General features: G+C 33.0%; 9 protein-coding genes across 14 annotated transcripts in view; 4 read left to right on the plus strand and 5 right to left on the minus strand.

Moving 5' to 3' along the window:
- Positions 1–278: 278 nt before the first annotated feature.
- On the minus strand, positions 279–19,153 carry LOC108907522 (putative DNA helicase Ino80). Its single transcript, XM_018711256.1, has 20 exons — positions 19,006–19,153; positions 18,740–18,940; positions 18,516–18,688; positions 18,296–18,460; positions 17,837–18,196; positions 17,411–17,742; positions 17,042–17,340; positions 16,483–16,977; positions 16,162–16,424; positions 13,466–13,737; positions 13,087–13,408; positions 12,891–13,004; positions 12,477–12,827; positions 12,252–12,419; positions 4,413–4,571; positions 4,253–4,355; positions 4,135–4,202; positions 3,534–3,732; positions 3,252–3,419; positions 279–1,428 (listed from the first exon to the last, which is right to left on the minus strand). The coding sequence occupies exons 1-20, from the start codon at positions 19,055–19,057 to the stop codon at positions 1,109–1,111; spliced, it is 4,584 nt and encodes a 1,527-aa protein (XP_018566772.1). The 5' UTR covers positions 19,058–19,153; the 3' UTR covers positions 279–1,108.
- Positions 19,154–20,343: 1,190 nt separating this feature from the next.
- LOC108907417 lies at positions 20,344–22,708 on the plus strand. The gene is made up of 5 exons (XM_018711085.1): positions 20,344–20,416; positions 21,717–21,825; positions 22,187–22,247; positions 22,307–22,358; positions 22,411–22,708. The coding sequence occupies exons 1-5, from the start codon at positions 20,414–20,416 to the stop codon at positions 22,489–22,491; spliced, it is 306 nt and encodes a 101-aa protein (XP_018566601.1). The 5' UTR covers positions 20,344–20,413; the 3' UTR covers positions 22,492–22,708.
- Positions 22,709–23,101: 393 nt separating this feature from the next.
- LOC108907501 (serine-arginine protein 55) lies at positions 23,102–26,721 on the plus strand. 2 transcript variants are annotated; one of them, XM_018711228.1, is made up of 7 exons: positions 23,623–23,763; positions 23,827–23,897; positions 24,094–24,207; positions 24,295–24,364; positions 25,855–25,928; positions 26,107–26,286; positions 26,338–26,721. In XM_018711228.1, exons 1-7 carry the CDS (start codon positions 23,623–23,625, stop codon positions 26,543–26,545), a joined length of 858 nt encoding a protein of 285 aa, XP_018566744.1. In that variant the 3' UTR covers positions 26,546–26,721. The 2 variants fall into 2 exon arrangements, with proteins under 2 accessions (XP_018566745.1, XP_018566744.1); XM_018711229.1 differs by lacking the exons at positions 25,855–25,928; positions 26,107–26,286; positions 26,338–26,721 and adding exons at positions 23,102–23,460; positions 24,502–25,217 and having other exon boundaries at positions 23,641–23,763.
- A 240-nt stretch (positions 26,722–26,961) lies between these two features.
- On the minus strand, positions 26,962–28,539 carry LOC108907397. Its single transcript, XM_018711062.1, has 6 exons — positions 28,446–28,539; positions 28,182–28,343; positions 27,727–27,966; positions 27,456–27,658; positions 27,256–27,400; positions 26,962–27,202 (listed from the first exon to the last, which is right to left on the minus strand). The coding sequence occupies exons 3-6, from the start codon at positions 27,797–27,799 to the stop codon at positions 27,045–27,047; spliced, it is 579 nt and encodes a 192-aa protein (XP_018566578.1). The 5' UTR covers positions 27,800–27,966; positions 28,182–28,343; positions 28,446–28,539; the 3' UTR covers positions 26,962–27,044.
- Positions 28,540–29,102: 563 nt separating this feature from the next.
- Positions 29,103–31,431, minus strand: LOC108907347 (sorting nexin-17). The gene is made up of 6 exons (XM_018710990.1): positions 31,363–31,431; positions 31,117–31,309; positions 30,631–30,982; positions 30,184–30,553; positions 29,846–30,130; positions 29,103–29,787 (listed from the first exon to the last, which is right to left on the minus strand). Exons 1-6 carry the CDS (start codon positions 31,420–31,422, stop codon positions 29,647–29,649), a joined length of 1,401 nt encoding a protein of 466 aa, XP_018566506.1. The 5' UTR covers positions 31,423–31,431; the 3' UTR covers positions 29,103–29,646.
- Positions 31,432–32,249: 818 nt separating this feature from the next.
- LOC108907371 lies at positions 32,250–71,763 on the minus strand. Of its 2 annotated transcripts, XM_018711026.1 has the most exons (6): positions 71,605–71,763; positions 55,090–55,382; positions 46,007–46,247; positions 43,030–43,151; positions 35,395–35,638; positions 32,250–35,251 (listed from the first exon to the last, which is right to left on the minus strand). In XM_018711026.1, exons 2-6 carry the CDS (start codon positions 55,380–55,382, stop codon positions 35,225–35,227), a joined length of 927 nt encoding a protein of 308 aa, XP_018566542.1. In that variant the 5' UTR covers positions 71,605–71,763; the 3' UTR covers positions 32,250–35,224. The 2 variants fall into 2 exon arrangements, with proteins under 2 accessions (XP_018566542.1, XP_018566541.1); XM_018711025.1 differs by lacking the exon at positions 32,250–35,251 and having other exon boundaries at positions 35,332–35,638.
- Positions 71,764–99,692: 27,929 nt separating this feature from the next.
- On the plus strand, positions 99,693–104,359 carry LOC108907498 (probable E3 ubiquitin-protein ligase makorin-1). 2 transcript variants are annotated; one of them, XM_018711224.2, is made up of 7 exons: positions 99,693–99,962; positions 100,310–100,600; positions 100,660–100,785; positions 100,837–101,182; positions 101,240–101,451; positions 101,504–101,777; positions 101,948–104,359. In XM_018711224.2, the coding sequence occupies exons 1-7, from the start codon at positions 99,916–99,918 to the stop codon at positions 102,083–102,085; spliced, it is 1,434 nt and encodes a 477-aa protein (XP_018566740.1). In that variant the 5' UTR covers positions 99,693–99,915; the 3' UTR covers positions 102,086–104,359. The 2 variants fall into 2 exon arrangements, with proteins under 2 accessions (XP_018566740.1, XP_018566741.1); XM_018711225.2 differs by having other exon boundaries at positions 101,951–104,359.
- Positions 104,360–104,462: 103 nt separating this feature from the next.
- On the minus strand, positions 104,463–105,790 carry LOC108907499 (nucleoside diphosphate-linked moiety X motif 19-like). Its single transcript, XM_018711226.2, has 3 exons — positions 105,017–105,790; positions 104,760–104,967; positions 104,463–104,707 (listed from the first exon to the last, which is right to left on the minus strand). Exons 1-3 carry the CDS (start codon positions 105,665–105,667, stop codon positions 104,529–104,531), a joined length of 1,038 nt encoding a protein of 345 aa, XP_018566742.1. The 5' UTR covers positions 105,668–105,790; the 3' UTR covers positions 104,463–104,528.
- A 404-nt stretch (positions 105,791–106,194) lies between these two features.
- Positions 106,195–115,857, plus strand: part of LOC108907497 (plexin-B) — a 24,615-nt gene continuing 14,952 nt past the window's right edge. The window contains exon 1 of one of the 3 annotated variants that reach the window (XM_018711220.1): positions 106,195–106,678. The gene's annotated coding sequence lies outside the window, so the exon portion shown is untranslated. Of the gene's footprint in view, positions 106,679–112,177; positions 112,244–113,766; positions 113,827–115,857 lie in introns of those variants that run through there. The other 2 variants (XM_018711221.2, XM_018711222.2) reach the window with 2 other exon arrangements.

A 115,857-nucleotide genomic window follows, 5' to 3' on the forward strand; every position in this document is an offset into this window, starting at 1 on the left:
TCAGTGTTTCAAGTGAAATTTGTCTGCTGTAAGTCCATGAACTTTGAAGTGGCTTCTCATTTAAAAATTAGCCGTAATAATCAATAACTTATTATCGTGCTCCATTGCTCCAATCAAATTCGGTGCTATTAATAGACAAAAGCATTGTATTAAGTTCTTAACGCTTCGCTATCAAAGCGGCCTTTCCTTACCAGGATCTACAGGGTGTTCGGAAGAACTATTTGGAATAAAAATGCAAAATATCGCAAAAATATTTATTCAACAAACTTTTAAAAATATATAGGTACATATAGGAAATTAAATAAATATGTTAAATGTATAAAACAATTGTAAACACCTAGTCAGATAATAATTTGTCAGAGATTAAAAAATATATATTCAAAGAATAAATACTGAATCAAAGAATACTATCTGGCCAAGTTAAATAAATAAAAAACCTATAGTTATTTTTTTCTAAAAGAAAATCGAGGAAAGAGACAGGTCTTAACATGCCATCACCAGCTTTGACGAAAACCACAACCCCATGGAATTACAGTACTGTGTGGTGTTGTGATTTTTTTACTTTGATCAAAGACTATAATATTATTGGTTGGTGTTGGATGTTACGACTCCCTACATCTTACCTATGCTAATTAAAAAATCTTTGTAAAAAAAAAGATGTTTTGTCAAACAAAAGACGACTATCAGACAATATGTTTCTCCTTCAGTTTCATTAACAGAATTAAATTTACTGAAATTGAACAACAATATTCAATAGGTGGATAGTAATACATGTTTTATACATTTAAAACAGATCAAATGGAACATATTATTTTACGGTATTTTTGAAAATTACATCATGCGTACAAAAAAAAACAGAAAATTTGACGCTCTTTTAATAGTATTTTTTTAAATATACCAGGCTTATGCCTGAACTCGGCCTAAAGCAACCCTAACAGCGTTGCATTTATATATACAAATGTACAACAATGTTAAAATAGAAACAATTTTAAGGAACATGGTGCTGTAAGTATGCCGTTAGGTATCACTCGGGTATAAACCAGGTTTTACTCTCAAAAACCAGAACTTGGATTTACCCAATTCAAGATAAAAAAATGATTTTCTTATTTTAATCATCCGGAAAGTCATAAAAAGAGTAACTTGAATACTGTGTACTGCTAGTACTGGCATTTGAGCTGTTTAAGTTGGTACCATCTGACGGCAGTGGTACTGGCAATGGCCTGGCGGGTTTTCGAGGTCTGTAAGTACCCCTTGATCCCGCATTCGAAGGACCACCCGGCTTTAGACGCGGTCTACCTGGACCTCGCCGTACTGTGGGTACTTGTGGGGCAGTACCGCTGCTTGTACTTATCGGTACATCCATGAAGGTACCAGAAGGCGACGACTGAGACGAAGATATCGATGAGGCCGAATCTGTAGGAACAGGATCTGAAAAGTTTGTAATATCCTCAATGAGTGCACAGACTTCAAATCTGTTAATAGTTATGATGATAATTTTAAATTGAAGTCAGAAATATAAAAAATGTTCCCCATTTAATTACGCAAAGAAAAAAAAAGTCGTCCCTCATATACAGGGTGAGTCAACGCTGTGGCAAAGTTGATTTATCGCTAGAATATAATTGAGGCAAAATATTTCAAAATAGGTTCGTGTGGGGGGAGGGCAAGAAATGCACATTTTAAAAATAATTTTATTTATACAGGGTGATTCGTTTTGGGGGTCTGACCAAAGTTTTTTTAAATGGGACACCCTGTATTTGAGTGGATATTTACATTTTGCATGGAATTATGCAACTTTTTCGTAATAGGTAATGTGTCAAAAAAAAAAAATAAAACTGGTCAGTCCTCCGAAAACGAATCACCCTGTATAAGTAAAGTTATTTTTAAAATGTGCATTTCTTGCTACCCCACACGAACCTTTTTGAAATATTTTGCCCCAATTATATTCTAGCGATAAATCAACTTTGCCACAGCGTTGACTCACCCTGTACATTCGCAATCGATTCAACTGCATAGAAAACAAAAAAGGGAATAAAAAATCCAGTGTTTTTTTTAAAACACTTTTTATACAGAATTTAATGAGTAGTTAAAAAATTATATTATCTTCGTCACTGAATACATTATTAGATATTTTAATTGTGAATCAAACCGATTATGACATTCATTATTTGTGGAAACTGACATCTGGTTTTAATTTCTGAACAAATTTAAAAATAGTTCAACAATTTTGTCCAGGAGTACCTTTATTTATTTTTATTTTAATTCCACAGAAATAGAATATATACAGGGTGTACATTAAAAAAATAAGATTTTTATGATCAAATTTTGGCCGTATTTTATGACAACTTTTATGAGATTAGGTTTTTTGCTGTGTTTATATAAAAATGGTATTCTTTTTTAAACAAGTGAAAAATTTGTAATAAGATAAATAGATTTAAATTGTTTTATTATTATTTAATTTTGAATCATGGCCCAATCATTTCCGGACACCCTGTATGTCACGGAGTAGAAGTTGGTTGATTTTAGGAGTCAGCTTTTCTCGGATATGGATCGATTCCAATAAGAGCGTCTTATTTTATGTAAAAATACGACATATATCGTAAAAAACCTAACCTCAAAAGAGCCATGTCGAGAAATGTCACTGAGTAACGTCGTAGCTAGCGACCTCTAGCAGAAGGTAAAAAACTAGTAAAACTGGCGTATTTAGCAAGCTCAAAAACTTACCTGTACCAAATATCAATGTATTAAATACATTGTTATTTTGGAAAAGATAACGCTAAAATTTGATATAAAAAAAATCGTAGATATTTGACGCCCTGTATGCTAAAATCATAGGTTGACGATGAATCGGAAATTATTCGATGTTTAAAGTATCTTTTTGCAAAACACCCTGTATATCTAATCACTTAAAGGGAGTTGATAAAATCATTATTTATTATAATACATTTAGCCCGCCTTGCCTAGTTATTTGAACCATCTTGCATCTATTATGATGTCCTACATACGGGAAGGTGTATTTTAAGTCCGGTTATGCCCCCATCTGGCGGATATCCTTTAGGAAATCTATTGAAATCAGGTCTAAGAGGCGTGTTCAAGTTTTTTTGCAGGTACTGCGGTTTAAAGGACTGTATTCATATGAAATAACCGCGCACCGTTAAAAAATAGAACCCTGCGAAGGTAGTCCAACACAAAAAAAATTTTGATAAAATTACTAACGCACGTATCGGTTGGTTTTTATAAATTTTCGTACTCACCAGCTGAATACACCCCGCTGGACGCTGATGAGGCTACTCCCGACGAATAATTTCTGTACAGGCCTGCAGTTCGACTTCTAGATCCCCTAGGCCGCCCCCTACGCGACGTTCCACGTCCAGGAACGCGCGGCTTCACCGTCGAACCGTACACATTGTACACAGTGTATTCTGCAACAGGAAAAAGTCCTATCTTATTACGGAAAGTCAAGTACAATTGTGTATAAAGTGGCAAATTTTCAAAGAACGCTTTGAAACGTTGGACCTGGAAAAAGTATTACTCACTGTTAGTAATTGGCGAGTCGGCATCGTCGTTATAGGTGTCTGTCAAATCATCCGTCAAAATATCAGCTGAGTGGACGCTACCTGGACTGTTGGGACCGCTGTCCACAGCGTTCCCATTGCTACTAGTGGGTTGCTCCTCAAAGCAGCTATCTAACGACTCTTGCTTGAGACGCTTGGCTTCAGGTACGGCAGGTATTGTCTGGAAAGCAAAAACAACAAGGCTTGACGCACCGTAATTGTGGACGGCGGGTAATTTCGGTCTCTCAACGGTGACACCGGGATTCGTCAAAGTCCGCCGCCATTGTTTTGGTTCAATGCTAAATAAGCTGTTACTTCGCGCTTTTATTTTTTGCAGATCTTACGATTTACACAATTTTGTGAACAAGCAAACGTACGGAAAAAAGACAAAAACATTGGATCAAAACATCGGAAAAAATTTGTGGCTATAAAGTTTATTACAATTTTGTTTGTTGTACTTTAAATATCGTAACAATTGATTAAAATACACGGTGCTAATTGAGTATGTAGACAAATTTTAAGAGACGATTCACTTAAACTGTAGACTGTACAAAAATATTAATATACAAAACTTTAAATTTACCTTGAAAGGCAATTTTCTTTTCTTGTCCTCTCCTTTATCTTCTTGGGGATTTTCGATCTTCAAGTGATCTAAAACAAAGAAACGTTACCCTAAAACCAAGTTTAACCAAGCGACTTACATTTTTGTACTAATTCGTCATCGTCGAGCAAAAGCGATACCACTTCCTTAGGCTTGAGGGTGTCTGGTTTGAAGTTACCTCCACTGATAACCAGTTTTTGAATCTAAAAAAACACAAGTGAAAATGTTGCTATTTATTAGAGATACGACGCAAAGTTTACCTCGCTTTTTTCTCTGGCTCTTTGTAAAATCCTTTCCTCTATAGTACCTTTACAAATCAGTCTGTAGACCGTGACTTGCTTCGTCTGACCAAGACGATGGGCCCTATCCATAGCCTGTTGATCTACAGTGGGATTCCAATCGCTGTCATAAAAAATCACCTAAAACAACGGAATAGAAAATTTAGCAGCTCGCATAAGCGCTGCCAACATTGAGGAGAATTTTTTTGCGATACCGCTACGCTCTTATCTTAATTTCGCCGCAATAGGCGAAATGCGTTTACAAAGCAGCATCCCGGCTTCTGATAGAAATGATATGCATTACAGCTTCACAGAAATATGCCTACGCGGCCTCTCGCAATAATTTAATAATTAATGTTGGCTGAAAAATTTCACACGGGTTACATCACGTACCAACGTACTGTATTAAAATTCAATATAATTCTCAGAATCGCCATATAAACGTATTCAGGCATTGAATTATTTAATCGTAAGTGACGAATACGCCAACAACCACGCTCAAAAACGCAAACCTAAATTTACTAAATACCACACATATCTGCCCGGTTTTTGTACACAGAGTGTTAGTTTTTTAATCAAAAATCGGCTTTAAATCCTATTATTGCTCGTATTATAATTATTTTTTTGAAAGTGCAGTAAAATTCATACTTATTCGAACGTGAAAGGTTACAGTATTATTTTTTTATATATTTCCAGTAATTTCAGTGCAATTAAGAATCTTCAAGCAACAGATTTATTACTGGTGTGTTTAATAAAATCATTTCGCAGTTGCAGAGCTCCCGAGTGAGAGGTGCATTCTTTTTATAAAGTAAACGTTAGAAATTTGTGATGTAACCCGATTGATGCGTTCATTATATGTAAATGTTATATAATGCCTTCAATTTTATTGATGCAACAAAATGAGAAACGTTTTCGCAAATATTTACCGATTAACTAATATCCACATAAATGAGAATGCAAAAATTCTTGTACGTCAAACAAAAGGAATTGCACAGAGATCTAAAAAACAAAAAAAAATTACTAACGTTTCGAATGCGTAATTGTGAAAGTGCGACTGTGATTAAATTAATTTCAAAAAGGAGGTTTTAGTGGCTGAAATAAGGGGTGGGCGAAGGGCCAAAGGGAGTGTTATCCCTCGTGGCAGTGACGATTCCCAAGAAGTGGTTGCTGTGCCACTCCAGATCTCCGATACGTGATCCCACACGTGCGGAAGGCAGGAAGTGGTATTACACTACTCGTTTCTTCCGGTATATTATTCAAGAACAATTTAGCTACTCCTATAGAGATGCTGTCGAGTTGTTTTCAATGCCTTGCCTATCTGTCATTTGATATGCCACTTCAAGGAGTACATTCACGTGTTGAAGTAATGACCGCTTTACTGTTCCGGGAATTTACGAATGTTAGGCCATTTCTCACTCTTTCCTTCTGCCTATATTATCTAGAAATTACACGTGTTAGAGCGCAACAAACTATTTTCAATTATCTAAATTGTCGCGGCGGCAAAATCAAAGGAAAATGAACTAATTAATTCCAAAAAGTTATTCTAGTAGGCACCATTTGACAAAAATATAGAAATAATTTCAAGAGCTAGAAAAAATTTAAATTACGCTCGCCTGAAGGAAAAACATTTTTTGCTTTCGAATGTACAAAAATAGTAAACATTTTCTTTTGTACCACCTACCTACTCGAGATGTTGCAGTTAGGAATTTACAATATTTATCGTTAACGCATAATTCAAATGATAAAAAAAATAACTCCAAGGTGACTCATGGAAGACGATTTTTTATTTTAATTAAATTTTATTTGAATTAATCATTTTTATTCCCATTAATATAACCTACAACTTACATTAGATGGCTCCTCTTCTGTGAGAGCCATTAGAGTTTTGGCATACTCTCGGATGTGAAACATGCGAAAAAATTTCAGCTGTGTCAAAATGCAAAGGTAACTGGCGGCAGTGGCGGCCTGTTACTTCGGCTCAAGTGGAGAATTCGGAATATAAAGAAATTATTTGCATACCACCGATTCTGCGGGCGAATAAAGTAAAGTCGTCTCAAAGCATTTTTTGTTCGGCTTTTGTAACCGTGCGCAGGTCCGGACGTGCCCATTTGTCCACCAAAAGCCCCAGTCAAGAGATTTGTTCTACATCAGAGATGACCTCACAAAATTAAATTCCATTAAATTGAATTTATCGGTGCGACTATAATTTTTGGATTTTTTTTTATGAGATTTCTCAAATTGTTATCTGTATTTTATTGTTTTTCTAATATTTAAATACTTAAATTTTCGTCGAAATCTTGAGGGATTTTTCGGGAGGGTGAATTGGTTGGAGTCCGTCACTGTGCCGCCTACCTCTACCTGTTAGTGGCCTGTGAATAAGGAGGTGGACGGCGGAATCGGAATAGTCTGACGTATGCTACGGATTTGCTGAGAACTTTTCACGACGGTTCTCCCAGCATGTTTGTCGAAGTACGTGGACATCCGTTACACAGCGGCGCACTTGGGAACCCGATCGCAAATAACATATTTATTGTTTGATAATTTGTTAAAGTCAATGCCGTGTCCAATTCATTCATTATTCATCGACGGTTTTGCTTGCCGGAAAAAATGCGGTTAACTCGCATACGGACCTAGGGAACCCTAACACACTGAGCCGTGACGTCTTTTCACACAAGACGGAAAGCAATTTTTTTAGTTCAGAAGAAAACGCCCCCAAAAATAACTAATATTATAAGGATATTTGTCAAAATAATTTTATTAATTTATAAATCACTAATTACTAATATCTGAAATTTCTAATAATTGTATGCGTGAGTGTATGGTTCGAAATGCAAATTACATATTAACCGCTGACACTTAAGTATGTATCACCCTGTATGCCGTCTGTAAACAAATATTTCCGAGGTATCACCTGCAAACACACTGCGTCCATTATTTCGCGTATTATCATAGTAATTACCTATATAGTTATTACCAAAGCCTTAATTGAAGGCCTCAACCACAAAAATCGATGGTAATAATTCAGCATTACAATTGAAACGAAATTGGATATTAATAATTAATTTATAGCTACAATTAATTTCTGCTTGGGCATTGACAACACATTACGTTTGAATTTATCGTTGTATATCACATTTCCCGGACATTTATCGCTTTTTTAGCCGAAGGAAATGGTGTTCAGCCACGTAGTAAAATCATAAATCGGTAGCGAACCGTCTATTCACAAACATCGTAGTTAAAAATACCCCCGAAGGGACAGCGAGCAGACAAAGAAAAAATTGAGACCGTCGCGTAACAAACAGAAATAAACCGAAAAAAAAAGGAGTTTCACTCCTATTTTCTTGCGCTCTTTCATTGCGAACAATTCTTTTCCAGCTTACTGAACCGGAAGGAACAATTCGACTGTGTTAGATAAGTCTCTTAAAAGAAAATACATTGCTCGTGCGTTACTACGATATTTCGTTTTCTCCCAAGGAAGCACAAAAAATCGTGGGAGGGGAATACGCCTCCAATTTTATCGTAACACGATTTTTTACACTGAAAGTAAAGAAAAACGGCGAAGCGCTTTATAAAAAAAAATGAATTTTTTAAGCAGTAATGTTTTATTTGCAGGGAAAACAAAGATTTTAAACCAAGGATTAGATGCATTGTTCGTAAAAAGGTTACATGCAGTTAACAGTATGGAAGTCAAGGTAATAAACATATTTTCCCACGCCTTCTATCCTATATAGGTATTACCCGATACAGTCGATTATAATTAAGTAGAATTTGTCGCGCATTTACATTACGTGTGTGTGCATGCTTTGTACGGGACAAATAACTATCTTTCCAACCATGGGCGTGCAGCGGAATTTATTCAAAAACAAGTATTTCTTCACAAGAAACAAAATGTGTATTTCAAGATGCATGTTGGCGTTTCCAGTTCTTATTCTTATAGAAACATATTTAAACAGTAGAGTTCTTACTTTGCCAATGATTTACAATTTTGAAATATACACTTTTTAGAGCAAAAAATAAATAATGAATATCGCAATGTCAGTACCTACCAAACAAAAACATAATTTTCATATTACTTATTTAACTTTAACTTTATTTAGTAAATGAATTCCATATTAGAAAAATTCTAACAATAATAGGATAAAAATCCTACGCGATTTATGTTTGTAAGCTTAACAATTTTTTATTATACTCTAAATTTTTTTTTACCAAAGTTAGAATCTCGGAGCAATTAAAATATTTTAAAAAAATTATCCATGAAACTTGATTATTTTGCCTTGTTCATCTAAATATATAACAATATTTCTTGGTAATACATAATTTAATTATGTTTTTATAATTGAAAAAATGCCCTATAGTTGTTATCATTACAAGTCATTGCGATAGAAATTTTTGTCGTGCCAACGCATTAGTAGTTTGTGAAAAATTTACAGTTGACAAGGTCACAAGGTGCTTATTTTCTTCTCCAGAACGGGTACTACTTTCGCATTCCAAGACCGTTCCATTATAAACTTTCTGTTAACGTATTTTATATTCAGAATGCATTTTTACTTTAATAAAGTACCGAGTACTATTACGTATTTCTCAGATTGTAACATTTTATATAAACAATGAGAAAATGTCACCGCTGTTACATTCACACGGCATTTTCTCCGGAAGGGAGGAATTTGTTATCTTGAAACAATTTTTGCAAATTGCAGGTATGCATTGCGACAAATTGGATTATTAATATGCCACTTTGAGACTGACAAGAAAAATGCATGCGAAGAATTCATAAATACGTGACCAATTAGGGACGATTCAACTGCATAAAAACAACTATCAGCGCTGGCCATGATAAAGACAGTTCTCCCATAATTAACGACATTAAATTATTTTCAACTAATACCACTAAACAAACTATAAATATTACACAGTATTAATATTTATTGTAATGCTGCACCTCCGTCAGCAAAAGTAACTGTGAAAAAATATTTGTTGATCAACATAATGACACAAGCCTTACTATGATTTTTAATAATTTTAAAGAATAATCCCCAACAATTTTAGGATTATTTATCAAGAATGAGATACATTTATCTTCATCGTCATGTATAGAATGAATGCAGATTCTAAATATGTATTTTATATTATGAGAACTTTTTATTTTAATACCTCTGTTGCAAATTAAATATTTCAAACAAAATAATTAAATACGAATACATCCTCTGAAAATAAAACCGAAAATACTTCAAATAAAATGGTCTGATAAAATGCTTTATTACTTTTAAAAATAAATCTGTGAAATCCTAAAAATCCGTTCTATTCCAGTATTATTCACTGGTCCCTAGCGCCATCTAGTGCATGGAAGCTAAACGTATTTACGTTATGTAAAATACAGAAATCTGTAATTTAATACAGGCACCTTTCCACTTACAATTTTCAGAATACGAATGACTGCAGGAATCTCGCAAAACATACATCGATTTAAAAAAAAATTAAAAATTAAAAGATAATTTACAATGGGCAATTATAATAGCCTACAATAAAAATTGGACCAATTTTGATGAAACGCACAACCTGGGACGATTTTTTGGTCAGCTGCTGTAATTTTTAATGCAGTTGCAAAGAAATAGGTCCAGAGCTATGTTTATTGCATTGCAGCAGCAATTTTCGTGAAGGGCACTAACTTCAGCTATCGAATAAGTAATTTCAAGTACGTTTTTACATTTTTCAAATTTGGCTGTTGAAAAATCCAAAAATTATTCCAAAAATTCTGAAAAATTTTAGCGTATTCTCTGATGAATTTCAAGAACTTTTTCTATAAAATTTTTTCTGAAACGCCCTCATTGTCGAGGAAAATTTTTTTTTACAAATATTTGATTCAAATTTCATCGGATTTGGAAAAAACATGGATAATGGAATGAAGTCCCAATCTATTAGCTTGAATGTGTAGTTAGGTTTAAAATGTACTGGCTAATTCAATATTGTAACCCGAAAACTAACAAAAATTTTTTTCGTTGAATGGGCTATCTTTTGATTTTGCCTGTTTGCCGTTTCTGATTGATGTGTTGCCCAACTCTTACCAACGTGGAGGTCGACGAATTAGTTTTATTTTTGTTTTTATGTTTTTTTTTTTGGAATTTTATTGTAGTTTATTTTTATTACGATAAACCTATTTCTTCCTATGTTTGATTTCATCAATTTTTTCAAAATTTTTGGGATGATTTTCTGATATTTCAAAAAACGGCAAAAGTTGAAAATTGTAAAAATGTCTCAAAAAATTGTGAAAAACATATTTGCTTAATTTTAACAATTTTCGTTCTATAATATTTTTTCGAAAACCCCACCATTTTCAAGAAAAAATTCCTAAACAATTAAAAAAATATATTTGCCAAATCAGTCCAGCCGCTCTCAAGTGATGCGTTTACCAAAGAACAGCATTTAATTATTATTTAAATAAATATAATATACGAATACAGAGCCGTCATAAATTTTTAGAAGCCACATGACAGGTAGTTTTGTCTGGAACAGTAATTTTACTTCCTTTGTCGCAGGAACGGAGCTCCGGTTTTGTTTGACAAACCACGCCCCCCATTTTCCACCAGATTCTACTCAACCAATCAGTGGATAGTGTTATCTCGAGCATAGATGTAACGGTTTGTCATTGTTCATTGTAAACGTATCGTTAATATGAGTGACCCAATCTTTATACGACAGTACGAACAATGTGCAATGTTGGTTGCATAAGCTCAGGGGTCACATGAATTGTAAAAATTTATGAAGGGTGTACATATAAAAATTATCTATTTCTATTTACTTGGAAAATATTATTTTTTCGTTTTCTAAATTTGTACTTTTCATGGCCCTCTGCACATATTAAATATTTTTGTAGTTCAACTTCTAAATAATGAATATGCGATATTATCACACGACTTTGTCGTTATAAAATGCACGAGTAAATTCTACAAATTATTCGTCCATGAGTATATTTCGTAAATCCAGATAACTTTATTTGAAATCCGAAGCCCGCAGAATGATCTCGAAACCCAAATGTGCAATGTTGGTTGTATAAGCTCGGGGGTCATATGAATTGTAAAAATTTATGAAGGGTCTATATATACATAAAAATTATCTATTTCTATTTACTTGGAAAGTATTATTTTTTCGTTTTATAAATTTGTACTTTTCATGGCTCTGCGCACACATTAAATATTTCTGTAGTTGCATCTTGCAGTTTCGGGTCGTATTCCACAATATTTTCACTCCTCATCTGATTTCAACGTGGAAATCCAGTTTGAAAAAAAATTTTAAGTGAAATATTCGGACTTTTTTGGAAAAACCCCATATAGTGACTTCCAGTTACATTTTTCGAGGAATCTGATCACCGATTCTGAAAGTTCAGATGATTTTACGTCGGACATGGTAATTTCTAATTTTTTTTTACGATCTTTTTTGAGTCACTGCAGCCGTTGAAAAATGAAAAAAAAAATACGTCCCTTCAGGCGTTAACGGGTTAATACCCAATAACTTTGAAACGATGAAAAATTGTGCGCACTTGCTGCTGACGTTGTTTGCGTCAACTTAACTTTGTGAATCCTCGTATTTTAAAACGAAATATGCAAAAAATCGAGAATCAACTGCACAGTGTCGGCGCCAGCACGATCTCAATCCATTCTGATAAGCGATTGTAAGCTGTTGGATTCACATATCTACAGTCTTAGTGCGCCAATAAATTATATTTCAAATATGACTTAGAAAATAAAAAATCGGTGTGTTGCACCGAATATTTAAAAATAACAAGATAATAAGAACCGATTGTTTGAAAAAGCATGCTCTACTAACCGTGTCAGCAGCCGTCAAATTGATGCCCAATCCTCCAGCTCTAGTTGATAACAAAAACACAAAAATATCGGTCCTGGCCTGGAAATCGGCAACCATATCTCTTCGCTCAGAAATTTTCGATGAACCATCCAGTCTCATGTACTTATGATGCCTGTGCCACATATATTCCTAAAAAATATTCAACCAAAAATTATTGACGTTTTATTTCATCCAACTCCCACTCACCTCCAACAAGTCTATCATTTTCGTCATCTGTGAATAAATAAGGACCCTGTGCCCCTCCTCCTTCAGCCTCTTGAGAAGGCCATCCAGTACCGAGAGTTTGCCGGAGTCTGTAACCAAGCTCTCCTTATCCGGTATTGCGATATTTGACCACCCGTGCGCAGGACGAATATTATCGACGCCATTAAACGGTCGCGGGTGTAAGCTCTCCGCCGACTTGAAGTTGTACTTATTGTCTGTCGCTCGTGACCAATAGTGATTTAACGAGTTAAAACTGTAGTCGTCTATGTGCCGTTTCAGGTCCCAAGCCGCCTTACGGGAATAACAATACATTCCTACGGGGGCCGTCGCAACCTACAACAAAAAAATATATATTAGTGGATTTATAAAATAGTATTATTTTTGAGGGGTACTTACTTTTGGCATATTATAAAACAAAAAAGCAGGCAGTTCAGTCTTAACATCCTTGAACACTTGGGGTCGTCTCTTCAAATAAGGAAACTCGTTCACGGAAATGGTTTGGTGTGTTTTCTAAAATAAAAAATTAAACCTTATTTACGAACCGCTTAAAAAACTACTGTTACATTCCATTCGTCTTATAATTATCGCTTACCAATCCATCTTCATTAACAACGTCTATTATAGATTCATCCTCGGTGCTAGCCTCCTTATTTTTCAACCTAATATTTTTATGCTCTACGGTTTCTGGCATGGAATGATAAACGTGATCAGTATGGGTATAAATAACTCTGTTTCCCCTAATACGTCTTGTAAAAACTAAATCTAGCAAGACGTTGCTGGTTTCTATTTGCGAATTGTTCATTTTAAAATCACACTTCAACCTAATTGACGGTTTATTATACAAATCAGGATTCCAAAAACGCTCGTGGTGCTGGACATAGTCCTGTTTTTCAGTCTCGAAATAGTGACGCCACCTAAAAATTAAAGACACTTTCGATATCTATTTTTTTTATACAACAGTAAAAACTTGCCTGTGCAATACATCTCCTTGGAAAATTTTATAGAGATCGTCAAACGATAGGTTCAAGGCAAAGCAAAAGTTAAAGATTGTCTGCGAGAAGCCGCTATCGATAGCATTAGCGATATACTCGGGAGTAAATACAAAATATTTCTGAATATACAACATCAGTATTTGTCTCACGTTATCGTTGTATACTAAACGCGGTATGATGTACTGCAGCGGTGGAGTACTTATAGGAGATTTAGCATCTCTTCTCTCGAATAACTCCGGATGGTTGCAGACCTGAAAGATATACGGCCATTAAAAACAAGAAATGGTTATTAAAATGCAATATGTCCGTATCAGTTTATAATTTTATACACAATGAAGGCTTAACATCGAGAAGACGAAAGGTCAAAAGGATGAAATGAAGGTATGTAAGAAAAATAAAATTTATACGTACAAAACAAAAAATTCATTTGATAAACTACAATGTTCAGAAAAAAAACAACTTTCAGTTTTTCCCGAATTTTCCTTATTCGGACTATTACGAACAATTAAAAAAAAAAAAATTTGCCAAATCGATACAGCCGTTCTCAAGTGATGCGCTTACCAACGAATAACATTTAATTCAATTTATAAATACAGAGCGGTCATAAATTTTTAGAAGCCACGGGACAGGTAGTTTTGTCTGGAACAGTAATTTTATTTCCTTTGTCGTAGGAACGGAGCTCCGGTTTTGTTTGACAAGCCACGCCCCCCATTTTTCACGAGATTCTATTCAACCAATCAGCGGATAGCGTTATCTCGAGCATAGATGTAACGGTTTGTCATTGTTCATTGAAAACATATCGTTAATACGGGTGACGTAATTTCTATACGACGGTACGAACAATGTGCAATGTTGGTTGCATAAGCTCGGGGGTCGCAAGAATTGTAAAAATTTATGAAGGCTCTATACATAAAAATTATCTATTTCTATTTCCTTGGAGTATTATTTGTTCGTTTTTTAAATTTGTACTTTTTATGGCTCTGTGCGCATATTAAATATTTTTGTAGTTCAACTTCTAAATAATGAATATGCGATATTATCACTCGACTTTGTCGTTATAAAATGCACAAGTAAATTCTACAAATTATTTGTCCGTGAGTATATTTCGTAAATCCAGATAACTTTATTTGAAATCCGAAGCCCGCAGAATGATCGCGAAACCCGAAGTTTTCATGTAAAAACGACNCGACTTTGTCGTTATAAAATGCACAAGTAAATTCTACAAATTATTTGTCCGTGAGTATATTTCGTAAATCCAGATAACTTTATTTGAAATCCGAAGCCCGCAGAATGATCGCGAAACCCGAAGTTTTCATGTAAAAACGACATTGTTGGCAACTCTACGTAAAAATATTTTTGTAGATTTTCGTTCTCTACTAAGCAGAAGAAATAACAATAATTTTTTTTCTGAAACCCTCATTGTCGTGGAAAAATTTATTTTACGAATATTTCATTCAAATTTCATCGGATTTGGAAAAAAAACATGGTTCATGTAATGAAGTTCCAATTTATTAGCTTGAATGTGTGGTTAGGTTCAAAATGTACTGGCTAATTCAATATTGTATCCCGAAAACTATAAAAAAAAATTTTTTTTCGTTGAATGGGCTATCTTTTGATTTCGCCTGTTTGCCGTTTCTGATTGATGTGTTGCCCAACTCTTACCAACGTGAAGGTCGACAAACTAAAATCATTTTTCGTTTTTATGTTTTTTTTTGTAATTTTATTATTTTATTTTTATTACGATAAATCTATTTCTTCATATGTTTGATTTCATCAATCATTAGAGGATACGCTCAAATTTTTTTGGATGATTTCCTGATTTCAAAAAACGGCGAAAGTTGAAAAATGTAAAAATTTCTCAAAAAATTGTGAAAAACATATTCTTTGCATAATTTCAACAATTTTTGGTTCTATAAAATTTTTTCGAAAACCACACCATTTTCAAGAAAAAAAATCCTAAACAATTTAAAAAAAAAAAATTTGCCAAATCGATACAGCCGTTCTCAAGTGATGCGCTTACCAACGAATAACATCTAATTTAATTTACAAATACAGAACCGTCACAAATTTTTAGAAGCCACGGGACAGGTAGTTTTGTCTGGAGCAGTAATTTTATTTCCTTTGTCGTAGGAACGGAGCTCCGGTTTTATTTGACAAGCCACGCCCCCCATTTTTCACGAGATTCTATTCAACCAATCAGCGGATAGCGTTATCTCGAGCATATATGTAACGGTTTGTCATTGTTCATTGTAAACGTATCGTTAATATGCGTGACGTAATTTTTATACGAAGGTACGAACAACGTGCAATGTTGGTTGCATAAGCTCGGGGGGTCACATAAATTGTAAAAATGTATGAAGGGTGGTATATACATAAAAATTATCTATTTCTATTTACTTGGAAAGTATTAATGTTTCGTTTTCTAAATTTGTACTTTTCATGGCTATCTACACATATTTAATATTTTTGTAGTTCAACTTCTAAATAATGAATTTGCGATATTATCACTCGACTTTGTCGTTATAAAATGCACAAGTAAATTCTACAAATTATTTGTCCGTGAGTATATTTCGTAAATCCAGATAACTTTATTTGAAATCCGAAGCCCACAGAATTAATATTTTTGTAGACTTTTGTTCTCTACTAAGAAGAAACAATAATTTTGTATACATTACCTTTCGAAATTGCATCACCAAGTTCATCAAATTAGAAGTAAAATTTTTGTCCACGACATGTGAGTCGCCGCCCCCTACAGTGTAATGAAGTAAATCTTCAATTTTAATTTTCTGTTTCAATGCCAAATATAACAAATTCTGCCTAGTAGTCAGCGGGCAATACACCATAACTTCAATCTTATCGGATAATTCGTTTTCAACATCTTTCTTAATCCTCCTCAACATAAATGGCTTTAAAATCATATGAAGCCTCGATAAATGTTCTGAAATTTATACCATTACGATTTCTATTCTATCTAGAATGAAAAAAGTTGCACTTACTTTCGTCAATTCCCGTTTTATTTTCGGCATGACTCTCGATATCCTTTGAAAACCACTCGTTGAATTCCTCGTGGGAATCAAAGAGTGTTGGCATGATAAAATGTAATAAAGCCCACAATTCGGCCATACTATTCTGAATCGGGGTACCGCTCAGCAACAATCTGTTCCGACAACTAAAACCTAGCAACGTCTTCCAACGCATCGAACTAGTACTTTTTATCGCCTGAGCCTCATCTAAAATCATATACTGCCACTTGATTCTATTGAAGTATTTAATATCCGTTATTACGATTTGGTACGAGGTTATAACAATGTGGAAGCTAGCATCTTTAGTGTACATGTCCTTTTGGTCCCAGAACTGACGCAGGATTTTTCGTTCGTTTGGGTTGCCCCAGTAAGGCACGACTTTAAACCCTGGTACGAATTTCGCAATTTCTTGTTGCCAATTGTGGAGCGTTGAAGCTGGGGAAATGATCAGAAACGGGCCCCAAACAGCTGAAAATATAGAAATGAAACGTTATTTATTAATTATTTAGTTTACGAAAAGATTTCAACTTACAATATCGTTCAGCTATGTGACACAGAAATGCTATACTTTGTACAGTTTTACCCAGTCCCATCTCGTCTGCCAAAATTCCACTAATGCCTTGGGAATATAAATTAGCCAACCAATTCATCCCGCGCAACTGGTAACCTTTCAGTTTACCTCTGAACATATCCGGTTGCGGCTGCTCTCCACCTATAGAATCGAACTCGCCTAAACATGAGTTTGCTTGCTTGTCGAAGTGTTTTGTTCTAGCTTTCTCGCTTTGGAATGCGTCAAGTGCATTTTTCTTTGCTTTTTCCTTCATCGTTTCACTAAAAAAATAGTTAGTTATCACGAGACAAAAAAGAAATAAACTTCAATATAGGAAGAAATGGAGCTCACCTATCGTATGTGTCACAACTAAGTTTGGTTATGCCTTCCTCGTCCAACTGGCTTAATATCCTTAGTTGTTCCTCAGGTGAAACTTGACCCAATTTCTTCGACATAAAGTGGGCATAAAGTTCAGTCTGCGTTATTAAAAAGTTTAATTTCCTTTGTTGTCGTTTGGCTTCTACCAATTCGTGGTCGATTTTCCGTTGCTCTTCTGCTTCCTTTTCTAACCTCTTTTTGATTTCTCGGTCGAAACGTCGCGACCTTTTCCAGTATGCTATGTTTTCCCTAGCCAATCGTTTCATTCGCCACTGCTGCTCTTTCACTGTCCTAGCTGACTGCAACTACAAAAAAAAAAAAATTATGGACCAATAAATATAAACACAACAATAAAACATTTTTAAATCAGTCTGTAGGATAATGTTTATTTATACTTACAGCTTTCTGTCGTGCTGCCTTAACACAGTGTGTCGCGACTCTCTTGCACTGCAAAAGCATTTCCTTATGCCTATTCATCTTAGCGCGATGTTGCTTCCCCGTTTCTTTTTTCACGATGCTGGTGTATAGTTTGCGTCTTTTTATCGTCATCATATCTTCCCATTTCTTGCGTGATTCTTCATCTCTGAATCGCTTAGCTTTCTTCTTTGGTATATTCATGTTTAATTGTGGAGTTGAGGAAACAGAATGCATGGAAACTGGAATTGTAGTAAAGTCAGTGTTCATGTTCGTGTCTTCCATTTCTTCTATAGTTTGGAACTCTATTCCATTTTGAAGGTTTAAGTCCAAACAAGGTTCATCCTAAAAATTTTGTATATAATAACTGAAAAGTGTTTGGCTGATTAACTATTTATAATTTATTTATAACAAACAATGAATTAAAAACCAAGTGTAATTTACCGGTATATCATCCAAAATCTCTGGATGATACAAAGGTGATTTGGAAGTATCTTCTGTTTTAATAACCTTTTTCTTTATGTGTACGGGTAAATTTTTTTCTATTTCTGGGTAGTGATCTACAGCACTTATCAATCCGGCACCATAGAACATATAGTTATTGAAATTCTACAAAATCAACATGTAAAAAAAATTATAACAGTAATAAGAGTATTTTTATCACCTCCTTGGTCTTCCGCAGGTTTTTCTGGTAAGAATGCATCCTTATGATGTGCTTATATTGTACATCCTCCGGCGTACTATCTGTATTCTCTTGTAAAACATCGGATAACCATTTTCTCTTGGAAGAGACATTTTTGAAGTTGTAATATTCTTTTGGTGAATGTGGTTCAGACTCTATAGATAAAATAAATATTAGAAACTAACAAAGTACTTGTGACATCTTACCTCGAAGTATATTTTCAATGTTTGCATCATTTATATCTGGGATATCATCGTCTGAATCATCAGAGTCGCTGCTCAGCATTAGTTGGTTGTTTATATTTTTCAAAAACATGTTCAGGTTGAGCGCTCTCTCGACCCTGCGTAAATGTATTGGTTTTGAGGTGCTTGGTCTTACATCCGAGTGGTCCACGAGTAATTTGTTGTCTAAAATGAATCAAGATAATAGATAAAACGATAATCACGAGATTTAATAGGCTATTATAACTTACCTGGCAGAATTTTGTAGGTTTTATCGAAACTATTCCGCATGTTCTTTGACATTGTAATTCAATTTTAGTTTTGAACAATAACCAGCTTTATACGTAAATAGAACTGTTGACCGTTTATATAATTTTTACAATATTCATTTTTTTTAGCCTAACCTCACTCAAAATTTTTATATTTTGACAATTGACATAAAAACAACTTCAAGGTTGATCTTGCAGGAGTACGTTCCTAAAACAGAAATGTTAGTTATATTAGGGTTAAGTTCGCTATTCTCAGAGTTGTTGTGTGGTGTAGCCACAGTGTAGCGATAACATGTTAATTTTAAATGTTTTTATTAAAACTGATATGAAATTTAAAAAATGTGAAATCCCGTCAAAAGACACATATACGGGGTGTCCCTGTTTTATTTTGATATCTCAACCATTTCCAATATACAGGGTGTCAAAATTGAAAAAAATATACCACATTAATTTATTGCTATATCTCTGAGATTGATGAAACTTGAGCTAATGATATAAATAATTAAAGATAAAAATTCACTGAACTGGTATAGGGTGTCGAAATTTCATACCAATGTATTTTGTACCAAATAATATAATTAAAAAGGTAATAATTCCATTGTCAACCATTGAACAAAGGGTTTTAATCAACATGTGGCGGAGCTACTGGAAGATACTCTTTCCTAGAACCTCAGAATTTCTGTATATCAGTAGATATTTTGAAAATTTAATATTTACATAATCTTATTGCTTCTAGGAAAAAAAGTTTATTTTATTTTGTTTGAAAATTGAGCCATTTTCAAGTTTTTTTCAAGTAAAATTTTGCATTTCTACTACGAAGTTGTAAACTTAAGATAATAAATTATACAAACATAAAAATAATCTATAAAATAAAGTAGGTGGTACATACCTAATTCTATGTAAAATAAAACTGATTCAGGCTTAAGACACATTTTAATAAATTCCTTCTGTGTCTTTAATTTATCATATTATTAACTTTTTTTAAAAAATGTATTGAATTGAACTTCTATATTTTTTCCCAAATAAAAATTATATTTAACAAGTTACATACGAACCTATCTACCAATTATTAAAATTAAACCTATTTCCTTGTTTAATTATAGCAATTATGTACAACATAAACCTTTTATGAAAAATCTATGGAAAATTAAAATATATTCTCAATTTTTAGATATATGAACTCAACCAACAAATTACTACCCTGCCAAATTGAGTTTCTCTTTAGATTTTCCCTTCCTATGGACATTGGAATAACCAACTCTAGTCCTTCTACTCATCACACTTCTGCCCAGTGCCCACTCCCCAGTGCCGGAGTGCCCAGTTACTTTTTCCCGACACTACCTTCCTCCTAACATATAGTCTAGAGAAGTATAAGAGAGTGCCAGGCGAAATGGTAAGAACAATTTTATCTGATTTATTTTACATTTTTCTAAGTTAACTTTTGGAACTTGTACTAAATGCAGGACGTCATTTGTTTCCTATGCGAATAAAATTTCATGAATGCATTTCTGAAACGAATGAAAAAGTTTTGCATATTTTTTGAAATGTGTTTTTTATCTTACAATTTTCTAGACATGATTTGCCTTTAAACAGTTAAAACATTGTGTTATATATTCTTTTCATAATCAAAATTAAAACGTTATTATCAACAGAGAGGTTCTTTCACTGTAAAAAAAAATAAATAAACACGTAATTTTAAATTATTTCACGAAACTTGAATTAAATACTGGACATTATTTGTTTTTATACCAACAATATTTCAAGGTCGCATTGGTGAAACGAATAGAAAAGTTTTTTTATTGTTTTTCATATATCTTATCTTTTGTGCGAATACCTAAATCGATATGAAATTCGATTTTTGCACTAGGTACATTAATTATTTTGATTTTTTTTTCATATTCTTTGAATTCGACCAGTATTGTTAATAAAATAGAGAATTGTTACGGTTTTGCAACACAAAAAAATAGATTTAAGAAAGTACTACCTAAAATGGAACATTTTTATTTATCCCTGTAAATTACTTCTATGAGATATTGGACAACAATATAATCATTACAATTTTTTTCTTATAAAGCCTTTTAAATTTATTATTATTTTTTTAAAACCTTATTACCATTTCAAATAACTTTTAGCAATATATGCAAAGTGATTTAAGCAAGTTTAAAAATATTCAGCCATTAATTTTAGATTTACAGGGAGTTGAAATTAAAAAAATGTACCATTTTTGGCAATGGCCTGAGGCTGTATAAATTACACTCTTTTTATAAAAGTTTACGGTTAAAAAATTATTCAGTGGCGTAGATCACCTTGTAGCTTTTGTGCCAATAAAATAATTTAAATTTTATGTCGTATTCATGTTTTTTTAATATTTTAAAAAAGAAATTACCATTTGAGTTGTTATGCCGTGTTCTATTTTTCTTTTCGTGTTAGGGGTAGTCAAAAAAGCGCAACCTCTGTAAAACTAATTACCTATACCCTTACCTACTCTGAGAAACACTGTATAATTAATTATAAACTTTGAATAAAATATTTTTATTTTTGCAAATTGGTGGTGTTTCTTAAATTTAATATAACTTTGAGTGAAATGAAAGAAATTATTTAACAATTTATTTAAATAATAAATTGATAAATATACTTGATCCCAGAGTTCATGTAGAGTAGATTGTAATTAACCTATTGATGATTATTTGTAGAATGACGAAAAAGAATTACAATGTGAATCTGTATCGAAATTAGAAAAACTAATGGCAAATCAATGGGCAGATATTCATAGACCAGGCCCTATTAATACCGATAAACAAGGTAAAACCTAGACCAGATTGCTATTATAGTAGAAAACGTTTAGGATTTTCCAAAGAAATATCATTTTTAAAGTAGAAATGGGTGTTACGGCTTCGCCACAAATAAAGCCACTACCTTATTTGTTTAAAGTGTAAGTCGCAAGACAAATCGTGCAATGACAAGGTTATTTTATACCGAATTTATTAACACCGAACAATTTTCAAATAATATAATTTTTTTATATTTTAATTTGAGTTTTCACATTTTGGTGCAGTCTTAACCCCTAGAACACATGTTATTAGTAATGTAATTAATAATATAATAAAACTGTAGTTTTATATATTTAACATTGAAGATGTATTGATATAATAATGCCATTTAGATATGGGAATGAATAAACCGAGTCGTTCCGTATTAAGGATGTTTGATCCATTGCACGTAAGGTATGAAATATTAACCTTTATTATTTTTTAATCGTGTTAATAATATTTGATGTTTTTAGCCCTGAAAAAGAGGAACTAAAAGAAATTTCCAAGTCAATTGAAGAATTACCAGTATGTATAGTTCTTTAATAACGAATCAATCTAATTTATTGACATTTTACAGAAAAATTATGGAACAATAAAAACTGAGGAATGTGCCACCTCGTTAGCTTTCTTTGATGAGGTTACGGAAAAGATAGAGTAATACAGCTTTTAATTTTTAATTTTAAAAATGGATTTTGTTCGTTAATTTGTTCTCTTATAATAATAATAATTTTTTTCGATAGTATTAGTATTACATTTTTATATGTTACTACTTACTTTAAAACTATATATATGTCCATCCATACGTAGTTATAAAGTACAATGTTATTTATATTTTTATTTTATCTGAGTGACATGTTAAAAATTTATGTAATGATTGTAATGGTATAAAATGTGATCAATAGCTTACTTAATATTTATTATTTTAATTTACCTTGATACCTCTTAAAGTACAGCAAAAATTTAGTTCAATACGGCGGACCTGATAAAAACGATTGTTGCCGGATTGTATTTTTTTAAGATACATGATACTTTGCTTATTATTTAAATGGAACCTCCTGTGCAATTATAGTGATATAAGGTTTGACGGGTGCATTTTTATCAAAATTAAACATCCCGTTCATTTGAAATTAGCGCCGTTTTAACGTAATTTCTTGCTCCACCAACAGATGGCGGTGTGCATAGAAAATGAAAATTTACAGAGACCGCAACGTCCATATTAGAATTTGTTCGTAGCGTATACGTATAGATTAGTAGGTGGTTACATAATTGTTCTACACAGGCGCACAAAGTTTTAATCTCGATTCTTATCCATTTCTACAATTTTAGAAAGGGCAATAAATTAGGGCGTTTTAGTATTTTGTTGAGTGCTTGTATTGCGTAAAAGAAACGTGCAAATATTTCACTAATAATTAGAACTTACAACTTTTTTTGGAAATTCGATAGAGCATTCTTGATATATTCGGTAAACATAAGTGTTTTACGTATTTAATTCTGTGTTAATCGCCATATGTTTAAAATTTAATGGTACATTGATATTGTTTTAACACTGCCCGAATGATAGTAGATTTATAAATATACCTATCTTAAACGCTGTTTAATTAACACCAAATTTATTATATCCATGAAGGTGAGTACGTTTGGAAGGAATTGTTTGCAATTTTTTTATAATTAAACTTTTTCACAAGGTCCTTATTCTTATGCTCTACTATTGCCATTTTAAAATAAATTTATGTAGATCAATAATCAGTGTCTGAGTATGGCTAACTAGGTCACTAAAAATAAAGTAGATATGTACTTATTTTTACAGATGGGAACCAGAGTATTTGTTGGTGGACTCACTTATCGTGTTAGAGAACGCGATATTGAAAAATTCTTCCGCAAGTATGGCAGAATTAAAGAAGTCGCAATGAAAAATGGATTTGCATTTGTTGTAAGTTTAAAACATAATTTCACATACTTGAATTAATTTCATTACTACTTGAATGATTTATAGGAATTCGATGATCACAGAGACGCAGATGATGCCATCTATGAGCTAAACGGAAGAGATTTACTTGGGGAAAAGTAAGTATCGTTAACATAATATCTGATTTGGGGTAGATAAATATTTTTTTGACTTGTTACTATGATGATCAACATCTTTCGGGTCTGATTTAAAACATGACAGACTCTTTCCCAGCGTTCTGATTAATCTAATCTTCAGCTAATATATATATATATTTATTTTTTTTGTATATTTTATTTATATATTGGTTTTCAGGGTATCCGTAGAACGTGCTAGGGGTACGCCAAGAGGAAGCGACCAATGGAGGGGCAGCATGGGTGGTTCGAGAGGTTACGGAGGACCTCCACGTAACAGAGATACTCGCGAAAAGTAGGTCTTCTATTCTTAATCTGCTTTGAAGCGCTCTCATCTTTTTTCTATGATGATTCTTAAACTAATATTTGTTTAACCTATCAGATATGGTCCACCGCAAAGAACGAGGTATCGCGTCTACGTTGATAATCTGTCTAGCAGAGTCAGCTGGCAGGTAAGTTGAAAAAAAATCGACAAAACCCTGGCATGTACATGTATTTGGGTAAGAGTCCCATACCTACTATAGTTTGTTAACAAAAAACTGCCACATGGATCTAAAAAATGAATCTCCATTTCTTTTTTTTTTTTTAGGAAGGCTAAGATGTCAGTTTTGTAATCCATGTGTCACTTTTTGATTTAACATTACTATTAATCCCTGTTACTTTCAAAAACCAAAAGAGAGTTAGAGCGAGCAAGGCCAGTGATTGAATATGGGGCATTTCGTCCGATGTGTGACTTGCAGTCCATAGTTGAGGCAATCGGGGGGTACCATGAGAGAGCAACGATGTGTAACCACATTTTGAGCAATCAATGAGGCGTGGACGTACCAAGCCAGGGCTAAGACGTTTGGAAGATCCAACCAATCCCAGGCTCTGTCCGAAGATGGGTTTTTCCCGGTCATCTCCTTATCGTTCCCTAAAGTTGAGCGTTAACACTGACGAAAGCGTATGGCACTTTGCGAAATACTAAATTTAAATAGTGGAACGCCCTGTTTTGGCCTACGGGGGCCTCATCAGCGGCATCTAGAGCAGGTAACCATATGCTCAGAGAGTGCCATTAAACTAGCACGTAACCATTAACTGTCACGAATTTGGTATCGTTTTATATTGTAATTTAAGTGAATATATGAAATTAAATACTTTTTTGTAAAGAGCACCCATTTCCCACGGAGCGTGTGGTTTCTCTAGGCCTATTCTATGCTCAATCAATGTGGTACACCCTTGCAAATGAGTGGCAGTCAGTCGATTCAGTTATTACGCCAGTCCATTGATTCCATTGGTTCTATGTGGTTTCTCATTCACAATGCCTCAGGTAAATGCCCTAGCATGACGCGCAATTTTGTCAGTCTCTCGTTAATTACACTTTGTCTGATCTCTTCATTTGCTTTCACCATTAGCATGGATAAATAACATACGTTATTGATTGGAACTTTGGCAATAGCAACAGTTTTGTTTTTCCAATAGAATGCAACTAATAAATTGTACTTCATTTTTCATTTGTTATTTAAGTACAATTTTTGGTGTGCTATTTCTAAGGTCCTGATTATACAGTTCATTCTAAAGAAATAATGCAATGTCGTTAATTTCATGTCGGTCTTATACATTAACTATGTTAACATCCACTTTCTTTGGCGGACTGTAAAAAATCAATTATATTTTCTAATTTGCCGACATTTAAATTTAGGTATTATATTTTATAATTGCAGAACTGCCCTTTTAAAATTTTTTTTGTACCCAATCGTATTAAAATACCTCTCGTCGCGGACAAAGTGTAATTAAAATAAAGGAATAAGTATGTTTCAATTTAGATTTATTTACAAAACTATTTATTTTTATTTTTTAAGTTTGGAATTTGTACCTTTTGTCGCAAGTCAGGTAACTTGTTTTACAAATGTTTTTTCGTGTATAGAATATGAACTTTATTCTTTTTTTTTCCCCAATATAGGACTTGAAAGATTATATGCGCCAAGCCGGAGAAGTTACCTATGCCGATGCCCATAAACAGAGACGTAACGAAGGGTATGTTCCTTTTAAAAATATTTACATTCACAGAATTAATATACTCACATGATGATTTTACCATCTTTCGGGTCTGAAGTCGAATGACTGACACCCTTTTCATTCACTGACTACTCCGTAAAATATTATAAAATGTATCGTTTGAATAGTCGACCTTCAATTCTAAAACTGTTTGCAGAATTGTGGAGTTTGCTTCATACAAGGATATGAAGAATGTTATGGACAAGCTAGATGGCACCGAACTAAACGGCAGGAAGATAAAACTTATTGAAGATCGTCCATCACGCAAAAGTAGATCAAGATCAAGTAGCGGTAGCAGATCAAGGTCACCTCGTTCTAGGTCCGCTTCACGTTCTAGGTAAAACTACTTTTTATAAATTTTGAGAAGCGCTATATATTTATTTGACAGGTCAAGAAGCAGAGGTAGTTCCAAGTCTCGTTCAAGAAGTCCTACTTCTGGTTCTAAAACTAGGAAAGAGTCAAAATCACGGTCTAGATCACCACTTGAAAAATTGAAGGAAAAGAATGGTTCTAGAACTAAATCAAGATCTAGAACTCACTCTTCTAGAAGTCGATCTCATAGTCGGTCTCCAAATACTACTAGAGAAGACATGTAAAAATACTTACTTGGTACACATATAATTTTTTTTTTTTTTTTCTATAAATATGTACACATGATGTATTGATCATGAATGATTTATAATTTGTATGTAGTCTTCCTATTCTTAATTTCATAATATTCAATTGGTTATGTGAAGAATTTATTTTCTTTTTATTTTTTTATATATAAATATCAGACTGAAGTATGAGTTTAACTAATTCGCATCATTATAATATATACTACTTTAAAATTAATGTAGTAAAAAAAAATTAAATGGTTTGTATAAACCTTGAAAATATGATTTTCTTTTTATTACATTCTATTTCTTTTTTTTGTAAATGTTTCCTTATTTAATAAATATATTTTAATAATACTAATAACAATTTTTTGCCCGTACGAGAAACTCCAGGTGCAAAAGAACCTAGTAAAAAATACATAAGAAATATAAACATTTATTTAACAGTAACAGTTTTACAAAAAAAAATTCAATGGATTAACATTTTGAAATTGAGGAATTATTCATCTTGATTTTGGGGATATTCAGTCTTGCATATTGGAGAAGATGTAGCAGCATTGGTGCTGCTACCATCGAAAAGACTGAATTCAGAAATCGAAGGATCACTAGCGATTGAAATAGACGAAGCACAAGACTCATTGCCATTGCCGTTGACAGCTAAAAATCGAATTTTAAAATATTTTTATAATTCTAAAGTTCAAGCACTTAACTATTTGGTTTCTGATTCTTCTCTTGCTCGATCAGTTTTACAGTAGAATCGTTTAAAGACTCCAGTAAATTTATGATTTCTCGTGTCTCGCTGTTCATATTTTTCAGTTCATAAATATTTCTCCAAATTGGTGTCACATCGATCTCCTATAAATTTGTACACATTAGACGTAAAATTTAAAATATCGGTAATAAAATTAACCTGATTAAAGCATTTGATTTCATTGTTTCTAACGCCGGAGAATATATCAGATGCCAGATTTTTAAGTTCGATCAAGGACTGAACTGACTTCTTCCCAACTTTTAAGGTATTTCCAGTTTCCATGTTGCATTGAACATCCTCAGCATCAGAACGGATTCTTTGAAATGCTTCTTTGAAATATTTTGAAATATCAGTTACATCTTCTGAAAATGATACAATTTGATGTGAAGCAAAAAAAATTGAATTATTGTAAAAAATTTCTTGCACATACCTTTTAGATCAATCAGTTCTTTTGACATAGCTTCAATCTTTGCGTTTTCTGAAGCAGAAGTATTATTCTCCATTATTACGCCAACAAATTTAATTTATAACTTGATCTTTCAGTTATCAAATTCAATTCAAATACAACTGTCAATTGTCAGTTGACAACAGACTACAATATCGTGACCACTAGAGTAAGATTCGAGGGCATTTTCTGCTGCTAATTTCCACGAGGTTTTTCTTTCTTTCTCTAATTGAGAAAAGAGTGACGGGATAAAAAAAGATAGTAAAATATTTCCAAGTTATCGAATTTCCAAATAAAACAAGGTTCTAAGTCGCGAAATGTGGTAGCCACAGACTTCTAATATACTTAGAAGTCTGTGGTGGTAGCTAACAGCTAATTTGTGTTAATTTATGTAAAACATTTTCAAAACGTTTTAGTAAAATGAAAGATTACAGACATACCAATGAATATCCAGGCTTGCAAACTGTATGAATACATGTACTTGCCTTTCTTCTACGCCTGTAGTGATACCTGATACCAAACCTGTTGAATAATATGTACTTTTCGAAGAATTTCTTCACTCGCAAAAGGCTGTCGAACTAAAACGTCCGACATTTTCACGTCTGAAAAATAAGAATAAAAATATATTTTATTATTACCGAATAGCAGTTCTGGCTAGTAAAAATAGCAGCGGTTATATTTTGATAATAAAGTATGGGACTCACCGTTTTTTTTTGGAACGATTTTCATAACTCTTCTCATGAAAAAATTTCGAATGAGATTGCAAAATAAAAAGTTAAACAAATATTGAATAGGGATTGCTGCCCATGACATTTTGAAAATAGGTGCATGAATAAAATTTTGTTTTTTCCCCATAATTAACTGATAGCTAGTTTTTTTCCATTTTTTACAAAATTAAATTATCTTCGTTATACCTATTTCCTATTTAAATTTTAATTGATACTAATCTATTTTTAAGATAAATAGTAATGCTGTAAATTTATGAAAAATTAAAATCTTGAGAAAAAACGGTTATATCTATATGGGAAAAAATATTGTGCAAATACAAATTTTTTCATCATAAAAGTTTCCTGTGGACCTAGAAATCATTCCCAAAAAAATAGTATGGTTTCCACACACCATTATCAAAGAATGACCACTTTAATTTTCAAAAGCCGTCACTGCGGAATAGAAACTAATAATTTAATTAGTGTTTACACTGCTTCATGTAATCTTATCACAGATTAGATATATCCTATGGCGATCTATTTTTAAAAAATGGGGACGTTTTTGCATTTTCATGTATGATTAATACTCAAGGAAATAATAAGCAGTTTTTTTATTAAAATGTTTTAATATTGTTAAATACATACACAACATCAATGATAAAATACATATTTAGATATAAAAAAATATGAAATAAGATATGTATTTTGGATATGAAAAAAGTATGGGGTGTTTTTAGAGGATAAGGACTATACAATACCGATTACAAATATTTAAAAAAATATATAAAAAATTACGTACAAGCTACATAAAATAACTCGGTAATTGTGATAACATGCATATTTTTAATATACAGTAAATGTCAGGTACCATAAACTAACAAAATACAAAATTTGAGCGTTCATAGTGGAATTCCTTATAACGATTAATCAATTACTTTGTATAATTGGTAATATATAAAATACAATTATATTCAATATACCACTGTTTAGTAAAATATCTTAGTTATTCCTAAGTTTTGGCACATACAATGGACTGAGTGGGATAACCCCACAAATTTTTACAAATTGCCAATTATTATTTTACACGTCAAATGGCAAGTAATTGATTTGGACAAGTTTTATTAGCACCTTAAAATTAAAACCCACGTTTAGAATTTCCAAGTAGAAAAAGCACGTCAGACTAACTAAAACCATTTATTCATAAATCGTCATCGCCAATACCCTCAAATGCATGATTTTCGATGAATTCTCTTCCACTTTTGAAAGAAACGCTGGAAAATTTTTCTTGCAACTTCTTTATTGAAAACGATTCCTGATATTTAGGATCTGATGAATCCTCCTACACACATATCACACAGAATTAGTGGAAATTATCTAATGCAATATACAAATCTAACCTTATTCTCTCCATCTGCATCGTCTACCGAGATCAGGTGACTTGACCCATCTCTTTTCATGTACGACCAACTACCTTTTGTAACAGAACACGGTTTTTTCCTGATCCCATTCTTCTTCATCAGAAGCTCGTCAACTAGAGATTGTAAGGACACCGACATTAATATAGCTTGGTCGCTTGATATAGTGATCCACTGCAATTTGTCTTTCGACATCAGGTACTCGAATGACAGCTCTAAACCTGAACTGAAACTCGATCCACTGTTGGCTGCCACTTCCTCTTTGTTCTACATGAAAAAGATGTATTAGAGAGTAAATAATTAAAGTTTCGACGGCTTACGTGTGTGGCAGTGATGCGCCAACACCTCATTCTTGTTACTTTGAAACAACCTTCTCTGGATAACTGTCCCGGTCCAAGAATCCTCATGCTAAGTTCTTGGTCGCCTATTGCTATGACAACTTTAGTTTGAGCCTTGGGGTAATCACAATAACAGGGCAAAAATTGTATGAAACCGTAATATTTTAGTTTTTGAGCCGTTTCTATGTATTCACGTTTCGCTAGATTAGTTTGCAGACTTGCCAATTGTGATTTCATCTCTCTAGTGGCTATTATCCAGCCTTTTTCGATTTCTGTTACTGCCTGAATGTACAAGAGGTTTAGGGATACCGGGTCCGTCATTAATTCAAAGTCATAGTTTGTATCCCAGTAACTAAAAATGTTTAAGTGCCAGAGTATTGACGTACTATTTAATAAATGGCATTAAATAGAAACTACAAAATAACTCACCTTTTCCGGATGACTATTTTGTTAGCATCTCTCATCGTTTTATTGGATAAATAAGGACATTCAAAATCAAGTAGTTTACGTAATATAATAATATCTCCGCTATTGTCTTTTTTGATCAGGTATAAGGAAAAATACTGCATATATTCTAATGGCAAGCTCATGTACTTGAATACTTTTGTCAACACTTGTTCTGTGCCGTCAAACGTTGATACACGTACGGGGATGTGATAGTTGTTCATAGTGTATAAATCTAGGTTCACGTCTTGCTTTTTCTCGCACGTTGTTTCTTGCTGCGCCGATAGTAAAAAACCTATTATTAGTTCGGAAGACACTAGTTTGGAATCTTGGCCAACTACAAAAGAAATACTGTTTTCAATATCACTGACTCACCTGACCACTTTTATTACACTGAAAACTGGAAAAACTTACTTTGAACGAAAATTTAAATAAAAAAAACGACTAATTAAGCAATAAAAAATTTCTCACTAGTTTGGATATATTTTTCTAGTAAAACTCTTCGTTCTTCTAGTTGTGAAACAGTCAAAGGAAGCAATTTTTTGGGAGGAAAATAAGGTATTGCTTCATTACCAAATTCTCTCTTCAACTGCTCATTTAAGTTATGTAGTTGCTTATACCTAACAGTACAGTGAAAAAGACCGTTTATATGAATGTTATAACCCTAAAAAAATATTTTTTTTGCATATTTTATATGGAAATGTGATGTAAACTTACAATGAATGTTGACCCATTTCCTTCGTTTAATTCCTGAGTATCGGGAATTGAAAAATGCATTTTCGTAAAATTCAAAGTAAATTAAATAAACACATTAAAATTACGGGCTGAACATAACAAACGAATAATAAAAAAAATTGTTAAAAACCATCACAACCAGAACAATCGTTTACTGCCATTCTCCCATTACTGATTGTTAATTCGGGCAACTGACAAATGTCAATCGAGAGCAGGTAGTACAGTTAACTGTAAAAATGGAAACTAAAAAAACGCAAATCCCAACCCAAGGTCCATCTGGGAAAGGTCGACTCATTAGTACATGGTTGGCTCATATGATTATCACGCGTGATGTCAGCAAGATATTTCGTTATTTCAATGCAACCTATGCGAAAATCTGACCAGAACTAAATACCTTGACACGTAAAGCTGAGTAATCCCCAATTCTCCAATAGTCGCAAGTATTTGGGGTTGTGATATTGAAGAAAGGCGATCTATATGTATTTATAATTTCTGAACAGTTATACACTATAATTAATTTTGAATAAACAATAATATGTTGAGATAATTAAATATTTTATTTAAAATTAATGATAGTAAGGTGTATGGCATATGAGATCGTTGAATGCATTGTGGTCATGCTCTGATTATAAAATAAAATAATTATATTACGTTACTATTTAATTTTTGATACATTTTAATCGTATATAAAAGGGAGATACCTACTTTGTTTAACCCATTTCAGAGCGAATATCTGCCCGTACATTTTCGATTATCATCTTCTAGATTTTCTTTAATTCAACAATATTCTCCTGACTTACCTGCTTGTGTACAGCGTATTCTTTTGTGCGTTTACGTTATTAAGGGAATAAATAAATAAAACACCACAATTTGTGATGCTCGCCAATTTAATATAATTTATTTAGTTAACAATAAGTATAGGTACATAGAAATATATTACATATAAAATAATTTTGACTACGGGTTGATAATTGAACATTCCATACAGTGATATATTGTCAGTAAATTTCATATACATCACAGAGACATGTATGTGTGCTTAAGGGTAAAGTACAGAAAGATATGTGATAGGTATGATTAGATTTACCTATATAAGATTTAGCATGCGAATAGTGGAAATATTTATGAAAATACATGAATATTAGATAATGCCTCTATCATTACTTTTATCTAGATTACTTACACCAGCCAATATTGGGCCCTATCAATTTGGCTTATGTAAATACATTTTAGTTATTAAATGAAATTGACGAAGTTTTATTGTCATTGACAAACACTGCATTCCAGACCAGCATTGGGGATTTTGGAATAACACATGAAGAAGGTGAACATTTATTTCACACAGTACATTACAGCGTGTTACATCAATACATTTATGTGTGTACAACATTTGTGTAAACATGTGTGGACAAAAAAATGACACTTACATTACCTCCAGATACATTTGCATTTTTCTCTAGCCTTTCGATTGTCTCGATGGCCAATAGCCATTATAATGCATTGTAGCGCGCGAAATTTGAAATTTTAAAAACACACTAGATGTTGTTTACCAAGATAATTGGTTTAGATTTTTTTTTGTTTTCGTGTATTTGAGCAATGTTAAAATTTAGTTAAAATTTTGATCGAGACTGATTGGAGTTTTCGATAATAATAAAATTAGGGTTCTTTGACCAAATCCTTTGGAAAATAAACGGTTTTACCCTTCATTCGATTCAGACCGTACGCCTTTTGGACAAATGAGGAATTGTGCAAGAAATAGTTTCGGAACTTGTACATTGTGAAGGGAATTGTGTGGGCGTTAAACCAGGGTGGATAAGAGAGATAGAGACTGCGAGACAGAAATGTATGCCGTCGTCGATTCATGTGGTGTATGTATGTGTAAAAAAAATATATTTTCTCAGTGGATTACTAGCTGTAGCTGTACTTAACGCTGTAATTCTGCATGTTTAGCCGCTTCTACCCATGGCTGGATCCTTCGTAAAGTGGTTTTGTGTTTGGAACAGAACGCGTGTCAGAATAAAATTTAGAAGGTATAAGAGCAAATCGTTGACATTATTGTCGGATCATCACATCAATTAATTTATACCATTCCAAGATTAGGATAATATTTTGTCTAAAAAATATAATTAATTAGGTATATATATTAATTTGTATTATTTACACTTCTTGTACTATATATTTGTAACTCTCGACTAGGTTAAGTGTTAAGTTCCAATTGTGATAAATAAATATAAAACATTCGACGAAGTGCGGATTGTTGACTTTCTAAACCTTTAGGCATACTTTACTATGTAGGAAGACTCGGTTTTTACATTAATATTATAGTTCTAAATATTTCGATTGCGCCATACCTACTTTATATTTATAATTAAGTACGTTTACATGATTTATATATACTTTATTTCAAACAATTCATCCGGGAAGACCTTTCATTGTAGAGAAAACCATTGTTCATCCCATTTCCATATTTATTCCTGTCTGCACCACCTTATACGAGTATGTACAAGCCAATGACACCTGAACTGGTACACTTTTGTAAAACTACAGCAATGGCATTTTTTTAACTGTTATATCCTTTGAGGTCATATAAAATTGATTGGTAGTGAAAATGGACTATGCAAAGTGTACCAGATCAAACGAGTGATAGTGTTTCATGTCACATCATTCTTGCCCATCGGTACGTGTAGGGAACCAGCAAAATCCAGCCCATTCTGATGGCAGAAAACATTGGTTTACTCTACACGGCAACGTCTTTTTCTTTATCCTACATCACCATCCACATATGTATACGTACAAAATTTTGGTCCGTTACAGATCCTAAGATATGTATACATAAGTGATATTCTTTTTGTGCACGATATGTGTCTAGGTGCGTACAATCATAGATGCAGAACTTAAATTTATATTATACATACGAATTAAGCTACACTTAAGAAAGAAGCTTGCTGCTTTAGATTTTCCATCTTCGTCGTGGTTCCAAAACCGGACTTGTGCATTTCGAATGTCGTTTCGATCACTGTAGGTTATCAGTACTCAGTCAATGAAAACAGACGTTGGAGTTTAAAAAAACACGGTTTGTTCCTTGATCTTGTTGAGTGTATCGAACTGATTCATCACTTTTGACACGGAATTAGAAATTTTTAGTTTGAGTTAGAAAGAAGGTGGAAATACAAGTGGGGCCTTGTAAGAGCAAAGCATTACCTACACTCAACCTATTGATTTTTCACGAGTAAAACCGCTATGTCTTGGAAATCCAAGTATATAAATGTTTCACGTCTTTGTAATTCTAAGTTTTATACTAAAATAGATTTTCTCGCTAGAGTTGTTGAATATTCTGACGAACTCATCTGATATTATCTAAACTAAATCGAAATAAAATTATCGTCGTAAAAATACTGTCGAGATGAAAAATCTAAGGCGATATTATTTTACTCAATGCTTATTAAAATCTAAAAATAGGACACAAATTGACAAATAACATATACCTTTGATGCATCACGTCACTATAACAATCCAATTGATCTTTTTTCCTAACACCCTTTCCAGTTCTACAAATAACGTCACTAATGCATACACAAAGTATATTGTTACCCTTCTAAAAGTGCATCCAACTATAGACCAGACTTTAGAATTGCATTTTTCAGTCACCAGTTATAACTAGATATAGATACAGTTATAGTACAATTAACAGAGTGTTCTTTGGGATATATATATATATATAGTATAGTATAGTAGAGTTCTAAAAAGCACAGAGGGAGTGTTTGTTTGTAGGAAACATCTAATAAGTGCGGAAGGTGGACATAACAACACCTAACTATTCTCTACTATATTTCGGCGTCATCTTCTATAGTATGTAACCATTGTAACCATTCTGTAAAAAAGTTCTTTCCTTAATTAAGCTGTAGGTTGAAAAATGAGAAAACTCGTGGAGGAGGGGACATTTTTATTACTTCATGTTTCTAAGGGGAAGGGCACGCCTAAAAAATCGTTTCTAGAGTGCTCCAGATCACTTACATTAAACGAAGAGGCATCAAAAAGTGTAGGAGCGTGTGTCCTGGTTCGTATCCCGCTTCTCGTATAAGAATAGTCCGGAACAAACCTGGCTATTCCGGGGTTTTGTCCCTGAGGACGCGCAGCTGGGGCCAATAAGTCTGGAAATGATATGACTCCCCCACCTCCGTTGCTGCTACCTCCGTTACCCATATAACTGCTTCCCATGTCGTCTTCTTCGGAATCAAAGTCGTAATGCTCGTAGATGCTAGAAGAGCAGTAATTTAATACTATTACCTGCCGTTATGTCGGGTAGGATCCACTCATAAGCAGTTTTATAATACTCGTAATGTTCGCTTCTGCCCCAACGAGATAAAGACTTATTGCCCTTGCGGTTAATTTCTCTCTACTCCAAATTAAATTATAACGAAACCGCTAATATAAGTCCCTAAACTTCATTACACGTAAAACAATTCAAAAAGAAAGACAGAACGAAAGAAATGGAATGGAATTACAAAGAAATAGAATATACAGGGTGTTTCACGACGAACCCTATATACTATATGGTATATGGCAGAAAGGGACTACTTGAAAAAAAAGTCCTGAATCAAAATTTCTGGATGTATAGGGTGGTAGATGAATTTGCTAAAATAGTATTGAAAAGCTGGTTAAAAATATTACTAGAATTCAAAAAGTTTGGGAAAGTATGACCAAAAAATTAAATGCACGGTTTTCGTTAGTTGTTTATGTACTTTCAACTTACTAGACGAAATAGCAGAAAATGAACTTTCTGAAGGTATGTCAAATAATGGGAATTTTCCAATACCGTCCTGGAATTTGTAATACTGATTTCTAGGGTCTATTGGCCTTCAGTGGCACCAAAAATAAATGATCCATAAATGGTTCCAAAAGCTATAAAGCGAATACTGAAATAAAAATCAGTGAACTTTCATGGATCACCCCGTATATCTCAAATTTTTACTGTTCTAAGTAGTCGCTCCGTATATACCAGTGTAGGTTGCTTCAATCTTCCTTTCGAGTAGGTACTTACAGTTCGTCATAAAACGCGTTCTATTTGCAAATAATGAAGAACATAAAGAAAAAAGAACCATTGAAAGCGAAAACCAAGAATGAAACCATGCAGAGATAATTATCTAGGAAAGTCTATCTAAGACGGAGATTATATCATTGCCGAGCATCAATAAAATTTTCGCCAACCTTCTCAAAAGTTTATTATAAAGCGCCTGTTATGTAATACTGTTACGTTAGCAGATGTCAATACCTTAATTGGTTTGATTAGATAATGAAATTACAAGAAGTTGCGCTAAGAAAATGATCCAGATTTTCCAGACGTTGAAAGTTTGGTTCCAATAAATATCCGTATGTTTGAATTAAATATAATGTTATGAATATTTGTTATAGAAAAATTATATTTGTGTTTACAAGCGGAGGAAAGGATATCCTAATCCTAATGTATTTTTAAGTGTACGGCGGGGCAAAATACCGCTGATGAAGTATGAACGCCATAGTTTATAATAAAACCGCCGTCTCTGGAATTAATGCCGGCCGCATCACTGGCGGCATCTCTCCGAAATTACAATAAATTTCCTTCTTTCTGTTTATTAATTCCCGCAGATTAGCCTTATTCGCGGCGGTGCTATAAACGTTGTGTTAAAATATTTTGGAGAGATAAGAAAGGAAAGTTTCAAATTAAAGCGACTGCCGAAAACAGTTTCAGGATTTAGACAGACTGCTTGGCAATAAGACACGCCTGAAAAAATTGAGGCATTACGTTTGTTTCAGTTAGCCAGAAAGCTGGCGCTAATTCCATTTCTAATTAGAGTCATTAATTATTTGAACAAATTCTGGACAGTTCGCGTCGGCAGATAAATTTACGTTTTGCTTAGCTCGTTGCATACGTAAGTTTTTTATTTCTCAATCTCAAGATGGTTTACCTTGCAAAAATGTACTTTAATATTATGGTTCTTCATTTTACCAAAAAAACTGTCACTGTATAAAATTTAGTAGATTTACAATAGAAAGTATACTTAGTGAAAATATTTACTGAAAATGTGTTTTTATTTAAAATTCTTTATTTTGACATAGTTTTTGTTTGTAATTTTTACATTTTTAAATATTTACAAAAGTAAAAAAAATTAACAACAATGCGACGTGAAAACATTTTAAATACAATTTGTTGGTGAAGTGTGACACAAATTGTATTATAGTCGTATTTTCTATATACAGTCAAAAGCGCTACTATTGTGTAATTTTTTAATATAATTTTTTTCGCGTAGTCGTTTTTCCTCTACAAACATTTTTTTTTTACTTAGTCCCTCTCCAAAAGTTTTATATAATATTTCCCTGCTCATTTCATACACACTTATTTGTTTTGGTGCTGTGCAAACACTTTCTGAATTTAATAATAATATTAAAAAAAACACTTTTGTAGGGGACCGTATAGATTTCTTTTTTAATAGCGTTTCATTTCAAATGAGGATGTTTTTTTTCGCTTTTCTTCCAGAACGCTCTGATAAAGCACTGAAATTATTCCTCCCGGCTTTATTAAAATTTTGATTGATATTTTGATACTTTTCCAATTCAATTCATCGAAACATAAAATATTTTACGTCGTCGGAGATGCGAAAATCCTCTAATTATTTTCAGTGCTTAAATTCACTGAATATGTCACGGTTAGAAGAAAGTGTCGATACACATATATACCGATATCAATAGCCCTTGAACAAATTTGGAATGCTTTTATGTTATTTAGTGAATCTGAAATATTTTCATTTATGTGCAAAACTGCCGCGTATCCAGTTTACATATTTATATTTCCTGTAAAAATCCATTTATTTTAAGTAAAAAATCAATTAACTTGTGAAATGCCGATTTTGTTAAATCTGCTTAATTAGAAATTCTGAACGCTAACAACGCTTGACACTAATAATGATTTTGCCGCAAGTTTTGACTGAATAAATACTTATAAAAACAAGCGCGGATTTGTTTAGAAGCTCTTCAAATACCGACGGCTTTGAATATTAATTTTATTTTTACCCTTTCGAACCGCAAATATTTTAAAGTAGTCTAAGGTTGAATTTTTATACACAAAAGTTTTAATTATCCGCATTCGACGCGAAAATAACTAAATTACTCCATATACAGGGCGATTTAAGCACACTGCTCGCTACTACATTATTTTTTTTTATTTGTTTAAACAAAAATTATTTCAATAATTGTAATAATTATAACTAAATACATTTATATTGAGAGTGTCGAAATATATACGTAAACCAATTTTTTCATTGAAAAAATGCTGTAGCATAGGATAAAAGTATATTTAATACATAAGTGATAAACTTTGTTCATAACAAAGTGTATGCAAATTAGAAAGTTGGCATTACGATATTCGAATTCCTTGACTCGCGAAACGGATTAAAAAAAAAGTCGCGATAATGCAATTTTTTTCGTACATTCGCATTTTGAACCTCCGAATTCAATCTCGGAGCGAAAACCCCCTCCCCCACGTTTCGTGTTTTGAGTCACTTTTCGCGCGTGTGAGCGACAGCTTTTCCGTCTATGTTGCCGATAACTTATGGATATGAAAATTTTTTCCAGGTTAGAACTCGAAAAAACGAAGCCATTGGATCAAAGATCATTGCTAAATTGTTTATAAATTAACGGTAAATGCCGACAAACTTTGAGAACCAATAAACGGAAATTAACTTTTTTTTTTTAAAGAAGTTCCGAGTACTTTAAAATTATAATTTTTGAAAAAAACTAAATTGCAAATTCATAAATGTTATTTAACTGTTTAAAAATAAAAAAGAGTGTTTACTGTGGCCGTCCTAACAACCAATTTTTCAAAAACCAGAGGTCCTTTCTATGTGAAAAAATTTTCAAGTATCTAGATGCTTTATTTGAGGCTGTGCAACATTTTGAAAATTCTAACATTTTTTTCAAAAAATTATTTTGCGAAAACTTTCGAACCGATTTAATGAAATTTGGTGTGTTTTATTATACTCTAAAGTTTTTCTAACCAAAGTAGGATGCCCTCGGAGCAATTAAAATATTTTTAAAAAATTATCCAAAAAACTTAATTGTTTTGCCTTTATTTCATCAATTATTGCTATTTTGCAACATCGGTAATAAATTTAAACATTTTTGACTATATTGAGCAAAATTCTTCAATATTCTTCCAAAATGCATAGGTTCCAAGATATAAGTAAAAAACTCGGATAAAATAGGTAATTTTTAAAAATTTTTAAACATTTTAGAAATTTTACACACTTTTATTATGTGAGTTGTACTGAAGGTAATCCCGCAAAAATTAGCTTGCACCCTCTTACAGCCAAGATGTGGGATATTTCGACAGATCCGCCCTGGTCTAATTTGAAATCAACGCATATTTGAATTTTTTAGGTTCAAATGGGGTCAAACCGAAAAAGGAAAAGTCCGGCTACCAAATTTTTAAACCTATTTCAATTTCATGTAGTTAAACTGTTGGAAAATCCATCATTGTTAGTCGCGAGCCGCGGCATACTATGTTAAAGTTTATTCGAAAAATCCGATAGAATTAAGCGACCGACATAAATCTAGTGCAGTGTATAGGTATTCCTAGGCAAGCGTTGTGAAATTTTTGGTGTACACAGCACTCGAACCTTGTGGAAGGAATTTAAAATTTACGATAGAGAACGGAGTGTCACTTGTTGCCTGAATGAGAGGAAGTGTTCAATATTAAAGTCTGTAACTTGCTAGAGATGGGTGCGGGCTATCTAGATTCCCAGTGACGTAGCCGCCAACTTTTATATAACGCGAACTTTCATTAACATACCGTAAAAACACATATTTTATGTGTCTGCTGCCTAGCCGTCAAGATACCGCCCTCAATAGCCCGAATAACGTGAATGTAGACTTACTGATAGAACGTTACCATTTCGTCTAATTAATGCCTTTTTCTAAAGCTCAAACTTCCAATATGATGAATGGGGTTCGTAAAACCGGAATAAATTTACCGTAACCGTTATATTATAAAAACACGACCGGAATATGAACTCGCCCTTTAAAATTTCAGGTTGTAGGATATGAATAAAAATTAATATTTTCATCTACTTTGTATATATACAGTCCTCAGTCGCGGCGAAGCTTTGGCAACTATAAGAACCGAAATCAACAGAGGGGCGGGCCGTGAGTTCTGTTAGTGGGCCCGCCACCACAGAACCTAGCCCGAGAACAACAGGGGCAGGTACAGATTCCTAGCTAAGGCTAAGGTACTTTAAATATAGATCCAACATCATAAATCTGGAAAGTGTGTTCAATTATTTACTTAATAAATTAATGATAAAACAATGACATATATTTCGCTGGATTCGTAATTAAAAATTATGATGCAGCCGAAGTATACGAGGGTACTCAAAAATAGGTACTGATGATGTTTATTTCCGGTCAAATCGGAAATTCGAACAAATGAATGACTGTCACCGAAATGATTCTGCAAAAAGTACAGGATGTTTTTATCTCAAAAAACTTGTTTTTCGGCTATACCTTTTTTAAATTGATGTCCAATTTTCTTTCACGTATGATTATGGGTCACCATGTATATATAAAACATTTTCACGTATGATTATGGGTCACCATGTAGATATAAAACATTTGTAATAAAAAATTATCCAATTTTAACACCAAAAAAACTTCGTTAAAAATCTGTCAATAAATAAAAAAGTCACGCGGATCACCACCAAACAGAACGCCCCGTACGTATGTACAGGGCGTGTATGTTCCCTAATGTTATGTTTTTGTTTGCTCCGTGTTGGTATATTTTCGTGAAACACGATGGAGCAATACCTCCGGTGTATTATAGAACCTGCGGTCTCTGTGGAATTTGTATCGATTTTCCACGGCTTTATTAAATTCTATAAAGCTTTAATGCGAATAATTTAAATGCAATATTTATGACTTAAAATCCAATAGCTAAAAGCCCGCTAAACTCGTTTCAAACTAATCCACGTATTTTTTATAATTAACATTTTCAGGGTGATTTATGTCACTTTTGGGAACGAAAATTGTTTGCAAATAATTTTAAGTCTTTAATAAAACCTGTGCATTTTCAAATAGTGTAAAAAGTTTAGTGTCGTACAATTTATTAAAATAATTCCAAACTAGTGTATCGCTAAAACGATAAATATGTCGCGTATAAAGCAACGGAATATTGAACTGAACCCTGAAATCGATGGGACGCGTTCTATGTGGGCTATGTGTCGGGTTAAATGATGATTACGCGTTCATTCATTTTTGGCAGATCTACATTTCGGGCATAAAAATAGATCTAAAATAAGAAACAAGGTCAGGGGGATACTTTTCAGTTTATATGGCGGAGTAAGCACAGAGGAGGAAGAAAGCAAAAATATCACGTTAAAAAGGCGGTGGAAATACTTATTTTGGTATACTGAACGCTGCAAAAAACACTTGAATGGAGAACGAACGAGGCAAAGGCCAAGGAAAAGTTAAATTTTAAGATATGTATTCCTTCGATAAGGAATTGCCGATTTTCCTGAACGACGTTATCTAAAGTTTCTCTTCCTTCAGTGCCTCGTTGTTCTGAAGCGGAAACGGTGAGAGAACAGATTAGTTGCAGTTTTTCTTTTATGAATTGCAAGCAGAGGCTTCACCGTTCGGAAAAACACGGGAAAAAAAAATTACCGCGCTGTTAACTCGTTTCGCCTAACGTTTTTTTTAAAAGAATTCCCACATTCTCGACGGGTATTTTGTCCCCATTAAATAATACTAACGAGCTGCCTATGAATGAAAGAAACATCAAAGTAACACATGCAAATGTTTTACGGAATGATTCAGTCTTAAAAATTTTTCCTTGCGTAAACAACTGCCATTTTTTGTGCTTCTTTCTGTTTATTTTTACGTTTCGACTTGTGCTCCAGTGGCGGGTAACAACAACAATTTACGGATTTAAAAGATTATATTATATCAAAAGCTAAGAGGTTTCCGAAAAAAATTATTAAACAAACGATGACGAAATTTTGTATTTTAAACCCATTTAGACATTTTTAAAATAAAAAGAGTATATTTTAATGGGATAGATATATTCTGACAAACGAAGTCGATAGAAATGGCAGAAAAAACATTTTTTAATAATTACTGTTCGAATAATTGCAGTAGCCATGAGTTGGTGAACATATTATTGATCTACGGCGAATGCAGACGCAGCGCCGGGGCCGCAAAACGAATTTACGCGATTCGTTTTTAACTTACAATTAGTTAAACCTTTTGTTAAGTACCCATTTATTCTCCTCTTTTTCCTTTTTTTTATTAATAACACTCCTGTTTAAAAAAAAACGGAATCATCGCTGCGCGCAACCACGGTCCGCTGTGAAAGAAGCGTAAAAGGCGTTTTAATTCGAGCGGGTATAATAATGCTAATGGCGCGAGATTTTAATTGGAGCCGGAACCTAGCTTGGGCGTTAGGATAAAGCCCTTAAAGTCGGCGGAATTTGGTAATTCTTTTTCTACCTGTTCCTTCGCCCCCGCGGCTTACGGCGACGGCGTTTCGCCGATGCTCCGCATAAAAAGACGACATAATTAAATAGCGTTCTTATGGAAAACGTCGACATAATTTCGGAAAGTAATCCTATTAAAAGAACTTACCCGGCCTGGTTCCTGTGATTCTCGTTTCTTGACAAATCTTTGAGGGCCGCCGCCCTAGCTGCTGCCTCCTCTGCCACTCTTTGTTGTTGAAGTTCGCGCGCCCGCTCGGTCTTAATTAGCTCCTGAAATTCGCTGTTTTAGACCAACTTTACTGGAATGCCACACCATGAGCGCCGGCCCACGATGCTGCCTCTACCATCATCCGACCGCACAGATCGTTACACTCTGTCTAGAGAAAATATCGCCCTTTTCGAAAAAAACAAGCGGCGTATCGCATTACCACCGCTAGGGGTCAATATCTCAACCAGGGTAGTTCAACGCGATACATCATACCAGAAAGCTAATCGAAACTATGGTAAATTTAAACATAATTTTTAATTTAGCTAAATTTGCGTTATATCGACCCACGAAAACAGAAAAACATGTTATTGTTTGCAAAGCCGCGTGATCGAGAAGTGGAAAAAATGAAAATATTTGCCAACGTCGGGAGCAAACAGCTAGTGAATATATTGCAATCGTCTCAGAAGTGTGACAATCGCTGGGAAAAAACTGAACTGCCGTCATCTTACTTTAACTAATAACGAACCCTCGCGAAATGCCAGTAAGAATTCCGTTTAAAAAATCGCTTAATGTAGCGGAAGAAATTGTTTAAAGCAGTGACGGGGGGATGCTACTTAACTATAAATATTTTATGATAAATCGATGCCGGCTAAGCTATTTTTTATCAAAATATTCTGGATCAATAAAACGTGCTTTCGCCTAAATGTCCGTAGCCTCCACCGTATCCCATTTTACGTCGATTTTAAGGGTATTTACAGTCCTTACTGTTGGGAGCGAAGTGCCATTAGCCAAATACCGTTAATGCCGACTAAATTTTCAAAACTTACGTAAATTATAACGAAACGCTGTTGAAATTTACGCATAAACTCGAGGAAAGGAAATATGTAGTGACCATCACTTTTTAAGAGGTCAACTAGAATGCTTATTTTTAACAACGGAAGTGCCATTCATCAAATACGAACCATTAATGCAAATAAACGTTTCGAAACTGAAATAAAATCTGAGGAACACCGTGGAAATTTACTCTGAGACAAAACTGAAATTAAATATGTCCGCTGAAGAGGTACAATATGAAGAAACGTTGCCGAAATTAACTCAAGGTAAAGTAGAGCAAAATATTTCTGTAAATCAACGGCAACAAGTCGCTTGGCAGTGCAGTGCAGCAATGCGGAATTCAAGTAATTTTAATTTATTGTAGACACCTTATATTAATCATTCATATTACAATTGCGAAAGGGAGAAATAAGAGGGATATTTGGTTTACTAATATTATCACAACATGGCATTTTGGAGACCTTTTGAAACGGGACAAAACGAAATTTACCACCAATATAATAAAATTGTTTGAGGACATAAATAATTAAAATATGTTGTTGGCCAAATGGACATATAATAGAAATTATTATAATTTTTTACCTTTAGCAGAAAACTTTTTTAGCCTATGAAACTCGTTAAATTTTATTGCCATGCGTTTTTTTTACATTTTCAACCGACTTCGGAAAGACTATACATACAATTTCTGAAAGTGAAGTATAATATAAAGAAACGTTGAAATTAAGTACATTTTACATCGATTGTAGGTTATTTTTAAAAGCAAAATGCCATTAAGTTAATACCAACCATTCACGCAATTAAAACTTTCGCAGCTGAAGTAAAATGAGAGAAAACATTGCGGAAATCTGCTCGTAAGGCAGGAAGAAGAGCACTTAGTCCGAATTTTTACAAGCAGTGTTATTAACAGAATACAATGTTCGAAACTGGGGTAAAATATAAAGGAACTTCGTTGAAATTAACTTATAATCAACCAGGACAAATTATGTCTATACTGAAAACGAAGAAGAAATCTTTGTCGAAATCAACGTCAATAAGACACTACAAATGAACATTTCTTAAATCCGGAATACTAGGAAAGCAATAATAATCCACTATTGAATAAAATTGCAATCGAACTGGTGCGCTGAAGCGATAGAGGATAGTGACAAACTAGTTGCTTCGAGAAGGGCCAGAGTAACGAATATTTTTAAAGTCGTTAACGTTCGAGCTAGTGTTGCAAAACAATGCGAATTCCTGGCTTGTCCAGTGCATTCCGATATTGAATAAAACACATTTGTCTAATTGATCATTGAGGGTAGATAGAGAGAGGCGGCATCGTGCTTGTGGGTTATTATTCGCTCAAAACTTCTGAAACTATTTCTATAAGTGGTTGCCGACGCCTACACACATCGAAATAACTTAGGGGAATAACGCCAACGTCTATTATAGGAAGTAAACGATTTGTTAGAACCTCTATTAAACGATTCTCTCAAACGCTGAAAGACAGAATTAAATATAACCCTCGTCAATTAGGCGGGTAGATTTTCAAAGCAAAGTAGAAGCAATCTTTATAACAATTTCCCTTAATTATTATTATTTTTTTAGTGACACAGTTTTGGATTAGTAAAACTAGTGATTTTTTATAAATGGATACAATATAATTCTTTTGAAGAGATTGTTTACTTCGAGAAAAACGGCTGTAGCTTATGTAAGTCCCCTATATTTCATCGATGTGTGCAGCTGCTTATTTTATTCAAAGTATTTGTGCACCATCGATCATTATATAAGCTTCGAATAAGCTGTATTAGACACCACAAGCATCCTTCACTTCGATTGGATAGCAAAACATTTAAACTCCCACTAGATTTGCTGACGTAAATAGAATATTATGGCAATTACCACCGAAGAATTTTTTAATTTACGTCTTTACTCAATTCCCTCCAACACTTTTTCGCGACGAATGTGCGTAGGATCACGTTATCTTAGAATTATATGGTCCTGATGCTTTGTTAAAATACTTTCCGGAATTTGTATTCGAAACATTATTAAAATTCTATTGGCTTGCCTTTGATGACCTAATGAGGGTTTTAGAAGGGATACCAACCTTAAGATGTTGGAAACTTCCCTGTTGGGGCGGGATACCGAGTGTCGGAAGATGTCCACCCCCGGGCAATCGGAATGTAGTCAGTCTTCTTCTAGGCTCGTTTTGTCTGGGCATGCCGTACAGTCTGGCGACTTCCTCGAATGCCTTGTGCCTTTCTGCGGGGTCCTGTATACGCAGATAAGGAGGGTTGTGTACTACCCGTCCGTATATCGGCTTGCTCCGATATCTGCCCATCCGCATCCTGGAACAAAGTGGAATTACGTGGGTAAAATAATAATAAAGCGCCCCCTCCACGCTTAAACGTTTAATTACAGGATTTTATTCTGGAACGATACAAAATCTAGTCGATCGGAATTGTATCGCGTTATTCGCGAAACGTTCCAAAATTTATGTCGCGCCGAAAATGTCAATAACAAAAATTGCATTTGTTTGATCAGTGATGCCACTTGTTGGACGTAGTTATCATTGAAAAGTGATGGCCCGTTTATTTCCTGTGTAGCCATTTTATTTTTAGATAGAAAATCTGTGTTTCAGAGAGAAATCGTTCCAAAGTTGACTGACACGTAGTGACATTAATCAAATAACACTTCAACAATATTCCTCGAAAGGACGAAAAAAATATTAATTTAGTACACGAATTAATTTGCGCTATCATAAAAATGTTGCTTGACTTCCGAATTTTAGCATTTTGTTAACAGCAAAACAATGCCTAATATAGTACAGTGCGGGATACATAAATGTCTCGACTGATTGAATTAAGTTTAGTACAGTAGTGGAAAATTAACTGACTTTCGAGTAATTGTCTTTAAATACATTTATTCCATTCTCAATTGATTGATATGACTACAAGCTCATCGAAAATTTTCAAGAGGTCATTTGACCCAGCATGAATTACTTATAAATCAAATAAGACCCACTTCTTATTTGTGGAAGGGCGAAATGGGCGGTGACTATTAGACGCCTTCATTATAGCCATCTTTCTCTATCGCACGCATTTCTATGACTTACTTTATCGCTCTCACGTAACGGCAGATGGACCATCGGTACTTTCCGACCCTGTATGTTTAAAACTAGTAAAAATAATTTAAAAGTGCATTTGTTACAAAAACAACTTTAAGATTGTCGGTTATAAACATGAATAAAACCACATAAAAATTTACACGCCGACAAGAAAAAAGAGACAGAGAAAGAAGATGTTTCGATGGCCAGCTAGAATCTCGAAGCGGTAATTTTAATTTTAAAATAAAAATAATTCCAAATTTTTTAAAAAATATTAGAATGCAGATTTTTTTATTGATTTTTTAATAATAATTTTTTGGATTTTGAAAAAATTTTACTTATGTACTTGTGAAAAAAAAATTAATATATGCTTTTCAAATTTATAAAATTAATAATTTTTATATCGTCCTATGGTTTTTTAAAAGCATGTTACTTAAAAATTATTTTACATCTTAAATAATGTTTTAGCAACAATGCCGACCATTTTTCAATGAACGGAAGCCATAAGGGTCAGAATAGGGGTTTGCATGGGCTTGTAGTCTATGTGTAGCTTGACTTTCAAATATTTCTAAATAGACTTCAGAATTAAGCGTTTAAATAAATGTATTCTATTCTCAATTTATTGAATTAAAATTATTAAAGCTCAAATTAATTCGGATGATGGTGGAAAAGATGGAAAATTACTGACTTTCGAATACTTTCATTTGGTTAAAGCAAAATAATGCATAATACAGATGAGGATTCATAGAATGTGTTCCATTCGAATCGATCGAATTAGTAAACGCCCAAAACGACTTGAAAGACAATTTACTCATTTACGGTGACGCCAGGTTATCTCTATTTAAAATCGCAGACATTATACGCCAGCTACCATTCTCAGTATTGTATTTTCCAAGCGATTAAATAACAATGGCTCCTTTGGCGCTTAAAACAATCTGCGCAACAAACTGTTTATGTACAACACAATGGGTAATTGATTCTGTAGGTAAAAAATTCCCGTCTTAAAATTGGGCCCTTTTAAAAACATATTTTCCATCACAATGGGTCGCCCTCGACAAAGAAACGTCACTTTGCGCTGGAATCCGCGCCGTCACAATGGAAATAATTATTGCATTAAAAAGCGAAGATTTAACAGATTATACCACCTTCAAAGGATACCATTCACTGATAATACAAAAGTAAAAGTTACCGTTCCACTTTTTATCGGTTTAAGCAAAGCTTTTTCGTTCACGAGGCGACATAACTGAGTGCCTATAACATCTTCAATGGCTCGTATAATAATTATAAACAACCTACATGCGTTGACAACGACACCTGTTTTGTGTTGATGACAGATTATTTACATTTTAATTCGTATACAGTCACTGTGAACAAACAACAATAGCTTTATTGGCGTTTAATACAATCTACAACAAACTGTTTTTGTTCGACTTCCCGTTTCCAGAGAATGTAATTATTAAAAGCGTAATATATGGCATATAGCAGAATAGTCGACGGCGAATTTATCCCAAATGAAAACAGAGAGAAAGGTGTTTAATTCGTACAAATATACCGTATATTCAAGGATAACAAACTTATTAGTTAGTTACTATCGAGGTAGTTCGAGCGAGCGAAAGAACTGTGAGATTGATCGCGGCAAAAAGTCAAAAATCCCTAAATTGATCTCCCGAAGCGGCGGCACCTCTACGTGGCGCGTTAGTTTTCGCTGTTTTCAGTAACTTGTCAGGCGGTAAAATAATTAAGCCTCTAAGAGATAGGACTCTCTATTACCGAGGCTGCCGGGAATTTAATATTAGGCATTCGAGCCGTCCGCCCATCCTTTCGGCTTTAACGGCCGTGATAAATAATTTGTACGACAGAGCAGGAAATATTTCTTGCAATAAATGTAAGCAATCTTGTAGCCAAGTAGACCCAAATTATTTTCCAACGGCGGTTAATGAGCGTGTACGCGGCCTAATTGGTTAGAATATAATTCTGAAATGAGATGACTCACACAAATTAACACGTATCAACGCACGGCCAGTAGATCCATTACTCGCTTACTTATTCTCCAAAGTCGGGCCACTTACCTAGTTCTCCCAATGTAAATTAACAAAAAGTAACGAACAACGTATCTTACCAATTTTTTTTGAAATAAATATATAATTTATTTACGACAACCAAACGTACTGTTACCACTACTATGCAGTATATTAGCTGTTAATATATCTATCTGCTGCCATTACTATAAGAAAAATACAACTGTAGTCATTAATATATTAAATAATATGTAATAATATTTTAATCAGTGGCACAATTTATTAACCTTAAAAAACAGGTCAAAAATAGCAAAAATTCACGAAAAAGTGCTAGGAAAAACACAAACAAATTTTTTTGTATTCAAATGTTCATTTATATGGTTAAGACCCCGCCCAACGTGAATCAGCGGTCAGAATTGATGATTGTTTTTTTAACCTCAAAAAACAGGTCAATTAAGGTCAGATATCACGAATTTTCAAAAAAATAAGATTCGCGCCAAATTTGGTATAAGTAGGTTTACCCGAAAACGCCCATATATCGAATTTGGCGCGAATCTGGTATTTTTTGAAAATTTGGTCGGCCATCTTGGATCCGCCATCTTGAATTTTGCAAAATTGACATCGGATCCGTGATCAGCGACCCCGAAAACCCCCTATGCCTTTGGAGCGAATCTGTTATTTTTTGAAAATTCGTGATATCTTAATTGACCCGTTTTTTTTGAGGTTAGAAAAAGAACCATCAATTATGACCACGTATTCACGTTCGACGGGGTCTTAACCATATTAGTGAACATTTGAAAATAGAAAAAAAATATTCTTGTATTTTTCCTAGCACTTTTTCGTGAATTTTTGCTATTTTTGACCTGTTTTTGAGGTTAGGAAATTGCTGTGATGTGACAGCTCAATTCTGACACCGGATTCGTGATTAGGAAGCAAAAATACTACGGATAACATATGTCGCATGAAAAGTACAGACAACTTTTTTTTTGTGGCTTACGGTGGCCCAAAAAAAACGAATATTCTTTTTTGTGAAAATATGTTAATTTATCATGTTTTAAGAGCCCCCTCAAAAAATCAGGTCAAACAAAATTTTTTTAGAGGTCGCTCAAGATTTTTAAAAATTTCCAAAATCGTCAAAAATTTATTTTTTTTTAAACTTTTTTTTCGTCATTTTCTAGGTTGAAAAAAATCTCAATTCTGAAAATTTCAAATCGATACTTTAATTTCTAAAGGTCACTCATAATTATTTTTACTTTCAAAGTAGTGTACCTGTTTTCGAGCGACCTCTAAAAAATAAATATCAACGAACTAATAATTTTTTTTTATTGAATTTGAAGAACAAAGGAATAGAAATAAATCACTTAAATTTTAAAAAATTAAAAAATTATAAATATTTGATACTCTGTGCGGCAGTAAATTTTGTCTCGTGATTTATTTATATTCTTTTGTTCATTCAATTCAATAAAAAAATTATTAGTTCGTTGATATTGATTTTTAGAGGTCGCTCGAAAACATTTTAGGTACACTACTTTTAAAGTTAAAATAATTATGAGTGACCTGTAGAAATTAAAATATCGATTTGAAATTTTCAGAATCGAGATTTTTTCAACCTAGAAAATGATAAAATAACGAGAAAAAATATAAAAAAATCTATTTTTAACGATTTTGGAAATTTTAAAAAATCTTGAACGACGTTTAAAAAAAAATTTTTTTTAGAGTTCTTAAAACATGATAAACTAACATATTTTCACAAGACACGAAAAAAAATATTCGGTTTTTTGGGCCACCCTAGCTGTGGTGTAATTATCGGCTTCCTTCGAAAAAATTTGGAATAAAAAATCGAATTTAAAATAAATATGCGTGATTTTTTTAAATAAAAAACGTCCAAAACCGCTGACTACGCTGGCACCTTATGACTAGGTACAAAGTGTTATAAAACTTTCAACCACTAACTTTGTATATGAAATAGAAAGATTTAAATAAATAAGCATCGTTTTTCGACGATACGCCAGAAACTTAGAAATAAAAAAACTGCAAAGGCACTTAATAAATCACCGTCCCTGAAAATAACAAATCGACGTATGCCAACCCGACAACCCAACGTTAAATGTTACAACATAATATTACAAACGATTAAGACAATATATTGTTTCGTTGGTTGGACATGATACTACACGAATGCTTGGAATAATTGTTGGAAAGTGGAAGTACGTCGGTTTCATTGACGAGGCCATTCATTTTACGTTAAAAGAGAGATCAGAGAGTCCGTGTGTGTAGGAGTGAAGGGACTGGTGCACGCGGGTAGGGCTTTAAAAAATGGCGCAGTCCTTCTGTGTACACGTTTTACGCACATTCATCGTTCTTCTAATATATTATTCTCGGCATGTGACCACGCCGGGAAGTTTTAATATCGGGAGCCAAATTTTATGTAACATATCTGTTGTACCAGGGCACAGGTCCTTATGATATCGGTATATTCCTCGGATAACACCGCCACTTTAATATATTTTTTATTTGACATTTTTATTTGCCGCAGGCATACTAATGGTGCCGGGTTATACGTGACAAGGCTAAACAATATGTTACTTTCGCCCATACAGAACACCTCCTTATTCTTTTCTACCTCCGGAATTAATCGATTCCTATTTCCTTCTCGCACTTTTTCAGACCTTACCTAAATTCTGCTCAAGGATGTTAATTCATTCGTTGTTTTTAAACAACCTTTGTAAAAAGACGAATAATATGAAATTGCGAGCTGAGGATATTAAAATGTGTAGGTATGTATTATATTTATGAGAAATATCTGAAGCCCCTTATTGTCATATTTGTTCGAAACAGTATGACGTTTTTTTTTTGTGAAATTTCATATATTATCTTTACCCACCCTTTATGAATCTCAGCGAAATGAATACAGCTCTCGTAGAAAAAGAAACACCCTTTTCAAATATAAATATTTGCGTATATGCGCGGGCATATAGCTTTTGCAAGGTAAAACTTGATATAATAAAATTCCTACTGACAATATATCCCAACCAGAAGAGAACTAGTGGAAGTTCAATATTTTTTTTACTACAATCTTCTATTACATACGAAGTTTTTGTCATTCAAATTAAAAAAACGTCCCTTTAATTAAATGCCCCTTCTTTCTCTGGCGTTATAGTTCTATTCCTCATGTCTGAAAGTTGTTAGTAACTGTAATTGCTTTTGGGACCGGCTGTTAAAAATATGTTAAATGAGTTGGCCCTAATATTCTTCGAATTGGTGGAGTTCCCAAGCGACTCATTTTGACGTGTCGATTTAATTAAAATTCCCTACAAATGAAACTTCGATACGGAAAACAGTTACGACGGATTTTATTAAAAATGAATTAGTTTGCCCAAAACGGAACCGGTTTCGCTCGAACCACGCAAATTCACTTTCAAGTAATTGGTGTGATCGTTAATAAATTTACTTAAAAAAAAACAAAACCAAGTGGATTTTTCTTCATCGGACAGGAATACTAAATTTGATATACGAGAGAATACACATTCGCTGGAAAATACGAGGAAGGCGAAGTTATTTAATAAAACCATTATTTTCCCTCTAAGTCTACGTATCATAATCCAACTTTATCCCTTATTTGACGGATGTATGTAAATCAGAAATTTTTATTCAAATCCTCGAAGCTTTTTGTCAGGATATGTCGCAGCAATTTTTTGGTTGGAAAAATGAATATCTGTATTTAAATACTACTGTTTAGCTTAATACAACCCTTATATTATTATTATTTACGTTAGTCGTTGTTAATTAATTATTTAACAGAATTGTTTGGCCCAACAACCTTTAGAATTAAATTTTTCTGGAACTTAAAGATAAATTAGAAGCTTAAAGGTCGGTCGGGACGGATATAAAATCGCCCAATAGCGATTCCTACCAACATAATAAATTAAATTATCTCGGGCACAACCAGAACTCAGGAGACTAAGTTTCTGAGTTCCCAAGCTGTCAAGATTTATTAGCGGAAAAATTAGTTTTATCAATCAAGGTATGGCGAGCAACAGAAAATATTTTTACAAGAAATATATTTAGTGCTATCTGCCTCCCAGCCGTATTTTGTCGACTCCGGGAACTGATGAACCGGAAATTAACAAAGTGTCTGAGGTCGTTTAGGTCAAATGTCCTATTTTTCGGATCCGTCTTTATTGGGCATTACTCAAGCAATTTCAAGAGTAAGATTACGGACATGCGGACCGCCCTGATTGGATTTTTTTCTAACACCTCCCGGGCGCCATGTATGTATATACAGGGTGAATCTTAAATTTGCACATATAATTTAAACACCGGTACCACATGTGGACAAAATGTACACGCGAATGGATGAATTTTAATAAAATGGTAATACACTATAAAGTAGGATCATATTCGATGCGAAGTAATAAATCATTGCCTGTTAAGGGATCCAGTGCAATACGCTTTTGAGGGTTTTAGAAATTGAATAATTTCTTTATACATTATTAAGGGACGATGGGATCAGTTCACGTCTGGCACCCTTGTTCCTACAAAAATTCCTATATTCTCATAAACATTAATTATAAATCCATTTTTTTTTTTTAAATTCCACATATGTACTACATTTTACCTCTGTACGCGCCACTGTTGTTTACGTGTTTTTTGGGGGCGCTCTCTGATTTACGACCAAGCTCACCAGGTTAGTAGGTATTTATATAAAAAAAAAAGGAAATTGAAGTTTCAAGTGTCTAGTTTTCAGATCTGCAGTTTAAAATTTTTTAGCGTCAGCAGTATTTGAGTAATCATAAGAAAATCAAGGAGAAAAAAATTGTGAAATTTTGTTTTGACTGGCAATCGATTACTCGGGAAATAACAGTCGTACAGAAACCCAAGCAGGGTTTTGAAAATTGCAAAGTATTTTCTACAAGTCGTAATTATGGGTTTTTTTATAAAAAAAAATTTTTCCAAGTGAAAATGTTGGTTAGAAAAAAGGTATAAAATTGCATATTTGAATAATTGTAATCTGCAACGTTAAATCAACCAAATTTTTTTTGACGTTTGTGAAGCTTGTGGATATATTAAAAAAAAATTAAGAAAAATAATTTTTGAAAAAAAAAATATTTTTAATTTTTTTTAGAATCATGAACGTTTTTTGATGAAGAAAATATGTATTAATGCTAAAAAAAAACCATTTTTAATTTAAAAAAATAATTAAAAAATTAAAAATTATTTATTGTCACAAATTTAAACATTCCGGGCTCTTAAGAAAAAAAAAAAAATCGCAGCGTTTTTAAATTATCAGGTTTTTTTTATGACACTGAGGTCGAAAAGTTACAGTCCATATCCTAACCTAACCTAATCAACATTTTCACTTTGAAAAATTTTTTTCTTATCAAAAACCCATATTTACGATTTGTAGAGAATACTTTGCAGTTTTCAAAACCCTACTTGGATTTTCTGTACGTCCATTATTTCCCGAGTAATTGATTGCCAAAGTCAAAAATATTTTTTTTGCTTTGATCGACGATAACTCACCGACAAATAATCGTACAAGGCTCCGGAACCGCTCAAATTGAAGAGAATTAAATTATCTATGATGAAATTACCAAAAAAATTTTTGAAGTCCATAGGCCTTTTTAAAAAAGCAAAAATTTACAATTTTTTTTTCCGTTAATTTTCTTGATTACTCAAAAACTGCTGACCCTAAAAAATTTTAAACTGCAGATCTGAAAACTAGACACTTGAAGCTTCAATTTCCTTTTATTTTTATTCTCTCTACGACCATTTCCCTCCAAGTTACAGCTCTTTGAAAATCACCCAAAACTTTGGGATTTTTTTTTTAATATCCCTTAATTTCTGTGCCTAGAGTATATCCGTAAATATTTGTAATTAAAAAAAATGACTTACAATAGTAACCGGTAACGAGGAATTAAATTCCGCGACGCAACTAATGAAGAGTTTTGAATGAGATCGGAGTCAATGAGGCAACTTTAAAGCGTGGGTCTCGCGAGACTGGCAGTTGGGATGGGAGCGGCGAGTTTGAAGTAATAAAAAACAATGAAGAAATGTCCGACTTACCCTCCGATGCTTCTAGAAGTGGCGTAGTACGGCTCCCACACATTATCGGCGAAAGGGTCCCTGTACATGGGGATTTCGTTGGTAATTTCAGCGGCCCTTGATTGACGTTTGGAGAATCTCCACATCGCTTTGAGCTCCTCGCACGTCGGTTCTGTTGCCACTCCATTTTTACTAGACACTACTTCCCCCGTCCCCCGGTAGTCCTTGGTTCTAGGGAGAGCCAGAGCCAGAGCAGATATCTCGTTGAATACCAGCCATGCGGTTAGCCTCAGTATTGTTGAACTACAAATCATCTAAAAAAAGGAAACACCGTATATTCGTCGCACCCAGAACTTTCCCAGACACGAGATCAATTTCTACACGGAAAAAAATGTCTCGTAGAACTGTGGCTCTCCATCTTGCGCAAAATGTCAATAATTGTGATCAACAAAGTTTTTTGGTACAATATGGTAAAAAAATGTATTGTACTCTTTTTTGCCATAAAATAGAATTGAAATCTACATTTTATATGTCCCCCTATATTTCTAGTAGAAAGTGAGGTTATTTATATTCATGGTTCACTGTTATTTACTTGTTGTTTATTTATTAATTTCTATTTTCAATGTTGCTATAAATTGTAAAACAAAACAAAAGCATGTATTTATATATCATCAAATAATTCACTTTAAAACTGATCAAAATTTAAATTTAAAATTTAAAAATTTAAAAAAGATCAAATTTTAATTTAATTCATGAAATATCCCGCTAAAAATTATAAGTGTAGTCTTCTAGATAATGTCGTAATGTTGAGAACAAATAATATACTATTAAAGACCATACATTCACGATTTGTATATAGTGTCATTTAAATATACTTTAATGAAACAATTACAAAAAATAATTTTCGCAACAAGGAAAAAAATCCAAAAAACCAACAATGACAAAGCCAATAATAGTCGATTATAAGATACGTTTAAATTGCAAAGTACATAGATTTTATATGTAAGCTTTAATAGTAAATTTATCAAAAAAAAATTATTTGGAAATTAATTTTTTTGTTAAATACAGATAAAACTTTAAAAATTTACTGTGGCCGACCTAATCAACCGATTTCAATTTTTCAAAAACCATTTGAAAGTTCGAGCGGTTTTCAAGTATCTAGATGCTTTATTTGAGGTTGTGCAACATTTTGAAAATTCGAATTTTTTTTTTCAATTTTTTTTTCAAAAAAGTTGCGAAAACTATAGAACTGATTTTAATGAAATTTGGTGTGTCGTTTTATTATACTCTAAAGTAAAAAGATAAAATAAAGGGGTTTTTCAAGATAACTCAAGGGGTAAGAAAGAACTAGAAAAAAAGTTTCTTATAAAAATTGTAAATTCTACATAAAAATGGTTTATTGACTTTTTTATACCATTAAAATTAACAGGGTTAGGGTGGCTAGAAGTTAAGGGATGATTTCAGAAATTTAAAAAATCATAACAAGTAGATAAATGAATGAATTTTATAAATTTTTTTCCAATTTACTCTTAAAAGTATAACCTATCTTTTTAGAGAAATAGATATATTTTTTAATTTTTAATAAAAAGGTTATAACAATTTCACAAAACGAACGTTTTTTATCTTTGTCAAAACAAAATTTCGAAAGCAACTTTTTTTTATTTTAAATAATCAATTGAATGGCATAGAAATAAATTGTTTTAGTGTTTAATCATAAAAATTAACGATTAAAAAATTTTAATTGTTTTAACTTTTTTATTAAAAATTAAAAAAATTAAAAAAAAATGTATTTCTCTGAACAGAAAGATTACATTTTTTAGAGTAGATTGAGAAAAAAAATATGAAATTCATTCATTTTTTTGCTTGTTATGATTTTTTTAAATTTCTGAATTCATCCCTTAACTTCTAGCCACCCTAACTCTGTTAATTTTAATGGTATAAAAAAAAGTCAATATACCATTTTTATGTAGAATTTTATGCTTTACAACTTTTATAAGAAGCTAGCTCTTACCCCTTTTGAGTTATCTTGAAAAACCCCTTTTGTTTCACCCCTGGCCGGGGGTTGAAACAAATATTACTGTCATTTATTGTTATTATATACCCTAAACTAACTTATATAAAAAATTCAGGCAAGTTGACCAAATTGCGATTTAAAGGCTAATTTAATTGGACTACAAGTTTTTGTTAAACCTAAGCACAGTTAGGTAGGGGTAGTAAGCGTAAATTTAAAACCCACTCAAGGGAGCCGCAATGAAATTCTGGTCGGGCCCGGGATATTTTAATTTGGAACGCGTCATCGGAAAATGAATTACGAAGTTATTCTATGTATAAATTTTCTGGACATTTCACATGGTGCGGGTGGAGCAGAATCGGTAGCAGCGTCTATCCCGGTGAAATTGTCAAATCTATTTGAATGAACTTTCGAGGTTACCGAGCATAAAACTTTACTTGACGCCTTTCGTGTGGCCAGGAATACGTGATAAAGAGATTTTCATTTCGCTTGCGCTGTACAGAGGATAATAATAAAGTAAGATCAAACAAGTTGGATTTTGTCCGGATGTCTTAACTTTACGCGGGGCATTTTATAACGCGCCTTACTGTTCCGGCTTTATATGAGGATTTGAAAGTTACGAACATTGCGCGAAACAGGTGAACCGATTTTTATACGCGAAAATTTAATGAGGGGTAATAACTGACCGCCTCTACCTTTTTATTAAGGCTCGTATTTTCAAGAATACCTTTCCACCGCACAAGTATGATTTCCTTTAATCCTTTGGTGGATATGAACTAAATATAATAATTTTGCATCTTGGCCTTTTATTCTGAACAAAAACTCAAAAATGCATACAATTTTACCCTCCCTTATTTTTGTGCGGTCGAACGCTGTTTTCGAGAAAAAAAATGTTCAAACTTCGATGATTAAAAAGACAAGTGAAAAAGTAGAAATGTTCATAAACCTTGAGTTTCTTCCTCAGATCTAGATGGCAATTCGATTCAACTATATACAAACGGTAAGAGATACGAAGTAGCTTAAATGGTTGCAAAGTTGCATAATCAGGGGACCAACATTATGCCTCTAAAAAATCAAAACTAGCATGATTAGTTTTCGAGATATTTGAAAAAAACCGAAATTTTGGAAATCCGTTTTTGTTTCATTTCAGGTTTGTTTGAGGTGAGATTAAAAAAAGAAGAACGCTTTCTCATGGCAACTTTTTGCCCTCTATAGGATGGCATAATCAATTTTTATATGTAACGTTTCGTCTCTCCAGAACCATCACCACCCTCATTTTTTTAAATACGACCTTGGAAATTTTATTACATTTTTTGCAAGCCTTCATGACCCCCAATACTGTACTGCCCCAGCCCGAACCAGATACAGACGTTTTGTCTCGAAAAATTCATCTTCAATGTATTCGGTCCAAATTTATCTATACATGAAGATGAATTTTTCGAAACAAAACCTTTGAATCTGGTTCGGGCTGAGACAGTACAGTATTGGGGGTCGTGAGGGCTTGCAAAAAATGTAATAAAATTTCCAGGGTCGTATTTAACAAAATTTAATTGATGATGGTCCTGGAGAGACAAAACGTTACATATAAAAATTGATTATGCCATTCGAAAGGGGATAAAAAGTTGCCATTAGTGTTCTTCTTTTTCCAATATCACCTCAAACAAGCCTGAAATGAAACAAAAATGGGTTTCCAAAATTTCGTTTTTTTTTAAATATTTTGAAAACATGTTAGCATTAATTTTTTAAATGCATATTGGTCGCCTGATTATGAAACTTTGCCCACATTTAACCTACTTCGTATCTCTTACCGTTTCCGTGATCCCTATAGTGAGAAGCGGAGACACGCAAAAAAACGAATATTTTTTTCGCGTGTCTTGTCAAAATATGTTAGTTTATAGTTTATAACGTTTTGAGTCCCTTCAAAAAATCAGCTCAAAAAAATTTGTTTTAGAGGTCGCTCAAGATTTTTAAACATTTCCAAATTTGTCAAAAATTGATTTTTTTTTATTTTTTTCTAGGTTGAAAAAAATCTCGATTCTGAAAATTTCAAATCGCTATTTTAATTTCTCAAGGTCATTCATAATTATTTTATCTCTAAAAGTAGTGTACCTAAAATGTTTTCGAGCGACCTCTAAAAATAAATATCAACGAACTAATATTTTTTTTATTGAATTTGATGAACAAAAGAATAGAAATAAATCACGAGTCACTTTCTCGAGGCAAAATTTACTACCGCACTGTGAGTATCAAATATTTATGATTTTTAAATTTTTTAAAAGTGTGATTTATTTCTATTCTTTTCATCAAATTCAATAAAAAAAAATTATTCGTTCGTTGATATTTATTTTTAGAGGTCGCGCGAAAACAGGTACACTACTTTGAAAGTTAAAATAATTATGAGTGACCTTTAGAAATTAAAATATCGATTTGAAATTTTTAGAATCGAGATTTTTTTCAACCTAGAAAATGATACAATGAGTAAAAAAATTTTAAAAAAAATTCAATTTTTGACGATTTTGGAAATGTTTAAAAATCTTGAGCGACCTCTAAAAATATTTTTTTTGAGCTGATATTTTGAGGGGGCACATATTTTCACAAGAGACATGAAAAAATAATATTCGTTTTCTTTGGGCCACCCTACTGTATATCAAGGTTGGCAAATATCATGATATTTATATAAATATCAAATATCGGATATATATCTTGATATATATTGGATATATATAGTCTTGATATTTATTTTTTTAAATTAATTAGTTTATGTATAATATTGTAGTAGCGAAATAAAATTAAGGACTATTTAGGTAAATATTTTCATTCCAAATATCAAAGACAAGAACGAAAAAATAAATACGAAAGTACTACGAAGACTAACCAACTCAACATAAATTTCATAAATATTAAAACAAATACAAACACACATCACCTGCTCGAATTGACATAACACCTGGAGAAATAATGAAATAAAAATATTCATTCAATTTTACTTTGTTGAAAAGTTCGGGGAATCACGTAAATAAACACGTTCGTCAACGATGAGCATACGGTTTTGCTGCCATCTGTTAACAGTTTTAGCAACTTTGAACCAATAGGAATCATTATTTAAATTTTTATAAATATCATGATATATATCGAATAAATATCGCGATAGATATTAATGATATATATCGGATATATATCATGCCAACCTTGCTGTATATGTACCACTTTTTGTCATATGATTGAAAATAAGAAAAGAAAGGATACGTGTTAAATATTTTAAGCAGATCTTTTGAAGAATAAATAAAAAATAAAAGGGAAACGACCCTCCTACAGTGCACGAGCAATTTAATTTAGTAACCGAGCGTTTTTTCGATGTACGTATCCGAGCGGGCCTGAATTTAGACGATAAAAAAGCTTATTGATGGAAAATATAATTGGGAGTTAGATACGAAACCAAAAAAAGTCGTTGTGTTGATCTTTTTCAGTGAATGAAGGCCGACAAACAATATGACTATATTTTAATCTGATTATGATTCGCAAAAGGAGCGCCCACGTCTGAGAGAATATTACGTCCGTCGGTTTTCTTTTGTTACCAATCAACATCGGATCGGGAAAATTAATAAACTTGATGTTTAATTCAATCGGCGCTGAAGCCAGAAAGGAAAATACGAAAGATTGATTCATATTTGTGATGGAGTAAATCGTATTTAGGTTATTTTGGATCTCTCTCTCGTTGAAATCTTATAATTTACTTTATATTACTCCCTGCAAACTCGATCAATCACGGCTTTGACAGACTTCTATTATCCATTGTAACTTTTCGTTTCTTATTAGCGAAAGGTCGAAATTTGCATTACGATTAACAAAGAAGTGGTTACTGAATTAAATTAACTCGTACTAACACTTTCACGAGTGTTTAAACTGGAAAGACAGTGCTGCCAACGAAATCCAGAGAGCGCTTTTTATTTCAGCCATACTGTTTCGGTAATCCCTTCCTACTCTGTGTGTAAATATAAGAGGATTACGATGTTTTTTTAATGCAGTCGGCCAACCGCCAAATACGTTTTTTGTGGGGTTGGAAGTCATTTATTGATTCGCAAAATGCAGTGGGTACTAGAACGCCGTTAAACGCATCACTCGCTCTACTTAAATGGAAATTTAATGCCTTTAACCGCGTCCTTTTGACGGCTTTTTTTCACATTTTTAAATAATAAGCAGGCGAACTTAATGAGATTATTATTCATTGTTCTGCTTTCGTTTAAACACACCGAAACAAAAAACGATGAGTGATTATTAACGTAATACATCTGAAGTCTATTCACGATAAGTTTGCAATGACTACGCGTTTAATAATTAAGCGCAGCCAACAGAATAATATTAAATTCCTGCGTTAAATTTGCCAAACTTTGCGACTGAATTAAAGTCATCAAAATTAATCGAGGCGTTTGACGTCAAAATACAGGGCAACTTCTATTTACTGCTGCAAGAGACGTAAGTGGTAACAGTTACACCAATTTTGAACTGCATTTTAAATATTATTAACAATATTTAAATTTCATGGCAAAATTGTGAGGTTATGTTAAGATACAACTGCAAATCATAAGTTCCGTCAATATTCTTTGTTTTATAGAAGGAGGCTTTACATTAAGGACGTACGGTAGAGATAAAACCCTCCAATGAATTTTTTTGAAATTTTGACCACACGTTCTTATTGTTGTTACAATAAACCTGTCAAAATTTCAAGAGGTTCATCTGTTTCGTTTTCGAGATATTGAATTTCAAAGTTCAGTCATTTTAACACGGTCGCTTATGGGAAAACTGATAAAAACTCAGTTTTAAGAAAATTGGCCCAATGAATTTCGCCAATTTTTTTATATGTCACAGATAATGTTATTAATTTAATGTATACCAAGTTTAGCGACGATCATCTGATTCGTTTATGAATAAAAAAATAAATAAGAGTTCGACAGAAACGCAACGGCATTCTCAGTCTTCGTAGTTTGGAGGTTTATACTGTTTGGCTTTGGGCATTTTTACGAATGAAATCTACGAATATAAATACAATTGTCACAAGTCTTTTTAATTATGTATTTATTCATTTTCGTTACATTTTTATAACAAATAAATGTCAAATACTTATAGCTTTATCACAAACAAATTGAACATACACATACGCGGCCGTAACCGACGCAGCAGACCAGCAGCCAGTGCAGACACCTTACGCGTGTACATGAACACTCACACATTGAAGACCCGTACGGCGTTGTCAAGTCTTCACTCATCGCTAGTTTCCCCTTGCTCCGCAAATGTTTCCCCTCGCTATCTCTAGCGAACGTCCTTAATCGTGTTGCGGCTAAACATAACAAGGATCAAGCACATAGAAGTTCACCAAAAAGACGACAACGGGAAAAATGAATTGTAGACCAGGGCGGATCTGTTTTGAGGTGGATGTGAGAGGGTGCAAGAAATTTTTTTCTGGATTACCTTCAGTACAACTCACATAATAAAAGTGTAGATCCCTAGATCTGGGCGAGGTCCGGAACATTTTCAAAATTGCAAATTGCAAAAATGAGTTTTTTACTTAAGTATATCTTGGAACCCATGCATTTTGGAAGAATATTGAAGAGGAAAAAAAGTTTCAGAATTGAATTTTGCACAATGTACTGTAAGTTAAAAATGTTTAAATTTATTACCGATGTTGCAAAATAGTAATAATTGACGGAAAAAAGGCAAAATAATCAAGTGTTTTGGATAATTTTTTAAAATGTTTTAATTGCTCCGAGGGCATTCTAATTTTGGTAAAATAAACTTCAGAGTATAATAAAACAACAAACCAAATTTCATTAAAATCGGTTAGTTTTCGGAAAATAATTTTTTGAAAAAAAATTTTCGAATTTTCAAAATGTTGCACAGCCTCAAATCAAGCATTTAGATACTTGATTTTTTCACATAGAAAAGACCGCTTTACTTTTCAAGTGGTTTTTGAAAAATTGAAATCGGTTGATTAGGACGACCACAGTAAATTTTTAAAGTTAACACTCTTTTTTTTATTTTTAAACAATTAGATTACATTTATCAATTTGCAATTTAGTTTTTTTCAAAAATTATAATTTTAAAGTACTATATTTTCTTAATTTTATCTGTATTTAACAAAAAAATTAATTTCGAAATATTTTTTTTTAATTGGTTTAAACAAAAATTATTTAAATAATTGTAATAATTATAACTAAATATATTCATATTCAGAGTGTTGAAATATATACGTAAACAAAGTTTTTCATTGCAAAAATGCAATAGCATAGGGTAAAATATACAGTATATTTAATGCATAAATAATAAACTTTGTTTATAACAAAATATGTGCAAATCATACAGTTGGTATTACGATATTCGAATTCCTTGGCTCGCGAGACATCGGATTAAAAAAAGATCGAAATTGGTCCATTAGAAGCCGAGATAATGCAATTTTTTCGGAAAAACAAAGCCACTGGATCAAAGATTATTGCAAAATTGTTTATAAATTAACGGTAAATGCCGATAAACTTTGACCGCTTATATCTCGAGAACCAATAAACGGAATTTAACTTTTTTTTTAAAAGAAGCGTCTTTCCGAGTACTTTAAAATTATAGTTTTTGAAAAAAACTAAATGGCAAATTGATAAATGTAATCTAATTGTTTAATAATAAAACTTGACAGCTTAACTTTAAAAATTTGCTGTAGCCGTCCTAATCAAGCGATTTCAATTTTTCAAAAATCATTTGAAAGTATGAGCGGTATTTTCTATGTGAAAAAATTTTCAAATATATAGATGCTTTATTTGAGGCTGTGCAACATTTTGAAAATTCGCTAATTTTTTTTCAAAATTTTTTTCAAAAAATTATTTTGCGAAAACTATAGGACCGATTTTAATGTTTGATGTGTTGTTTTATTATACTCTTTTTTTACCAAAATTAGAATGCCCTCGGAGAAATTAAAATATTTAAAAAAAAATTATCCAAAAAAACTTGATTATTTTGCTTTTTTTCATTAATTACTGCTATTTTGCAACATCGGTAATAAATTTAAACATTTTTAACTAGTGTATTGTGCAAAATTCAATTCTAAAACTTTTTTCCTTTTCAATATTCTTCCAAAATGCATAGGTTCCAAGATATAAGTAAAAAACTCAGATAAAATAGGTATTTTTTAAAATTTTTTTAACATTTTTGCAATTTTGAAAATGTTCCGGACCTCGCCCAGGTCTAGGGATCTACACTTTTATTATGTGAGTTGTAGTGAAGGTATTCCAGCAAAAATTAGCTCATAGTCTGTGGTACCAAGCTTTTAATAAACCGTTGCAGATTTTTAGTGAATCCGAAAATGTAAACAAAAAAGGAAGATTCACAAGAAAACGCATTTATATATACCTACATGATATATGATTTATATGAATGGAACAAGATGTAGACATAGGTATATAAGTGAAAGATTTTGTGAAATAAGAAAAACAATTGAACATCAATTTATGAAGATATATCCGAAAATTGTTTTTTTTTTCTCTTTTGAGAAAAAAACATCCTAAAGGTGTAGTAACAATTACAAATACCGACAAAGATACACCATATGCTTTGTAGGTATTCAAAACATCGGCGAATATCAACCCAACTTAGGAAATTTTCTTTAAATAAATGCCACTTTGTGCATCAACGAAATGGAAATTTAATTCCGGGCAAAGACGCAAAACAAAGGTAAGAAGGGACTGTACCTTCTTATCTTGATCTGTCGCGGGGAAGCACTTAGAGAGATAAAATTTTGAGACGGTCCATCCGATAAATGAAATGCGGGAGAAACCTGACGTGACATATCAAATAATACATTGTTCCAACAAAAGAGGGCGAGGGGGACGTATCCGATATTATATTTAACGGAATGAATTATATATCCCAACTGCGTATCCCATTTCAGAAGAATCGTGCCTGGAAAACGGCTGCACGGAAGACTTACTTGCAATTCGCTTCGTGCTTGTTCAAAAGCGCAGCCGGGGAAACGATTTGTTTACGCCTTTAGGCAGCGTTTGAAACAATACTGCATTTCCGTATATCTATAATAGCGCTCGTTGAATTTTCAAAGGCATTCGAATAAGAAACGTTGCGGTGAATGGCCATCCGGTAATTAGCTTCGGGGATATAACGCAGTTCAAAAGGATTTCCAGGAGTAAATCCGCTCGCAAGTATCTTCATTTCATGGTTAAGGATTCTATCAATATCCGGGAAGCACCGACCACCAAACATCTATTTTCGGCATATTAGGTCGCGAGAAAGCCATTTTCCTCGCAATTTTTTTTTGTTTCTCGCTCCACTGGGTCGTATGCTGCCACCCTTACATCCAGAATTCCTAAACTTGACCCCCTTCAAATCTAAGATTTCTAAAATATCGTTCGACCACACCCAGAAAAAACTGAGCAACGGGAATATGAATAACTCGCACTCGAATAAATCGGCAACTGCACGCTTTTCCTAGTGTACTCGTTATACAAATATCTATTCTTATTCCAATTTCATTAACATAAAATAAAAAATAAATCAGACATCATAGTCTTTAATGAGTTTCATAGGCGTTTTCTGCTAAAGGTAAAAAACTATAATAATTTGTAGCGTTTAGCCAACAACATATTTTAATTATTTATGTCCTCAAACAATTTTATTATATTGACGGTGAATTTCGTTTTGTTCCGGTTCAAAAGGTCTCCAAAATGCCATGTTGCAATAATATTAGTAAACAAAATATCCCTCTTAATTCTCCCTTTCGCAATTGTAATATGAATGATTAATAGAAGGTGTCTATAATAAATTAAAATTACCGGAATCATACCAAATTCCGCGTTGCTGCACTGCACTGCCAGGCAATTTGTCAACCACTTGTCAACAACTGAGATTTATTGTAGGCGGGAGCGCAAATGGCTCCACCTACCGTGCTGACTCCCAACTTGTTGAACGACTGCCACCCATAGAGAGCGAAGACAATGTTTTAATTGTCAGTGTTGCGAGAAATAACTACTCCGAGGGCTATATGCCCCTACCGGCATTGAATTATACTCGCAACAGCTAGGGTCGTTCGTCAGTTTAACCCACCAGGCACAGACCGGTTTCGGACTCGTCAGTGTGTCATAGGCGAGACAACCGACAAACGAACCAGCTGTTTTGCGTCGTTGCGTCAGAAGGACCTTGTTAATGTAACGACAGACAGTAAAAAATGCCCGCGGAAAAAACTGGAAAGGTATTTTCGTATCATTCCACAAAAAAAAACTGTATTACTTTTATTGTAGTCAAATTGAATCTATGTTCTATTGAATTCTACAATTTATGTCCATTTTTGTAATAAAAAGTAACAGGTACATATTGTGAAAATAATGACTAAAACATATTTTGTGTTTTTATTTAAAATTCTTTATGGAAATTTGAGATAGAACTGGATATGCACAATAACACCTGTGGCTTATTAGATTAGTTAGATTTAATTATCTCATATGCAAGCGTGTTAAGTGTAATTGAATCTCCTGGTTGTGCTTAACGAAATAAATTACAATAAATGAATTCGCTTGAACGAATAAATATCTAAACTGTACTTTATTCCTGTACTTACGTGTGTTGCTTTTGCATTTTTAATTCATGCAATCATTGTTTAAATAAAGTTTATATTTGTAATAATTTGAGGTGAGGTATATATATTTTTTCAGTACCCCAGAATAATTTCTAGAAAATTTGTAATCATTTTCAAGATTTTGACAGTATCGTGGTAGCAAAAGCTTTAATAGAGAGAAATTTTGTAAGAATGTCTGAGATTTAGTGTATCCTATAGCAAAATGGACGGTGTACACATTTAACAAAATTTTAGAGTTTTAAACAAAGGAGATTCAATTAAATCGTGTTTTAATACATTTTTCATCATAGTAGGCCATGAAATAAGTGTAGAACCAAAAATAATGGTGGGGCAAAAAAAATGAGAGTCCCCCCACATTTAAAACACGAATGCGATGCCACTGCTCAATATCCAAATGTGTATTTTTATGAAGTGACTAAAAAAGCGCGCGGCGGTTGTCGAGTTTAAAATATTGCACCGAAATGTATAAAACTCAGCCGTTAAGAGACTTTCCAAGTTTTTATCGAGTTAAGTTTTTAATTACTGTTGGGGGGACTCTAAAAGTAATTTCTCATGGAAAAGAAAACGAAGTCGGAAAACATTTGTTCTGCACAAGAGACGTGTAGGCAGCACACGGACACAAAAACGTATAATTAAAAGTTTATTTAAGAAAAATTGGACGTATGTACAATATTTAAGACTGAATTATTATATACCTCTGTATGGTCGCAGGAATTTACAGACTTACATTGCATTCTTTAGCTTAATCAGGAATCCTTGACCTGCCCTTTTTATTGTCTGGATGGTTTCTGTGCGAGCTCGCGAGCTGCTATTAAATTGTTTAAAATTAAAAACAAGGTTAAAAAAACTTCGGAACAAAAATAGCGTTATCTATTTTCAGCATTTCTGATTAACATCGAAACAATTTATTTTCCTCGGAAGATTGATCTTTACAACATTTTTAATCCAACGTGAAACAAAGGGTTTGACAGATAGGGAATTTTCGAGTGGGCATTGCCGTGTGTGTTATATGCGGGTGGTGATGTCGCTGATTAGCATTCCCTTCATTAAAAAGTGTTTACTAACCCAATGTTGATGATTCACTGCATTAAAATATCGATCAGAGATAGGCCTCAAAAACCTTTCGTTATCCCAATTCCCGACACGTCCCGAGTTAATTACGAAACTTTAAAAACGATCTAATTCCCCGTTTCGATTGTTGTTTTATCGTTTCTTTGTAACACACTCCATTGGTTGCCTGTTAAGCTTGCTACAAACGAGTTAAAATTAAAAGTGAGTACTCGGTATGTTGCAGTAAAAGTACGGGAAGGAGAAGATATGTAAAGAAAGTGTTAATTAGGAGCAGCTGGGGCAAAAGCAATTTTTAAAGCTGTTTGCTTTGTGTATTAATTAATGCTGCTTCTCGTAATAAGTGGGAACTCCAAATATTAAATAATTATGTTTACATGGTACACAAGTAACGCTGCCTTGGACATTTTTCTTGTCCACTTACGCCATTTTTTTGTTTCGCAAATAAAAAGATATTACTCCTAAAGTAAATACAATACATAATTACACTGTAATTATGAATGTCGTATGAGAGGAGAACTTAATAAAACGACGATTATTTCGAAAAGGTAAATAAAAATGAAGGACGAATTTCGTCTGAAGTTATTTATTTGGGGCACACTTTTACATCCCCCTTTGTTTACTCGAGTATCAAGTAATGTTTTCCTTAAACTATTTCTGTTTAACGAAAAATTTCGCACAAAAAACAGACAAACAAAAAACAAACGTCATCTGCACACGAAAACAAAGTGATTTTCGAAACGTTAATTAAATTAAAGACGCTATAAAGGGATGTGATTTCTTGTTTTCCGCTTTTTTCAGCGCGATATGTTCGATTAAACAAAAATAATTTAATAAAAACAGCCTTTGATCGATCCCTTTGAGGTAAAGGTTTTTTAATTAATTTTTTTCACAGCCTAAATAACAGAGACATTATGACACGACTGAATATTATTATGTATTTGTTATTTCCTCCGAAAATTTAAAATAACAAATACTCGCAATGAGAACCACGTATTTGTTTCAAGAAACACTGAAACAAAACGCCTTCTGTGTTCCCTAAAAATACCAATTTCTCATTGTGAAAAACCAAACATTATAGAAAAAAAAAACTGCAGGTGGGCGGGGTAGTTTAAATAGAATACACTGTACATTTTTACATAATTGGAAGGAATATTTCCTCAACGTTGCAAAGATGTAAGGTTTGGTTTATCTCTAATAATAAGGAAGCTACGGTCAAAAGAGTATGCTAACTATAATCTCTTTAGACTGTTTTGGTCGTGTCTCTCTTATTATTAGAGATAGACCTGTCACACAATATATCATGTAAAAATATACAGGACGTTGTGTAAAAAAAGTATAAGTTTGCAACGTTCAAATGTTTTTCTAAGTACAGTTTTGATATCACAAGAAAATTTCCTATATAAAATGTTATGCAAGTGACCCTTTAAAACGTTCATTGTTATATGGGAGGAAAATTTAATAAAACGGCTCCAATATTATTCTGATAAAAATGAATAAAAAATTAAGAAATCTAAGGATTTATGGATTTTGACATGGTTATTTTTATTTGTGACACATTTTTATATTCTTTCTGTTTATCTAATAATAATATTCTGTACTTATTATTTTGTTACATCAAAAAACAAATTAAAAAAAATCACGGTAAAAAGCACTAAAACAATAAGAGAAAAACGGGTAGCTCTATTGATTTTAGTGTTCTACACCAAATACATATAAATACTAGGCCTTCTAATATAGAAGAAGAAGATGATTTTATAGGCAGTAAATCTTTAAGGGGGTGTGACTACCGACTGTATGGAACTTTAAATATTCCATAAATAAATATTTAATATTTTAATAAAATTATTATAATTCACATACTACGCCTTTTTTATAAGTAGGTGAAATTTTTCATATAAAGAAGAACAGTAAAATAAACTCCAAATAAACTTTGCCCTAAATAAGCAACATTTCACAAACAAAAAAAATATATTACGTCCAAAATAAACTAACATCATCCTGCAAAATAAAAATAAATAAATGAATATACAGTATGACCCATTTTAAATGGAAATACCTTTGTAATTTGCCCAATTTAATTCGTTTTCTTTTTTGGAAAGATGGAGCTTAAAAAAATGTGTTAAATCGCATATGATTTGAGTTTATCGTCGGTTATTAAGTTACTTTTAATTATGTTTTCGGCGTCATATTTGACAAAAATTAGTTTGCGATTTTTTTATTTAAATTCTTACTACACCACTGGAGTCCGTATCCTCTTAATGTAAATTGTAGCAAAGTTCGAGGAAAAATAATTAATGCTCATTGTAAAATTAATATTAAAGGTTTTATCATTAATAACTAATAAATTAAATAAACAAACAAAATTCTTAAATGTGCAGTTCCAAATTAAACAATAATTTTTAATTTCAATGGTTGAACCAATTATATACGAATTACAAATATAAATAATGACACAAGCCATAGGCAAAAAAAATTGAACCATATTCTTAAATTTATTTTTGTGATTTGCAACTGCACATTTTAGAAAAACACATTAAATGAGCATTTTACTTGTTTATTTAAATCATTTATCCAGTTTAGGAAGAACGGCAAATTTTTAAATTACAATGAGCAATAAATATTTTTTTTTAATTACGAAATTTGGTACAAACCACATTGAGGAGGTGCATCCAGTGGCGTATTCAAATTTTAATAAAAAAATTCGCTAACCAATTTTTCTCAAATTCGACACCAGATTTAATTAATAAAAAGTAGGCTTAGATAACTAAAAACGATTCATATGTTATATGATGTAATAGAATATTTTAAGTTCTACCACTTTCATCAAGATACAGTAAAATATTAAACCTACTGTTTTTGCCCTTAAAAATATATGTCTAGCGCCTTCAGTAATCTATAAAAATATACCGAGTGTTCAGATTTACGAGTAAAATAATATGCATTTTATTAAAGTCTATTAAAAAATATATATTTCAGCTACTACGTTTTTTATTTATTTGACACCTATAAATCGGAACACCCTATATCTATTGCGAGAAAATAAAAATTTATAGACACTTAATCTTGAACGGAGCGTTGTTTTATTTTTGTTACAAAAAAAACAGCACTTTCAATTTAATTCCTAAGTAACAAAATAAAACTAGGTTAAAAAAAATTAAAAATATTTTATTAAGCTTTAACTTAGATGTGACTGATTATTATTTTAAAGTCACTTTGTGATACTGTAAATTATTTAGAATTTGGTCATGGGGATAAATAAAAAAATAATATAAAACTGTTTCATGTCCAAGAAAAAATAAATAATTTATTAATTAAATGAAATAAAAATATACTAGTACCTAAGTATAGTAACTTTATGATTGCTAGGAGAAAAATAAATAAATAAATAATGATAATTAAAAACCATGCATTTTATTCAAATAAGAAATGAAATGTGGGTGACAAACAATTCTGAAAGGAACGTGATTTCAGAAAACAAAAAAAAAATCAAAGAAATCGGCTGCTGGTCCAAGTAAAAAATTCCAACAGACTCAAACTGAAATAAACAATTTTGGAAACACGTCAGCTTCTCGACAAAAAAACGTAAAAAAAGGAAAGAATAGACGTTAGAATCGGCGCGAGCGAGGGCCGTATTTCTATATGCACGACTCGGGAAAAAGTTAATTGAAAGTTGTCGCAAAAAGTTGAACGAAGTTAAAGAAAGTTACAACACCAGTAGAGGCATTCATGGAACAGCAACGATATCGTTGGGACACGTGGATAAACCATATTAAAAACAAAGTTGAAAATAACGCGAAAGTGAAACACCAATATGAAATAAAAAAATTCTTACCTTGCTAAGTGGGACCCTTGAAGCTATCGGCTCGAAGAAGATTATATAAAACTACTTGTGCTATGTATATGTATTATAAAAAGTGCAACAATTAAATAAAAATCATTGTCGGAAAATTTGAATACTAGTGCAAGTACAAAGGTGCTAAGTTAACACTGCCTGGTGCTGTATGGGTGTACCAAGTGCAATGCCATCGTGTGCGAATGAGCTTCAGGACAGCCAGCGTGAGCAGATATATACGTACACAATGTTTTCGAGTCGTCGACTTACGACTTCATAGCAGGAGGGGTGGTGAAAGACTACTTCACAGAATGGGGTTGCGATGCCGGTTTTGCGCCACCCGGGCTGCTCCTGGGCAGAATCTCTCTCCGCTGGCACTCCTTGTCGGCCTATGTGTTTCTCTCTCGGTTTGACACCCCCAAAAACTTGGCGCGTTTTCTAACCTGTTCTTTTTTTCCGACACAATCCACGCGGTCCCCTGCGGCCCCCCACTGATTTTTGAAAATGAACGTCCCTCCCCTCCCGTTTCGATACTCACAAATCATTGGCTCTACCCCTAACTGTGCACCGCCCATGCCCGTTTCCGTCGAGTTTTCTTTTTCCATTCAACCGGCTAATCAGTACTGTTGATGTACTGCACCGGATATATTTCTCCCATTTGCTGGACGTCTGCACTCGTCCCCCAGTCAAAACAAGATATATCGGCACAATTCGCCGAACCTAACCTCTACATTTTTAAGCACGTTTAGTGGGAAAATATATTTTAAACTACAACCGACACATTTCCTCGAATAACAATTAAAACGGTGCAATTATTCCTTACAAAACAGAATAACGGAATTCTACATCTTCTAGAAAGTATAGTAAAAAAGGTAGGTACCAAAACGCTTTATTTTTTTCCCGGAGAGCAAATTAATAATAATTAACATACAGAGTCCGCAGATAATTTAATACTTTTAATACGTGTATTACGCAAAATAAACTAGGAATGTGGATAGATCGGGGTTGTTAATTTTAACTAACTGGCGCTGAAACTATACGCAGAGTTTTAGAAAATTGTATTTCTTATACAGGGCGATTCACTGAGAATGGTAAATCTCGGATATGGAAATGCTAGAAGCTATAAAGTATGATGATTGGGCCAAACATGCTTTGAAATGAAATACCGACTGTTAAAGAGATACAGGATGTACAAAATTAGAAGTTTATTTTAAAATTTCTCAATGATTCTGAAAGTTTTTCTCAACTTAAAAATTGTCAGTGTTACTTTTTTTGGCATAATAAATAAGTAATTGCTTGCCACTAATTTTGGCGTAGTTCGTAGGGGCGTTAGTTGTACTCTATGGGCCAGAAAAAGTTTCGATCCCCTCTCCCAAATAAATTTATTTGCTGATTGAATTTATATCTATCACTTAAACAGAAAGACATAGATTTAATTGATAAATAAATGATATCACTGGATATTCGCGAAAATCGATCACTATTTTAATTCCTAGTAGTGTTTCTGAGAAACTAGAACTCTTTTATGCAGTTTATTTAAAAAAACGGACCATTCTCGAGTCACTATTTTTTTATGTTATGGTTATCGAGTACTTTAATTGAATTCAATCTCATTTATAGTCCAATGCGACTCCTTAAAAATGAGGTATTTACTGAAGTTATTTATTTATTTATTAGGTATTTTGCCGCTTGTGAAAAAAATTTAAAAAAAATTGATTATAATCATTCAGTTACAAAAATACAATAAAAATAAAATGCAAATAAATAATAATAAAATACAATTTTATGAAAATACTTTTGCCTAACCAAAAATCTGAAAAATGCAGACAAAAAAAACCTCACTTTAAAAAAGTGCAAAATGCAAAATTTCTACAGTAATGATTTTTTCGTTTTTTTCATTAAAAAATTCCAAACAATTCAACGGGCCCGAATTAAAATCTGTTGAAGGTAAATATTACACAGAAATTTTATTTAAACAATCATTACATTAATTACAGTTGCAAGAATAACACATAATCATGGGAAGAAAATATTACAAGCTTGAAATAAAACGGGAACAGTATTCAAGTCAACATACAAATTTGAAAAACACTGTTAGAGTGTGTCACTAATATTTTGCAGCTAAGTGTGATTAAATAAAAATTTTACGTAAAAAAATTTTGTTGCAATTGTTAGAAACGCGCTGTTTTTGCCAATCGGCTTATATTCTTTAATATACCGGGTATCCTTAAAAAGTAATCGTTCTTTCTCTATTCCGTTTTAAGGTAACAAACTTGTAGTAAGGTAACTTGTTCTACGCTACCACTGAAGTACGGTCGTTCCCGAACACTTTGTATAGTGAGAAGTAGAAGCTAATTTACTACAGGACGATTGATTGTGTTCTTTATCAAAACGGTGCATTTTACGCCAAATTAAAATTTACATTGCATGCACTGTAAAAAACATAACCTCAAAAATGTTATGCCATCAAATGTCACTGAATTTACTGTACTTTTTCCAAAACACCCTGTATAAAGGCCGTGTTATTCTTTAAAAAAATATATAAACATCTTAAATCTTGTTCCCAAATATGTGACATACGCTGTATAGCGACACTGCAAAAATTGGTACATAATTTTTTAGCAAAAAACAAGTGTTTATTTTTACAAAAACAAATAAACTTGTTACAGAGCTAGTTCTATATGAGAGTATTCAAAGCACTGTTTTATTTTTTCGGAAACGATAGTAAACCACAACATTCCTCAAATAAATACGAACTTTATTCGAAAGATCGGCTAAAAACGAGATAATTGTTCGTCTGAGGTTCTAGTTGTGATAAATAAAAGAGCAATTGGCGCGGAGAGGGGAGACGTTCAGAACTTCGGGAATAAAACTGAGCGATATAAGCGTAAACATTTATAAGTTGACAATGACGAAGCTGGAAACACTACGAAACGTCGCGATTGTGTCTGGTAAGCCTTCTTTATTCAAACTGTAAAATAGACATACGGATAATGTAACCAATTACAGGGTTTTGCTTTTGACAAGTAAATACCGGCTCCGAATACCCCCACAGAGTAGGTGGATTTTTCTTTGTAAGCATTACTATAAATACCAAAGCCTGCTATATATATACATGGATGTGTGTTTATATTTTACGTGTTTTCCCCGTGGGATGATGAATACTTCGACTTCGAGGGCTTGCAGAGGGAGAACTTCATTAAGTACTTGCGAGTTTTTTCCAGTTAAATTGTCAACGAAACTTTAACATCTGAATCGGCTAATACTACTTATTTAGCTGTCGCGAATTTTTTCTGGAAGTAGCAACTTCCATCAAGAAAATCTGTAACATATAATTTCGGCACAAATTTATCGGGTCGTTAAAGTGTTAAGTCGGTGCGTGTGTGTCTCGAAGTTTCGGAAAGTAAATTTACTGGATAAAGTTTCTTTCAAAGGCAGGTTCCAGAATTTCGCGATTTCAAGTATTTCTGGATTTTACTTGGTAAAATATACACACCTGGTAATGAACTTCTGAAATTGGTATGAGGATTTACCCAAGGGACTTAACAATCGATATACCGCACGGGCAATGTGCAAGAGTTACTCCTAGACTACAAGCCCATCGGAAACTTTCAAGGGGTCATTTGACCCAGCATGAATTACTTATAAATCAATACTACCACATATAACAATAACTTTAGAAACTATTCCGTCAATTCTTGTTGGTACAGGTGAGTACACAGGTAAGCTAAACCGGTGGCTTTCGGCAAAACATTTTTGTACGGCGTATTTCTAAAGCATATAAGTTATACAAAAAAATGAACCTCGACCTAATGCCGTACAAAAATAGCAATACTGGAAGCCTGGAAAATTTTGGCCCGGTTTTTGGCGATTGGATTGATACGTAGATAACTTTTTTAGTGACGCCGTACGTATCTGCTGATACAGGGGTTAGAAATATTTTGAATATAACATTTTTAGTTTATAACAAGGAATTTTCAAAATATTGTAAATTATCAAAATTTATTTATTTGTTTTTTAATTCGAATTTTTAATTTGTACCATTAATTATTACCGGCCATGATTTAGTACGATAGTTTCTGGTTATATTTTATCAAAAAAGTGGTTGCCGTACAGGAATTAATGATCTTAACGAAAAAAAAATAAAACTCAATTCCAAAATACAAGTAATTGTTTATAAACTTTTGCATTAACCATCATTTTCAGACGGCATACTTGCTAAGAATTATTTGGAGAGTTAAATAATCATGTGGAATCGATACCGTACATTTTTCAATGACAATTTTGCATTTTTTTTTTTTTTTTGAGGCCTCCATAGAGCTTGTATCGTCCCTAGGCCCTCCCCAAGCAAAAATCCTAACTACGCCCATGGTAAAGTGTCTTACACCCTGAAGGAAACTTGTATAACTGATACAGTGAAGAGACATTGTTTCTAACTTGCTTAGATTTTCCAAATCACTCGTCAAAAGACTGCTATACACTCCCTGAAAATTGCGCATAAAAAACGCCTACTTTCAACAACATGCGGTCTAAACTATCATGTAAAACAGTAGCTGCTCTGGTAACATGCGCGGGTACTGCGGTTCAGGTTTCCCTCGACAATTGTCTCCCTCCATATTTAAGACACGTTGCGGTCTTTCTTGTCCATAACCATACGTTGGGCTTACTCTACCGGGTACCAGCATTTGAATAGCGTTATGCTTGATTTAAATAAGGCGTTTTGAAAAAAAAAACAACGTAAACGGACGAGAGCAAGAAACAATTGAATAAGTGGGACGACGCAGGGTCGGCCCTAGTTTCGCATAATAATTCTGGATTAATTTTCTGGACGTGTTCGAAAAAGTAAGAAAATTTCCTAGAACTTTGGTCTTTGTTATTTTTTCTATAAAAACACAAGGGGCGTAGATTATGTGGGTAACCCTGTACACTCTTTTCATTTACATTTTTTGCGTATAAAAACCCTTAAAAATGCGTTGAATTCAATGTAAATTTCCATAATTTTCATTCCTGGTACCTATTTACGTTGTCCTTATTTTAAGGAATGTCGGTAAATGAAAAGAAAAACATCCATCTCGTAGTAAAATGATTGTTATAAAAATGGAAGGGTACAGGCAGAGGGACAAGAATGAATGTTTTCTCGATGGGTAGTATACTTCAGATACAATTTCACGGCTATCTGCTCGACTATACCAAAATTTAATGTAGATATGAAACCGCGTGCAGCATAAACAGAGCTATTAGCCTGTAAGAGGATTTTGTATAAATAGCAAATAGTAAACTCCAATCGATATCTACTTTCAACGCCGAGAGATGCGAAGGCTTCAACTGACCTACCACAAATATGGTTCATTCATAAATATAATTATATTAAATCGCTTGCGGATTGTATTCATAAACGAATCAATTCACTGCAATTTGTATGGAGCGACTAAAATTTATTTATGACGCCGAAAACCTATCTTTACAGGGGATGTAGAAATATAACTCACTTTTTGTTTTTTAGAAAAATTATTATACACTAAATTCATGGGGCCTCTATTGAAAATAATTCAAGTTTGGGCAGGACATAGATAATACAATGCGAAACATCGCCTTAATGTTAAAAATGTTGTCACCGCCGTTCTTGGTGGTGAAAATTCGAAATATTTGGAATCATTCAATTTTCCTGGCTGAAAACATACATAGGTATAGTATTTTTGAAACCGAGAGAGTTGCACGAAACTAAATTTGTACAGGACATAGCTAATACGATGCGAAACATCGCCTTAATGTTAAAAATGTGTTACTACGAGAAAGCTGTTTAATTATTTTGTTTAAAATAATATTCACATTGCTTGACTTTATTATAATTAAAATAATTATATTTTGCTTTAGTTCTCTATGTCATTTAAGTACTGCATTAATAAATATTTTTAAATTTATTTAATATTCTTTCCATTTCAATATGTGATAGTGCCACCTTCCAATTTTTCAAGAATACTCATATAGTATTACAGAACAAATCCCAAATATTAAAAAAAAATATATATATAAAGAATTTGAAATAAAAACTACTTTTTATAGATTATTACAATTGCCACGGGATTTGCTCAAACTAGAGAACCCCAATAATATTATAATTTCTTTCCGTGTAGTGACCAGTTTTATTAACAATATTTGAGATTTGATATTGTAAAACGAAATTGTTCGGAGGAGAAACGTAGAATAACACTATTTTGGTGCAGTGAGTTCGGAGGGAAATCATTCTGTATATAAAAACGTGCTTTCGAGTAAATAGGGGTGTCCCCTCGACCGCCAGGCGGGGTGTCGCAGGAGCTTACGTAATAGGGATGGGACAAATCTTCCTTTAACACTCATATTATCCCTGTGAGATCGGGAATACAAAAGGTTTTGTTAGCGGACGGTATTTTTACATAACAAAAAACGCGTAAATATCCTGGGCCTGGACGAAATCATATAAAATCTTTTAATGTCGCTTCGCGTTCGCATCAACAAGAGGCTTACGTTCTAAGAAGCTCTTAAGACACTTGCGTGTGATATTTATTTTTCATTTTGATGGAAAAGCAGGAACTAAATCTGTTATTAGAAACAAGGATTAGGAGTTCTTGATGGGTCTTACTGCTCTTAGCAACCGCACATACTCCTCTACCGAGTCGAAATAACACCGAGCGTATATTTTCTTTCTAAATTTTATGCCGCCCATCGCATTCTTTTAATACGGAGTTTCCAAGTATCGATTTTCGCATTCATATAAATTTTATGTAAAATTACACACTAGTTATTGACTATAAACTCTTAGTGTGACGTCACATATTCAGGCAACCCTCAACAAATTGTCATTAGAAATTATAAGATTTAGAAGATGCAAAATTCAATTCTAAAACATTTTTCCTCTTCAATATTCTTCCAAAATGCATAGATTCCAAGATATAAGTAAAAAACTCAGATAAAATAGGTATTTTTTAAAATTTTTTTAACATTTCTGCAGTTTTGAAAATGTTCCGGACCTCGCCAATATCTAGGGATCTACACTTTTATTATGTGAGTTGTACTGAAGGTAATCCAGAAAAAATTTGCTTGCCCGCTCTCACATCCACCTCAAAACAGATCCGCCCTGGTCTACTATTTTCAATTATTTTATTATCTCGAAAATAAACTCTAGGAAAACTAAAGTGTAGCACTTCTTTACGTACGTCCCCCCCGCCACGGCAATTAAGTCTTCCTTAATCCCCGCTGCTGTCTCTGACATCTTAACAACCAGTTACATCTAAATTAACTGGCAACTTGATACATGTGAAACACCCTTTGAAATCCGTGTCCAGGTTGTTAACAATAATGGACATAAATACCATTTACTACTTAGTAATTAACTAATTAAAGCTAACTCCCACATTGTACTTTAGATGTATGTAGGAGGTTTCTAACTATAAAATACAGATTTGCCAAATAGGACCGCAACAAGAATTCCCGGAAAAGATCCCAGTAGATTACTAGACACACGCTTATACGTAATGTAACGTCAAAACAACAATTAGAATAAACGGTTGATTTATACTGCAGTGAACGCATAGATTTAAGACCGACGCAATTTATTTTAAAGATAATTCCGGTAATACATAACTAACAAAATGAAAATACATTTTAATACACTGCAAAAAAGTCGGTGTGAGTAAAAGCAATAAATGTTCGGGAGTGAATTAATTGAGTGAAATTATTGAGTACATTTTCACTTGTGATTATATTTAAACTAAAACTGAGTACTTTCACTCAAATATGGGTACTCCTTATATAAATTCTTCACGTAAACACGTATTTGGTGCACTTGTACCTAAATCAGAGTAAATGTCCTCTTTACTGAGTATCCCACCCTTTTTCACATCCAGACGCATTGTCTTTGTCTGTTCTCATCGTCTCATTAGGTTATCTCGTGACCGTGGGTGGTGGATGGCAGTATGGCGTATGGTGTGCTTTGGTGTTGGACAAGTATCGGTTTATCTGGTTATTCTAGTGAAAACTGTATTTAAATGAAGTGATTTAATTGCAATAATTAAAGACAATATTTTAAGTCTCGAATTGGTTAAATAAACGGAGAAAAAGTTAACTCTGAATTGTTAATATACTCGAAACAGAGTCAAAAGTCACTCAATTGATAGTTAGCAATAACTCAGATTTGAGTAAAACTCATTTCTGATGCAATAGTTTCACTCAGTTGTACTCATGCTAATAGAGTGAAAATTTCACTCAATCGGGTGTGAACAGAAATTGATACACTATTGAGTAAAATTGAGTGAAATTTTTTTATAATGTAATGTTTAAATAAAATAATAATAGTTAATAGTTTCATAAATACAGGGTGTTAGAAGTTTGACTGCCTTAATTTTAACAGACGATTGAATACATTAAAATAAACAAAAAAACCTGAGTCCTAAACTCAACCATTTCCGAGAAAAAAAAATTATCAAAATCTCATAGAATACCATAAAAAACAACGTTTATCACTTTGTAACTTCTTTAGCTTAATTCTAAAAAATAATTAGCATTGTAATAAATTTAATATTCGATAAAATTCATATCGAGCAATGTGACAACGGCGCGACGGATAAAATTACTGAATTTTGTTTTTTCGTAAGTACCTAAATTATTTTTAATACGTATGATTATTTGGATGAAGTGAATCTTTGGGTATTTTAATTCATAATTTGATTAAAAGTCAAGTTCCTGTCTTAAGAGATTCATCATTACTAAAATTCGCGCTAAAATTTAAGCACAACACTATCTTCGTACTACAAAATCGATACATTTTAATTAATTTATTTAAAAACTGGAAAACAATTGTCTTGAAATTTACTAAATGTTTCACAATAATAGTTGTTTACATTTTTTCCGTAGGACAAGTCATATGCATATTTTTTTTACAGATATTCTGGAAGATACATAAAGTAGTGTTGTGCGTGGTGTTCTGTGAAATGTCTAGATTGGATTTTAAAAAATTGTTTTTCTCGAAAACTAGATTCGACTGCATAAAAATAATTTCAGGTACGTGTTCAGCACCCTCGAAAATAGGGGGGTAGGAAAATTTTTGTGACGATTTGGCCATTTTTTTCTAAAGTAAATAATTACGCATCCTTTTTTCAAAGCGTTTCAACGGTTGCATATATGTTTTTTTATATTTATGTTATTTAAAGAAATACCGACTAACGCCCCGTATATCTATGAATCTGTGATGTGGGTATGTGCATAGCGTAGAGAGTTAGCTGCACACAAAATAGTCGGAACTCGATAACAAACACCTTTCTGAATTCGCGCTCTGGTAAATCAGTTCGTCTATTTGATTTTAAGTCATCGTAATTGACTGTTTGTATCGAAGTGCGGATCAATGGATAACTTAGGACGGCGGACGTGATAATTTCGATTCCGGATTAATTTTCTGTTCTCTGAACTACGTCAGGTAATTGCGATAATTGGGGAAATTGTTATTACTCCTTACAATGTGCCACTTTTCGATCAAAATGGCGTTCCGGGTTAGCAACGCAACAATACCCCTTGTTCCTATTGGACGGGACTGGTTTTGTGCTGCCCATATTATATTTGAAAAGAGATAAAGCGAAAATGTGCAGCGTATTTATTTAATAAATAAACGTTATTAGCAATACCGTCCAGCGAACCACTCACAGTTTTATTTAATTTAAGCAACTCGAACCGGATATACGATCTGCGATATTACTAAAATGATGGCTAATATACAATAAAAAATTTAAAACCGTACTGTTTGGCTGTTTCGTTTACTCTTCCGCTTTGCTCTATTAAAAAAACGTTCAATTTTTGTTCGATTGGTTAAACACGTTATATGCGGGTTTCCAGGGTGATTTCATGATTAACATCTACATATAGGGTGTCCCAAAATGCTCGCAAAATATTGCTCAACAATGAAAACGCGTTGTTCTTTCGTGTAGCGGTCAATTTTTGATAACGCTTAACTGTCAGGCTGTCTTTTTTTTTCGTTGGCAACATTTTGGAACACCCGATACTATTATAGAAAAAGAAATGGGTACTTTTTTAAAACGACATTTTATAACCGCCAGAGTGATTTTACATTTAAAAAATCAGAACGAGCTGCACATAAATCCTTAAATAGTGTCCTCGGACAAGAGGTTTTGCTTTTAGTACGTCTGTATAAAGAGCGATGCTCGTAAGGGAATTAACCAGGCAGGGGAAAATTTTATAATCCCTAACAGCATTCCGGCTTAAAATTCACCTAAAACGGCATAAACCCCTGTTAAATAACTTATCGCCTCGTGTAAAAGTTATTGTTGTTATTCTGTATTTCTGCTTAAAGGTTTCTCATAAACTAGGATCGGCAACTCGAGTTAATAAAGTAATTTACCGACATAAAATTTACAAAATAATATTTACAAACTTCCCAGTTTTATTAAGAAGTTATTTAAGGACCTTTACGAAAAACCGAAGGTTTTATTATTTATTCAGTTAAGTACTGCAAAATCCGAAACTTTTCCTCCCTCAAGTTACAGGTTAAATACAAAGAATCATAAAATATTAACGCAATCGATAATCTATACAAGCAACATTCAGGGGGAACCGACATTGATATTGAAATTTCAAAACGTTCCATTAAATGATGCAGTAAAATAAGAACAATTCGAGATGTGGGTCCGGGTGAGAAATATTTGTAGTCGGGTACGCTTTTCCAATTTGCCTGATTGCATTCCCGTTTGGGTAAAAATCATTCTCTGAAGTGATGCCACTGGCAGCTGATTGCGAAACAAAGCTTTTAAAAATCAAACTTCTACAACTACACCCACGCGAGACGCAAATACAGATACACAAATCCCATAATGAAAGAAATTCTTTATTAAGTATTGCTCAAAGACAAGGAAAAAATTCCTCGCAAAATTGCTGTATTACTGGGGAACTTCATTTTGAGCAAAAAAACGGTCACAAATCTAGTCAAGCATACAAAATATATTCATTACAGTACAGTAAAAAAACATTACAACAGTAATATAATATACATCATAAGTACATATATCATTCTGAGATGGCAAAGTCTAGCTAGAAACTATCTTATTAACCGAGACTTTAAAAGATCAAGTTTTTAATTACGATCAACAGTAAGTTCATACTGTACTGTAACTGTAAATCACACTGTAACTGTGAATCACACTGTAACTGTAAAAATCACACTGCAAAATTGTAAAAATCACACTGTAACTGTAAAAATCGCACTGTAAAATTGTAAAAATCACACTGTAACTGTAAATCTTCGTTAATAAATTCTGTTGCACGAAGACAGTAATAGCCAAGTCCCAACACTGGGCCCTGCGGTACTCCTGAGGTAATATCAAAACTATCAGAAAAGCTGTTTATTTCTATAAATTTTTTGAGTACGTCTGTTAAGGTAAGAATTAACTAATAAGACCGAGTCACAAGAGAAGCCAACTAAAATAAATTTAGCACACAATAGTCTAAGAACACAAGATTGTTGTGGGAAAATGAGAGAGCACAATTGGTGTTAGGACGAGGTGTCCCAATGGCTGTTTTCCAAGGGGCGGGAAAATAATTATTTTCTAAACAGCAATTATGTGATAAAAACAATCCTAAATTTTCAAAAGGTTAAACTTGAAATTGAAACTTGAATTTTTTTTTACCTCAAATAAACCCTCAAGAGTTCAAACCACAGCGATTTTCTTTCATTGTCATCCGAATGATTGAAATTATCACTTTTGCTAAAAATCAAGCAATGTTTTTTTGCAAAAATAATAATTTTACTACCAACGTTGTTTTGCCACTATATTCGTGTAATGCCACAACAAAGCGTAGGTATTGCTTTTGTTGTCGCAAAATTTAACAATTTCTCGTTCCGAGCTAAGTCAAAAACAGATGTTTTCAAAGGAGTAAGTAACATTCGGGTTCCCTTCGTGTACGTGAAGCGTACTGCATTTTTTCGTTGTGTAATTACAGGTAGGTGGTTTTTCAAATGGGTCTGGCGCAACCTTCAAGGCATTCATCTGTTTTTAACAAAGGGTCGAGTGGTATGGATGATTTTAATTACCATTACCGTCGCGTTCATATTCATTATTTAATTATCTTACTCTGTGTGCACGTACGCTCGAGGATCCCGAACTGAATTACCTAATTAAGTACAAAGGCACTCCAAGATGATGACTTGTGCCCCTGTGTCTCCCGGCTCGATTTATACACATAAAATTAATTTGTTAACTTATCACAGCCTAGCCTCGGGCCACCGGTGGAAATTTCAAAACCGAAAGCTTAAATTCCCTGAGGAAAAAATCCTCTCATCTCGGGGCGGAATTTTCGCGGAATACGGTCGCTGTATAATTTCGTATTTGCTGTAATAAGGAAAACGACCGTCTACCGTCGACCTTTTGCGCTAATCCTTCAGTGTTCAATGAGACAGAGGAAACGAAGTCAAATAATGAAAATATATTTCATTGTGATTGACAGCCAATAATCAGGAATTAAGCACGCTCGAAACATCGCTTATCCTTTCGTAATGCAAGAAATGGGAATCTTAAAATAGCAGAAATAATTAAGTGGGAAACAACGCAAATTTTTTTAAATTCATATTCGGAAAGTACCAATTGTAGTTATAGTCTAGGAAAGTTTGACATATAAAGACGGAATAAGAGAACTTAGATTTTTTTATAGAAAAGTGTAGGTTTTGAGGCTAGAAAACACACACACAGTATATTTTTTAAATGAGGCTTCCTTTGATCTTTAGAAACACATAACAGTAGTTTATTTTTCAAATTCCGTTGTAAAAACATGTTTTTTTTAACCTTTTTTAGTAATGTTCGTACCCCGCCGCTGGACAGTACTTAACAAGTAAATACAATGCGAAAAATATCACCGCCGTTCTTGGTGATGAAATTTCTAAATATTTGGAATTATTCAATTTTTGGCTGAAAACATACATATGTATTGTATTCTCGAAACCAAGAGAGTTGCACTAACCTAATTTGGACGGAACATAGCTAAAACCTTGCAAAAAACTCGAGCAGTAATCAATAATGAGAAATGAATTTTTTCAACAATTTCGCCCTCAAAATAATTAATGGTATTTAGGTAAAACCATACCAAATTAGGGAAATGTCAAAAGCACGTAGGTATTTTCGCTTAAAATTTAGCAGCCCTGAGTAAAAAAAATATTTTAAATTATTTCTGCAGTGCCGCATAATTTCGGCGCTTTTCAGTGCCTGTAAGTGTCCCGGAAAACCGGGACGGTAGTAATCTATTAGATTTAACTTTCTGTGTACACTAAGTGGACGTCATCAGTGGTAACATTTAGACTTTCAAGAGCAGGCATAACTTCATTTGGCCGTGTCCTGTTACCAGGGTCGCCGACGGACGGGCGTTCAGGATGTGCCTGACACGTGAACGTCTTTACTCGCCACAGGGGCGGTAAAGACTTTTCTAATTAACCTCCCGTCAATTTGTCGCTTCGCAACTCGAGACGGACTGACGCATAGTTCTTAAATAGACACAGTAACTAGAGTTAATGGAACTGGTTTTGTATTAGCGGTGTTAAATTCGAATAAATAAATGAGGGGTCGGGTTGGTTCGAAAGACTAGTAAAAATTATATTCGGATGCAAGGAATGCCCAGTCGGATGGAAATATTCCTGAGTAAGATAAACTAAACGTGTTATTGTTGAAAAAATTAAGTGTCCACTCCAAGGGGCATTCGAAAGGAGGGCAAAAACATTCGGCGGCGCTGCACGCCACGCAAACGTCCTAATCGTTTCGTCGAGCGGTTGTGACATAATGAGCAGCCTCTGGAGCAACAGATTGCATATTAAAAGTAATTTTGTTATAAAAAGCCCGATCCATGTGAAATATACGTCCGAAGAATAACGCCTACGGCATGAACGGAGCGCAAAGCCAACCGAATTAGAACGGGGTCGGTCCGCCTACACGTTAAATAGTACGTTTCTGCACGGTTTTAAGGTTGAGGATTAGGCCCGGCGTCGATTACAAACACCCATTATATTTTAAATTTTTTTATAATTTCGATATTTCAAATAATCAGACTTAATAATTTCTCTATTCTATTACAGTCCTTTGTGACAAACGTGCAGACCAACTACAATGCTTTGGATATTTTCATTGTAAAAAAGTGGAAAAATTCAGAAACAAGCATACGGTGTACTATGTTTGACAATACTCATTTCTGCTTCTGATCAAGAGTATGCTGCTCTGGAACCAAAAGCATCAGGCCTTCCTTTAGTGAATTCTAAAACAATGTTTTGGTACTTTTTTCCAAAACACTGTAGCGGCACGCTACAATTACATTTAGTACAGGGTGATTCACTATATTTTGACCCCCCTATAACTATTTTGTTTTAAGAGTTATAAAAAAATTTGAAATATAAAAGTTGCACGAGTCTTTATGAATTTTTCGAAAATGATAGTAGAACAACCAATGAAGTCCAAACAAAATGGCCGCGGATGTTAACTTTGTTAAGTTAAATGGAACACCCTGTATATTTTTACATATTTGGATAGAACGTTCCCTGTTGAGCATAGTCATGTAGGGTTTGTTGGGTCCATCTCTAACAATAAGCGAGATACAATTAAAAAACGAAAAGGAAGTTTTTTATTTTTCAGCCATTTCTGCATTTTTCCAATTACGTAGGGATTTACAAATTTAGTTATAATATATTTTGACAGATCGGACATTGATATGGTCCAAAATGCGCATAGGTACTTTAACAATTCATAAACAACCGTGCAACTTTTATATTTCACATTTTTTTATAACTCTTAAAACAAAAAAGGTAAAGGGGGGTCAAAATATAGTGAATCACCCTGTACCTGCCCCAACAAATATATTTTGCTTTCTGGGAATTTACGAGCCATATAAATTATACTTTGAATTATCCGAGATTATCCCAAATAAATGTACATATTTAGCAAATGAGATTAGAATAAGTAGGCTGTAAACATAAATTAGTTGTTGTTTATTAGGGTACATAAGCACAGACCGAGTAGGCAATGACCCGGATAAGTGTTAATTAGCATAGGGTAATAAAAAGTAGGTACCTGGGGACAAGGATAAAACCGAAAACATTTCGAGGCACGAGCCAGAAGTCTTGAAGCCTAGTTCCTGCTCGGTTGTGTCTCGTGTTACCAGCGAACTTAGTAGAATAAAGTTTTCCATGATACTTAGAATTTTTCTCCTCACTTGGAGACCAAACCACTATAACACCTTGAATAAATGTTATTTTCATATTCACTGAAGTTCCCAGTGTTCGATTTTTCCATTTTTTGGCTTAAAAAAAGGAAAAAACAGCTTTTTCCCAATTTTTCCAGTTTTTTCAGAATTTTTTAATTACTACATGTTATTATACTAGATATTTAATTTTTCCACATAAAGGTTGTCCGAGTTAAAAAAGTCCACCTCTTTCCATTTTCGATTAAAAATTTTTTGCGATGTTTCGATTCGCTTTATTTGTTAAATTCATTAAATCTAAATCTATTAAGCATTTAGAACTACCAATAATCGAAGAGTTACATTTCACACATTTTATTTGCGACAAAAATAATGCAGCGGTATTGATTTTAGAAGTTTTGAGTATAAATTCGGTCCTGAATCTGGAAAATTCGTGTGAGACCTTTACTATTTCACGCGGAGAGGGTATTTTAATCAATAGAGGCGAGGCAGAAGCGTTTGAAAGTTTGAATTGCAATCTGTGAAAGAAGGTACATGCATACATTGAGAAAACGCTTCTTCCGTCATTCAAAAATCATTCCCAACTCGCTTTAAAGTTCTGGAATAAAAGAGAGAGATAATGTGAAGTGGGCGTGCTAGTTTTGAGGTTTGAAAATTTCCAATAAACGTCGCCGATTATCGCTGACCCATCCATCTTCCCCATTTCTTTATTACGTTCAGGAAATTCGATATTAAATCTTTAGGGGTTTTTAAAAATAATAGCGATAGCGCGCATATAAATTTAAAATTTAACGGTTCCTAGCTTATTCGGATACAATTACTTCTTTGAAGAATGGAAGCTTTATCGCGGACCACTTTTTTAAAATCCAATTTTCCAGTCGATACAGGCACATGTTTCGAGTAATGACCAGCCGTAGCGCTGGAAGTGACAGAAAAAACGTGGTTAATAATTGTTTAAACTGCCATCGACAATAACACTGGCATTAATTACTGGCTGAAAAGTATTTTAATAAATGTTCCAGCCACCAGCTTTGTCGTCCTAAAAATTGCCATCCCTCCCCTTCGTCAATTAAAGCTACAGAGACATAAAAACCGACGAAAATTATGTAGGAAATTTTAATTGAATCGGATGCTCTCCCTCTCGCTTCAACCGACCGGCCGGTAATAAAGCCTGAATATAAAAAGACACTCATTTAAACCGATACCAAATACCCTATAGGATTACAACTCAATATGCCGACGATGGATTTACCATTAAAAGTAAGTTGTATTGTTGACATTTAAGATACGACATATGCGTTATAGGTTATATCACTTATATCTCACTCCCACTCAAAACATAGAGACTGGGTTAATATTTGATGACCACATTCAACAATATAACTTTTTCAAATTTGTAAAACAATGTTTACTATTATCATTTTATACATTATGTTTGTCAGCATGTACATATGTGGCAACACTGAAAGAATTGCTTATAATAGCCGTTTTACATTGACAATTTATTGATCAATTAATTCATGAAGTCGCTTCATCAAGAAATTGGACCAGTGTAATGCGCCAAATTTGTTGTCAAATAACTTCATGAATTTATTCATCAAGTTCTTGACGGATTAGAGCATGTTCTAATTTTCGTCAATGTCTTCGTGAAGTTCAGAAGTACCAACCGAACAGATTTCCAGCCCCTGATCAGTAATGAGGTTATGTTATTGGAATATGTAAATAATTGTGTGGCGTCGTACTAGTTTTGCATTGTTTTTACTGATTTGTTACTTACAAACACTAATATTTATATAATATGTCTCAGAACGATACCGCTGTTGTATCACTATAATTATGAGTGGAAAGGTGACATTTTTGAAATTTATTTGCTTCTTTGATTCATTGGTAGAACTGATTCATATGTCAAAAAACTTGACAAAGTATGTAACAGTGTAAAACCACACTGTTTACCAATAAATTCGTGAATTAATTCATGAAGAACTTCGTCAATTTATTCATGAATAAATTGTCAATGTAAAACAGCTATAAGCAAATTTTTAGGCTTCCAATGAAGTCAACATGGAAAAAGAAAAAATTAGGATTCCATATTTTCTAACCTAGTTTCATTTTCGGATGTAGTTAAGGATTAGATTAACGTAATTCCAAATCTCAGCTTTACGTAACTGATAACCGTGGCAGAAAAATGAAGTCCATTTTTCTCTGGTTCAATGCATTTTAACGACCTCTAAGCTTTACGTAAGAAATAGTTTTATATTCATCTTCTTTTACCAAATTTCACAGAAATATCTAAATATTAAAGTTAAAGTCAGTGGCGACTCGTGACGTTACATTGTGAATTTTTAAATTTACAAGGTCAAACGACTAAATGCATCTGGAAATTTTTAGTTGCATTTACAATATTATAGAAAAACTGATGTTCACGACCAGGATTTTCATTCTGATTTTATAAAAAATAATAAGCAACTATTTGGATGTTTTATTAATCCGCTCCCAAATAATAAAGAGGAATAAATTTCCACTTCTATTTTTATTATGGAGATCTTCGCCAATAGCCCTACTATAACCATAGATTCAAAAATTATATTACTAATACGAGTTGGTCAATTTTTCGATTTTCATCGCCTTTACACATACATTTTAATTCTCATTTTTTGCAAAAAAGGAAGGAAATAAGACGTTCAAGGATGTTCATCACATGACTTGTTCGAAGTTCATTGAAAATGCGGGGTGCTATTAAATTAGAGGGTTGAAATTGAAGATAGGGGTGAAAATGCACTTTTGCAGTTTTTTAAATATAGCACGAAAACGAAGCAAAATTTCGGTATAGTTCATAGAAAAATTTTTGTAGAGAATTGAATTTCCCATCGAAATGGCTTATTTAAAAAATTTAAAAGAAACATTATATGCAAAAAAATCGTTAATAAACAATTTTAAAAAAGTAAAAAATAAGATTTAAAAAATTTTTTTTACCTTTTTGGCTCTAATTTATGTTAAAAATGACGAAAATATAAAAAATATTTAAGTTTGCCCGGTTATAACAATCAATATTAGTCAAAAAACTTTTGAAACCGCATCATTTTGAAGGTAACATCTAGTTTTTTTGTACATTTTTTTTGCCTACTTCTACTAAAAAAATATTAGAGTTAAAAAAAATATCAAAAAATCTCATTTTTTACTTTTTTAAAAATTGTTTATTACTTAAATAATTTTTTGCATAAAAATTTTCTTTTAAATTTTTTAAATGGGAAATTCATTTCTTTACAAAATTTTTCCTATGAACTATACTGAAATTTTGCTTCGTCTTCGTGCTATATTTATCCGCAAAAGTGCATTTTCACCCCTATCTTCAATTTCAACCCTCTAATTTAATAACACCCCGCGGTTTTTTCATTTTTAATGACCTTTTGTACAAGTCATGTGATGAAAATCCTTGAACGAATACTTCCTTTTTTGCAAAAAATGAGAATTAAAATAAGGGTAAACGCCAGGAAATCGAAAAATTGGTTAAGTTTGAGCGGCTATATATCAGTCAATACTCATCCAAGAATACTGTACTACCACTATTTTTTTATCTACTTTTTTTTATGAAAAAAAAATCGAGACAAAAAAGTAAAAAAAATAAAAAAATGTTGTGCTTTTTTCAAATTGTTTATTAACGAGTTTTTGCATACAATTTTCCTTTTAAATTTTTTAAATAAACCATTTCGATGGGAAATTCAATTCTCTAAATAATTTTTCCTATGAACTATAGCGAAAAATTTTGCTCCGTTTTCGAGCTACAATAAAAAAACTGAAAGGGGTGCATTTTCACCCAGTGAATAGTAGAATAGTAGGTATTAAAATATACGATATGAGAGCCAAATTTTACAGTGAAGCCCGGCCTCAGTTGCTTCATACGAAGAGCCGCCACTGCTTAAAGTTAGACCTAACTGAAATTGTCAAACAATGCACTCAAACAATATCATGTTTCCCGCAATATTAGCAGTTCAGACCCACATATGTTAGAAAGACGTTTATAGTACCAGGGTTATATAAACTAAAACAAATATCAGCCTTTTTTCTACACAGTTTCTAGTGAAGCCTAAAAACAATGAATCAGATTAAACAAAGAGATAATATACAGTATAAATACTTCCGTTGATTAAAGATAAAAACTGAAATTAGAATAATGTAATAATAGGCACATGCTCTTTATAAAATTATTAATTAACAGACTGTTAAATAATGTTTCTATTTACGTTTGCTTTGATTCATTCTCGTGGATCAATATTTGAACCATTCCTTTACGCTCCATATAATTCGCATATCGCTCTCTTTGGTTATAGGAGAGTTGAGTGTGACGGTTTCTGGTAAAATAGAGTTTAAAATTTTATACCAACAATACCCTCAGTTTTAAATATATTTTATTAAAAACAATTTTTTTCCTTGATATAGACCTCTTATTCAAATCATTCCTCTTATTATTTGAATGTATTTAAAGACTACCCTGTACAATTAATCCGTTTAATAACCAAATATTTGTGTATACACCTGCTTTTCTAAATAATTTAGATATCTTACTAAATCTTGAGAANCCTCAGTTTTAAATATATTTTATTAAAAACAATTTTTTTCCTTGATATATCTTGAATGTGTTAACAATGACTTAGTTTTTTATAATTTCCTGATGATTTTTTTTATATTTCATCACATTATAATATTTATTAATACTCTATGAAGCAATTGCTTTTCCAATAGAAAGAAAATAAAAAAAATATGCTGAATGCAGAAGGACTAATTTTTCCCAATTATTTATACCATACCATACCCGTACCATTTTGGATAACTATTTATTACTAGGTATTTGCCAGATATTGTTGGTGTAATTCAATGTTAGTTGGAGCATATAGCTCATAGAGTAGATGTTTCCTAAATTTCTGGTATCGAAAAACATTGTTTGATAAAATTTTTTAGAAAAATAAATTTGTTTTATTTGTTTGAACTAGAGTAAAAAAAAAACGTATTGTACTAAGGTAACTCGATTTATATTGCGGTATTTTCATTCTAAAAAGCTATCTGCGAAGTATGGCTCGCTCTTTTTTGGGTACCCTGTACAGTTAATATTAGAATCACTATTTAAAAGATATGGCAGGAAAAAAGCCAACCGACACCGATAAGCGCGAATTAATAATCCCTCTGTAAAAGAATAGATGCGATTCCAATTGTTTCGAATTACAATTTACGTCCTGATCCGTCCGTTTGAGTGGGCAGGATTTCATAAATTGAAATATGAATTGCCAGCGACAGATTGGAAATTTTGTATTTAATTTTGTTCCAGCGCCAGCTCGAAATATTTCACATTCTAAGGCATGTGTTGGTGTTGGGGCGGTATGTATATGCAATATGAGTCTGAGCTACGTTTTCACTATCAATTTGCGTGATTTGTCGGGTTGACATTCCCTTTTTCCGAAGGTTCACTCGCATTGCGCCAGTGCCGTTTCCGCACGGAGGCCTCTATTTCTTGGGAGGGCGATACAATTCCTCGCTTTATGCCTTATGCCAGCCGATATCCCAAAAAATCGCACGACCTAAACGTCACGGACTATCAACCGCATAACGCCTCATATCAACGAGCACCGGTTATCCCCTTTTTACCGACACCGTATTTTTCGGAAATTTTCCCTCGCCCAGTTGCCTCGACGAATCATTTCGCTCGATATACGTAACTGCTATTTATGTGTCTGTCTCTTGTAGTTATATAATTAAATGTATAAAAAGGCAATAATGATCCGAAATCGATACAGTCTCTCAAAGGCCTAGCGCTGACTGAGGTGAGGGTAATCCTTTTATTGTGGGGAATTTCCTGCTTTCTGTTTGGTTTTCCGTTTTTACTACCTCAGTCCGTTCGCTGCATTGTACGAGTGCATCTAGAACGGTTGGTTTTATACAGGGCACAGACTGAAAGAATTCTCAAGTAATTCTCGAACAATAGACATTTATTCATAAATTCGAAATTGAATTGCAATTTTTTTGTGTATTGTTTTTTCCCGCATAATAACCTTCAAATAGTCTAATTAGTTCGAAACAAAAAGCCTATTTGTCGGCTTAATTTAACTCATCGTTTGCAGCTGTGTATTACAAAAAAAAAATCCACGTCGATATTGATAGGGTACAGAACCCAGTGGTGTAGTCAGGATTTAAATAAAAATTCACAACGAAAAAGTACCTAGGTTTCGATAACTGAATATCTTTAAAAAAAAAACATTTCTCATGAGCTATACAGGGTGTTCCTAAATAAGTGTCGCAACGGAAAACTGTATATTTCTCTTGAAAAGAGAAACATTCTTTTCCTCTTCCATTTTTCTCTCCGGGCTTTCGTTTTCGAGATACACGGTGTCAAAACTTTCCTTTTTTTTTTAATTTTTTGGCAATATCTTAGGAACCGTTTGAACTACAGGACTGAGCTTTTGTACACACATTACCACTATTAATAGCTACTTGTTGCAAATGTTGTTGAATTTCGTTAAACTTGTTAATTATTACTATCTATCTTTTGAATTACAAAAGATTTTCGAAACGTTAGCAAAATGTTTGTTTTTGTTCATAAAAAGTCATTTTTCTTGAAAACGGTTGACTTTAGAGCAATGAACCAAGAGAACTCTTTTTGTGTAAAATTCATTGGCGCTTCAGAATTTGCTGTCAAATGTCAATTTTTCCAGTGGCGTAAAAGTTAGGGGGGAAAAACCCTTACGATACCTTAAAATCTCCACCACTGGCACGTTCAATGAATTCGAGAAGGGTGCAAAAAAGTAGCTATTAATAGTGGTAATGCGTGTACAAAAACTCAGTCCTGTAGTTCAAACGGTTCCTAAGATTTTGGCAAAAAATTTAAAAAAAAATGAAAGTTTTGACACCGTGTATCTCGAAAACGAAAGCCCGGAGAGAAAAATGGAAGAGGAAAAGAATGTTTTACAAGAGGAATATACAGTGTTCCGTTGCGACACTTATTTAGGAACACCCTGTATAATGTGATGTACCACAAAATAAAAAATAATATATACAAGGTGATTCATACTTATCCAAAAAAATATATGCGTCATGAACAATGGAGAAAAAAAATTATTGCTGCGCTACTGTAGCCTCTAGCGTCATTCGTGTGATTGACCTGACTCCAGGCGATTCCGAATACTGAAATCCGATTTTAGTATTCAGGTTTTTGTGATAGTGTTTACATTAGTTTTTCAAGTGTCAAAAATGCCTTACGTGTATAGCAACTCGGGGTTGATGAATATCGTTTTAATTTATGGTGAAGCACGACAACATTTGTGTGATGGTGAAGCATTTGTGTTATGGGAAAAAATTTGTGTTAGTTCGTAAAACCGGATAAAACGGGCCGAAATTTTGAACAATTGTAGTAACATCAGGTATGTCAAATTATTTTATTAATTAAAACCACAAATTAATTTTATTAATTAATAAAACAATAGCGGCAAAAGCAGTTGAATTTGTTGATATAAAATAGGTGTTATAAAATTTTATTTGATTCTTTACGCCTTAGCGAAGCAAATTTTAAAGCAGCAGAACTTTTTTTTCGTCGTATTATCCGCGCGAGATAATAAATCAGAAATAAATTCTGGCGTTGTCGTATCATGTTCCGTGGTATAAAATAAACGAAAATGGAACAGAGCGACATTAACTAGTAGTTTATGACGGGCCCAAATTGAGGGTATAAAATGATATATTTATTACATATTATATTGCAGGTAATGTACAAACTTACTCCGAGGTTAGTAGAAGTAAAGTCTGGATAATGGGAAGGAGAAACGTCAAATAATTACTTTGGCTCGCCGAGATATATTGAGAGTGACGGTAATTTGTCATAAAGCTTATTTTATATATTTTACTCGATACAGAAAAAAATATGAACAATGTGAAGTTCTATGCCATTATTGTTTTTTATCTAATGGGAAGTGGGGAACATTTCTAGAGTGCCCGGATTTCAATTGCGAGGGTGGAATTAAAATGAGGCTATTACCGAAAAACCACCCCTAATTGGTGCAATAACAGGTATGAGACCACAGGTGGCACCCTTCCCAATATCGATCTGAAACTGAGGCCGATTCAGTATAATTGATTTTAGCGTTCGATTAAAACGCTACTCGGTTAAATAAAACCAAACCACCCACGCTAGAGCCATTTTCTATTACCCCACCGGATTCATTCAAGACCTTGTTTGAATAGGGTTTATAAGGAAACGAGACACATACGCCAGTTGACAAACGCAACGTCCAATTCGCTCGGTTATCGGAGTGCATGCGAAATTAGTTAAGCGGTGCGGCTTTTTTTTAAGTTTTTAATTAAAGAGATGAGATGGGCTTCACTTAGTAGCAAGAAATTGCAGGAGAGAGAGGGCGACAAATGGGGCGGTGGTAGTATTGAACGAAACGACTAGCTGTTGCATTTCATTCACAAAATTCTAGGGTTAGCCTTTGGTAATAGAGTTGGGTGCGGGACGGCGCGTTGTCGGGCCATCCATTCAAAAAAAAAACCCTTTGGAAAATGTAAGATAATAAATCTGTGTCCTTTTATAACGCGCATAAAAAACATGTCGGGTACCGTCCACGCAATTTTCCGTACAAGCTGACGAGCGTAAAAGCGGAAAGATACCCTTTTTTAAGTTCTGTTAAACTTACGAATAAAAATAAATAACAAAATACGAGTAATTTAATTATTCGAGAAATGATGTGGATTTCATGGATTTTTTTAAATTAATAAACCTCACTCGCAAATCTGAAAATTTTTATAGGTATTATATGCAAGCGACAGAGTAAATGAATTAGTAACTGCTATTCGGGTTATGGAAACAAGAATATTTATTTAAAAATAGCATATCACACCATCTATATATGGAACCATATTTCTGTTTGTTATCTATACAGGCTGTCTTACGGTGATGGCCCATTACAATATTTCCGAGACTACTTCGATTTCAATTTTGAAAATTTATGCCTTAGGGTTTTCGGTGCACTCTTTAAATAAAACAATGCCATAGTTGTCAACTGTTATTTTAAATGGAACACCCTATATATTATTGCATTATCGACATGTAAAAAACAGGATACTTAGTATAATTTTATTCAGGTGAAATATTCTAATGGGCCGTCACCGTAAAACAGCCTGTACTTATATTTCAAACCAATGGTATAATAGAAAGAACGGGATAAAACACTACTGGCGTAGTTATAATATCAAAGTTGATTTTGATTTAAAGCGGAGGGTGGCAATCATGGAAACTTAATGAGTATAAATCCGATAACTGACATTAGTGGCAGTAAATTTTAAAATTATTCAATATACTTTAGCTTTATTTTAATTTTTGAGATATAAATTATACCTTTCCGGTACAAATATGACTAAGATAAGATTTCCCATCTTTTCTTTAAATTGGTTTAAAAAAGTGGCAACTATTGATACAGAAATGCAGACATTGACCGATTTAATTCGTTTTTTTTTTTATTTGAAAGAGCATAAAATATTCTGTTACATCACAATTTTTAAAAATCTTGAGCGACCTCTAAAAATATTTTTTTTGAGCTGATTTTTTGAGGGGGCTCTTAAAATATGATAAACTAACATATTTTCACAAGAGACGAAATAAAAAATCGTTTTTTTTTTGGGCCACCTTAATATATACCCTCAAACTAACTTATATAAAAAATTCAGGCAAGTTGACCAAATTGCGATTTATAGGCCCATTTAATTGGACTATTTATTTATTAATTTATTAATGATAAAACCTTTAATATTAATTTTACAATAAATAATAAATATTTTCTAGTGCTGCGCTGAGTCGGAATTTAAATTAAAAGCTGAAAATAAATTCAAACCATATTATGGTTTTAATGGACTTTTTTTAGTTACGTATTTAAAAAACGAATTAAATCGGGCAATAAATACCTTTTTTAAATAAGTGTTTCCATTTGAAATGGATCACACTGTATGTATTTTTATTAAAAGACTATATGGTTTTTTTATCCTTCTAAAATTTTAATGTTTCCAATTTTTCCTCGGGCATTTTAGACGATGTTTATTTTATAATGGCAATTGTTGGTGCAGTTATCCTAATTATCCTATATTAGAAAGACCAAGGCGTTTTTTTTTGTTCACCGGGTGCGCCAAGTTCTACTTTAATTAATCTTCATTGCCCCTTTTAAGCGCGCAGTGTCTTGATTGCATTGTAATAATTTCAAAGATATTTAAAAGCCTCGTAAAATTTCATAATAAATTTTCCGGTAACGTATTATCTCAAAGAGGATTAAATATGTAGCAATAGAAACAGGATATAAAGGGGAACCCATTACATTCAGATAGAATTACCGGCCCAGATTAAATGTATATAAACACTTAGGTACAGCAGTTACTCTTACTGATCTCGGAAACAATAGAGGTTAATGGTTATGCTTGATAAGAACAGGGCTTTAAATAACATTCCGGCTGACAGTTTGTTATTGTTCTTGTCCCATTTAATTTAAACATTTCCTACCCTTTAAACTGTCAGGTGTGTTTAACTAATGTGGCATTCTAGAATGGTTCCTACGATAAGAGCTAAGTAATAATCCCACATACACCAGTCAATTTTGCAACTGTATAATTCACCCACGCTACCAGCAAACAAACAAATCATAGTCGGCTACGGTAATAAATATATTGTGCGATTAATAAGGGTTAAATGTACATATCCACGGATATAGATACTGACTTAGTTCTCCAAACAATGTCCTGAAATAGCAAATGTAGATTTACTGTCTATGTGTCACAGACGGCATATAAATATATATTTAGTGAATGGTATGGATGTATGGGCGGTACAATACAGTTTTATCAAAAAATTATATTTAAAAGAACTGAAAGTTGCCGTATCATCATAACGAATCATTAATTCGTTCGACCAAGAGTTGGCTTAGAAATATCTGTTATCAGCTGCCCTGCCCCAATTGTATGTCAGATTTATCCGCACAGGTTTATTGTATACTTGAGTGTATATCCGTACACCCACAAGGTAAATCTGAAGAGTAACCAGACCTTGTGTAGCTGGCTTTAGATACCAATCTGCCAAAAATAACTCTTCAAACTTGAAATGCATTATTTCGAATTCTTAAGTGGTACATATAGCTTTAACTTAACAATGATATATTTTAAATATTTAAAAAAAGGTATATTCGCCAACATAGTTTAAAAAAATGTGCAATGGTAATTGTGTATCGATGAAATCGATGAAAGTAATGACGTATTTATTCGTCTTTTCTCAATTGACGTCATTTAGATTTTTAATTAAAGGCGTAAGGCGTCCATCAGTTATTGTGAATTTATTCATGATGATTACAATCGAATTAAAAATATATTTATTTATTTATTTTTCTGTTTAATATAGTGTACCTGATACAATGTGACAGGTATCATTTTTTAATTAAATTCGTAATATAGGTGTTCATTTATTCCATTATTTATTCTTCAATTTCGCTCTCAGACACGATAAAATTAGATTTCGTTTTAATAGCAGTATTATTTATCAATTTTACTATAAACATTTTTGATAATCTCTTATTGCGCGCATTGTAAATTTAAAATAAATATGAACAAGTTTTAAATTGTAGATAGAAATTGTAAACACCAATTCTACTGCTAGAATAGGTTGTAAGTAATTAATATAAATCGAAATATAAGCCTTAATTAAGGATGTTTTAAATAGATATAAAATGTTTTACATTTTTTTATAATACTATAACTTCATATTTAGCGTTGTTTTACCTCAACTGTATAACTAAATCAATTACGCCGCCGTTTAATTCTTCATACGCAACAGAGACATCTATCGAAGAATGGGGCATTGATTCTTTCATTTCTACAGAATATTTCTGCATGGTAGAGATAGGCACCCAGCCAGCAATTAAACACGTTTTACAGGTTACTGTTACTAATACGCTTCGTAAAATCGCCTTTGAAGTATGTATATTTCAGTCAACGTAATTGCATTTGAAAATAGAATATAAATGTTGAAGTATTTATTGATGCTATATTAAATAAAAATTAATAAGAAACTATTCAAAAGATGTAGCCACAAAACATACAGTCTAGATCATCTGCACATGCCTATCGTTATCATGAGCAGAACTAGTTTAATATTCAAAAATTTTTTCATTTTATCAAGCTTTTTTAATTTACAGTTACTGCCTTTGTAAAAGAAAAAACAGGGATTTTTTTATACATAAAAACTACTAACTGATGACGTATTATTGAATACTTTTTTCTTCCTTCTACCTTCTACACCTGTATGTCCTATTTAATTTTATGACAAAGGAATATATTATTAAAAGAAGACGGTATCCACCATCCTGTAAATTAATTACGATTTGATTCTTTTTGAGTCATTCAGTTCTCATTACTCGAGTTATAAAATACACAGAAAATGAGAAAATATACTATAATACAGACTTACCTATGAACAGAATCAATTTCCACGTGTAGGTCGAGTTGAAGCAAATATGTTTTTTCATCATTTTTTCATATTGTAAAAACGGGTAAAATGTAAAACCAGTTACAAAACACTTTAGCACAACACAACACAAACGGAACAAAAATCAACAGGCACTTAAATGTATATTATACCGATCTAAATCTATCATTAAAATAAAGAGACGCCGAACTTTTCTAAATTCTGTCAACTCAAAAACATTCATTTGTTTAAACAAGCAACTAGATTAAATTCAAAAAACGAATTTAGTAAATTTAGTGATTGGCAACTATTTTATAAAATTTTGTTGGCAACATGTGCGTAGGTAGCGGTCGCCAATGAGAAGCTTCCTTTCTTATTTTATAATCTGCATTTGGTGTTGGTGTTGGTATGTTGTTGGGTTGATGTGCACCTGCAAGTTCCTTTGGTGATTAGTTGTTGGTTTTTAAATTGTTTACATACAAAAAAACTCCATTACAATTAATCATAACTTAGAACTGTCTCCCGACATAAAGTCACTTTACTTTTCCTCAAGGAGAAAATTAGTGAGATGTCATCATAGGACTACGAAAAGAAAAGACGGTTAAATTGTATTCTTATCCGTCAATATGGCGGACGTAGCAAGATTTCAACATTTGGATAGGTTCTGCATCCAGTAAGTACCTACACTTAATTAGTAAGAATGTCATTTTGCACCTCAAAATGCTCATATTCGTGTTTGTATGAAACAAAAGGCTAAAGACTGTGCCAAATGTTATGTCAGTGTTTTGACACTGATTAGCTAGTTGTCCATTTTTAAATATGTTTATGTGAAATTTTAATTTCTGTTGCCTGTATAACGTAATTTAAGAATATATTTATCAACGTGGAACATAGAAAACGTCAAATAAACATAATGGTGTCATATTACAAAAACAAGTTTCAATTTAGATGTGTAATGACAATGACTATTTCTAATTTATTTGTTGTTATTATTTACCAGTATTAATGTTTTTTTTTTAGTTACTACGACAGTAGAGAATGTCCTAAAGGTGAAACATGTAATTATCAGCACAAAGCACGCTTTGAAGTAGAGAAAGTGCGTTACATCCTTGGAGAAGAATTCTTTCTCGGTAGAATACGCACCAACCAAAGAGTTTGTCGTTTCTTCAAACGAGGAAACTGCATTCATCAGCAGAACTGTCATTACCGCCATGATAACGACAACAGTACTCGAAACCTACCAAGATTAAACCCTCAGAATAATACTGTACTGAACAATACAAACCGAAATAGTAATCGTTCGAATATAAGGTAATGTGATTATTACAACTTTTTGTTAAATTGTTGCACTATGGGGTCTTCTATTTTAGCACAAATTTGCCTTCCACATCGTCTCAGTCTGCTGAAGTAAACAATAAGAATTCGATTAACAAAAATCAAAAAGAACATGGTAATAATAAGGAAAACAAACCTGCAAAATCAGACATAAACAACTGGTAAGTTGCGTTCCTTTACATAACCTAATTTTTTACTGAGTTATTGTACAGCCAAAATAATGAAGAGAAAAAGGATCAACCACAAGCAGAAGATGAGGAGGAGGAAGGCGCATGCGCGTCCCCTCCTTTAAACCGTATAAACGATTCCTGGGTAAACGCTCCGGAATTCGTGCCAAAAAGTATCATTGCTGCACGACCAAGAAGCTATGCGGAGGCACTCAGCCCAGACGCCATTGCCGAAAGGAACGCCAACAGAAAGCTCTGCCCGTACGTGAATAAAGACGGCATTTGCAGAAACTTGACAGACTGTACATATTTACATGGCGAGATGTGCGATATGTGCGAGAGATTGATTTTACACCCTTACAATGAAGAACAGAGAAAGCGACATCGTCAGGTAAGAAAAAATTACCAATAAAAGAAATATATAAAAACAATTGTCATCCAAATATAGGAATGTATAAAACAGCATGAGAAGAACATGGAACTATCGTTTGCCATCGCACGCTCTAAAGAAAAATCGTGTGGAGTCTGTTTCGAAGTGATAATGGAAAAGGCTATTGGCGAACAACGTTTTGGTATATTACCTAATTGCAACCATTGTTTCTGTCTAAGTTGTATTCGTAAATGGCGCCAGGCACGTCAGTTTGAAAATAAAATCATTAGGTAACTTTTACGTTTTTAAATCTATCGTTTTTATTTAAACTTTGTGTCTTAGGGCTTGCCCTGAGTGTAGGGTGACTTCAGATTTTGTGTGCCCCAGCATGTATTGGGTAGACACGAAGGAAGACAAAGAGAAATTAATAGATGATTACAAAAATGCTTTATCCAGAAAAGACTGCAAATATTTCAAAAAAGGACAGGGAAAATGTCCCTTTGGCAACAAGTGTTTCTATTTACATGCCTTCCCTGATGGCAGCAAATGCGATGTCGGGCCACCGCCAAGACAGAGACGTCCCAGAAATGTTGACACCGATATCGACGTCTTGCAGGTAAAGTCATTGAAATTCATAAATATGAATCGGAATTATAATTTACAATTTTACATTAACGTAATAGACACACTAAGAAGCTTGTTTCAGAAAATGAGACTGAGTAGGTTTTCGTACAACTTTTACCGAGAATTTGTGTGCCATTGGTTTACTACATAGGTTTTTTTCAGCAGGTGATGCTTTGGGACTTTCTGGATGAGCGGGATTTTCCGTGGCAGTCTTTGGCGGATGATTTAGAGGATCTTGTTTCTTTTTTTACAGATTCCGATGAGTCAGACTGGTCTGACTATGAGCTTTTCTTTGATTAGTCTTTGCATATACTAATTCATGTATATCCAAGATATTTTGATTATTTCGTAAGGTTTTACTTTCAAGTTTTTCGGTATACTGAATGACAATTCCAATTATTTATACAGATTTGTTCTATTCCTTTTATGTAGTATAATTATTGTAAATACTGTTATATCTGTTTCGTTTTGTTTCACTTCGAGGCAATAACAACAGTGTTGCTTCTAATTGTATAAAACATAGATTTAATGGTAGCCATGCCTCCTCAAACTGCTTTTTTTACAGTTTCATTAAAGAATATTTTTACACTTGTTAATCTCTTTTAAGACTCGGTTGTCAAATTTACCGATACCAGTACAAGGTGTACCAAATAATCATAGTTTTTTATTACCATTGTTGTATAGATAGAAATAATCATATGTAGTACAGGGTGTCTGAAACAAACAAGCCTATAACGCAAGAGATAAAGTCAGTATAGAAAGTGATGCTTTCCTTTGAAGTAATTATCTATAATTTTTTAATCCTAGTCGAGAGGGAATTTTTTCAAATACATAGTGGCTACTGCGTAGACTCCCTGTACACATCTGCCATTCTCACTTTAATTTTTTGGTGCATGTTGTATTCCAATAGTTAAAAACTTAAAACTACCAAAGTAAATATTATTTTTGAGCAGTGTATGAATTCCGAAAGTGATATTTTTAAAAACATTTTTGTTTCCAAATAGTTCAGCTGTCTAAAAATCATTTTAAATAATTTTGGACTAACAACCTGATGCTTAAAATGTTTCCTTTATCGGTATTGGCCCGATAAAACGGGAGTACAGTGTCGAAAAGGCATTTAACTTAGAGGCCAGTACGTTCCAATGTTTTATTTTCAAAATTAGGAGAGACATGATTCCATTTCAAATTTATTTAAGAGAGCTCTATAAATGTCATGTTTGTCTGTGTAATCGGTTAAAAATTACAAAAAAAAAATATCCCCGCATGAGAAATACCGAAATATAAGTGTATCTGCAAACGCCAAGCATCGTAACTGTGTGATCTATCTCTTCTAATATTTTGAATATGTTTACATGATTTTGTTGATACATATGTTTAGGTTAAGTACATGATTGCACCATTCATCATCAGTTTGTAACTTGTCACAGTCTGGAAGTTCCCAAAAAGTATATAATATTGTTATTTGTTACAATCAAAAGCATAGGAAAAAAAAACAAAATTGAGTTTCAACGTCGTTGTCTACAACATTATTTTTTGAAATGTGTTTTGATCTAAAGATATAGCAGTTTTACACAGTGAAGGAAATATAATTTTACTAAATATTTTTTGGGATGTGGAGTGTGATCAAGTAATGTTCGAATAAAATTAAAAGAAATTTTTTTGTAGTTACTAACAAAATTTTATTTTATCGCGGTGCTAGGACAGATGAACTGGAAACAGGCGAGACAAGCCATGTTTAAAAGATCTGTGATTTTTAGCTTGCTAGGTATAATTAAAATAATTTTTAGTTTTTTAGTTAATCCGTTGACTCACTCTTTGTTAATAAATAGATATTTATAGATTACTATTTTAGTTGTTTCAGTAACTTTATTTTTACAGTTGTTAAGAACAAACGTTGAAAATGTATATTTATAGAAAAATTGTATTGATAGAGGTGGCGAGTTCAACTATTTGTGTTTGAACAATAGAATTATATGGAGAGGTATTATGTGTCTAAACTCTGAAGGATAATTTTTATTTGAATATGTAACAGTTCCAGTGTTGTTTACTAGTAGCGTTCTTTGTTTTCTATAGAATTTATGAATATATATATAACCAAATATTAAATTTGAACGTTTCTAGTAAAGAGGAAAATGGTCTTCTTTATTGTGTGTTTGTTATCCTTTTGGGTTTATTTTTACCTCTAAAAGAATATTGTAGCAATATAAATTATCAAAGCTGAAAATGGTGGTTTTGTTTATTGGTCGTAGACATTTATTTGTGTGCCTATATAACATATATAAATATGTATAAAATACGCCTCGTAGGTTTGAGAAGGAACTAGGGGCTCTAGTTGTGTTCTGTTACATTTCAACTGTCGGTGTCATTCTTTGTGGGAGCGCTACTTTTCAAAAAGTAAAATTATTTCTTTTGAAATCATCTGTATTTGCTTACTTTTATTTGATTAGCTCATTTGTGTTGTTTTTTAATTAATAGTATCATATATATTTAGGCAAAATATGACTGTAAACTTGAAACCTACTTTGTTTAATTATTTTTATTGTACTTATTATTAAAAGAGATGCTACAATTTAATGCTGTTTCAATAAATGCTCCTAAATTTACCATTGTTAGCTAAAATAAAGTATCCAACAAGTATACCAGACTTAGTATGATAGGCAAAAACTTTTCAGCAAAATATACTCCCCTTAGGTTGTAATAAAATATTAATGCAGAATCGATACATATCAAACGGTACAAAACATTACGTACTGATCAGTGGTGGTAGATGCTTATCTTTTGGTGTAAAATTTTTAATAAAAATTTTCTTGTGATAGTCCCCATTCATCAATAACCTGTTTTGAACTTGACAAATTGGAAGTTCCTTAATAAATTCGACATTAATATTTTCTTTATCGATGGATTTTGGGTACATGTCGTCGCCTGCAATAAATTTTGTAAATATTTTTTTAAATATTCTTTACGCTATTAATACCTGGAAATATAGTGTACAAACCTTCCTTACTGTTTACTCTGTATGGAAAATACTTTTCACATCCGTAACACGATCTTTTCGAGGTATGTTCGGAAAGGGTATTGATATCATTAAAATTTCTTATCCTTGAAATTTCATAAAACTGTGGAACAGGAAGCATAATTTTTTCATTGCTGTTCAAGACTATGTATTCATCTGGAGTAGCCCACTGAAATGTTAATTAGTAAAAACTAGATCGGGTGGTGTTTCTTTGTTACCTTAATATTTTGAATCTCATTTTCTTCTCTATGTACATCTGGCATTTGATTGAATGTTGAAAAAAAGAACATGGTGTCAAATCTGATTGGTATAGCTGGGGGCGTCATCCAGTTGCTCCAATTTTTCAACGACCATACGTCTGGGTATAATTCAAATTGCGAACATAAATTTAAGAATTCGTTTGGATTATCATGGACCCGGTGTTGCCATTTTAAGATTTCATGACCTCCAATATAAGAAGCCCATGTGGATGAATTGTGCGTGTAATTTACTTTACCACTTTTGCAAATTAAAATACCACATTCTTCAAAAGTTTCTCTAATAGCACATATTCTCAAAGACAGATATCTTGGTAAACAATTTTTGTCAGTATTATTTAAAATTGGTGGGATATTCTCTTTTGGGTAAAGCTGTTTGAATGAATCTAATTTGTGTCCAAATTTTTCAAAGATTTGTAACCAGCGAATATTACCATCACTTTTGGATATATTCCCACCCGGAAAAACATAAACATTTGGTAAAATTCCCGATTTACCACTGCGCTGTAGACACAAAACTTTATAATTAAATAGATGCGACTGCGAGAAGTTTGATTTTGCCGCAATTATTAAACTAGCAGATTCGCGCCAAATTTTCAAATTCGTACTCATCCTAACTTCCTATCATACAACAATACACTCCGTTTGGAAAATTAATCAAATATGTCCTTTTACGGAGCGTGATTATAATATTTATAAGTTTAACAATGTTACACCACCACATTAAAAAATACCTTGTTTTTGAAAGCCTAAGTTGCAGTATTAGCCAACTAGTAAATTTACAAAACTAAATAGAAACAAGGGAATTACGTAATATTTTATCTACTACATACTAACAAAATTTCAGATATAGTTAGATTAAAATTCCGATTACGTAAAAAAAATATATAAAATACTTCTATGGGTAAATAAAATGAGACATTTTTGTATTTTTCCTTTATATTGGCATTATATATTAAAACTAAGAATGGGTAATTTTTTCAAATAAAAAGGCCGTTTGTTGACTTGTTGGGAACCGCTGTATGATATTTGTGACCTTAAGGGCGGAGCTTAATAATCCCTGTATCTTTTGTATAATAAATGGTTATGTCGATCAGCGCCCCCAAGCGGTGTCGGCATCTGGTGGGTGAATGAAGAACTGAAGTTTAGTTTGCGCTCGGTGTCGGTACATCAGCAGTGAAATGTATAGCTGCATCGATGTAATTTGGGAATCAAGAATTTGTTAGTGTACAGACACTCCCAAATAAATATAGAAAATAAAGTAAGTTGATGAGAAAAGTAAAGCCAAAAATAAAGTGAAGTTTATAGATGAGTGACCAAGGATGATGCCAAAACACAAAGAATTCAAGTTTGTAACACTCCTGATAGAAGGTTTCAAAATGGAGTAGATATACATTTGTTGTTGTTATAAAGAAAGGCAACGTGTGTTTGCCGTTTGCTGTAATAAATAATAACAGACACCGCTCTGTGCATATCATATTTCACATCAAAACCATTTCCCATGGTTGGCAAATAGTGTGTATGTTCCTTGTGCAGAAAACCACTAGTTCTTGGATGCTGGGATCTATGTATGACCTTTGTGTATCGAGATATTCAAAATCATTCACCGAATATCGATGTAAGGTAAGAACCTTTAGTAATTTTCTAATCCATCACATACAATGTAAGTTCTCTCTCAACAAAACTGCTTTCCAAACGTGACAATTTTTATTTTCACTCATTAATGACAACATAATGTGACAAACTGCTTGGAATTTCAAATCAAATAAATCTTAAGAATCGTGCCTAGAAACTGTTTTCTAATTGTTACTGCTCACATGTTTTTGAAACATAAAACCTTTTCTTGATATCTTCTATAATTTCTAAACACGACTTCGAAAAATGTTTATTACATACTCATGTAGGTACCAAATAGTCTGATAGATCTGTATATTGAATGGTTTATATATTATTAATTTTCCAACAGAATTTAAACATAGAAAGGAGTGGTTTTTATAAGTTGGTTGGTTTCTTTTGTGGTTTTAGTTTGTTAAACAAATATAAACATGTTATAATTTGTATTTTTACTGGGCATATCCACAAATCAATTACCTAAGGATAATTTTTATATGAAAAATATGTTTAGCATATAATTATAAGAAGGAACAGGCAGTTGTACAACTCATTTGATGTCAGTGTTACTGGGAGACAAAATGAAGCAATTTTGAAATTAACATTTTTCCTGATGTTTAAATTGTATATTTTAGAATTCCCAAAGCGTTGTAAGCAGCGAAAACAAATAAAAAATGTACTCTAAAAATTAACTTTTACAGTTAGTGCTCAAACGACTCATTTTTAAAATGGAAACGCAGTCCAGAATTTATATTTTATTTTCTGGCCCAAAATCGAGACGAGTAGCAGTTATTCACAAAGTATTGTGTTCTGCAGCCATATAAATCCAAAAGTTTCTAGGATCTCCGAACTTTTGTAACTTATTTTATCATCTTTTTACGATTTTTCCAATGTGCAACAAACATTGGAGACATTGAAGATCTCACGAAACTAAATTAATTTATAACAAAATGCCTCAGCTCGATTTTTGGCTGGTTTTGATTTATATTTATAAGAAATTGCTTGTCTAAAGGCACGTGTAACGTTTATTGAATTCTAAGTAATTTGTTGGCATCGATCGGTGCAACGTACAATAATAAAAACAAATATACCCAATTTCTTGCAATTTCAATAACTTGATGTTCCCGCTTTCAAATGAAAGATAAATAAACCACAAAGTTATTTAAAATAAAATCTTTTGTAAATTTTAAATATTACACATAATCTAATAAACCTGCTAGTTTTTTAACGCAAAAATCTTTTATTGGAGTGTCGTTGGGTATTTATTTGAAATATCCTTCAATACAATGACGGCATAAATTCGCAAAACAAATATAATAAATTAGTAACCATTTCCGGAGCGTTATTTGTCCAGGGGAGCGCCCATCTTTGAGCAATAAATCTGGATCAGATAACCGGGCACATTTTTATTACATTCCGCATAAAAGGTGCCTAGAAAGCAATGAGTCCTTTGTACGGCAGTTAATATAATATGATAATGCAATGCAGTTCATTTTTTGCCCTATCAAAAACCGATCTGTGAAATTGAAAAACTTTGTCGGTACTCGTTTTAATTTTACAAGTCGCTGTCGTGTCTTGGACGTGATGGGCATAACAATCGTTTCATGTGGTGTCCCATTATTTTACGCGAACCCTGAAAGGTTTTGAAATATGTATTAATGCGCGCTGAAAAACGATACAAAATACAGAAATGCCTGAAGAACGGGATGAAAAATGAATCGGCGATCAATCCAACCTCTCCCCTAACAAAAAAACAGAAAATCTCTGTGGCTAGTTGCGATTTATAGCCATTTTTTTAAAAAAAGGAAAGAAACTACCGGATAATTTCCAAAACGCGTACTAAAGTTTGTAACGTAAAAAAATCCTTTTTACAACAGAACGGAAAGACGAAAGAAAGAGTTTCAAACAGTATCATCAGAAGTGGGCGGAATCGTCGAAAAAATTAATTTTCCTTCGAGTTCTCTTTTTGGTTGACTTAAAGGGAATCTACCTATGCAGTGTACCTACGCATTTCACTGGGTTCTAAAACGAGTTTGATAGAACCTAATGAGGCGTTACAAATGATCAAATAAAACACTAAGCTCCTCGAGAGGATTATTTTTTCAAACTGGGCGCACTACATCTTTACAGCTTGGAAACAGGCATTTTCACTTACCTTTATTGATAATCAGGTATGGACTGAAGATTATACAGTGCGACGAGTCACTAACTTGGAATGAATTCGCTATATCGACACAAAATCGTTTAGAAAAACATGCCCAGACACTTTGATTTGATTAGTATTTACTTATTTATGTTGCGCATTTCTTTTATCAAGAAAATATATATATATTGTATATATACAGGTTGTCCCAACTAGGAACTATATAATCACTAACAAATTTCAAATATTTATTACCATCGTTCCCAATGTACAGCAAGTTAAAGGTTATTCGTTTATCATTCTTGTCATTTAAAAAATATGCGTTGCGTATTTGATTTCAAAACTGTAGTTTCGGTCTTGTTACACTTGTTTACTTACAAGATTTTTTTATTTATTCCCTCCAAATGGTAAAAGCATAATTTTGAACCTGTTGTATCTTTAAGACTTGGCGACTGTTTTTTATGAAAGAAGCTTTTAGGGATCTTTCCCTATAAAAACTTTTTGAGTGGGTAGAAAAAACTGCTCAAATGCAAAGTTGCAAATGCTTTTACGTATGAATATTTTACATCCACTGTGTCCACACTGAACAAAGTTATAATATCAAAAACATAGCATTTCAAATTATTTTGTTGATTTTGAAGATTGCATCATATTAAAAAACTTTATGGCAATTTTGCCATAGTCTTGAAATTATCGTCTGTTTTAAGTTCTAACGAATTTTATGACGTAAATTCGGTTCTTATAACGTTAACTTTCTTTTAGAAAAACTCTAGGGCGGAAAAGTTTGTATCTAATATATCTAAAACAAACCTCTACTTTTTAATACAAGCGCTTAGGACTGGCGTGCTGTGTATCTAAGTATAAATAGATGGAGTTTTTTTAATATTCTTGATTTATTAGGTAGAAAACAAGTTTCCTAATAAATTAATTTGCCTTTGGAAAACTTTTTTAAGCTATCCCGCACAAGTTGCATTTGTTGCAGTTTAATAACGGACGCACATTCGAGGCGGTATCACAAAGATACCGCCTCGAAAGGGCACCTCGATACAAAAGAGTAAAAGCATGATATTCAACACGTCAAATTTGTCTCAAAATAAATTGGTTTGTTTCCGATAGCCCCTTTGTATAAGATCTCATAATTAATTACAGCATTTCAAAAATAGATGTTTTTTCATACTGTCACTGTCATTAACTTTAGTAAGATGAAGTGGCACTAAAAATATGTTTGTCTTTGCCCCTCTGGCAGTTAGTCTATGTGAAATAGTCCATCCGGTCTCATTTAAAAATATATTTGTCAACACACCGTATGTTCTGCCACAGAACTAACAGTTATTCAGAAATACAAGGAAAATTACGAAAATCGTTTATTAAATCCGTGTTTTTTTTTACTTATACATAGTATTTTTAAATGGCAAGAAATTCGATGACAGTAACAAACCGATCGCCAGAAAATGAATAAATTTTTAAGCCTGATTTGTCGCTATGACTACACATTCAGATTAGAGGATAGCCCCTGGATATCGAAAAGATTTATATTCCATCGAATGTTGCCCATATATCAGCCGTTTCGGTATGCACCCTTGTATTTATTTAATTAAAATTAAAAATACACGACCTAATACCGAAATAACGAGTTAAAAGTACACGAAGGTAATTAGTTACACTTTTCGGTGTATTAAAATTTAACGAAATCCGTTACATTCTTTATCTGGTGGGCTCTGTGTATGTTAAAGAATGTGGAACCAAGTAGGAAGCAAAGAAGTCTTGCAGATATCGACCCAAGTTTCGGTTTAGTTAAACTAATTTGTAATTTCCACCGCAGATTATGTGTTTCTCAAACAAGTTTCAAATTGGGGGTTTCGACTAAGTTCGGGCCATAACCAATTAAAAAGAACACTGTCGATAATTAAATTAACTGCTTTTATCTCCTCTCCGAATTTTTCCTATCAACCCCTCGAAAATTTTCAATTCCCTTAACAAAACTCGCACTGTCTTTTCGATGCCATAAAAATTAATCTACCACGGCACTTCCTGCTTCTAGATACTTTTTGCAAGGATCCAGCTGAATAGAATAGAAACGCATTATTTTCCATATTTTAAAATGAATTTAATAATCGTCGTGTTTTAAATGTATATTTCTCGTAGCATGGCAATAAAGTTAAATACAGCAGAAAAAATTAAGTTAAATTTGTTCTGTCGCTGTACTCGATGCATCGGTTTTATACCTACCATCCATACGAGATTATATTTGTTAAACCAGAAGAGCACTTACAGCTTGACAGATAACAGTTTTTATTATTAATAAAATGGCCTTTATGGCTCTTTATCATCAACTTACATGCGTTGGCAACCACTAAAAGTCCCAAGTTTGTTATTAAATTTATTTACTATCAGCATAGCCTTTGTCCATGGTAACCTATAAAATGATATTAAATAGGTTTTCCCTCGTTTTCTTAGAACACTTGTGGCCAACCGAGTGTGGTGTGGCATTTTAAAATAAACCAGTTGTTATAAAAGCTAACGTTGTTTGGCCATCTAATTGATTTTGTACGCACAAATATCTGCTTTTTAGAAGGCGCTTTAATTTATTTTAATGAGGTCCTGGCTGAATCACTTCTTCTTTATGGGTGACATTAACTTAATGAGATATTAATATGATAGATCACCGAATAAATCTTCATTATATTTTCTATGGCAGACCACTTAAGTCCGTAAATTACTGACATTAAAAAATTGACTAATTTTACACCTGATTTGTCGGTGTCTATCAGTTGACCACAAATTATATCTAACCTAACGACCGCCTTAAAAACGCATCACTCAAAATTTCGAGTTCCGAATAAGCTTAATAACAATACTTCTCTTTGAAATATCAGTTCTTATTGGGTAGATGGTGGTAAAAATATGAGGAGTGTTAAAGACCTCATGAAATTCTAATGAACGCTAAAAGTTTTATAAAAGCAACGTATTATATCGGCAGATACCATATATCTTTAGAATTACATCAGAAATCAACTAAATCGAGTTTTACCGAGACTAACCATGGAAACATGGGATTTACTACGCTTTTGAATCATTGAAAATTTTAAATCTAACTTTACACATATCTAATATCTCAAGTTAGAAATATTCGTTACAGAATAAAGCATGCCACACACGCGCATGCAAAACTGCCGATGCATGTATGTGTGTAGGGCGCTTAATATACAATGATTAAAATCACAGATATTATAAATTACAGTGACCTGTATGACATTCTTTTGTTATGGTTATTTACATCCTGTAGTTTTTTCTAGATAATATGAGTGTACTTATATGTAAATTATGTGGTTTTTCAACCAAACGTGGTTGCCGATAAATATCTTTGTGACTTCATCAATATCTATATTAGTGTCACTTAATGCAACTAGTCGGGAACTTATATTTTCTATCTGGTAAGTTTAGAAACAACTCTTCTTATATTTTATTGACTGGGTGCGTTGCAATATATCGAAATAACATAAAGGGAACGATTATTAAACAGTCAGCTATCTGCATCAATGTAAAATGTAACAACTTTTGTAGGACCAATTTGGAAGTCGCCAGAAAATTGGGGCAAAACTATAGACGACTCTAAGCTCGGTTTAAATTCATTAAGTGTTCTTCTTGTAGTTCAAGTTATCTATGTCTGCAACTGTCTACGAGTACTAGACAGACGATAATAGTAATTCTATTTCGCCGTTCTCTGATAGACTTGATAATGGAAATCGATTTGATCACAAAAACTTATTTACCATCCTGACCCGATTATGAAGCAACTTTATTTATTTTACGTCCTCCCGATGTCGGTGGCGTGTTTTTAAGTCTGAACTTTCTGATTACCATAAGAAAAATAATGTGGAGCTGACAGTGAACATAAAAATTTAAGTGCAGTTTTATATAAAAATACTTATTTGGAGCGATATCGAGGGCATTGTTAAAAAACCGCCCGTCGTCAAAAATTTGTCGATTTTTGTCCTTAATGTAATGTAAGCTGCGGATTTGACAATGAAGAAATTTAAGTTAATTTAAGATATATAAAAATACTTATTTGGTTATATTGAAGGGATAAAACATTTGTCGATATTCGTTTTTTTAATGAACTTATCACTTGTTAAAAATGTAATGTGAGTTGAATGGCCAGAGAAGCTTAAATACCAATTTAAATTTAGCCCTATTATTTCAACTACGCTAAAGAAAATAGTTTATTTTATAAATGAAAATAATATATTACCCACCACGAAATTTATGAGGCTCTTTCGTAATGGCTAACCGAGTAAAAATGAATATTAATCAAATTCATTACAGAGAAAACGTAATAAATACGAGCCGGCCTTTTATTAAGTCGCGTTACAAAATTTCAGTGTTTTATACAGGCGCTAAAAAATTAGATCGAACGTTTTATCTCTGCGAATTTGTTTTTCCAATAAATTCAACTTTGATTAATACTTGTATTATGCCTTCCAAAAAAACTAGACATTTTAATAAGGGCCTTTAATTTTTTTGCTTATTGATACTCATCCATCGGCTTGGCAAAAAAGTAACCCTTCAGTTAATAACCTCGATTATAAAGGCAAATACCGACATTCTATATAACTCTGTTCCCGGACATGTCTCTTATTATTATTATCATATATTAAAATATCCTGTCGCGTTCTCCTAATTTTGTCGCTTTTCGGATAAACGGGCCTCATTCGTAGTTGTCAATAAGCGCGAAAGCGCCCACAAAATGTGATTTAATTAAAATATTTCGAAACTGCCGAGCAAAGAGCGTGCGACTGACACCCCCCGTGCTTATTTTTAGTCCAAACATCAACATATTTCTATCTGTCACCGGGCGCTACGTTCAAAAACAATTCCGATTTAGAAGTGCATTAATTGAAGCGCTTCTAACGAATGAAAAACTGCTTCCGTTCGAAAATTCTACTTGATATGTTTATAGCACCAAAAAGAATTTGTGTAATCTTAATATTACTAATTGGAGCATCTAAAGACTAGAGTAAGTAGTATTTTGGGCTATCAATTTCAATTTGTCATCCAGTTGTTTTTTCTTAAGTAGTCTATTTAAATCATAGGTCCACTCGGGGCGCTGTTGTGAACTGTATATATTTTGAAGCGGCTGTGGCGGGAAGATCAATCAAAGTCTGTGCCGTTACTCACAAAACATTCCACACTCACCCTCTTAAGCCCCTCCGTATCAGAAAGGTCCCATTCAGTAACGCCTTGAGTTCCGTACCCCGTTAATGGCTATTTATATAATTTATTTTTCAAGTTGCACCGCGAACAAAGACTCGTAAGTGGTTTCGCTCGGGTTTTATTAATTTAGCTTTTGTTTTTGCGACAATGCGAATTCGTTTTAAAATGGATAGGCCGTGCTCTGCCGCTAAATAAAATTTTATTTTTCACCGCTCGCGAGGTTAATATGATAACTTTTCACGCTCTATTAGTTTTTAATAACTTTTGTAGGGCTTTTAAACTAAATAAAAACCTTTCAGTTGCGCTGGCCACCTATGGACGATGGAATTGGATTTTAAGTTTACCCTGGCCTCTTTACTTTACACAATAAATTTATTGACATATAACGTATTGTCTCTAAAGTCCGGAAGAAAAAAAGCGATAGAAAAAAACACCAGAATTAATAAATAGAAAACCCCCATGATATTATATTCACAACTGAATTTCAAAGAAAAAAATTCTAATGGGGTAGCACAGCTGTTAGCGATTGTTGCCAGATCGAGCGATTCGTCACAAATTAGACGAAATTTCGTTTGCAAAACGCACTTGTAAAAATAATGTATGTACTTAAAATACTATTTTTTTAGGTTAAGATGTAATAAAAAACACTGGTTTCACATTTTTCTCACAAAGTTGGAAACAGCCCGCTTTTTTAAATTTTTAAATTGATAATTCCTTCGTGCAACTATGCCTTAAATATGCCCAGCCTCTTGAAACCACTTGTAGTGTTTACACAAAACCTAATGTCAAAAGGAAGTTCCACATTCACTTAAGTGCTAAGCCAGTGAAAACTCATACCAAGCGTGCACCGACATTATTCCGTTCTAAAAATAGCGGGTGCATGTTTTATATATTTCTCCTTCTAGCCAAATATTGCCGATGAATGTGCAGTGCTTCATATTAATTGAAGTACCTCGTTAAAAGAGCCGTAATAAGTATGGCGACCTAAATATTTATCGCCTCTGAACTCGTTCGCGCGACCTATGGCGTAAGCTAAGTGAAATGATAATGATAAGGAAAAATTTATAGTTTCCAGTAAAATAAACAGCGTTGTTTACTAACAAGATTAAGTATATGCTGAACGTAAATTTTCTTCATGGCATATAAGTGTGTTGTTTCGAGCGAAATTATATTTTTTTGCAACCTTTAAAAAGAGGTCTATACTGATTTGCCAGCACGTTATTTTTTGCTTGCACTGTCATCCACAATATCGTATCGATTTTGAGTACAGACGGGAAAACAAGTTCCAAACACGTGAATCGCTGGGGTTTAAAAATAACAATTGCATGGAATAAAAACGAAATAACGTTTTGATGCAGTTTTGGTTCAACCGATTTTTATAATTTCTAGCAGAGTATAAATAAAATTCTTAGTGAATGTTCTACGTCATCAATAGGGAAGTAAGATAAGCTTTTTAGTCACACCCTGTATACTTTCGAGATACAGAGCGACAAAATAAAATTTTTTAAATAGAATTTTTACGAAAATTTCCAAACGGTGCGAAATATTTTTATGAAATTTGGTATTCCGTGGTTTTTAAGGACGCCAAATACGCTGGTCGAATTATTTTTGGTATATTTTATAGAGGGCGTTAGTTATGCTACATTCGTCTTACATTTTAAGTTCTAATTTTTTTGAGGTTAGGTTTTTCGGGCTCCAATTTCTAATGTACAATTTTATTTTCTAAAAATAATGTACTCTTGTTAGAACTTCCTAATGTGGACGGTTTTCGAGAAAAAAGGCTTATTTGAATTCTTACAATATTACGGTGAAGAAAATAAGTAACTTTTCTCAA

This window comes from Anoplophora glabripennis, unplaced genomic scaffold (assembly GCF_000390285.2).
Source record: "Anoplophora glabripennis isolate ALB-LARVAE unplaced genomic scaffold, Agla_2.0 scaffold5, whole genome shotgun sequence".
In the NCBI taxonomy this organism is placed as follows: Eukaryota; Metazoa; Arthropoda; class Insecta; order Coleoptera; family Cerambycidae; genus Anoplophora; species Anoplophora glabripennis.

Coding starts and splice junctions, on each gene's coding strand:
- LOC108907397 (XM_018711062.1), bottom strand. CDS start 27,799: ATGGAGAATAATACTTCTGCTTCAGAAAACGCAAAGATTGAAGCTATG. Junction 27,659..27,726: donor AGAACTGATTGATCTAAAAG/GTATGTGCAAGA, acceptor TATCATTTTCAG/AAGATGTAACTGATATTTCA. Junction 27,203..27,255: donor GAAGAATCAGAAACCAAATA/GTTAAGTGCTTG, acceptor TTCGATTTTTAG/CTGTCAACGGCAATGGCAAT.
- LOC108907522 (XM_018711256.1), bottom strand. CDS start 19,057: ATGTCAAAGAACATGCGGAATAGTTTCGATAAAACCTACAAAATTCTG. Junction 18,941..19,005: donor AACCTACAAAATTCTGCCAG/GTAAGTTATAAT, acceptor GATTCATTTTAG/ACAACAAATTACTCGTGGAC. Junction 13,005..13,086: donor TTGTTAATGAAGATGGATTG/GTAAGCGATAAT, acceptor TTTTTATTTTAG/AAAACACACCAAACCATTTC.
- LOC108907498 (XM_018711224.2), top strand. CDS start 99,916: ATGGCGGACGTAGCAAGATTTCAACATTTGGATAGGTTCTGCATCCA. Junction 100,786..100,836: donor AAATCAGACATAAACAACTG/GTAAGTTGCGTT, acceptor GTTATTGTACAG/CCAAAATAATGAAGAGAAAA. Junction 101,778..101,947: donor CCGATATCGACGTCTTGCAG/GTAAAGTCATTG, acceptor GGTTTTTTTCAG/CAGGTGATGCTTTGGGACTT.
- LOC108907371 (XM_018711025.1), bottom strand. CDS start 55,382: ATGATTTGTAGTTCAACAATACTGAGGCTAACCGCATGGCTGGTATTC. Junction 46,248..55,089: donor ACTTCTAGAAGCATCGGAGG/GTAAGTCGGACA, acceptor ACTTTGTTCCAG/GATGCGGATGGGCAGATATC. Junction 43,152..46,006: donor GAAGTTTCCAACATCTTAAG/GTTGGTATCCCT, acceptor AGCGAATTTCAG/GAGCTAATTAAGACCGAGCG.
- LOC108907501 (XM_018711228.1), top strand. CDS start 23,623: ATGTACTTATTTTTACAGATGGGAACCAGAGTATTTGTTGGTGGACTC. Junction 23,898..24,093: donor AGAGATTTACTTGGGGAAAA/GTAAGTATCGTT, acceptor ATTGGTTTTCAG/GGTATCCGTAGAACGTGCTA. Junction 24,208..24,294: donor AACAGAGATACTCGCGAAAA/GTAGGTCTTCTA, acceptor TTAACCTATCAG/ATATGGTCCACCGCAAAGAA.
- LOC108907347 (XM_018710990.1), bottom strand. CDS start 31,422: ATGCATTTTTCAATTCCCGATACTCAGGAATTAAACGAAGGAAATGGG. Junction 30,554..30,630: donor AAAATAGTCATCCGGAAAAG/GTGAGTTATTTT, acceptor AAACATTTTTAG/TTACTGGGATACAAACTATG. Junction 29,788..29,845: donor ATGCAGATGGAGAGAATAAG/GTTAGATTTGTA, acceptor ATATGTGTGTAG/GAGGATTCATCAGATCCTAA.
- LOC108907499 (XM_018711226.2), bottom strand. CDS start 105,667: ATGAGTACGAATTTGAAAATTTGGCGCGAATCTGCTAGTTTAATAATT. Junction 104,968..105,016: donor ATGAGATTCAAAATATTAAG/GTAACAAAGAAA, acceptor TTAACATTTCAG/TGGGCTACTCCAGATGAATA. Junction 104,708..104,759: donor TTTGTACACTATATTTCCAG/GTATTAATAGCG, acceptor AATTTATTGCAG/GCGACGACATGTACCCAAAA.
- LOC108907417 (XM_018711085.1), top strand. Junction 21,826..22,186: donor TATTAATACCGATAAACAAG/GTAAAACCTAGA, acceptor AATGCCATTTAG/ATATGGGAATGAATAAACCG. Junction 22,248..22,306: donor TTTGATCCATTGCACGTAAG/GTATGAAATATT, acceptor TGATGTTTTTAG/CCCTGAAAAAGAGGAACTAA.